Source organism: Microplitis demolitor, chromosome 1 (assembly GCF_026212275.2).
Source record: "Microplitis demolitor isolate Queensland-Clemson2020A chromosome 1, iyMicDemo2.1a, whole genome shotgun sequence".
In the NCBI taxonomy this organism is placed as follows: domain Eukaryota; kingdom Metazoa; phylum Arthropoda; class Insecta; order Hymenoptera; family Braconidae; genus Microplitis; species Microplitis demolitor.
In genome coordinates, this window is record NC_068545.1 from 77,501 (window position 1) to 198,900 (window position 121,400).

At 27.4% G+C, this 121,400-nt stretch overlaps 9 protein-coding genes across 12 annotated transcripts in view; 5 read left to right on the top strand and 4 right to left on the bottom strand.

The window, feature by feature from the left end:
• The window catches only part of LOC103577884 (dynein axonemal heavy chain 5), a 16,456-nt gene extending 728 nt beyond the window's left edge, over positions 1-15,728 (top strand). Inside the window, exons 2-20 of the mRNA XM_008558735.2 lie at positions 415-654; positions 715-869; positions 964-1,187; positions 1,263-1,540; positions 1,614-1,787; positions 1,855-2,084; positions 2,170-2,369; positions 2,441-2,840; positions 2,907-3,089; positions 3,175-4,233; positions 4,374-4,602; positions 4,676-4,904; positions 5,011-7,085; positions 7,150-7,322; positions 7,398-13,756; positions 13,838-14,064; positions 14,144-14,907; positions 14,985-15,279; positions 15,342-15,728. Coding sequence (XP_008556957.2) covers positions 415-654; positions 715-869; positions 964-1,187; positions 1,263-1,540; positions 1,614-1,787; positions 1,855-2,084; positions 2,170-2,369; positions 2,441-2,840; positions 2,907-3,089; positions 3,175-4,233; positions 4,374-4,602; positions 4,676-4,904; positions 5,011-7,085; positions 7,150-7,322; positions 7,398-13,756; positions 13,838-14,064; positions 14,144-14,907; positions 14,985-15,279; positions 15,342-15,728 — 13,881 coding nt within the window. The remainder of the gene's footprint in view (positions 1-414; positions 655-714; positions 870-963; positions 1,188-1,262; positions 1,541-1,613; positions 1,788-1,854; positions 2,085-2,169; positions 2,370-2,440; positions 2,841-2,906; positions 3,090-3,174; positions 4,234-4,373; positions 4,603-4,675; positions 4,905-5,010; positions 7,086-7,149; positions 7,323-7,397; positions 13,757-13,837; positions 14,065-14,143; positions 14,908-14,984; positions 15,280-15,341) is intronic.
• Positions 15,729-15,972: 244 nt separating this feature from the next.
• Positions 15,973-17,593, bottom strand: LOC103577876 (uncharacterized). Of its 2 annotated transcripts, none has more exons than XM_053739661.1 (3): positions 17,389-17,593; positions 16,960-17,283; positions 15,973-16,824 (listed from the first exon to the last, which is right to left on the bottom strand). In XM_053739661.1, the coding sequence occupies exons 2-3, from the start codon at positions 17,254-17,256 to the stop codon at positions 16,108-16,110; spliced, it is 1,014 nt and encodes a 337-aa protein (XP_053595636.1). In that variant the 5' UTR covers positions 17,257-17,283; positions 17,389-17,593; the 3' UTR covers positions 15,973-16,107. The 2 variants fall into 2 exon arrangements, with proteins under 2 accessions (XP_053595636.1, XP_008556947.1); XM_008558725.1 differs by having other exon boundaries at positions 16,960-17,297.
• Positions 17,594-17,754: 161 nt separating this feature from the next.
• LOC103577875 (39S ribosomal protein L17, mitochondrial) lies at positions 17,755-18,651 on the top strand. The gene is made up of 3 exons (XM_008558724.3): positions 17,755-18,042; positions 18,124-18,337; positions 18,423-18,651. Exons 1-3 carry the CDS (start codon positions 17,845-17,847, stop codon positions 18,554-18,556), a joined length of 546 nt encoding a protein of 181 aa, XP_008556946.1. The 5' UTR covers positions 17,755-17,844; the 3' UTR covers positions 18,557-18,651.
• Positions 18,581-20,521, bottom strand: LOC103577874 (2-oxoisovalerate dehydrogenase subunit alpha, mitochondrial). The gene is made up of 7 exons (XM_008558723.2): positions 20,362-20,521; positions 20,113-20,280; positions 19,682-20,039; positions 19,445-19,589; positions 19,161-19,364; positions 18,835-19,098; positions 18,581-18,768 (listed from the first exon to the last, which is right to left on the bottom strand). Exons 1-7 carry the CDS (start codon positions 20,416-20,418, stop codon positions 18,690-18,692), a joined length of 1,275 nt encoding a protein of 424 aa, XP_008556945.1. The 5' UTR covers positions 20,419-20,521; the 3' UTR covers positions 18,581-18,689.
• Positions 20,522-20,944: 423 nt separating this feature from the next.
• LOC103577873 (splicing factor Cactin) lies at positions 20,945-23,520 on the top strand. The gene is made up of 2 exons (XM_008558721.2): positions 20,945-21,377; positions 21,461-23,520. The coding sequence occupies exons 1-2, from the start codon at positions 21,127-21,129 to the stop codon at positions 23,445-23,447; spliced, it is 2,238 nt and encodes a 745-aa protein (XP_008556943.1). The 5' UTR covers positions 20,945-21,126; the 3' UTR covers positions 23,448-23,520.
• A 1,274-nt stretch (positions 23,521-24,794) lies between these two features.
• LOC103577883 (probable serine/threonine-protein kinase nek3) lies at positions 24,795-28,612 on the top strand. Its single transcript, XM_014439968.2, has 7 exons — positions 24,795-24,876; positions 24,995-26,016; positions 26,562-26,678; positions 27,408-27,494; positions 27,578-27,808; positions 27,899-28,067; positions 28,416-28,612. The coding sequence occupies exons 1-7, from the start codon at positions 24,795-24,797 to the stop codon at positions 28,574-28,576; spliced, it is 1,869 nt and encodes a 622-aa protein (XP_014295454.1). The 3' UTR covers positions 28,577-28,612.
• Positions 28,613-29,092: 480 nt separating this feature from the next.
• Positions 29,093-36,994, bottom strand: LOC103577872 (gonadotropin-releasing hormone receptor). Of its 2 annotated transcripts, none has more exons than XM_053737173.1 (6): positions 36,768-36,994; positions 34,695-35,627; positions 30,208-30,391; positions 29,937-30,142; positions 29,542-29,666; positions 29,093-29,463 (listed from the first exon to the last, which is right to left on the bottom strand). In XM_053737173.1, exons 2-6 carry the CDS (start codon positions 35,373-35,375, stop codon positions 29,154-29,156), a joined length of 1,506 nt encoding a protein of 501 aa, XP_053593148.1. In that variant the 5' UTR covers positions 35,376-35,627; positions 36,768-36,994; the 3' UTR covers positions 29,093-29,153. The 2 variants fall into 2 exon arrangements, with proteins under 2 accessions (XP_053593148.1, XP_053593154.1); XM_053737179.1 differs by lacking the exon at positions 36,768-36,994 and having other exon boundaries at positions 34,695-35,222; positions 35,306-35,389.
• A 415-nt stretch (positions 36,995-37,409) lies between these two features.
• LOC128667562 (uncharacterized) lies at positions 37,410-39,951 on the top strand. Its single transcript, XM_053738140.1, has one exon. It carries the CDS (start codon positions 37,451-37,453, stop codon positions 39,908-39,910), a length of 2,460 nt encoding a protein of 819 aa, XP_053594115.1. The 5' UTR covers positions 37,410-37,450; the 3' UTR covers positions 39,911-39,951.
• Positions 39,952-51,390: 11,439 nt separating this feature from the next.
• Positions 51,391-115,043, bottom strand: LOC103577870 (uncharacterized). Of its 2 annotated transcripts, none has more exons than XM_053738739.1 (7): positions 114,581-115,043; positions 69,251-69,382; positions 59,613-59,890; positions 58,676-58,895; positions 54,091-54,274; positions 52,028-52,170; positions 51,391-51,567 (listed from the first exon to the last, which is right to left on the bottom strand). In XM_053738739.1, exons 2-7 carry the CDS (start codon positions 69,315-69,317, stop codon positions 51,458-51,460), a joined length of 1,002 nt encoding a protein of 333 aa, XP_053594714.1. In that variant the 5' UTR covers positions 69,318-69,382; positions 114,581-115,043; the 3' UTR covers positions 51,391-51,457. The 2 variants fall into 2 exon arrangements, with proteins under 2 accessions (XP_053594714.1, XP_053594709.1); XM_053738734.1 differs by having other exon boundaries at positions 51,391-51,570.
• Positions 115,044-121,400: the final 6,357 nt, after the last annotated feature.

Below are 121,400 nucleotides of genomic sequence, written 5' to 3' on the forward strand. Positions count from 1 at the left end.
TAGGGAAAATGTATTGAGATAGGTTTCGAGAAAGGTTCTACCTGGTACCAGATACAACGTCTCTCACCAATTCTACCTCTTTACCTCTTGAACCTCTCGCCACCGAGGTGTTGGCTAGATCGCGCTTTAGCAAAAACACCTTGTAGTCTTACGCCAGTTTGATTGCGGCAACTCGAGTCGTAACTGAGGTGTATAAAAAAAAATATTATGTTTGTACACGGGCCACGGGTTAATATAGAAAAGTCAGATTTGTCTGTAGATGTTAGCGAAGATGATGAACTCAGTGATGAAACAATTCAGGCATTATTACTATTATTATTATTATTATTATTATTATTATTATTATTATTATTTTTTTTTTTTTTTTTTTTTTTTTAACAAATTGTTAATGATTATTTATTTGGATGAATGTAGAAACGCCGGGAAGAATGTGAAAGAAAAGCAAGAAGAGGGGAAATGGATCCCCGACTGGAGTTTGTCTTCCAGTTGCTGATGGATGGAACCGGTTTGCTGCGTCATGAAGCTATGGACCATGTATTTGAGGGAGATATGCTCGATGAGATTAACCAACTATTTCAACCGCATATGAGGTCAACCCTCGTTTGGTACTACCAAGTTGTCGAGGAGCCAGAACCACTGCGTGTCATTGAGACAGTATTTATATTTTATCTGTGGCAATTCAAATAAAGTTATGCTAATCAGAGATCGTTGTAGGGACAAGCGATGAAAGGAAGTTCTAGAGCACCGGTAACTGCGCCTTCTAACAAAGCTAAAGAACCAAAAGAACCTAAAGAACCACCGAAAAAAAAATTATTTTTGACTGATGGCTGGCAGACTCCCTGCACTGGGGTCTGTATCTACATGTTTCGGTTTGTTTCATTTTTTTTTTCTGTCCTTTGTTATTTATTATAAAAAAAAAAAAAAAAAAAAAAAAAACAATAATTGATACCAATTTGAACATAGAATTAATACAACGAAACAATTACCAGAAGAAGGTTTCCAAAAAGATTTATATACCGGTGTTATAGACACGACTAAAATAAGTATTTTGGCATCTATTCAGAGAGTTGTAGAGCAAGTTTTTATGGATGCTTTGGCACATCCTGGAGGTGAAGAGGAAGACGACTGTCCGATGATTAAAAGTCTTTTGTTACCTGGTTTACGATCATTTTGTAGTGCATTAAAAGGTTTATTACTATTTATACTATTACTATATATATTTTATTGTCGTATTGATCAATAATATAGTTATAAATTCAAAGTATGCGAACAAGTGGCTTTGGAGAGTAATATTTTTGACGATGGTGAAACGATGATGGATGAGATAGAAAATTTTGAGAGTGTCAAAGTTCTGGTGGCCAAAGAAGGTGTTCTTGAGAGAATTGAAGAGCGCGTAAAAATATGGATTAAAAAATTAAAAGATTTTATTTTGGAAAGCAAACAAGTGAGGAGAGAAAACGACTCTTCGGGACCGCAACAGGAATTAGAGTACTGGAAAAGACGTGGTGCACAATTTAGCCAACTTGCTACTAAGCTACAGGTTTATTTTTATTACTAAATATTTTTTTATTTTTTTATTTTTATTAATTATTTTTATATTTTTTTAAAATTAGAACCATGAAGTTAGAATGTCACTATTGTGTCTTCAAGTATCAAGATCTAAATTAATAAAGGAGTGGGTCGATGCTGAAGATGAAGTTACTTATTGTTACAGTGAGGCTAAAGACAATGCTAAATTTATACAAGCTTTAGAAAAATGTTGTCACTGTCTTTATCTCGACGATCCAGTAATTTATTTATTTATTTTAATAATATTTTTTAGATAAAAATAATATGACAATGATTTATTTTTAGGTAAGAATGAGAGAATCTTTGGTATCACTTCTTCAAACCGTAAGACTTATCTATAGTGTTTCAAGATACTATAATACTTCTGAAAGAACTTCATCACTAATGGTAAAGATAACTAATCAAATGATTGTAGCATGTAGGGATTACGTTACTCAGAGGGGACGTGAAACTGTATGGAATCTTGATAGAAATTCTGCACGGTCACGACTGAAACATTGTCTAAGATTAAATAAGTAATTTTACAGAAAATAATTATTTATTACTTTTATAATTGTATTTTTACTTATAAAAATTTTAACAATAATTTTTTAATAACAGAGCGTACAGAGAAACATATCGACTAGTAAGATGTTCACCGGCAGTTACTGAACAAGAATTTTCATTTTCTGAAACTCACGTCTTTGGGCGATTCGATTCATTTTGCGCACGAATAAAAAAAATATTATCAATGTTTGATTTAATTGACGATTACCAAAATTTATTTGCTAGGCGAATGGAGGGATTACTTTTAGGAGAAGGTAATATATATTATTATTATTATTATTATTATTATTATTATTATTATTATTATTTATTTTATTTATTAAAGCTCTGGATGAAGCAACAAAGTATTTTGAAGAAGCCAAAAAAATAGCAACCAATAAATCGTACGATTATTTGGATCCTCGGAACACTGAATTTGATAAAGACTACGACGTATTTATGTCAAAAACAAATATATTGAAAGAAAATATCGGCGGGATAATTGAAAAAAATTATGCAGATGTATGGGAAACACCCCAGGGAATAAGATTTCTCACACGATTTGAAAAAGTCAGTGAAAAAATTCCGTTGACTAAACTCGATGAAAAGTACAATTTAGTTGTAAAATATTGCGATAAGGAAGTCGAACGAACTTTAAAGTTATTTAAAAAACAAAGAGATGATCCGCCTTTGCCGAGACACATGCCACCAATTGCCGGTCGATTAACTTGGGCCCATGCTCTCAAGTAAATATATTGTCAATTATTATTTTATTAAATTTAATAAATTGTAAATAAAAGACTACTTTTTAGAGTTCATTTAGATGAATTGACAGCATCTGTATCTAATCATCCGGTATTAAGAACTTTGCCACTTACTGGAGATTTAGTAAGAAGATACAATCATGCGGTAACTGTTTTACTTCAATATCAAATGGACATTACTGAAGTATGGACCCATCAAAATTCATGGGTCATTGAAGACTGTTTGAATAAGTAATTTTAATAATTATCACTTGATTAAATTATTTGATTGGTCGATTTAATTATTGTTATTATTATTATTATTATTATTATTTAGGCCATTATTAGTGATTGATAAAGAAAGCAATAAAGTTAAAGTCAACTTAGAGAGTCGCATAACTCTTTTACTTCGTGAAGCTGATTGTCTAGCTAAATTAAAACTAGACATTCCAATAATTGCATTAACAATTTTAGTAAAACGTGATTATTTTACTTTGGTCCATGATTCTCTGCAGTTAGTAATAGAAGAATTTGTTTCAACTGCTCGACGTGTTAAATTAGAAGTAAGACCACTTTTATTACCTCATTTAGTCCGTGTTGCCTCGCTGTTGATGCCTGGATTGAAAACTCTCACATGGACAAAACCTGGATGGAAAGAATTTTGTCAGTTTACAAGGGATGAGATTAAATCGTTTGATGTATTGATAACGCGAGTACACGATGTATATTCAAACAGAATTCTTCAGGTATTGTCAAGTATGCAGAAAATAACTCTTCATGCGCTGCCGGAAGAGGAGCCGTGGAGCATTGAAGAATTTTTGGAAAAGACAAATGAAACATGTCGAGTAGCTGCTGTTGATCTTCATCGGCGAAGTCTTATGGTTGAGGAAGCTGTAGAAGAGGTTCTGCAGTTAGTTAAAAATGCAGCTGATAATTTCAAAAACAATGAACCTGATCAGTATAATTTGGAAGAAGATGGAGAATCTTCTGGTCATGATACTACCAGGGAAGTGAGTCAGCAACCTCAAGACTGGACAGTTGTATGGGCTTGCTTTGATGATCCTCATCAGCTTCTATCACCTACTGGAGTCGGTCTTTCAAAAAATATGCAAGATATGGTGCGAAACGCAGTTTCTGAAATGCGTAGATACTATTCGAGAAAAGTTGTCGATGTTTTAATAAAAATTACAAGAACTTCTTTAGATGCTATTAGAAAAAGATTTGTATGTGAAATAGATCCGGATAATGTACCACGTCCGGTATTTCTTATACAAGCAACTTTGATGATTCCATCGGTTGTTGTAAAGCCAAGTCTTGAGCAGGTACAAGATGCACTCACCGTTGCGGGTAAAGCTATTGCTGGTGTTGCTAAGGGTGTCGCACAATGGACAGCTGCTACCAGTAAAGTAATGTCAATTTTTTTTTTTTTTTTTATGCGCCCGTATAATGAACATCATAATGAACAAAAGTTTATTAATAAAATTTGTATTTATCTATATTTAAGAGTACGTGGAAAACTACAACATTGGCACCAAAAAAAAATTTAATGGATGTTGTTATGAGAGCCCAAATAGTTGCTGAGAGACGTCGGGATGACGAGCCAGAAGATCCAAAAATTCGCAGAAGAAGATTATATAAAACAGCGTCTGAAGAACAACCAGAGTTTCCAATTCAAAATCGAAATTTTCATGCATTGGTAATGGAAAATAAAGAAATTATAAAAGTTTTATCAATGTTGAGTTCCTGCACCCAAGAGCTTCGTCAGGTATTCTCTCCGATTAATTATTTTTTTAAATAGATAATCAAACAATTTTTTAAAATTAATAATTTTAATTTAGGATCTTACGTCATTCTTAGACCAATGGACTCCGTATAAATATTTGTGGAAAAATGAAAAAAGTATTCGTGAATTATTGGCATCAACGCTATCTAACTTTGAAAATACTTTGCGAAAACACAGCGAGCTTGAAGATAAACTTTCGACAGAGTTAGATATGTCATATTTGGGTACATCTATTGCTTTGTGTACCGAAAAATTAAAGTACGCCCTAACAACAGAAATAAAAAGTAAATAAATATCAATATAATTCAATATAGATGATTAAAAGTTATATAATATGTTTTTTTTTTTTTTTTTTTTTTTTTTTTCTTTTTCTTTTATTTTTCACTACAGATTCAACTCATAAAATTGGCCAAGCAATGAAGAAAAAGTACCGTAGAGAAATGGAATACGTGTACGCAGTAATAAATGAAATGGATCGTAAACTTGATCGTCAAATACGTGATTTAGATGACGTGAGATTGGTAATGGAAACTCTAAAAAAAATACGTGAACAAGAGGTAGATATGGAATTGAAAATAGATCCAATTGAAGAGGCATTTAATATTGTAACTCGTTACGAAGTTCCTGTTGATCAAGAGTGCCTCGAACAAGTGGATAACTTGAGATTTACATGGCTAAATCTTTTGACACGGGCGCAAGAGAGTCATGTTTTGTTGTTAAAACTTCAGCCGCAGTTTGAAGAAGAGCTAAGAAATAATTTAGAGAAATTTCGTCGTGATAATGAAGCCTACTGTGAGGAGTACAGATTATCTGGGCCAATGCAATCCGGTCTTACGCCCCGTGAAGCCTCTGATCGTCAAATACTTTTTCAAAATCGATTTGATGGAATGTGGCGTAAATTACAAACTTATCAAAGTGGTGAAGAACTATTTGGTTTACCAATAACAGATTATCCTGAATTATCACAAATCAGAAAGGAACTTAATTTACTTCAAAAACTTTATAAATTGTATAACGACGTTATTGATCGTGTCAGTAGTTACTATGACATACCATGGGGTGAAGTTAATATTGAAGATATAAATAACGAACTAATGGAATTTCAAAATCGATGCCGTAAATTACCAAAGGGTTTAAAAGAATGGCCGGCATTTTTTGCTTTAAAGAAAACTATTGATGATTTTAACGATATGTGTCCTCTATTGGAATTGATGGCCAATAAAGCAATGAAACCGCGTCATTGGCAGCGAATTGTTGAGGTCACTGGTTTTACATTTGATTTAGAAAGTGAGGGATTTTGTTTAAAAAATATATTAGAAGCTCCATTACTTAAATATAAAGAAGATATTGAAGATATTTGTATTTCTGCAATGAAAGAAAAAGATATTGAAGCTAAATTGCGACAAGTTGTTAATGAATGGTCATCCCATGAATTAACATTTATGACTTTTAATAATAGAGGAGAATTATTATTGAGAGGTGATACTACTGCAGAAACTATTGGTCAATTAGAAGACAGTCTTATGATTTTGGGATCTTTAATGTCTAATAGATATAATGCACCATTTCGAAAACAAATTCAACAGTGGCTTACTGATTTATCTAACACTAATGAAATACTTGAAAGATGGTTGCTTGTACAAAATATGTGGGTTTATTTGGAAGCTGTTTTTGTCGGTGGTGATATCGCTAAACAGCTACCAAAAGAGGCTAAAAGATTTAGTAAAATAGATAAAAGTTGGCAAAAAATAATGCAAAGGGCTCATGAAACACCTGGTGTAGTTCCTTGTTGTGTTGGTGATGATTTACTTAAACAACTGCTTCCACATTTACAGGAACAATTGGAATTATGTCAAAAATCACTTAGCGGTTATTTAGAAAAAAAACGAATGATGTTTCCGAGATTTTTTTTTGTATCTGATCCAGCACTTTTAGAAATTTTAGGCCAAGCTTCAGACTCTCATACTATTCAAAATCATTTATTGTCGATTTTTGACAATACTAGATTTGTTAAATTTCACGATATAGAGTATAATAAAATGACAGCAATTATTTCATCTGAAGGAGAAACTATTGTGCTTGAAAGAGCGGTTAGAGCTGAAGGATCTGTCGAGACTTGGTTGATGCAGCTTCTTCAAACATCACAACAATCTTTACATTCGATTATACGTCAAGCAAATACAATGATGAATGATCAAAATTTTAATTTACTATCATTTTTGGATAAAATGCCAGCGCAAGTTGGGATTCTTGGTATCCAGATGATTTGGACACGAGACGCAGAACTAGCACTTATGCAAGCGCGAGCTGATAAAAAAATAATGGGTGAAACTAATAATAGATTTCTTGAACTTCTTAATACTTTGATTGATCAAACAACCAGAGATTTAGCTAAAATTGATCGAACTAAATTTGAAACTTTAATTACTATTCATGTACACCAACGTGATATTTTTGATATGATGGTTAGTATTTATTATTATTATTATTATTTAGATAATAAATAAAAAAAAATAATAATATTTTTAGTGTCGTTTAAATGTCCGAATGGTAACAGATTTTGAATGGTTAAAACAATGTCGGTTTTATTTTAAAGAAGATCTTGATAAAACAACAATACACATTACTGATGTTCAATTCATATATCAAAATGAATATCTTGGTTGTACTGAACGTTTAGTAATTACCCCTCTCACTGACAGGTAATAATATAATAATAAATATATTATATCATTTTTATTAAAATTTTTTTTTTTTTTTTTATTATTTATTTATAGATGCTATATAACTCTTGCTCAAGCATTATCAATGTCAATGGGAGGATCTCCTTGTGGTCCAGCTGGTACTGGTAAAACAGAAACAGTAAAAGATATGGGCAAGACATTAGCTAAATATGTCGTGGTATTTAATTGTTCTGATCAAATGGATTATCGTGGATTAGGACGTATTTATAAGGGTCTTGCCCAAAGTGGTAGTTGGGGATGCTTTGATGAATTTAATCGTATAGAATTACCAGTACTGTCAGTAGCTGCACAACAAATAGCTGTAGTATTGGCCGCAAAAAAAGAAAAAAAAAAACAATTTATATTTACCGATGGTGATCAAATTGAAATGTGCCCGGAATTAGGTATATTTATTACAATGAATCCTGGTTACGCTGGACGAAAAGAATTACCAGAAAATTTAAAAATACAGTTTAGAACAGTTGCTATGATGGTACCAGATCGACAAATAATTATAAGAGTTAAACTTGCTAGTTGTGGTTTTCTTGAAAATATAACATTAGCACGTAAATTTTATACACTTTATAAATTATGTGAGGAACAATTGACAAAACAAGTGCATTATGATTTTGGATTGAGAAATATTTTATCAGTACTGAGAACTCTTGGTGCTGCTAAAAGAACAAATTCAAAAGATACAGAAAGTACAATTGTAATGCGTGTATTGAGAGATATGAATTTATCAAAACTTATTGATGAAGATGAACCGCTATTTATATCTTTGGTAGCTGATTTATTTCCTAATCAAATGTTAGAAAAAACAGCATATCCTGAATTAGAGACAGCTATTGACCAGCAGGTTAAAGATTATGGTCTTATATATCATCCACCTTGGGTATTAAAATTAATTCAATTATATGAAACTCAACGTGTACGTCATGGAATAATGACACTAGGTCCTGCTGGTGCTGGAAAAACTACTTGTATTCATATACTAATGAAATCATTAACGCAATTGGGTGAATATCATAGAGAAATGCGAATGAATCCAAAAAGTATTACAGCTGCGCAAATGTTTGGAAGATTAGATGTTGCAACAAATGATTGGACTGATGGTATATTTTCAGCTTTATGGCGTAAAACTTTAAAATTAAAAAAAGATGAACATGTTTGGTTGGTTCTTGATGGTCCTGTTGATAGTATATGGATTGAAAATTTAAATTCTGTATTAGATGATAATAAAACATTGACTCTGGCTAACGGTGATAGACTCAGTATGTCACCAACTTGTAAAATAATATTTGAACCACATAATATTGATAATGCAAGTCCTGCTACAGTATCAAGAAATGGAATGGTTTATATGAGTTCTTCAGGTTTAGATTGGAAACCTGTAGTGACAGCATGGTTAAAAACACGTAATCCATTGGAACAACAAATTTTAGAAAAAATTTTTGATGAATCATTTCCAGGAATTTATTCATGGAGTACACAAACTTTAATTCTTTCCATTAAAGTACTTCAATGTAATATTGTACAACAAATGATATTTCTTCTTCAGGGATTAATACCACCTGAAATAATTACTGAAGAAACTGAAGATGATGATGATTTTGAAAGAGATAAACCACAGCCTTTAACTGCTGATCATTTAAAAAAATTATATGTATTTTCACTAGTTTGGGGTATTGGTGCTCTTCTTGAAACTGCTGACAGACTTAAATTTGATAATTATTTACGTAATAATTTTAATACTTTAGATATTCCAATATCTGAAAAATATCCTAATGCAACGACATTTGATTTTATGGTAACTGATAAAGGAAAATGGGATACTTGGATCAATATGGTTACTAATTATGTTTATCCTGATTATTCAACACCAGATTACAATAGTATTTTAGTTCCTATTGTTGATAATGTACGAATACAGTATCTAATAGATTTAATAGGACGTCAAGATAAATCAGTTTTATTAGTTGGAGAACAAGGTTCAGCAAAAACAGTAATGATGAAATCTTATATGAAAGGAACAAATCCTGATACAACTCTTGGAAGATCATTTAATTTTAGTTCAGCAACAACGCCTTATCAATTTCAAAAAACAATTGAAAGTTATGTTGAAAAACGTATGGGTAATACATTTGGTCCTCCAGGTGGTAAAAAAATGTTAGTATTTATAGATGATATTAATTTACCTCAAATTAATGAATGGGGTGATCAAATTACAAATGAAATAGTAAGACAAACAATGGATATGAAAGGATTTTATTCACTTGAAAAACCTGGTGATTTTACAATGGTTGTTGACATGACATTTCTTGGTGCAATGGGACAACCTGGTGGTGGAAGAAATGATATACCATCTCGTTTAAAACGACAATTTTGTATTTTTAATTGTACTTTACCCAATGATGTTTCTATTGATAAAATTTTTAGTGTTCTTGGTGAAGGACATTATAATAATAAAAGAGGATTTTCATCAGAAATAAGAGCTCTTGTTAAAAAAATGGTTCCTCTTACAAGAATTTTGTGGCAAATAACTCGAGCTAAATTATTACCAACTCCAGCTAAATTTCATTATGTTTTTAGTCTTAGAGATCTTTCACGAATTTGGCAGGGTATGATTGGTACTTTATCAACAGTTATTGAAAAAGAAAATTATTTAATGCTTCTTTGGAAACATGAATGTACAAGAGTATTTAGTGATCGTTTAACTTTATTATCTGATAAAAAATGGTTTGAACAACAAATAATAAATGTTGTTAATGAATATTTAGGTGAATCATATGTAAATATGTTAAATAAAGATCCAGCATTTGTTGATTTTATGCGTGATGCACCAGAGCCTACTGGAGAAGAAGGTGAAGATGCAGATATGGAATTACCTAAAGTATATGAACCTGTTTTTGATAATGAAATTTTACGAGATCGTTTAGAAATGTTTTTATCACAATTTAATGAAATGCAACGAGGTGCTGGAATGGATTTAGTATTTTTTCCTGATGCAATGTTACATTTAGTTAAAATATCACGTGTAATTCGGCATCCACGTGGTAATGTAATGCTTGTTGGTGTTGGTGGATCAGGAAAACAAAGTTTAACAAAATTATCATCTTTTATTGCCGGTTATAAAACATTTCAAATAACATTAACAAGATCTTATAATGTTGCTAATTTTTTGGAAGATTTAAAATTTCTATATCGATCGTGTGGTAGTCAAGGTAAAGGCACAACATTTATTTTTACAGATTTAGATATTAAAGAGGAAGGTTTTTTAGAGTATTTAAATAATATTTTAAGTTCTGGTGTTATAAGTAATTTATTTACACGAGATGAACAAGCAGAAATAATTTCAGAATTAACGCCAATAATAAAACGTGAAAATCCAAAAAAAACAATAAATAATGAACTTGTAATGGATTTTTTTTTACAAAGAACATGCCAAAATTTACATGTTGTTTTTTGTTTTTCACCAGTAGGTGAAAAATTTCGTAATCGAGCTCAAAGATTTCCGGCTTTAATATCAGGATGTACTATTGATTGGTTTCAACCTTGGCCACGTGATGCTTTAGTTCTTGTAGCAGATCATTTTCTTCATGATTTTGAAATAGCATGTAGTTCAGATGTTAAAATTCATTTAGTAAATGCATTAGGATCTATTCAAGACGTTGTTGCTGAAACGTCTAATGAATATTTTCAAAGATTTCGTCGAGCTACACATGTTACTCCAAAATCTTATCTTAATTTTATTGGTGGTTATAAAAATATTTATCGTGCAAAACAATATGAACTTGGTGAGGGAGCACGTAGAATGGATACTGGTCTTGCTAAATTAGAAGAAGCATCAATATCCGTTGAATTATTAAAAAAAGATTTAGCAGTTATGGAACAAGAATTGGTTACGGCTTCAGAAAAAGCTGAAACTGTATTATTAGAAGTAACTGAACGAGCAATGCAAGCTGAAACATTTAAAAATCAAGTACAAAAAGTTAAAGAAAAAGCTGAAGCACTTGTTGCTTGTATTGCTGAGGAAAAAGCTTGGGCTGAACAAAAATTAGAAGCCGCAAAACCAGCATTAGAAGAAGCTGAAGCAGCATTAAATACTATTAAACCAGCGCATATTGCAACTGTAAGAAAATTAGGAAGACCACCACATTTAATTATGAGAATAATGGACTGTGTATTAATTTTATTTCAACGTAAAATTAGTCCAGTAATACCAGATCCAACAAATCAATGTCCAAAACCATCATGGGCAGAATCATTAAAAATGATGGCAAGTACAACATTTTTACTTCAATTACAAAATTATCCAAAAGATATAATAAATAATGAAATGGTTGAATTACTTGAACCATATTTTCGTATGGAAGATTATAATATGGAAACAGCAAGACGTGTTTGTGGTGATGTTGCTGGTTTATTATCTTGGACAAAAGCTATGGCTTTTTTTCATTCTGTTAATAAAGAAGTTTTACCTTTAAAAGCTAATCTTACATTACAAGAAGCACGGCTTAAAGTTGCTATGGAGGATTTAGCTAATGCTGAAAGAGAATTATCTGAAAGAGAAATGGCATTACAATCTGTTAAAGAACAATATGATTCAGCTGTTTATGAAAAACAAAGATTAACAGAAGCTGCTAATGTATGTTTAAGAAAAATGACTGCAGCAACTGCATTGATAAATGGATTAGGAGGTGAAAAAATAAGATGGACTGAACAAAGTGGAGAATTTAAAATTCAACTTGGAAAACTTGTTGGCGATGTTTTATTGGCAACTGGATTTTTATCTTACTGTGGGCCTTATAATCAACAGTATAGAGCAGGATTAGTTACATCATGGATGAATATATTAATGACACGTAATATTCCTTTTACTAAAAATTTAAATATTATAAATATGCTTGTTGATTCAGCAACTGTTTCTGAATGGACACTTCAAGGTTTACCTAATGATGAATTATCTGTACAAAATGCTTTAATAGTAACTAAATCATCATCTTATCCATTACTTGTTGATCCTCAAAATCAAGGTAAAATGTGGATTAAAAATAAAGAAATAAATAATGAATTACAAATAACATCATTAAATCATAAATACTTTAGAACACATTTAGAAGATAGTTTGTCATTGGGAAGACCTCTTTTAATTGAAGATGTAGCTGAAGAATTGGATCCTGTTATTGATAATGTATTAGAAAAAAATTTTATTAAATCTGGTTCAATTGAAAAAGTTATTGTTGGTGACAAAGAATGTGATGTTATGCCAGGATTTATGCTTTATATAACAACAAAATTACCTAATCCAGCTTATAGTCCTGAGATATCAGCAAAAACTTCAATTATTGATTTTACCGTAACAATGCAAGGTTTAGAAGATCAATTGTTGGGTCGAGTAATTTTAATGGAAAAATCAGAACTTGAAGCTGAACGAGTTGCTCTATTTGAATCAGTTATGACTAATCAACGTACTATGAAAGAATTAGAGAGTACACTTTTACATCGATTAACTTCTTCAGAAGGTTCATTAGTTGATGATGAGGCACTAATAAGTGTTTTACGTGAAACTAAATCTACAGCTGAATCAGTTAATGAAAAACTTAAAGTTTCAGCTTTAACTGAAAAGAAAATAACAGTTGCGCGTGAAGAATTTCGTGCTGTTGCTGCTAGAGGTTCTATTTTATATTTTTTGATTGTTGAAATGAGTAATGTAAATGTCATGTATCAAAATTCATTAAAACAATTTTTAACTATATTTGATAATGCTATTACTAAATCAACAAAAAGTTCCATTACATCAGAACGAATTGAAATTATTTTGAATCATTTGACTCATGAAGTCTGGGCATTTACTTTAAGAAGTTTATATGAGAGACACAAGTCGTTATTTACATTAATGTTGGCAATGAAAATTGATTGCTATCGCGGATCTATTTCTCATGTTGAATTTATGGCTTTTATAAAAGGAGGTGCATCTTTGGATCTTAATGCTGTTACTCCTAAACCATTTAAATGGATTCTTGATATAACGTGGCTTAATTTAGTTGAGATAAGTAAACTTGAAGTATTTTCTGATATTTTAACTAAAATAGAATTTAGCGAAAGGGAATGGAGAATTTGGTATGAAAAAGAAAGGCCAGAAGAAGAAGAATTGCCTTGTGGTTATCAAAAATGTCTTGATGTATTTCGAAAACTGCTGCTTATCAGATCGTGGAGTCCCGACCGAACATTGTCACAGGCCAATAAATATATAATTGAATCATTAGGTAAAGAGTACGGTGAAGCTAAAATTTTAGATCTTGACGCTACGTGGCTTGAGTCAGAACCAAGATCTCCATTAATTTGTATTCTCTCAATTGGATCTGATCCTTCTCCACAAATTACTGCTCTTGCTAAACTCAAAACTACTAGTAAATAATATCAATAAATAATTATCGTGTTGTTTATTATTTTTAAATAAAATTATTATTATTATTATATTTTTTTTTTAGCATTAAGAGCAGTGTCAATGGGCCAAGGACAAGAATTTCATGCTAGAAAATTAATAAGTGAAGCTATGAATGACGGTGGATGGGTATTATTACAAAATGTTCATCTGTCATTGCCATTTTGTAGCGAAGCTATGGATACACTTATCGAAACTGATAGTATCCATGAATCGTTTAGACTTTGGATGACAACAGAAGTTCATCCACAATTTCCTATTGGATTATTACAGGTAATATATTTATTAAAAATAAAATAAAATAGTCTAAATTAAGGGTTTTTTTTTTTTTTTTGTTTTTTTTTCTTCAAAGATGGCAATTAAATTTACAAATGAACCACCACAAGGAATAAGAGCAAGTCTTAAACGAACATATCAAGGTGTTACACAAGATACACTTGACTATTCTACACAGCCACAGTGGCCCCCGTTACTATATGCAGTTGCATTTTTACATACAGTAGTCCAAGAAAGACGTAAATTTGGTCCACTTGGTTGGAATATACCCTATGAATTTAATCAAGCAGATTTTGCCGCTTCGGTGCAATTTATTCAAAATCACCTTGATGACATGGATCCGAAAAAAGGTGTCTCCTGGTCAACTATCTGTTATATGCTCGGTGAAGTTCAATACGGCGGAAGAGTTACCGATGACTTTGATAAACGTCTACTGACGACATTCACTCACGTATGGTTTTGCGATGTACTTTTAAGACCAGGTTTTGAATTTTACAAAGGGTATAAAGTACCTCAAACACGAAATATCCAAGGCTACATGGATTACATAAACAATTTACCCGGTGCGGATACTCCAGAAGTATTTGGTCTCCATTCAAATGCCGATATTACTTATCAAATTAATACGGCAAAAGGTATTCTTGATGCTATACTGAATGTCCAGCCGAAAGAAGGTGGCTCACAAGGCGGAGAATCTAGAGAAAGTGTTGTTTATAGACTTGCTGATGATATGCTAGCTAAATTACCTAAACAATATAATTCATTTCAAGTTCGTGATGCTTTACAACGAATGGGTGCATTATTACCTATGAATATTTTTTTACGACAAGAAATTGATCGGTTATTATATTAATATAAAATTTATTTTTATATTTAGACAATTATTATAATATTAATCGTGTTATTTATATTTTTAGAATGGCTAAAGTAATTAGAGAAGTACAATCAACTCTAACAGACTTGAAATTGGCAATTGATGGTACAATAATAATGAGCCAAGGATTAAAAGTAGCACTTGATTCAATGTACGATGCAAGAATACCCGAAAAATGGCAAAAAATATCATGGGAATCGGCAACTCTAGGTTTCTGGTACACAGAACTTTTAGAACGTGACTCTCAATTCCGACACTGGTGCGCACACGGTAGACCAAATGTTTTTTGGATGACGGGATTTTTTAATCCACAAGGATTTTTAACAGCCATGCGTCAGGTATAGTTTATAATTTTTAAATAATATTTATTAATAAATTATCATTAAAAAAAATATTTAAGGAAGTGACACGAGCTCACAAAGGCTGGGCTCTAGATTCAGTGGTATTGCAAAATTTAATCACACGTTACAATAAAGAGGATATTAAGGAACAAGTACAAGAAGGAGTTTATGTACACGGTCTTTTTTTGGAAGGTGCTTCACTGGATCGTAAATCTTCAAAGCTAGTTGAAAGCAAACCAAAAGTTTTATATGAACAAATGCCTGTGATATATATTTACGCGATAAATACAACTGCTGGTAAAGATCCGAAGCTCTATGAGTGCCCTATTTATCGTAAACCTCAGCGAACTGATCAGAAATACGTCGGATCTATTGACTTTGAGACTGATCACAATCCTAGACACTGGACACTACGTGGAGTTGCGCTTCTTTGTGACATTAAATAAAAAAAAAAAAATAAAAAAAAAAAAAAAAAAAATACTCTTTATTTATCGTAGTTTTTTTATTTGATAGTTTGTTAATATTTAATAGCCACCAGTAATTAAGTTAACAGATAAAATAAAAAATATAGTTATTTAAATCCACTGGATTATTAAATCTAAAATAATAATTACATGATACATCACAATGTTTTTATTTTTTAACAGTCTCAATAATTGAGCTTTTTAATACGCAATAGAAAAAAAAATGTATACAAGTGCTTTATAGTACTTTATTTGTACTGACAATAAAATAACTAGTAGAAATAGGCTTTGTATTATTTTTTATGAAAAACTAATTCTTTAACTTTATACATTTTTGGTAAAAAAATAAAAATAGATTATGCTACGTTAAAAGTAGACTTAGTGTTTTTACAATACGAGTAAACAAACTCTTTAACAGATTTTTGTCTCTAGATTTTCCTATAGCACATTCAACAATCACGGGAACCGAGTCCAAAATAATTGATATACATTCTGAACTTGGATCAATTGTTGGAATCGAAGAAATTACAGCACTAATATTTAACGTTGAAATAATATTATTGAATTTAATTCTCAATTGATTGTAGTATGAATCGTATCCTAAATCATTATGATCATCAGTACCCAAATATTCTTCAGCAAATTTATTTAACTCGTTGACAATAGTTTCCCGTAACTCGTCATCATCGAAAGTAGTTTTTAACTTTGTATGAAACTCGGAAAGTTTAACCCCGAGACTAGTTTTATAATGTAGAGAGAGCTTTGAAAAATCAATAGGTTCAATAGCATCAATTATGTCAACAGTGCTAGCGAAATTGTCATCAGAAGAGGAATTATTTTTTTCAAGCTCATTTTTAACTAGATCGTATGTGCTTACCGCATTGTCGATCAAGTTTTTAATACGATCACCCATTTTTCTGGCAGCCAAATGTTTTGCATGTTTTTTAGTCGTTGATCTCCCTTCCTCAGTAATTGTATATATTTTACTGTGAATTGTAAATATTTTAGCGTGAGCTGGACCTTCGTCGCCAACTGTTTCATATATTGGATCTGGAAGTCCCGCTTCAGCACACAAATCCTATAAAATTATAAAATTATAAATTTGAAAAAAAAAAAAAAGATAATAATTTTTACCTCATTGTCAATGCAACTGTTTTTATTATTTTTAATGTCTTGATCTACTTATTAATTTAAATTAGGTAATTTAATTCACCTGTAATTCACCGATGGCATTGACAAATGGCTCATCAGCAGACAAAATATGAGGAGTAGGCATCGTTCTAACCGGTGACTCGCCAGGAATCGGCGGCAAAGCCAAATAATTATTTTCCGCGGCGATTGTTTCCAACATATTCATAGCCGCTAAATGTTTAGCATCTTTTTTGCATCGGCCAGTACCGTTTGCATATAAACCTTGACAGGAAACTTGATAAGTAAATGTATTTTCATGTGTACCACCTCCGTCATGTATCAGTTCATAATGAGGCACTGTTCCTTTTTTAACCATCATTTCTTGTAAAATAGATACCGGTGTCTTCTGCATATTAATAACTATTTTATACAATAAAAAAAAAAAAAAAAAACAATCAACATTTAACTATTTATCTGTTAATTTAAATTAAAATATAAATTAAACACTAACCTATATTTTATTTTAAATATAAATATTCATTCAATTTTAGTAGCAAAACAGAACACAAAACAGCTTATTTATACATATATAATATATAACTTGATAAATAATTTCATAAAACAATTTATATAATTCATAACAAAGGTAACGTGATATCCTGATTTGATAATAATAATAATAATAATATATATTATATATATATGTTACAGGCACTTGCAGACTTATATAGAATTTCAAGAATTGAAAAATCGGAAATGATATCAATTATGATTATATGTATATATACATAAACGAGTTATTAAGGAGCAAATCACAATGACAATTTACTACAGTGTAATATAGAGAGTATAGCGAAATAGCCGTTTCTATATAATTTTTAATGCTCTGATATATGTGACAATGTGTGTTGGTACCTTGTTGATGATAAATTTCTAACATTTATAACCTCATAGCTCATAATTAAAAATGAATCAAGCTAAAGTTACAAATTTAGTATCACAATTAAATTTTAAAGTTCAGGATAAAGCTAGAAGACTTAAAAGTTTTGATGGACCTGAAGGTAGAGTTAGAAAAATCCAAAAATCATTGACAGCTCTTTTCAAATATGAAAGAATTGAATTGTTTTATAACCGTGCCGATGAAGTTAGAGGTTACGCTGACAGGGTAAAAATAATAATAATAATAATAATTATTATTATTATTATTAATAATATTTATTTAATTAGTTAATAATTATTTTTATAGCTGATATCAGAAGCTATTCGTCATGGACCGAGTCACGAGGAAACAATGGGCCTGGCTGACTTTTGGATTTTAGAAAAGCAGTATGTTCACAAATTATTTAAAGTTTTGGTACCGAGATATCAAGACTACTCAAATACGTCCTTTACTAAAATGCATCGACTTGAAAAACGTTATCCCGATGCTTGTTACTGGAACTCTGTTCTTGAACTTAAAGGTTTATAAAGTTATCAACATTTATACTATTATTATTATTATTATTGTTATTATTATTATTTATTAATTTTTTTTTATTATTATAGGAAATCCTTTTCCAAGTATAGACCAAATTAATCCATATAAGAGTCAACTAATCCACAATGTGCTGCTGGATGAAGCTAGAAAAGAATTTAGATTACAGAAATACAAAGATCTTGCTGATAATCTTACCCAATAAATCCCGAGTAAATAAATATATTAATTAACTTATATTATAAATATATTTCATTAAAAATAGACATTTTATTAATAAATTCAACAATATAAAAATTATCAAGCCTTAATTTTTACAATTTTATTGAATATATAAATTAATTGGACTGAAATTCTTTCAGAGGATAATGTTGTCCATATACCTTTAAATGATCCTCCATTGTCAGCATTTGTTTCCTGTAATCATTAAAATTAATAATCTAAAGTTTTTATAATTTAAAAATAAATAAATAAATATATTACTTGATGTGTGCTGGCATGTCATGGTAGACATCTGTAAACAATTCTTTCCAATGGGGCTTTGATAGTTTTTCAGCAGCTGTAAACTCTGCCATAAATTCTTTTAGCGTTGATTTATGTAACTCTGACTCTTTTTTGTCATCCCACAGGCCAACTGTTTTTAAATATTCACGGAATTTAACTATAGGAGACTGGTGAATCCATTGATTTATTTCTTCAGTTGATCGATAAGCTGTACTGTCATCTGATGTACTGTGATGACTCAAACTGGATAAAAAAAAATTAAAATAAAGATTTAAGATACATAAATTAAAGTTTAAAATAATTACCGATAAGTCATAGCTTCTATTAAAACAGGTTTTCCGTTATCAATACAATAGTCACGTGCAATTTTGGTAGCATGATGCATTGCTAGTATGTCATTGCCATCTACTCGGACTGTTTGAATTCCGTATGCTGGTCCACGCGCTGCTATTCCATCACCTCGATATTGTTCATTTGCAGGAGTTGATATTGCGTATCCATTATTACGGCTTCAACAATAAATAAATAAATAAATATTATATCTATAAATGAAAAGAAATATATATATATAAAAAATTATAAATAATACCATATAAAAATAATTGGACAGTCAAGAGTGGCAGCAAAGTTTAGGGCCGGATGAGCATCACCTTCACTCGCTCCTCCTTCACCAAAATAACAGACGACACATGCATTACGTTTGGTTAATTTAAGTGCATACGCTGCTCCCGAAGCTAAAATTATTTTTTATAAATTCGTATCAGTACTATTAATAAGTTGTAAATAGATAGAAAAAAAAAATAATAATAATTATTGTTTAAAATACCTTGAGGCATTTGAGTACCAAGTGGCGATGAAATAGTTGTAAAATTTAATTCTTTACATCCATAATGAACTGGCATTTGTTTACCTTTACCTGAGTCATTACAATTACCGTAACATTGATTTAAAAATTGATTAAATTGATAGCCTCGCCACATTAAGACACCGGCTTCACGATATTGTCCATAAATAACATCATTTGGTGACAATGCAGATGCAGATCCTATTTGTAGAGCTTCTTCACCAGTATTTGTCATATAAAATGAAATACGGCCTTGTCGTTGAGATTCATAGAGAATTTTATCCATTACGGAAATGCGAATCATGTCACGATACATTTTTAATAATTTTTCTTTATCCAGCTGGATGTTTATCATGAAATCCAACACAAAAATAAGTTAGAAATTAGTTAAATTAATATAAATTAATAAATACCTCAACCAAAGAATTATGATGAATATTATTGGTGATTGGAGAAGATAAAATTCTGTATATTGGTATGGTTTCATAACTATCGCTGTTAATAAACTTGAGAACGTTTGTGAATTTTGATTTTATGCCGATAAACTGTGGTTCTGTTGCTGCAATGCTCAACGGTCGTTTCTAAAATAATAATCATCAATCGATTATCATCAATTTAATAATTGCTAAAAATAAATAGTTATATATATATATATAGCTTACAAATAAAAATTTAAGTTGAGGAAAATTAAATATTCTTAAATGATTAAAAGCCTTCATTGTAACTTAATATAAAACTTGCTATTCGCTAATAAATGTATATAACTAACTGGTTATAATAAACCTGATAAGATGTTTCTTATCACCGATACACATGAACCACATGAATACATAATTATAAGAGTTTGAAACGTCTGCTTGCGAAATGATGATATAATAATATAATAATAATTAGTTTAATATATAAATTAAAATTTTGAAAAATTTATTATTTTAGTAAATAGTTTAAAATATTTATGCCGAAAATAAAAGTTGCTGCTGAGTCGAGCCCTCAGAGAGTCACTTTCTCTTTCCCGTTATTTTTTTATTTATTTAACTTTTTAGATAAAAGTTTGATTAGTTGTCGAGGATTTAGTTCCGCGCAATAATTAAATTTTTCATTTCAAACGTTAAAAGATTAATAAAGTTTAAAGCTTAACTAATTTATTTAAATATGCGCGCTCTGTGGCTATTTCCGTACTATTGCGCCCTCTTTTTTTTTAACCAACAAGAAACACTTTACTACTTTATCGTCCGAGCTTCGAGGTGTTTTTCTTTTTCAGATGATTTAGATTTATATTTATATATTAGTGTTATGATAACGTAGCGGAAACGTTTAACTTTCGTGTTGTGTGTATTTTAATATTTTTACAATAGTTACATATAAATTATTTTATTTTTTTATTTTATCTTGTAATATAAGATATTAAATAATTAATTTAATAAGATATGGGTAAAGAACGGTATTCGCGAAGAGACAGTCGGGGTTACGACGGTTACGACAACGATGACAGAAGATCCAAAGTTAAAAGTTATTCTGATAGTAAACACAGTAAACATGATGAAAAAAAATATTCTTCGAGCGTTTCAAAATCTAAATCCTCAAAACATCGTGACGATACTAATAAGAAAAAATCTAAACAACGCGACTCTTCAAGATCATCTAGCAGAAAAAAACGACCCAAGCACAAAAGTAAAAGGTAAATATTTTATAATTATATAACCTCAAATTACTTTGTTTTTATTTATATTTAAAATTTTATTGTAAAATATATTTTGTTAGGTCATCGTCATCGTCGTCGTCGTCATCGTCGTCGTCATCAGACTCATCATCATCATCATCTTCAAATTCATCAGCAGACTCAACTAAATTGCTTAAAAAATTGGAGCAACAGCGTCTGAAACAGCTGGAGGAGCGTCGTCGTCAAAAAGAATTATTAAAAGCCACCGAAACTCCTGAAGAAAAACGTCTGCGACGTTTAAAGAAAAAAGAAGGAAAAGAACGTAAGCGCAAAGAACGTATGGGATGGGACAACGATTATCTTCATTACACAAACACAGATAATCCATTTGGCGATGGGAATTTACTTTCAACGTTTGTATGGTCAAAGAAACTTGAAAAAGACGGTCTTCTGGGTGTTGATCGTGAGGAACTCGAGCTACGTAATAGACACAAGCAGGAAGAAAACAAACGTGAGCTAGAGAAAGTTAAAAAACGTCGTCAGGAACGGGAATTAGAGCGTCAACAGCGCGAGGAAGAGATGAATATGATGCAACGTGGCAAAGAAGCTGCACAAATGGAACAGTGGAGACATCAAGAGGATCAATTTCATTTAGAGCAAGCACGTCTACGTTCACGAATACGTATCCAAGATGGTCGTGCAAAACCAATTGATCTCTTGGCTAAATATATTTCTGCAGAAGAGCAAGTTGATGCTGTTGAGATGCATGAACCCTACACTTATCTACGTGGTCTTGAAATAAAAGATCTTGAGGATCTTATTGAAGATATAAAAGTGTACAAAGAATTGGAACGAGGTAAAAACTTGGACTACTGGAATGACATTACAGTTATTGTTGAAGACGAATTGCATAAATTAAGAAAACTGGAAAAATCAGAGTATGAAGTTGCTCTGGGACGCCGTGAAGGAATAAATGAAGCTGTTGCTAAAGATATCACTGGAATATTTAAAGGAAAATCTGCCAAACAGTTGGAGACAATGCAACTGCAAATTGAATCAAAGATATCTGGAAAACCTGAAGGTGTAGATATTGGATACTGGGAGAGTCTCTTGTCACAGTTGAAAGCCCATATGGCACGTGCTAGACTAAGAGATCGTCATCAGGATAATCTTAAAAAGAAGCTCCAAGTCTTGATTGCTGAGCAAGGTGTCGCAAGAAATGAAGGGGATTGTGACCAAGAACAACAACAACAACAACAACAACAACAACAAGTTCCAGCTGGTTCTACTAGAGAGACAAGTAATCAAGACAATACTCAAGGTAAATCAAATAATGATAAAAATGATAAAGAGAAAGTTGATGATAATAGTGATGGCGATGATGATAATAATGATAATGATGATGATGATGATGATGAAGAAGAAGAAGAGGAAATGCTCAATGAATATTTCTGTGAGTATAATGCTGGTGGTTACTCGCCTAAATATATGTCCATGGGACAGTTGGAACCAGGAACGCTGATTACTCTCGAAGAGGAGGATAACCAGAGACTGGAATTCGCAAGACATCAGGTGCTTAATACAGGCAGAAAAGTTCAAAGTGTGCTATCTGCAGAAGAACAAGCGATGCATCGTGAAGCCAGGAAAAATATGGGTGATGATGAGGCGCAATTTAGTGTTGAATCGTCGCTAGAAGCGCAAATTTATTTGTGGTCTGATAAATACAGACCCAGGAAGCCCAGGTACTTTAATCGAGTTCACACTGGGTTTGAATGGAATAAATACAATCAAACTCACTACGATATGGACAACCCACCGCCGAAAATTGTCCAGGGATACAAGTTTAACATATTTTATCCTGATTTGATTGATAAAGGAACAACTCCTGCTTATTACTTGACTCCCTGTACTGACAACAAAGATTTTGCTATCCTTAAATTTCATGCCGGACCTCCATATGAAGACATTGCCTTTAAAATAGTCAACAGAGAGTGGGAGTACTCGTACAAAAGGGGCTTTAGGTGCCAATTTCACAATAATATTTTTCAATTATGGTTCCACTTCAAAAGATACCGGTATCGTCGTTAAATTTATTTCGTCGCAAATTTTACCTCTTTATTTTTTTATTACTTTCTTTATAAAAAAAAAAATAATAATAATAATAATAATAATAATAATAATATTTTATTTTGTACATAAATAATATACTAATTGCTTCAATTATTTAATTTCTGTACTTTTTCTGTATTTATAAATAAATTTTAAAAAGATTATAATAAATACTTGAATTTTTTCGTCTAGACTGTTATCAAACCATTTTATTTTATCCTTTTTTTTTTTTTTTTATAGTTGGATAATTTTTATTACAACATTTATTGGAGTATTTATGTCAGACCCGCATCAATTGATATTTATTAGTTTTAGTTAGTATAATTAATATTTATGACATTATGACCATGCAGGTATTATCTATTCAGACAGGTAAAGTCTATTTCACAATTATTTAATACTAAAAATTTAAATTACATTTATTAATTAATAAAATAATAATTTTTTTTTTTTAATATTCTAAATGATGGGTATAATAAAAAATGAATATCTATGAACAGACAGAGTTTGTGATAAAAGATAGCAGAGATGTTGAAATGATACGCATACATTATAAAGTTTACTGAGTCAGTATTAAATAATTTGTGAAATGTTGAATCGATTTTAACCACCACCGCGCTTTATTATCTTTCTCTCTTATACATATTATAGAATCGAGCACAGGTAACAGTGGGTAACAGGTACACACAGGTAAAATGTACATCGAACCAATGGCAAGGTAAAAGTAAACTTAACATTTCAGTTTACCGCGATTCGCGTTCTTTAAATGTTCTCTCTCATGTTTTCAATTTATTTAAAAACTTAGTAATTATTTTTTTGTTTTCTTTAAATTAAATTAATTATTTTTAAAAAAATAAATGAATGATGATTTAGTGAAATAAATGGCGATGTAAAAATAAAACAGTAGAAATTATAATAGTTAATGGAGTATTTGCACACATTATAAATATATAAAAAAATGTGATAGTTAAATTTTTTTGTTGTGTCAATTAATGGCTAAAAATGATCGGGGTGGTTATATATTAAAATTAACGTTTAATTAACACGATAAGTTGATTGTCCAAGTAAAAAATGATATTGCAAGACGGGTGAATAAAAAACGTAAAAATGGTTATTGATTGATTAATTAAAACATTAAAAGTTTAAAATTGGTATGAAGGTTGTTAGCTATAAAACTGCAGGTGCAGGTACAACTACCTCTTACTGCTCGACTATACTTAATCTATATATTTTTACGCCTACGACATACATTTTATACCGCAATATATAAATCTATATTTGGATATATACTAAATACATAAATATATTTCAAAATTTAAATTAAATATGAAGTGGAAAAAAGGACCAAGTGATTTTTTTCCTGAAAAAACATTTTTAATAATAAAAGATAACGTTGAATCATTTTCAGGTAAAATATTTATTTTTATTGTTATTATTTAATAATTATTTCGTCTTGTTTTTTTTTTTTTTTTTTTTTTTTTTGTACTTCCGAAAAGATTGCATAATAAATTTTTTTTTCTTTTAAGTAAAAAAATCATACCGACACATAAAATCAAAATCAGCTGCAGATACGGGCACATGGCCGCCAAAAGTTAAAAAAAATAGTTTATTTGCATCAGTCGAGCGTCCAAAAACAGCAAATCTAGAGAAACCGAGTGTGCTAGATCCCGCGTTGGTCAATAAATTAGACATGTCATTGCTGAGTAAAGAACGATTATGCGATTCAATGACGCGTATACAGCTTGATCGAAGAGCTACCGCCAGTGGGGGTGGACACAGTATGCCCGTCAACAATAGTAACAAGAATATACATGAATCTATTGTTGAATCATCAAAGCGCAGTACACCACCGTTCACCGAAGCTAAAACATTTTTTATTAGATCAAAGCGTCGTAGCTTAGATCATTTAAATAACAACAACAACAACAACTATTATTTAAATACTGAACAAACAATGCCACGTGTACTTGAACCTGTCATTGCTAAAAAATCACCTAGTCCAGTACTTAAAAATAATAATAATAATAATAATAATAATAATCGTAATCTGATGAACGTTAAACCGGTAGCGGCTTCGTCATTGTCAACAGTACGGACGGCAAAGTCATCTCGTTTAGCTCTACCGGAAGAACTTGAAGTGTTTACTTCCCCGATTGTTAATAAATTAAAAACACCAGAGCCCTGCAAAACTTGTGGTCGTCCTGATCAGCCTGAACGATTTCACAGTCATCCTAAGGGAGTTCCTTCCATCAAGGGATCTACTGAAGTAGATAAGAATAGCAGTAAAGACGTTGTCAGAAAATCCATTCAGAAACCAGTTGCACTGAATTATAAGAGCGAAAAAAATAAAAATAAATCAAAAGATAAAGATAATAGTAATGATGGAGGTATGGAAACAGTACAAAAATTATCACCGAGAATGGAAAATAATGCCTGTAAATCACGTCCAGATTCTGTTAAAAAAGGACCTAGAACAGTTACTTGTTATATATGTGCCCGTGAATTTGGCACTGCAAGTTTTCCGATACACGAGCCAAAATGCATGGAGGTAAGATATTATTATTATTATTATTATTATTATTTCTTTAAATTTATTCTGTTCTAATCTTACTATAAAAATATCGTCCGGTATCAAAGATATAACTTGAACAATAACTTTTTAGTTTAAGGAAATAAAAGCTTTAAATTTGAATAACATCAAAAGTTCTTAAATAAATACTTATATTCATATATAGATGCTTATAAATTTTTTTTGTTATTTTTTTTACGGATATTAATCACTGTTATAGCTTTTGTAATGTCAACTTATGCGTCATGAATCAATAATACACTATATGCTGAAAAATAATATATGTAAAGCGTAGGAGGGGAAGTAGAAAAAAAAAATATGTATATATATTTATATATGAATCGAATAGCTATTAAGGTGCATGTGTGACCTCGACTTTGACGATTATCTATTCTACATGACAAATGGCTAATTTTATACTTTTTAATTAACTTACACACGAATTGTTGATTTTTCTATGTCACACTTAATATATAATAAAATAAAAAATGTTTATTAAAATGTATCTATCGTTTAAATTAAAGAAATGGGAGCGTGAAAATGAAGCTTTATCTCCATCACAAAGACGTCCTCGTCCGCAACGACCAGTATTACCATTAAATCATCAGCAGTGGAACAATGTTGCTTGGGAATCATCTCAAGTATGTTTAAAATTTTTTTTTTTATTGTAGCTCATCATCATCATTTCAGAAATTTATGATTTTAAATCAACCAACTTGCTTCCTCATTGTTATTTTTATTTTTACCAGCTCCCTCATATATAATTATGGAAATAAGTTTCTTAAAATATTCAAACATATATCATGATATTAAATCGCAAGTTAAACTTTAACCCACTTTTAAGCTTTCATGTTTATAGCGTTTAATACATAATAATAATAATAATAATAATTATAATAATACCAGTAATAAAATAGAGAGATTTTTTTTTTGGCTACATGCTTAACAAATCAGAATTTTTTTTTTTTTTTTTTTTTTACTGTCGTGCTGACCAATCGATCTCTTAGCTAATTTATGGGATAACTAATTATCCCGGTTTAATTTGATAATACTTTTATTATTTTTAAATATAATTTTTGTTAAAAATGATAAATATAAAATTATTTACCGGTGTAGATTAAATAAATTTGTAAACAGATGGTTTGAGGTCTAGAGTCTAGACACGATACACTAGACAATGACATAGTTTTTCACTTGATTGATCGACCGAGTAATACAATATCGCATCATACTATTTTGCATTAATATATATTACATTACATATTTATGTGAATATAAATAATGAATGATCCAACTTGAGTAGAGGAAAATGCTGATAATTACGGTATTATATTTTAAATAGAAATAAATAAATTAAAAAAATATTTTAGAGCCAATTACTTCCTTGTTGGAGATGCGGCCGAACTTTTTTACCAGATCGTCTGCCAGTTCATCAAAAAAGTTGCAAAGTTTCCAAGGTTATTTTTTTTATTAACTTAATCAGCTTATTATATGTACATATATAAAAAGTTGTTTATCTAAAACTTTTTTAAAATATCAGGATCCAGCGGCTGAGAAATCAGACAGGTCTGAAAAATCGAGAAGCATAACCAGTCGATCGGGTTCGTCAACTGTTTTTTGTCAAACCTGTGGTCGTAATTTTGGCGCAAGAACTATTAAAATACACGAACCACAGTGTATAAAACGTTGGAAAATTACTAATAATAGTTATTCACCCAGTCATAAAAATAAATCATCATCGAGTTATTCTGTTTGTTCTGATAACCCATGTGTACGGCATTTATTATTATTATTATTATTATTATTATTTTTGTTTTTTTTTTTTAAATTATAATAATTTAAAAGAATTAATTTATTTCAGGAACAGTTTAAACCTACGACAACTTGCTATATTTGCGGACGCGACTTCGGGTCAGCCAGTATCGATATTCATGAACCCCAGTGTTTAAAAAAATGGCATATTGAAAATGATAAATTGGTATTAAGTAAACGCAGACCTGAACCGATAAAACCAGATATTGTTTTAGCTGGTGATTATTATTTTATTTATTTACTCAAATACCAAAAATAAATAACGTCAACGTCACGTTTCAATTTATCTCACATTTATCCAATTACAGATCATGACATTAAAAATAATAAATATTAAATAAATATTTGTTTATAATAAAATTAATATTTATTTATATTGTATTCTACATTGTTTTTTAATTTAAATATAATAATGACATATATAATTATATTTCAGTATGCTTAATTTAGAATTACATTATAATAAAGCATAAAATATTCAGTACTAAATTCGATCCTTTAAAAATAACTGTACAGTAGTAGTATTAATTAATTATGTATTTATTTTATCTAATTAAAAATTCTAGATACATCGGATTCAGCTAGTTCTGTAATAGATTGGGCAGCAACAACTGAAGCAAGATGGAAATCACATTTAGGTCAATTAGTGCCATGTAAAAACTGCAAAAGGACTTTCAATCCCGACCGTGTTACTGTGCACGAGCGCACGTGCAAAGGTATAAATTAGTTACTACTCAATTAAATCGCTTTTGAAAAAATAAAAAAATACTTATTTCGATACTAATTACTTTGATATATATATATATATATATATATACATATATATATCTTAATATTTTTAATTAATTAATATTATTTATTTAGTATGTTATGTATAGCTATATTGTGTATAAAAAATAATTTTTTTTAGCACTTTGTATTGTTGGATAATAAAATAAAATTTATCTTCTTTAATAACACTACATGAAATTGATATACTATGATAAAAGTTATTATTTTTTTTTTTATTTAAAATTAATAATTATTGTTTAAGTTAAGGACATCAATCTATACGTATTTAAAATTTATACTAGTAATATTTGTTATATATATTTGATATTTTATGAGGTAGATGTAAAATTTTAAAAATAATTTTTTAAGTATTTAAAATATAAAAATTTTTATTTTTTTACCAATTAAAAATAAAAAATTATTAATAAATATCCTTTATAAATTATTTAAATAAAATGATAAATCAGTCGGTATATTTTTGACTCAACAAGAATAATTTTAACTCCAAGTTCAATGATTAATGAGTTAGCATATTAGTTATCTTGGATAAAATTATTTCTAGTATCTTTAGCGTCCGAATGGTTATTATTGTATTGAATAATAAGCTTTGATGAAGGATATTGTGTTGATATTTCGTTATTGTTAGCAGGTTCATTGATTAACGTATCCAACATCGTCTCGTCGATTGGATGGGAGATTTCATTAAACTTATCGTTTCTTTTAGTTTTCGTTGAAGTTAAGTATCCTTGCGGATTGCGAATTAGACGAGTGCTACACCGACGTGTAGCTAATGTAAAACTTGTGTGGGTTGTTGTACTTCTGAGCTGAAGCATTGAACCTTCTCTAGAAAAAACATTTTACCATTTCATAAATATTATTCATTTCAGTATTCAAATTATGCCCGAAAAAAATTTAATTTACTTTTGACGGAATTTCAGATGAGACTTTTTCTGTGGCCATAAATGAAATGCTCCGTATATCAATGGATTTACAAGACTATTACTCATACCAAAAAAAAATATACCACTTTGTAAATCTTCACTTAGCTAAAAAATATTATTTTTTTATTTAATATTATAACTTTTATACTTTTTTTTTTTACTGATTGACTAAGTGATAAATAAGTATACGTCAATGTAAATTAAGAGATGAGGTATTGATTTTTTGTTATAAAAGAAAAAAATTTAATGTTCGGATTAAATTGAAAAAAAAAAAAAAAAAAAAAAAAAAAAAAAAAAAAAAATTTAAGGTATATAATTATAATTTGATTGATTGAGTTATTTAGTCATTAGCAAAGAGGATTATTTAAGGCTTACGTGTTCATCAGGATCGAGAAACATAAATATTATCATCATTATATAGTAAGGTGTCCACCATATAACGAATGCCGTTACAATGACAATACTTATACGCAAGGATTTGCTTTTAGCACGGTGCATTAGTCTACGGCGATTAATATCTCCGGTTATCTGATTTTTAATTTTATTATTTGTAACGTCAAACTTGAACGATTTTTCACTTCCTACAATTATTTTAAAATATTTAACACAATATTTTAAATAATAATAATAATAAATATATACGTACGTGAAATTGTTATGACAGTTGATACATAAGTTGCGACAAGAATAATGAGAGGTAATATAAACATAAAAATAAGACTGAGAGTAGTGTAAAGTTGTTCTTGCCAGACTTGTGTATAAAATCCATGTGTTACACATTGAGAGAAGTCTTCAATAAAAGGACCCTGAGCAACGTGGAATATTATCAGCTAAAATCATTTTTTAATTATTTTTAAGTGTAACGATAATACATTTTATGAATAAAATTACACCTACGGATGTATTTTTATTTTTTTTTCTCACATTACTTTTATATTTATTGTAATTTAATCTTGTTAAAAATGACAAGCTTTGACCTATATTGAACTATATTATTATTTATAACGATCATATTACTTATTTTACTCCAGACGATTGTATACATACATAAGTTTAATTTGTCAATTTATTAACCTACTGACTGATATTTTTAGTTTATTATTTGATTTGATTATTTCAATAGTTGATTATTTAAACAAATGATGTTATATATATAAATAAATGAACATCATGTTATTTGTCATAAATTATGTCCAATGTCAGGTCACTAAAAATTAATTGGTGAATTTGTATAAACATTATAGATATAAATGGATAAATTTAAAAAAAAAAATAAATATAATTTTTTTTACTGGATAAATCTATTTTAGAGTTACGTAAGCATTTCATAAATAATAAACTTTTTTGATACTTGGAAATTTTGAAGATTTTGTAAGATAATATTATAAATATTAATAATAAATCATGTCTAAAAAATTGTCAACGACGCTGACATTGGCAGTGACGGCGTTGAAAAATTTAGAAGAACGCAAAGGAGCTAGTCCGCATGATATCTGTAATTATATTTCTTCGGTTTATAATGTCCCGCGCGAAGTTGCCAAACGTCAAGTAAGTATTTTTAAAATTATTATTATCATTATTAATAGGTAGATTTGAATATATATTTTGTTAAAGGCTCTGGTGGCATTGAAACGTGGCACTTCTTATGGTCTATTGAAAGAAATTTCAGGTCGTTATAATCTTCTAACTGATACTGAAAAAGAATGTTATGAATTAACGAATCAGGAGCTCGGTCTTTTGGACTTTACGTGCAGAAAACGTCGGTTGGAACGAAAACGTCGAATGCGTCGTGGTAATAGACAAAAATTAAGTGGAAATAAAATTAAACAACGTAGTATTACACGTAAGATATTAAAATATATTTACAAATCATCTTAATTATTTATTTTATTGAAAAATTAATTAACTATTTAATTAATTAATTAGGTAAGAAAAGTAAAAATAGGGATAAAAAAAAAAGTAAAATAATAAGTAGAAGTAGAAGTAGAAGTGGAAGTAGAAGTGGAAGTAAAAAAGGTAGTAAACGTAGTGTAAGTAAAAGTGGTAATGGTTCAGCCAAAAGAAATCGTAGTTGTGTTTGTCCACCGGGAAGCCGTAGTAGAGGGAAAATAAAGAGACCAAGTATCTCTCGTAGTGGCAGAAAGAGAACTAAAAGCAAGTTGAGGCATACGGGAAACAGGAAACGTAGCAGGAGAAAGAGCAACAGTGCTAATAAATTCAAAAGTAAACGTAATAAGAGTAAAAGAACAAGTACAAGTAAAAGTAGAAGCAGAAACAGAAGCAGAAGTAGGAGTGGAAGTAATAGACGGGCAAAAAAAATGAAAATGTCGAAAAAAAATGGTAAAAAGAAACGTCTTAAATCCTGTGAATGCCCGACTAATCCTGCAGCACGTAAAATGCCTTCAAAATATAGTGGAAATGATTCAAAGTCTGATAAACCTACAAATATTAAAAAAGAAAAGAAAGAAAAGAGAGAACCAAAAAAAGATAACTGTCTTTTTAATTTTTTTGGAGTTTCTTCGGGTGATAAATATCCGATGGACTACTAGTTATTGTTTTAATAATAACGATTATTACTTGAATTATAATAGTCCAACGATTATTTATTACCCGATAGTACATCCATTTTTTGATTTTATATTTTATATATTTTTTATTCGATTATTTATGGTATTAAATTTATTTACCTGCAATCTATGAGTTTTTTTTTTTTTTTTTTTTTTTTTTTTTTTTTTTTAATACTGTCGAGTTTGTCAGTAAGTTTTATTTACATTTTATTATTATTATTATTGCTTATAACATTTATGCTATTGAACAAAAGGTTGACTTGATGCAAATACTGTTGATTTTTTGCAATGATGATTATTAAATTTTTTTTTTTTTTATTCCATTTGTATAAAAGCTATTACGGAGAAAATTTATTTCTTGTCACTCTGATAAAGAACCAAGAGTTAAAATAATAAAAGAAAATTCAAGACAAGGTATAAAGTATGCCATTGTCTTTTTAAATAAAAAGCAAATTTACATTATTATTACAATTGTAATTAATTCAGATTAAATAGTCTGAAAAAAAAAAAAAAAAAAAAAATTAATAACTGTGAAATGATACTTTTTTGTGGCTCGTGTTCAGTGTCAAATGTCACTTGATACGACAATAATTTATAGTAATTGCGTCAAGACTTGAATAAAATTTATTGACTATACATGTATGATAAATAATAATGCACAATTATTATTAATATTACTATTATAACTGATAAGTTTGTTAAGTATTTATTTATTAAACTATTATTCTATCTATATTTAAATATTTTTTATGACACATATCAGATAGCAGGTTTTAGGTCAATGTTCTAACTATAATAATAATAATAATAAAAAAATATTTGAGTACTGCATCCTTTCAATCTTTAAAATTACAAGTTTTAGTAGATTATATTTAATATGAACATAAGAATTATTTTTTATTTATATGAAATTTATCTTAATCAAGTAACTAGCTTATGATTAATAGTCTAGTCCATTTATCATCAATCAAGAAAAAAAAAAAAATAATAATAATAATATTGAAACATTTTTAAAAATAAAAATTTTATATTAAAAGCTGACAAAGCCGATTGAACTTTTTTTTTATAAAAATTTGTTCAGAAAAAACCGCCTTATTAATAAAATTACTGGACTCTGAGTCGATAAACCTAATTTAATAGTTAATGGGTGTACTTTGAACAGCTTTATCTATTTTGTGAATAAAAATGACAATAAAGTAAGTATTAGAGAGTTGTGAATAAAATTAAAGATAGACGGTTGAATTGTATTGAAAATAAATGATTTATTGGATTTGTTACGAGTTTGTATGCATGGCTTCGAATATATTGATTACACTTATCTGATTTAGTGATGTGGAATATGGAATTCACCACTACATCGAACAATATTGAAAGTGAAATATCTAAATTGTAGTGAGTGAAATGCGAGAAAGCAAATCTCAATAATGCTTGTACGAAAAATACATATCATTGTTTTGCTCTTTTTATATTTTCAGATGATACAAGTAAATTTATTAAATTTTACATGTGACCATCTGGACAATGTCTATCATTATTCATAAAATATTATTTTTATCATGTTTTTATTTATTTGCAAGGAAATTGATTTATTTAATATTTTTTTTTTTCTATGGATTAAAAACATAGATTTTAAATTTAAATAATTGAATTTCAAAAATTATCAATAATCATTGTCGATTGACGTCGGAACAAAAATTTTAATATCAACCTCAATAAATGCCAAGTCGTTTGTCCGGCAGGTCAATAAAATCAGTAAACACAAAAAAATATTATTTTTATTAAAAAAAAAAAAAAAAAAAAAAAAGAGATATTGTATATTATGTTAATTGATAAATATCAAATTATTCATTGACAAAATGGCTTTAAAAAAAAAATCTGATGATAATCTATATTATGTATTAAAGTAATTTTGCAGGTAACATTGACAAAAATATTTGGGTACTCAAGTACCGGATGTTTATTTACTTTGGGTAATTTATTTTTAGCTAAAAATTAAAATAAAATATGAATAAAAACATAATCGCAAAGTTGTTATTATTATTACTATTAACTTTATCATTGTATTTTATTATTATCTTAGATCACTTAGCTATTTATAAAAATAAAAGTTTAAACAATTCGAAGAATAAAAGTGACCGAATCTCACCAAACTTGTTTTTATCGCAAAAAATAGTGATAAAATCCTTGCTAAATATACATGTACTTTTTTTTTTTTTTTAAGTACAAGTTATTATTAATTTATTACTACATGGCACAATTCACCAATTTTATTATTTTAAAAATTGAACCATACGAAAAATTTATTAATTTTTAAAATTAAAATGACATCTAATTAAATTTATAACTTTGTAATGATAAAAATAAATAATTATTTTAACACGTTATTTAATAAAAATTTATAGTCGATTCGATAATTAAAATTCCGATATTATAACATTATACATAATCCTCGATGAAAATATAAGCTCTACTGTAATTTCCATTAATAACAATACATCTAATATATTATATTAACAATTGACAGGCAACAGTTTTTCGATAAAAAAATAAATAATGAATAAATTACCTGAGGAACACTTAGAATGAAAGAAATAATCCAGGTAATAAGTACAAGTCGGTTGCATCGATTTGTTTTATTGAGGCTCTTCATAGGATATTTTACGGCAAGAAATCTATCAAGGCCAATCAGTACCAATACAAATGTACTTAAATATAAACTAAACATTTGCAGAAACTTGAATAATTTACATGTGACATTGCCCCATATCCAGGCGACAGTATAGCTCCATAATGCTTCACCAGCAATGCAAAATATTGTTACCAGTAAATCCGCAACTGACAAATGTAATATCAATGTATAAATTGCGGAATAGTTTTGATGTCGTTTTCGACGATTTTTAGATATTGACCAGATGGTTATGACATTTGCGATAAGACTAAATGCTGCCATAACACCAAGTACAATCGCTTTTATAAATGCACTACTTGTCAAACTCGGAGCATGATCTAGACTTGTTAAATTTACCATTGAATCATCATCGTCTCGGCTCATATTTAACATCCAAATCTTGTTAGTCTCGTTTATGTTAATACTCTGACGATCATTATTATTATTATTATTATTATTATTATTATTATTATTATTATTATTATTATTATTATTATTATTATTATTACATAAAGGTAAAATGATGAGATAATTTTGTGAATTTATCACCGCTGTTGGTGATGCTATAACAAGACCCATTTCGATGATTCAAGTAATTGTAGTGACCTTGGCATTACGCCAGTTGATTTAGTGTCACTAGAGTTCATTGAGTTTTCTTTAGCCAATAATATAACTATTACCTCTAATGATCTTTCACTTTATCAAACTTACGCGCATCATTAATTTATTCGTTTAATCTCATGATAATCATAAGTAATCTTTAGTAAGTTGTTTTAATTTACTTCTGAGCTCTTTTTAATTGCCAACTCTAACTTATTTCATTTTATTGATCTGTTCGAAAAAAAATAGACTTTGTCAATTTAATTATAATAATAGCATATACTTTTAACATATAAAAAGTATAAAAAATTGTCTAATGAATATTGGATTTTTTTTTTTATTGTTGTCCAAATTTATTGATCATCATCAATTAAAAAAAATATTAATTATGTGTATAAAAGCCATAAAATGAAATATCTGTTTAATAAATAAATTTATGGCTGGTTATAAGATGCAGATTAGCAAATAAAAAAAAAAAAAAAAAAAAAGAAAAAAAAAAAAACGTGTGTTGATTATTTAAATTTTTAGGTAGTACAAAATTAAACATTGACCTATAATATATTGAGCGTATTGAATTATCATTATTTATAATTTTTAAATTCAGTTATGTGTGCAGTTGTGAAAGAATGCATGTACAAATTTATTCAGAGCCTCGATTTATAGGTGAATGATACTAATCAGTTCCCAACGGTAGTAATTTATTTATCATTATTTTTATTTTTATTTTTTCATATACGAGTGGTAAAAATGATAACGTTGTTTTATTTTTATCCTATTTTAAATTCATTTATTCAAATAAATGCATCTCGAACATACGGTAACAAGTTTCAATTTGTAACTGTTGTCTTAAGATTTTTTATCGATTTGTATAAATATATATTTCAATATGTTTTTGAATAGTTGACAAAAGTTTAATTATTCTTATTTAACGTCTAAATTTATCTCCATTAATAGAAAATTCCAATTAAAAGTCGTATTAAACACTGAAACTTGTCTGACATTCGAGTTATTCTACAGTCAGTAGTTTACTGATGAGTTTTTAATCTAATTAAAGCTCTTATAATTTTTTTTAAAAAAATTAATTGTGTTTGTAGATAATATTAAATTTAAAAATCTATCTCATTGAATAATTTCATGAATTTTAATTATTATTTTTATTTTTTAAGCCGCTAATTAACTCATAATTATAAATAAAGTTATTTAATTAATTTAATAAGGCCTTCAACCCGTATGCTTTCGATATTTGACCCTGATAATCATTGTTTACTTGATAAAAATTGTAATAAATAATTATTAACAATTATTAATAGTAATTTCAAATATTATTTTTATTAGTAAAAAAATAAAAAATATAAAGTTAATAATTTTTACCTTAATAATAAATTAAAGTACTGGCTTTAAAAATTTTTTTTTTTTAAATCAAAACGCTTTATATTAATTTAAAAATCACTTATTGAATAATTAATCAATTAAAGTATTTAATAACTTGATAATGTTAAAAAACAATATATAAAATCGCCATGCACAGGCGTGACAAGGTGTTATCGCGAGAACTTTAACAACTCAACTGAAACTGAACTTAACTGATGGTACTGGTGTTGGCGGTAACAGCGACGCCGCGCAGACTGATCAACATCAACACACTACAAGATTTTCAATTATGACTCTAAATACCCTAGTATATATCGATATAATATTTATATATCTGTAATGTGCACACTCTCAGTACAGAATTAAATGAATCATATCATTTACAGTACAGATTTAAATGAATCATATCATTTATTATTGCCTATATTATATATTATTACGCCTAATAAATATAGTAATATGAAAGTGAGCTATTAATGAAATAATAATTGTTATATAATAATATTACATTTAAAAATAAATAGCAAAAATAAATTTATCCATTAACTTTACATGTCAAAGAGTCAATTTTACGATATACTTATCATAAAATTTTGACAAATGATTTATATACTTAATAGTAACAATTGAATATATAATTTATTTAAAAAAAAAAATAATAAAACACAGGATAATTAATAATAATGAGAACTGCTTACGAAATAATAAGTGCAATTATATTTGTACTGATTAACGTCGTGTTGGTATCAGTTGTATTTTATTTTAATCAACATCCAAGTAAAAAATATCGAAATAAAAAATTAAACCCTGAAGAGTTAGCTGATGCTATATTTCAAGATATCAAAACGCAACCAGAATATTATACTTATGAAAAAAAAGCTAATGGAAAATATCGTGTTTATAAGATAAATCGTTATGAAAAATCGATAAATACTTCAAAACCAACCTTCACCTATAAAGAAGAACCAGAATATGAATATCCAGTTGATTTTGATGGTAATAAGTCAATACCCATGAACAAAAATACATTTACAATAAGACATAGGAGCGATGGTTTTGAAATACCTGGAGTAGAAAAACAATTTAAGTGTCCAAATAATTACTATTGGAATAAAGAAACAAGTAAATGCATTGAAAAACCTCTGTGTGATAAATATGATGATTCATTCTTAGAAATTGTAGATCGTTATTATAGTGAAATAGACAATCCATCGATTACACCAGCAACCGAATTAACTAATAAAAGGAGACATCAGCGTTTGTACATTAAGTGTTCATCAAAATACAATAAACCAATTATTCAAAGTTGTATGGAGGTAAATGAAAAAATAGATTTTACCATACTCAACTCAAATAGTAAAAAAATACCTTGCAAAGTATATGATGTATGTCAAGATTTTCCCGAAGGAACATGTCATCATTATACAATAAACTATAATTATGATGATGCATTAAAAGTAAATCATTACTATCAGTGTAATAACAAAGTGAGTGTAAAACACAAATGTCCACACAATTATGAATTTAATGAAAAATATTTTGATAATAATAATGTTTGTATACCAAAAAATCATTGCAGAAATGATACCGATTATTATTTTACAACATCACCTAATTCTTACTCAATTTGTTTATCTAACAAGAAAATTGATAAATCATGTGATGGTCTAGGTATAATTAAATTAACTAATAGCACATATCAATGTAAAATAAATAAATATCTTTCTTATACAGAATACTCAAATTATGAATTTAATGGATTTACTTATAACGCTAAATCTTATATTGGGTATAAAAAATATCCACTACGCAATATGGTATTTGATAATTGGTTTCATGAAAGATTTCCAAACATTTGGAAGATTATAGAAAATAAACATATAAAATTACCAAGTACTCCGATTAATAACGATAAATTATTTAAATATAATAATATGAAAAAAAATTATTATGAAAATTCTAATGACATGCTTATACCCACGAAATTTTACTTTTCAACTCAAATTAATAAATGGACATTATTTGATGAATCTAAACTAATTAATGATATCAATGTGTATAAAATGTTAAATAAATTTAAACCAGTAAGAATATCAGTATCTAATCTATTTGATCAAGTATATTGTAAACTTGATAGTGAGAAATATTTAAATCATATGAAATCAAAATCATCAAAAACTGGCTCAACTGACTATTTTAGAGTTGAACTTGAGCGAAGCAAATTTAATTTAACAAAAGTGGAGGAATTTTGGATTATTATTAACGCTAACATTTATCATTATAAATTTATTTCAGATACTGATAATAATATAAATACTACCAAATTAGGCCCTAGTAAAGATTATTATTCATTTATTGAAACATCTATTTTACAACCAGTTAAAATAAACCCGGTCGAAATTATTGCTAGTGCATTAAGAGAAGTTGAAGGTATGCATTACGCTTACTGCATTAAACATGATAATTATTTTACTGTTAATAAATCTAGTAAAATAAAAAATAAAATAATTTGTCATACAGATTTGATGACTTTACTAGAAAAAGATAAAGATGTTATTACAATTGATATATTAAAATTAAATTTAAATAATCTTAAATCAATTAATAATATATTACCAAGTGATTTTCCGGAAAATGAATTTAGTTGGGATAAATTGTATGTGGGTAAATATTATTATGATGAAAATAAAAAGCAATTAATAATTTGGCACAACCATTTATTTGTTTTACAATTAAAAGATAATATTTCAAAAGTATTAAAAAACGAAATAGATACAAAGAAATTGAAAATTGAAAATGGAAAGTTTGAGTATAACAATTTTCCAACTAACGTTATTGATATAGTCTATACAAATGTTAAAAATAATAATTTATATTATCATACAAATAAACATTTAACGGCATTAACAACAACGTTTAGTTATTACAAAATTAATTATGAAAAACCAGTTGTACATTGGTTATCCTATATTCCACTTCATCCAGAACTCTTTAAATCAGGAGAACCAAGTGATAAAATTGAAAAAGGAGATATTATTGATCATATTGATATAATTTATCCAAAACTAGATGAATCAACAAAAAGAGAAAATCTCAAAAATATTATAAATTTGGAACCGTTTACATTGAACTTGATCGAATAATTATAAGTTAAAATTTATTGATTCATAATTTAAAATAACGATTATAAATATTACATTTTTAAATAATTTTTTCTGTATTTAAAAAAAAAAAAAAATCAGACTAATTTTAAGGAAAAGTATCGAGGCTCAAATTAATGGATTTCCATTTTATTCGCAACACTCCATTTGCTCAGCCATCACTTAAATAAATATCTGTGTTATTTTTTGTTGCTAGACAAGAAAAAAATGCTACTATATTTACTGAAAACTACTACTATTGGTAAATGAAAACATTAAATGCAGTATTACCAGCAGCAAATATCGTAGAATGGAGATAAAACAGATATTATTATTAAAAAACACTATATTTTAACTAATTATTGTTTCGTTTATTTAAATGGACTGAATTTTATAAATATATTTAAAAATTTAAATAAAACAGAAAATATATTTTTATTTGGTATTGCGGAAAAAATTCCACACGATTGGACGTTTGCTGTATGGTAAATTTGGTTCCGATTGGTTGAGCCCGTTGAGCCTATTTAATATTTCTAGGTCATTTGATTTGCATTAATGTTTTTATTTTTTTTTTATAACTTTTATCAAAGTTATAATTTGGTAATTAAAGTTATTTATTGTTAAATAATCGAGTTTATTATTTAATTTAGTGAATGAGCAATAATAATGTTAAAGTAGCATTTTATTGAAATGATTATTTAACCCGAGTTATTTAACAAATGAAATAGAGTGATCGACATAGTATATTTTAACGTACAAAATAGTGTATAGAATACTCGGTTGACCACTTTAGGAAGTCGTATAATTTTGTGGTCCATTAAGGGTAGAGAGGATGAATTTATGTAACCACTAAGCGCAAAGCTCTTTATTTTACAGACTAAATTCAAATTTTCTCTACCTACCTACATATTATATTGCACCTATTGCACCTATTGCACATACATAAGAGAACAATAAAGATGATATATCATATAGACCATGGAGAAATTAAATTTTAATAGATTTAACAAAATTAAATTATCTCATAAATAATTAATAACATAATAACAATTTAAAATCTGTCACATCGTTAAAATAAATTAATTATTTTAATAATTTTATATAAGATATAAATTTTTTGGTGATGGTATCTGGTCATTCATCATTTGACGGTAGGCAGTAGGCTCCCTTATTCGCACATATCTTGTTGCACGAAAAGCTATTAATTGAACGGCCGTATTGCGTGACGGAGTTTCTGGGTTCATTTTACGATTTTACCTCGATGGACGTTAAATATCCTACGGAACTTGTCGAACCATATAACTTTTATTTATTATTATTATTATCAAATATATATAAATACACAGTGACCAGGTCTTTTATTGACCTTAAGATTGACCTTAGCTCATTTTTCTAGCTTTAACTTTAGTGTCTCTCACAACATTTTCCTCAAGATACTTTTCGTCTTGTCATTTTTTTTTTATTTTTTTATATTTTTCTTACTCTTCCACTCAATCTCACCAATCTTTCTCACATAGTCTTTACCGTCTTCACAGACTCACTCTCTAGGAATGTATATAGTCCTTTATGGTAGACTCAAGAAGCCAGTCCAAAATGAGATTACAGTATTTTCTCACTTTACCCTCCACCAGTTGACAGTTCATCGCTTCATAAACCTCTTTTTGATTTGTTTTATAACACTGCTTATTTAATTATTGACCTATTGCTCTTAGAAGATAAATTACAAAAAAAAGAAATAAATAAAAAAACAGAAAAAGTATTTTATAAAATGAATGTGATCTCTAGAAAAAAATAAATAAAAAGATGCTGATTTCTACAGCATCGTACTTTTAGATTCATGAATTTTCGACTTGAGCATTGCATGTACAGGATATATATATATATATATATATATAAGTCGGTTGGCAAGCCCCTTGATACCTTTACATCACATCGTAAATTTATTTGGTGCGGCATCGCTGACATTTTCCAACTACCTTTGGGATCTAACAGATAACACAAAAAAAAAAAAAATTAACTGTAATGCTCACACTACTGATAATATAAGTTGCTAAGGGATTCTTAAAGATTTGAAAATTATATATTTTTAAATCTCACTCATATTCATACATTATAAATTTTTAGTTTGAAATAAACAATTAATATTAAAAAAATCTCTTTTGGTAAAAGTTTTATAGCTAAAAAAGAAATGAATTTTTATTTCAATTTGTGTAGCATGGACAAATACAAGTGGAAAGTTAAATAAAGTAATGTAGGAAAGAGTAAAGAGTAAGGAAGAAATTTATAACAAGCACTTTGTGGCCATGTGAACATTATAACTTATGGTTAGAAAGAGATAAAACAAAAATGGAGAGAGAAAAATATTAGGCAACCCTTAAAATTGTGTTATATTGTTTTTTTTTTCTTTCTTTTTTTTTTATCACCTTCATGAGAATACTCATTTGTATTATTATTTTATTTTTTTTTTCCTACTCACTTATTTATTTAATGATATATGACATTAAAAAATTATTCAATTTATTTTATTTAATAGGGTATTATTTTTGGTAAAATAAATGTACAGAAATTTATTAACTCGAGGATCATTGAGATTCGTCCTTGACAATGTTGATATATAATTCAAGGCAATTAGATGCAATCATAGTTCACTAGAGGAATTGACCCTGTCGATATTGGTTTCTGTGTAAATGGGAACTACTTTGCATAATTACACATAATTATAACTTTATATTACTTCCGAAACTGCCTGGACTCAAATCTGTTTGATAAATTATTATCATTATTATTATTGTTCTTATTTTTATTATTTTTTTTTATAGTGGCTTGTAATATATTTTTTATAATTATAACATAAAATATATTTAAATTTTAAATAAATTACAATTGTTTAGTAAGTTATATAATGATAATGGGAGATAACTGTATAAACTTAATTGAAAAGGTTCGACTTCTGGTCATTAGGGAAATCTAAATCTTTAAACTTTACCAACTAAATGATCAAAGTTGTTCCTATTTCTCATCCACTAAATAAGTTTACATATTGTTAAAGTTTATTTTCTTAGAAAACATTTCATTTTACTTGTCAATTTAAGAATAATATTTTTTTCTTCGGCTATTTAATTAAACTTTTGGTGTTTTTATATCTGGGTGGTTATAGAATCTGAGAAAATTCCGGGAGGTTAAATCTTGGCGACCAGTACTTTGATTTATATGACAGAAATTGCCGATTACCGACTGATTTATGTCTTGTCATAAATCACATAGACTTTTTTTTTTAACCATTCTCACTTTGTAAAAAGAAAAAGAAAATAATAATAATAATTGGTCATTACTGAAATTTAAAATAAGACAATATAATTTTTTAGTGGGATATAAAAACAAAAATATTTATCGATTGTTTCTGGTTTTTATACCTGGTATGATTGAATTTTTTTATATATGGTTGTAAAATAAATGTATAACAATAACAATAGATAATATATAGGGGCAAGGTATATAAGACAAAGCAAGAAAAAGGAAGTCAAAGTGTTTGATGGTGGATCAACTGTAAGGTGAAGCAAAGTATCTACGAGTCTACCGGTAGTCGTAAAGCTCTATCGGAGTAAAACGATATGATGCCTGTGTGTTAAATTTTTTTTTTTTCATAAAAATATTGTTGCTCCCTTGACATTGTAATATCTACCATCATATCTACCGTAATCCTGGTCTTCTATTTATCTAAATTGTCCCTAAGAAATGTTAGAAAAATTCAACTTTGACTAACTTACTCTGTAACAAAAAATTTACTATGTAAATATAAATATATTGTGGATATATCAAATTAAATTAAATTTTTTAATTATCTTAATTTATTTTTAATTATTATTTTCAATTCATTGTAACTCTAAATTTAATTCGATAATAATAAACCAGGTTAAATTAAATTTGAAAAAAAAATAACAAATTGCTTGCGGTAATGAAACAAACAGCAGGTTGAAATTATTGGATGTCTGTTATGAATTAAACAGAGTTTTATTATTAAATTTATACAAAATAATATATATTTAATGGCTCCACAGAACGCAATAACGATTTTAATTGATATTTAAACTGTGAGTAATAAGTAATTATTTAATTATAAATATATCTATATATTTATTTTGTGTAACTTGAAGCCGAGTTGTATTGGCAAATAAAAGCAATATGCTTATAAATCATTGAAACAACAACTTTGACGGCATAAACTTTAGTATTATTGTGACTCTAATGGGTTAATACTGTCCCCCGTCGCGTGGGGAATTTACTTCAATTGGGTTCCGGTAATTTCTCAGGGGATTACCATCAGTGTGTCAACTTTTTTTTTTTTTTTTTTTTTTTTTTAATTTTTAATTTTCGACTTTGCTGGCAATTGATCGTTATTGATTATGAAATAATAATAATCAATCTACCGATATAAAATTTTTAAATATTTATATTTTTATAAAAAAACAAATAAAAGAAAAGAAATATGATATAAATTGATGGAGCCTTTTTTTAAGTAAAATATAGGAGGATAAAGTATATATTATATTATAATATATAGCAAACGTATAAATAAAAAAAAGAAAAAAATACCGACATAGATATAGAAAAATTGAGTTTGAGTGGGAATATGAGGATGTTGGCTCTGAAAATACAGATTCAGTTGTCGTTGCAGGGTTTTCGGAGTAGGATCGAAAGCTTGGTTTGTACGTGATTTGGGGTTTAAATGAGTGTGTAGCACGTACCAGTAGTATAACATAGCACAACACGTGCTAGCAACGTCGAATGACTACATAAGAACGCGTGAATTCGCCCGGAAATGCTTTCAGAGTTCTTCAACTTGTATTTTCCTTCAGGTGTACTCGATGAAATCTCTCTTCATATATGAACACACACAAATTCAATGCAAATATTATCCCAATGGCTCTTAAGTATTCCACTCACCAGAATAATAATAATAATAGTAATCATTTCATAATGCATTATCCAATATTTTATTTTAAATCAGTCTATTTAATTTACATCCAAAAATTACCATATTTTTTAAACTAAAAATTAAAGTTTTTAACAACACTAGAACATATGGATGAACATTATTATTATTCAAAAGTAAATTTGAGTCTTAAAAGTATCTGCTATTGGTTGTGTACTAAAGAGCGTAAAAGCTGTCGGTATAAAATAAAATAAAATAAAATAGACAAGAAGACAAAAATAGTAATGGGGTTTCGTTAATGTACCATCGAAAGATTGTAAACGAGAATAAAACTAGTGGTGGTGTTTGCAAACGTTACATCACCAACGAGATAGCTATGTCGTGGAAATGTTTTAAAAGGAGCTTTTCATAAGACACGCTTTAACACTCCTTACAAGCGTAAAAAATAAAAGAAATAAAAAAAAATTCAACAGGAATCGTTTGCTGATTTTAACGTACCGTAAAAAAAAAAAAATTATCATATTTTTTATGAAATTGTCACTGCTATATTTTTTATACTCACTTAAATAAATTTTTATTTCTTTACTTTTACGATTATTTTATATTTATTTAAAAGTTTAGAGTTAATAATTTATATATTATTAAATTATTTTTTTTATTTGAATTATTTTACCCGCTGTTTTAATATAATTACCAAATGGTTTGCTAATAGCTGAAGCTAGTAAATAATTCGATGTGCATGGATGCTCGATAGGCGGACACGCGATTGTTAAACTCGTTGCACAACTTATCAAACTAGAAATCACGAGAACTTTGTAAATATATACATATAGGTATAAATACGATTTTGATAGATTGTATTGGTAAAGACATAAACACAATATTGTGTCTAAAAGTGTAAAAGTAAAACTTTTAATGTTTAATCCTATTTTATTTTAATTATTATTTTATCAATAAAGTTTAATATTTAAATAATAACAAAAGATAATATTTTGAAACCTAATAATCAAACTTTTCCAATGAATAAAAACACTTTAATATAAACTATCGCGATAATAATATTCCCTTTGTATGTTTTTTTAGTTTATCACGATCTCTAATATTTGTTAAAGAAACAAAACAAGAAAGACAGCAAAGAAGCAAATTTACTTTTCCACTCTGTCAATAAACTTTTTTTTTCTTTACTCATATTTAAAAAAAAAAAAAAAAAAAAAAAAAAAAAAAAAAAAACAAATGCTCATTGTGCTTGGACTCATTTTTTAAAAACTTTTCCTTACTCACAATAATTCTTGTATACTTTAGACCAACTTTTAAACTTTAACACAAAAGTTTTGTTGATACATTTGTGAGAAATAAGAGTGAGAGTTTTTTTGCTAAGAATCAACTTTGATTAACAGTCGTCACCTGTTGAAATTTTTTTATAAAATGAATTTTTAATTAAAAAAAAAAAATGTAAAATTGGGATATTCCATTTACCTGTTGGTCAGGTTGAATAAAGCCAAGGTGGCATTTGGTGCATTGATAAACGGTGGCAACTAGGTTAATGACGGTCTAATAGCTTGGATATGATGGGGTCAACTCTGTCATCACGTTCATTTTTATTGCCGTCTTGCCTTCACGTTCCAGTCATTCTTTACCTCCTTAATATTTCTTCTATATCCACAAAATAAAATTTAAAAAATAAAGAAAAAAAAACTCATGATCGTACTTATTTAAACCTTTATAAATTATTGATTTTTATAATAATTTAAACAACTTTTTTAGATTAAGGATATTTTCTTGCCCTTTTACTACAAATAATAATTCTGTCAGCTTTTTTACATTGTATATTATATAAATAAATAAGTTTTAGAGATGTATTAAAGTACAGACAGATTTAACAAAACTTTTGAATGTTCTGGACATTTTACGACTTTCGGCAACTCTATTTCCCTTGATCTATCTTATATGTATTTATATATAATTTATCACTTTTATTTATATTTTATGCTCTTGGTAATTTGAATTTAAATAACTTGGGTGTCTATTATATTTTTTATAGTAAAATTTTAATGTTAATGAAAAAAGTTATGAATATTTATTACACATAATAATATAATTTATTATATTATAGTCAATAGTATGGATATATTACAATTTGAGACACGTGCTAGTTGGGTTCGTTCATCGTAAGTTAACTTTGGCATGATTGTAGACTACCGTTAGAACTTGGGCACGTACAATTAGTGCATGCAATGGATAATTGCTAGAGTGTTTCTACTCTCTGTTTAGATCTAATACCTTCTCTATAGTATATATTATATATACCTATACATATAAATAACTATATTATCTAAGTTGACATTGTCAGAAATTTATAGAATAACTAAACTATAACTCTTGTTCAAATTTTATCAGTTCTTATTTTATTTTAAATTAACATCAAAGTTTTAAATTAAGAATAAATATCATGATAATAATAAAATTTTTTATTTTTCTTTATTTATAGTAGCAAAGACTGAAAAGTATTATAAAAAGTTTTTCCATGATAATATTTCACAGTTTATAACGTTAAAACACTTGTGCCCGCATTAATTATATTCTTGATGTCTATATAGATATATTTAAGTAGTACAACATACGGGATAGGCTGATGCTGCATTTAAAGTGTGGAAGATAGAACAAGGGTATGAAGCGTGTTGGTAGTTTAAAAGAGAGTGGCCACTTTTAGCGGGCTTTGAATCAGTATACAAGTGCCGACTTGGCGGTATCTAACTTGGAGAACTGCAAAAGCATATTAATTATCATATCTTTGAAGGTACAAATTAAATTTTATGATTCCGCTACTGCTGCCTACTGCTGATAATCCCACCATTACCAGTGCTTTCTCTTAGAGGATCATGTGATATATAATCAAAAAGATTTTAATCTCAGGAAATTAATTTTATACGAATCAGCATTTTTTTTTGACTTAAAGACAACTAATCATTATAATTAGTTTATTATAACGTTCAATTTTATTAATCCAACCTCTTAATAGAGATATACTTCTTCACAATACTATCAATCAACAACACATTTATAACTATTGATATGTTATTTGTGATTTGTTTTTACCAACATGTTATGTTGGTCATATATTTACTGTCTTATAAAATATGATTAATTATCCTTTAACATTCCCATACTTAGACATCAGTGTTAATATTAATATTAAAATTTATTTTTTGTTTTTGTTATCGGATTATCACTTATAGTACTAATTATAGCATTTAAATTAATTATAAAACGATAACCCGGTAGATACAAGTGGATCATGATTTTTATTATATTTTGTAATAAAATTATATGATAACTTAACTCTAGAGCTTTTGCTGTGTTGTTATTACAAAAGCTACAGTGTAGGTAATTCAAAGTGATAAATCATACAAGGATTTGTAACTTATATCAATGTATTGGTATGGTATTTGTGGTTGTTATGATATTGATCTTACTATTTTATTGTTTTTTGTATATCTGGGATCCATTGATGGGGCGCGTTGACGTATTTATGTTTATTGAGGAATCATGACTTTTAAATTTATTATCGTTTAGTGTGTGAAATGCAATTAAAACATTTTTATTTATCAATTTTTTTCTCTAGGTTTAATATTTATATAACGTTTATTCGTTAAAAACATAACATCAATTCTTTTATTCATTCATTGAATAGTTTGTCTATACGGTGATGAAATATGGACAAATGGTTATTGTCATTTATTACGAATTTGTCGTTTGGTATGACTATTATTAATTTTAAACAATGATATACACAACACAACTGGTTTAAATTCTATTGTCCATTTATGTTTCACCACCTACCAACGTTGACATTTTAAAAAGTTTACAATTGAAGAATTAGTCACTGTAAAAACTCCCAATAAAAATTAATTAAACTTTAGATTTTTATATCGACACTTTTCCACTTATTTCTAATGTGTTGCTTTAACATTTATTTTTTATTTTTTTGTTTTTTGCTTTTATTGCTAGTAATTTATTTGATATGAATTCGAGAGTTATGAAATGAATTATACCTACACGAGTTATGTTTTTTAATTTCAATGACAAGTTTGATTGATTGAATACGGTTTTATTTTTTTTTCTTTTTTTTGTATTTGTTAGCATGGGAATGTGTTTTAAAATAATTAAAACAGCGGATGTACGTTAAAATTTTGATTCTATTGAATTATTGATATTTAAAATGGAAATTTATTGATGGAAAATTTTTGATGCTAGATATTGATGTTTGATGGAAACAAAAAAATTTTTATAGATAGGAAAAAAAAAGTACTTATGATTTTAAAAAATGTATAAACATGTCATAGGTAGTAACGGAAATGTCTTGTCGTCCAAGCTCTCTGCGTGTTCACTTGAGTGGGAAAGAAGAAAATCTTTGGGAAATGCTGTAAAAGCTTTCTCCTCGGTCAGCTTTTTCTTCTCAGCTCGATTTTCTTCAGAGCTTCTAGATGTACGATCAAAAATACAGCTAAATTCTCGTTTATTCGGTTGAGAAAACCTTTGCCATGACCACTGCTCCTTTCACGTCATTACGATTTTTCTCTTTCTATAAAATATTTTTTTCTTCTGATAAATAAAAAATAAAATTTTTATATACCTACACTATTGTCTGATACAGATGAAAGAGGTTTAAAAATAATACAACTCATGTCTATTTCTAGTTTAAACTCTTTGCGAGATAACCGCCGCAATAGGACAATTTATTTTATATCTATGTCAGATTATTTTTTATCTTCAATTTATAAAACAAATGTCTAATCATTTTTTTTTCTTTTTCATCATATATATATATATTTTTTTTTAAATAACATGAGATTAAAAATTTTTTCATTTAAATTGGTTGCGACTGCAGTTATGAGAGAAAAAATTTATGCACATTATTTTATTCTACGCCGAGTTACTTTTTTCCGTAATAACCATTTCTAGGCAATAGTGTCTTTGCAACTTGTCTTGGAAAAAAAAAAAATATCCATGTATATATTTTATACATCTACATACGTTTTATAATACAGTTAAATTTTTATAAAATATTATTTTTTATTTATTTTTTTTTTATTAAATAAATAAATAAATCAGATTACTTATAAACATTTAGAGTACTTTAAATTTAATACATTACATATACAACATTAAATTGTTTGCAAGCATGCTTTTAATTATATGTTTTTATATAATTCTGTCGGTATTTAAAACTAATAAAAAGTATAACAAATAATTGGCCTCATCTTTTATTAATCATAAAAAAAAGTAATATTATTTTTTTACACTTAATATTGACCATAACTAGAGTAAATTTAATCACTTTTGTTAAATTTTTATGATCTAAATACATATATTCATTACGATATAACTAATTGAATTATACTAATTATTAATATAAATTAAACATTTTAATAAAATGTGTTCTTGTAATTAAAATATACTAATTTATAATATGGAATGTTTAGTAATTTTTAAACTTATAAATGTTTTTTTTTTTTTTTTTTTTTTTTTTTTTGAAATTGCCGTGAACAAGTATTAATAGTATATAGATCGAGTTATTAGACGGAAAAATATAGCAACATTAATGTCAAAAAGTTTTTAATCTTGTGAAACAAAGTTGGGATCAATTTCCGGATTGGAAGCTGCCGTTTTTCCAACTGTCTTACCATATTCCCACGTCTTGATAATATTTTTATCTTAAAACATAAAAATTCTTTAGTCTATACTATAATTTTTTTTTTCTCTATTTTTTTTATCGCCAACACTCATATCTGTATTCATCCGCCGATTTCTCGTAAAATATATAAAATATAATATTTATCATTCACCGACTTGCTTATATTTTCGTTTATCATAAATTTAATACATAAATATATAACTTGTTTATAACTTACCCTCATAAATAAATTACACCACTAAGATATTATTTCCAAATTCATGTTTATTAATTTACTTTTTATTTAATGATAATAATAATAATAAAATTGATTATTATTATTATTTATTACAAATAAGAACAATTTCATCGTCTATTATCACCATTTTTTTTCTTATTCTTATCATTCATTAAATATTAATTAACTATAAATTATTTACAATATGTATACAACTCAGGGCAGTGGAATGAAATAATTATTAATTATTATTTTAAAAATAATATTAATAATTACTCAATAACTAAAAATAATAATAATAATAATAATAATAATAATAATAATAGTAATTGAATTTCATAAATTTATAAAATTACCTTTTATTTTTACAATAAACTGACGAATCCTGTTAACTGTCGCTTTAGTACAAATTAATTAATTAATTAGTATATATTTTAGTTGTTATTATTATTATTATTATTATTATTATTATTATTATTATTATTATTATTATTATTATAAATGTCCAGGACGTTTATTTTGAAATATTTGTCTTTTTATTAAACACTCGGTGCTTGGATAATAAAAAAAAATATTCACTGTTATCATAATCATTATCACGCTGACACAAATTTATTCAGCGTCAGGATTTTTTCACATTAAACATCTTTAAATAATAATAATAATTAATGTTGTTTTTGTTATAGGAGTATCTTATGAGTATCTTCATCTCAGTACAAGCAGTTGATTTAGGATGAACCCAAGTAAAATAATAAAATAGATGGTGTTATTTATTATCATGTTTGCTGTGCCATGATGCAACTCAGCTAGACTTTCTCCTGAAACAAAGAGGCTCACTCAAACATTTAATTAATTATTTAAATCTACTGGGTAATTGTTTAATCAAGGGTCTGTTTTATTCTCAAGAGCAAATAGTACAGGGGTTAATTGTCTTTATTTAAAATTAAAATCAGTCGACAAATAAAAATTAAATCTGGTAGAAAAAATCAAATGGAATAGATAAATTTAATATTTATTTTGAAATAAAAGAGATGACTGAGAGAGCTGTTAAGTCAAGGGTCCTTGTAATGGACAAAGTGATTGTTAGCAAGGGGTTGAAACCCTCTTGAAAACATACCTTGTATTCTCATTCAAACGGACAAGTGCTAACCTTTGACTTGGATGGAAGTATTATTGTTATTGCTATTTCTTTTTTTTTTTTTTTTCGGTGTTTTTTATTATCATTGTGTAAATAATGTCATAGAATACAGAAATAAAAATAAAAATAATTCTCACCGTTAAGCACGTGAACGTGAACAGTCGCAGGTTGATCTGGCATAGTAGTTAGTACACAGGTGTAATTACCACTGTCAGTTGGTCCCACTTTAGCTATACTCAGGGTCGAGTTGGCTCCAACATCCATCAAATCTGTTTTTACACTATATAAATAAATATATAAAAATATAGTTAGTTGATATAATTAAAAGATTAAATAGTGGGAATAAAAATATGGTATAAAGTATAATAAAAATGTAACCAGAGTCCTAATGATCAAATCTTGATAGTTTTTCTTAAAACTTAAAAATTATTATTTTTTATTGTTAAAACTTTAATTGGAAAACTTTTTCTCACAATTTATCCATTAATTATCTACAAGTGGGTTGATTACGGTTTCCTTACGGCTGTTGTTAAATAATCCACTATTTTCATTCGCTCATTCGCCTCTACTTACTAAATACTTTGTTTGTTCTATAATAAACTTTTGTATAGTACTTTGTATTGTTAAAACTTGTTACTTAAATTTATTTATCTAAAAATACAAAATAATTTTTTGATAATATGTTAATCTATTGTATTTTGTATTTTGTGTATGTTTATTGAACTTGTAGATAATTCGATCAGCATATAGTTTACAAACCGAGTATGAACCTACAGTAACGAACCACTTGTGTGTTCTGTACATGTCTCAATGAGTGCTTTCTGAATTACAATTTATAATTTTAACCTCTATACTTGATTTTTAAAAAAAATAATTAAAAAATACGTGTTTTTATTGGGGTAAATAAAAATAATAAATGTAGTTAAATGTTTTTTAAGGTATAAAGTTAAACCAAAGAAAGTCTCTTAAAGTTTAAGACAATCGGATGCGGAGCTTTTAACTTTGGCTCATTAAGTAAATTAGTCGAGGGCAATTTTTCTTCTTGATAACATTTGTAGTTTATTATTTTTTATTTTTTTCCCTTTCTATTTACCGCTCTCTCAAGCTCAAGACGCTTTAATTACTTACATTTAATTTAAACTACATTTCATTTTTTACATTATTTTTATTAAAATATCTATATAGCTTGTTAAATACATACATATATTTTCTAAATTCAAGAGATTTTTTAAAAATAATAAATATTAAAGTTGTTTTTATAGAAAAACAAAATTAAAAGTGATCATGAAATAAGGTCAATGACGATAGTAGGATATAAGGTTGTAAGGTTGTAGATTTTAGATCATAAAAGAGAAATGTTGAGAATTATTCAAGTGAAACCTTGTTCGACTAACAATAACCAAGAGTTTCGTTTGCTGAAAGGCAACTCGTTAACCCTTATATATATATATATATATATATATATATATATAACTTTATTTTCACTTGTCCAAAAACTCGAATTGTTATCCTGCAACGGTACCAACAAAAATCTACTTTATATTACCACAAGATCGAGATATTTTAACTATCTTTACTCCTAATACATTTATATTACTGTACTACGGCAGAGTGTTTATATAGTCATAACTACATGTCCACGACCGATTCGAATTTTGAATTTTTAATACCAAACCTACAACTCCTAATATTAGATTTGTTTTTTATCCGACTACTAAATGGTTTAATTAAAAATATTTAACTTTAGCTGATAAGTGATAAGAAATATATTATATTTAGTAATAAATAACTTTAATAAAATAAAAAAGTTGACCTGAGAACATTTCTTTATAATAAACACTATTAAGAATGGAAAAGTTTTGCAATGTAAAATAGTAAGAACATGGAATTCGAAACACAACAGTACTTTCGTGTGTATATTTGAGACGAACAATGTAGTAACTTTATTTGAATGCAATTGCCATTTTACGGCGTTGAAGAAAATTTAGTATTGAAAGTCCTGAAAGACGAAGGAAAGGGGAATGCCAATTTAGACACCAAAGTCCTTCTGACAGACCATTTTCAGTTTAATTAACTATTTATATATTTATTTTCTGATACGAATGCTACGATATTGAACCTTTTAAAATTTTCGTTAACAATGTAAATAAATGTGTAAGCAAAGTAAACTTGTAACTTGTATAAAAATAATTTAGTTTACCTAATACCCCCTCTGGTTGTGTCGTAGTTTAAGATCCGGTTGCCATGCAGCCACTGAACTACGCTGTACTGAACTTGCATTGCCATGTGTCGGACAACACACAACAATTCAATAGTACTGTCAGCTTCATAGTATTTGTCTCTCAATGGGTCACCCGCAGCGTCTACTATTTGCACTGAAGGCGCTGAAATCAATTAATACGTTATTTGTAATACGTTACACAAAGCACTACTGATTTTAATAATCCGACAACTCAATAGTATTGGAAAACTGGAATATATATATATATATATATAAATCTAACTTGGGGACTTTAACATATAAATTTATATATATTATTGTTATTTACTTTTTTCGACTGTAATACCTTGTGAGTTGTATTGCTGAGAGTGATGTTCCTAGGAGCAATACGTTATACATATTTAGATCAGGGAAAAATTGAATAGAATAAATTTGGAAACATTCAAAAGAGATCAAACATAAAACATTGCTGAGGTGAAATTCTCTGAAAATCTCTCGTGGGAGAAGGAAAAAAAGCTGTGACCGGGATTCACCCTCTGACTTAACATGAGATGCTTTTTCCTTCGTCAAAAGTATCTTCTTTTTGGCTGCTGCTTTTTTTTTATATCCATTCCTTGGTTTTTTGTTTTTCTTCCGTTTTTTTTTCTCACACTCCCAGAGGAACCGGTGATCCGGCGTCTATCCCAGTCACAGGTGCATAAAGTTTCACCGGCTCTAGCCAAGTCGCGAAAAAGTTTTGTCTCCGAGCTTTCTTCTGAAGCCATGGAGAGAACAAACTATCCCTGTAGCAAGCATCCACCACCCTGCACCGCCCTACTAGTAGCCATCTGACCTCAATCAAGTACTTTTATCTCGGTATAGACCTATAGAGGACCAAAGTCGTCGACAAGGCTTTTCCAATATTGATCCTACTTTGTTAAGTACAAGTATAAGCGACTGAATAACCACTCATTTTTTTATTACCACCCATTACCCTTGCAGAAAGTGATTGATGTTTATTATATACTTATCATCCATAACTATTTTATTTTATTTGATAATATAGAAAGATCACAGCAAATAAAGTCTTGCTAAATATTTCAATACTTATTTTATATTATTTTTCATTTCTTACGTCCCAAGAATACGATGCGAAAGGTATGACTCATAAATATGTAGAAAGTGTCCTCGGGAACTTGCGTTCTTCACCAGCAAAGAATATTTCCATCCTATTTTATCTTTCGTCGAGTTAGCTTTCATCACTATTTTCTTTATTTTCACTCAACCGTACATATATATCTATATGTTTATATTTATAGATAGATAGATAGTAGTTGTAGTTCTCGATTCACGATTTTCATGAAATGCATTTAGATCCTTTAAATTCCACAACTACATCCCTGTCATCCTCAATATTCCATCTTATTCTCTCTTTGCTCTTATTGTTCATATTAACAGCAGTCTACTGACTGAATATTTTATTAGATTGCTTTCTTTTTGTTTATATTTAATCTTAGTAAAATTTATTGTCTCTTTAAAGAATTTGAAATAATTTTTTATTTTTTTTTTTTGGTTTTGTTTTTTCTGTTTGTTTGGGTTGCTTTATTTATTTTATTATCAACGGATAACTTGAAGAATAAATAAATGATAAAATAAATGAATAAAATTACCACATACATATTTCATAAGATAACTTTATCTCAAAAGATTTTTTGTATCACGTGGACTAGTGGAGCTAAAAAGGATTATGTTAACATTTAATCCTAGATAAACTTGATAATCTTTAAGGAATTACATTGGTATTTAAGATACAGTAGTCTCTACAGAAAGATTATAGTTGGGGAAAAGATTTTTTTTTAAGTTTTTCTGTTGATTCTAATAAAAAATAAAAAAAAATTTTTTGTTTTTTCTAACTGCATAAGCTATGTGTATTTGAAATAATAATTTTTTTTTTGCATACTTGCGTTAGCGTTTTTACGGATGTTCAAATGCCGACTCAGCAGTATAATAAATTAGAAAGATTATAAAGAAAGAATTCGGTCCTGTTTTACCCAAAGTCTGCGTTGCAGCTTTCATAGTTTGATACATGGAACTTGCTATCATTTAAAAGATAAATAAAAAATGTTGATCTATATTATATATGTATTGTATTAATTAATTAGCTATGAGTTATAATTATTGTTATTGTTAAAGGTGTAATGTAAATAAATAAAAGATGAAATGAATTTATTTCAGTTGATCTCGCATTTCATTAAGCATGAATAAGAAAGTTTTCTTGATAACAACTTACGTAAGTTTCAATTACCTACTAAATTTCATGTAAATTTAATTATTCATGTTACTCTCTTGAGATATTACTTGAAACACTAAACAACTTCAAACAACATTAATGTACATTGCATTAAAACATTTATTCTATAAATATTGCATAAGATACTAAAGAGTACTGAATTTAATGTCTGTCATTAAAATATTATTACTTAAATTTTTAAAATTTATTAAATTGCAGTAAATAAATTTTTAACCTCAAAATTACATTATTTATTAATTGTGGATTATTTTCATCATAATCATTTTTATATTAACTACTAAAAATATATTTTTATTATGATGAGCACGTAAAAATTGCAAATGACGGCTAATAATCATGGTGTGCGACCATTTTTCAAAAACTCAAGTTCCACCTCATCAATTTATGACTCGATTAATAATTCATACGACAAACTAAGAATACTCTGAAAATAAATTATGTTTTGTAAAAAAAAAAAAAATTGACCTAATTAATTGAAACTTTTTTATTTTTTTCACAGTATATATTTAAATTCCTTTTCTGTAAAATATCAAAGATTTTTAATTGCTTCATTTAAAAGGTTAACTTAATTATTCGTTGGTTCTTTATTTCATATCTCTCTTGTATGTCAAAGTAAAGTATAAGGTTTTTTTTTGTTATATATAAATATATGTGTGTATGTATATACATATATTTTATATTTAAGTCTTAATAATTCAAAATTTTTTAATATATGCCTCTTTATTATTCAACTCTCGTTGCGACGCATAATTTCTCGTTGGAAGCTTCGCGTAATTTCTCAGAGACTCGTCTTTACTCACCGCAGTCTGCAATTATGGAAGCTTCTCGCATTCTTCCCGTTTGTTCTATTCCGCCAATTTTTCTTTATTGCATTTTCTCTATTTCATCCTCGTTTCTCTTAATTAATACAACCACACAATGTAAACATCTTTTTATTGTTGTTATTATTATTATTATTATTGTTGTAAAGAGAAAAAAATATATATAAATATATTGATAGAAAAAGTAATACAGATAGTTATTTATTTATTATTTTTTTTTCTTTTCAATTATATACATTTTAAATTAGTATAAATAAAAATAACTTATTTTTATTATTTTTAAAGGTACAGGGGCATAAAAATGTTTTTGGTTATTTATTCTATCTCGTGGGTGAAATTAACCGACTAGTACATTTTCTCATCCGTACAAACTTTTTAGAATAAAAAAAAAATCAATGAATAAATAAATAAATAATAAAAATGTTTTTTTGATATAATAGACAATTGTATTTTTTTATATAAATCTTTAATAAATGATTCTTTAAGTATTCATAGTCACATTTTTTTTTTATCTCGGAAAGTCGATTTATTGATGAATGAAATTTATTTTTAAGTAAAAGAGAAAAAATATAAATTGAGCATTAGAGTAGATCTGATGATATTTGAATTTTTTTATTATCATGATAAATCGTCGAGTGTCGGGTAAGATCGATATGGGTGGATATTTGCCAGTAGCTTGAGAATCATTGAGTCTAATGCAATCCCATCGGACCACTCAACGAAATCAAGTTTCAAACGCTTCCATTTCTCACGTGTGCTGCGTGCTTGATCGTTCTCCTAACGCTACTGCAACGTCAATTATTCTGCCAAGTAATTCCGTAACTTTGACAATCAAGGGGAGAAATAGCCAAAAATAAAAAAATACCTATTGACTATAAATCGGCTGTTTAATTGTTTAACTCGAATTCATTTTCCACTATAAATAATATTCAATTTTTTTAATTATTTTTTCATTGATGTTAATTTAATCTTTATGCCAAAGATAAAACGTTAAGCTATTACTTACGATGAAGTTTTTTTTTTTTTCTTCATTTTACTCGCCATGATTTAAAAAATATTCTTGTGAGATTTTAAGGGAAGATTAAAGGTGAATAAAGTCTAATCAAGATACCAACAAATTTATGAACTTGCCAATTAATTTAGTGCTTGCTAAGATATAAAAAAATGTATTTGAAATAAGTAATTATCGTTTAATAGTTTTAAAGTTGTATATTACTTTCTATGACAGCTACTCAAATAAGTAAAATAATATCCTGACTGTAGTAAAAGCTATTGATCCATTATTTGTTCACATATGTATATGTTTGTACATGATGGATAAATATTGCAGTGAAATTCGTAAAAGGGATTGAAAATAAATTAAAAAAAAAAACAGGAAAAACTAAATTCAATAATAAATAAAAAGAATTCAATAGAGTGTATTAAAGTTAAAAAAAAAATAAAGGAAACTTACCATTAATATGAAGATTTACATAAATATTTTTTGGTGGATGAGTGCTTATTTGACACTCGTACTGACCCTCGTCACTACTATTAACATTTCGAATTTTTAATCGCCAATTATCTGGATACTGAAATTCAACAGAGTAACGCGAATCACCAGTGTACGTTTGCTGACCATACGTGAGTAATGTCATCTTTTCACCATCTTCATGTCTTCGTATCCATGAAACCTGAAATAATCAAAATAATAATAATAATAATAATAATGAATTTTTTTTTTTTTTTTTTTTTTTTCAGGGGATTAAACAGATTGCTCTGATGAATATCAATGAAAGTACATTTAACGGATTTAAAATGACAAAGTAGAAATAAAATGTTAAAATGAATGGTAATGCATCTAGAATTATAGGGATAATCGTGTTTGATTGGAACAATTGACTACCAGACTACCAGAGTAGATTGTACAGAGTATAGAGTGTATATATATATATATAGATAGAGAGTAGTGTGTAGTTTAACTAAACTCGTCAATGGCGAGGCCATTTATTGAGGTAACTCTAGTATTGGACGATATGTGCAATGTTGTTCTCGTAGAGCTTCATTGGACAACCGAAATACCAACACCTCTTCTACGTGAGAGGATTCCATTGAACCAACGAACGACTGATGCACGACATTATCCAATAAACAAAGAACAATCGTATTGAGAGTTGAGTTTAGTATATATATATATATTTATAAATGCGTTCATGTCCGTTTTCTGTTTTCCGTTTACCGTTTACCGTTTACCGTTTTCCGGTTTCATGCTTGTATTGCTTATTTGTACCATTAAATGCACTTACGTCTATTTCATTTGTTTTAAACATGTTGAGCCATTTATGGTTTATTGTTAATGATAAAAAATAAAAAATAGTTTTAGATAAAATAAATTAGTATATAATACTAACAGTTTTGCCTTGTAGCAGAGATATTTTGCAGTCTAAAATTACAGTTGCACCAGCTTGAGCAGTGACATTCTGGCTTTCACCCTCAAATTGAGGTCCCCACCGATTATCTCTGTGATGTTGATGTTTATTTAGCGTGCTGTGAATATCAAATATGTAGTTCAACATCGGTGAGTCAGTTGGCATCGAGCGTTTCGCTGTTGTTCCTTTCGTTGCTTTTGTTGCTTTCGTTGATGGTGTGCTTGATGTTGTAATGAGCTCCCTTGTTGATAAATCTGTAACTGCAGTTAACGTGTTATTAATATCATTAACATATCAGCATCAAAATTACTTGCACTTTTTATTTTATTCACCAATAATTTAAACTTTCGTTATTTTATTAAATATTATTATTATTATAAAAGTTAATTGAAATAGATTGAAATTCACAATACTGAAATACTAAAATTATAACATTTAGATGTAGATCGTTTACGTTTACGTTTTTTTAAATATTTAAAACATTTTAAATTATCATTATATAAATAATTATCGCAAGTTTTATAAAATAATATTTTCATTTAATTTCTTGCACTATGTTTAGTATATATCTATATATATATATATATATAGATTTAGATAAATGTACCCTCTTTATTTTCTCATTAAGATTAAAACTTGAACTTGATTGTGTTCGTTCATCATTGTCTATTTTGACGAGATTAACGAGCGATTTTCTTTAGTAGAAACTTTTTAAGAAGAAATAAATTAAATGCGAATAAAGAACTTTTTTACTCTTTTATAAAAACTATCTCTTTTACTCATACAAATTTTTCTTTTATTACTATTTTATATTTCTATAATTATTCATGTCAAAATGAATGTTTTTTCATCTATAAATATATATATATTAAAAGTAAAATGGTCAATTTAATTTAATGTGGGGATAAAAACAACTTGGAAAATATTTTAAATTCGATGAAATCCTTCGTCTATTGTACTTGTAATAATATCGTAACCCAATAATACAATAGCTTCTGTTGTTCTTACCTCAGAAACCTTTTCCAGTTTAGTAATACCGTCGGCAACTTTGTCAAACTTTTATATTCACACATGACTGTTTTGTAACGACTTTAAATAATAATAATATAAAAGAGAAAAATAAAATTATTATGACAATACAATAATCAAAATAAATAAATAAAATTACTGAGCTCCGAAGTTATGAGAATTGTGTTTATTTTTTTTTCGTTTGAATTTATTGGAAAATTATTTTTAGTCCAAATTCTTCTTCCTTTATACTTTTTTTCATTTTATTTAAGATAGAACAATTTATGAGGACATTAAAATCTCGTTGGAAGAATAAAAAACATTATGAGTTTGAATGTTAAAAATAAATAAATTAAACAGTCAAAATGCATCATCATGACACAAGACTCGATGGCTCAAGGTACTCATATTTAAATTTAATAATTTATAAAATGAAAATAGTTTACAGAAGGCAATGTAACAAAAAATTAGCTAAAAAATTTAAAAAGAATCGGTACATGATTATTTTTTATTTTAAATTTTATATCTTCTTCAAGTATCAACTTTTACTGCCAGTGGTTATAACCGTGTACATTAGGGAGCAATCGCAATCATTGTGCATTCAAGTTTTTTTCTTTAAATACGTTAAATCTTTATTTATATTCTTAGTTTCTTTTTTTTTCTTTTACGTGTGTAAATAACAGGAAATATTTTTGTCAGGAATAGAAATAATTTGAGGTAAGAAACAATGAGAAAATATGAAAACAACAAAGTTATGAGAAGTAAGAATAAACGGGAACTTTAAGGTATAAATGGAAGTAAAATGAAACATTTAAGTTCACTACTCGGTTTAAAATCTTCCAAAACGACGAAACGTTTATTCACGAGTGAACACAAACTCACACCCACGCACATACAATTATACTGTGCAGTATAGAGACAAAAGGAACTTATGAAATTATTCAGTTTGCAGCGCTACTCCAAAAGTCTATATATGGAACAAGAAAATCATTCAATTGTGATATCTGATGGTGTTTTAGTACAATTAAGAAAATCTTTTCACTACATTATCACATCACATGCTTTTATACTTGCATTTACTCGAAAAAATGTTTAACAATAATATCTCATAGAAGAAGTATAGTTATTAATTATCTTAAATACCTCTGATCGATAAACTGTTTTGTTTAAATTATGAATATTAATGTAACTGTAGGGAATTAATTTTTGCATTGTTTACTGGCTATGTTTTCGATGGAATACTAAAAAAAAAAAATATTTACTAGCAATAATAATAATAATAATAATAATAATAATAATAATAAGAAAAAAAGTTTTGTGATGAATATGTAAATTGTACTTTACTCATGTTTTAAATATTCACGTCCTTTTATAATGATTATGATATATATTTTTTAATATTATTTAAAATAAAATGAATATTTATCCAGCGTGAATAACTTAACGTTGAGTAATTCAAATAAAATTTATAAGTCACACAACCACATTTTGTCGCCCGGAATTTTCATTCCCACTAGTCTAAAAACTCTTTTCACTTCGGGGTCTTTATTCTGCTCTGCCCTTGTACACTTTGTTTCCAAGAACATTTTTTTTTACTTTACTTGAGTTTATTTTTTATTTTTTTTTCTGAATTTTCTTGCTTGTGGAAAAATTTCTATCTCTGTTCAAGAGAAAAGTAACTTATAAAAATTCTACAAGTACCATCCAAACCGTGTTCCGGTTGCCGATGCGTGTAACTTTTTTTCCCTTCGAGTCCATTCTTCATCCCCGGTTTTAGGGTGTACCTTTCTGGGAACACGCAAATCATTATCATATTGACATTAGGTTACCTCATGTGTTTTTTTTTCCTTTCCTTTCCTTTTCTACTTTTTCTTTTCCTGTCTTATCCAGGATTTAATATTTTAAACTATTTAGTCTCAAACTTTTCTACCTATCCAATAAATTTTTTTTTTATTTATTTTTATATTCATGTAAAAAAATTTTTCTCTTCCAAGTAGAAAATGTATTTACGTTATATGTATTAATTTTTTTTTTTTTTTTACATTAATAAAAAAAAGTTATACTTTTATTTAGTCTTTTTATATTATTCAATATTTTTTTTTTTTTATATTTTTTTACTAGCAACAGAAGTAAGCATTAGAATTAAAAACAAGGGGTTAAAATGCCTGAGGCTCTACAAAGTTTGAATCCATCGTATCAAAGTTTATTTGCTAGCGGCATCTCTTGTTTTTATATTATTTATTTATACGTTTTTTTTTTTTTTTTTTTTTTTTTTACATTGTTAAAGTTACGTGAGTTTTAATTGACCTGGATTTTATCTCAGAGCATATTTTTTTTTTTTTTAGTCCTAAAATGAGATATAAGCCGGTTAGATTGAAAATGTATCATCTATATTTAGAAAAATATTTTATAAATATTATATGGATATTTATGTATCACAAGAGAGAGTTTTATATGTTAAATAAAAGTGAAATTTATTGTATCATTGAAGAAAAATATAAAATTTAATATTAGATTACTTTTCGATTTTGCCGTAAAAAAATATTTCAAAAGAGACAAACTAATTTGGCAGTATTTTCTGGCCCGTAAAGGTGCCTTCTTTTCTTACCTCTACTTGAGCTCGTCAACCGTGAGATTGTCCCGAGTATTTGTTGAAGCTGTCGTGTTTATTGGATTACTTTTTTTTTATAATTTTTTTTCCGGAACAGGTGTTTCGTCAATAAATATATCATATTTAATCATGTTTACACAATAAAAAATGATAATAAAAAAAAAAAATATTTATACTTTTTACAAATTATTTACTTTTTTTCTTTACCTTTAAATACATAAATAATTTATTAGCAGTTGAAATCAATACTAATTAGTTAATTAATTCACAATAATTCACTCAATATTTTATGAATAAATGAAAATTTTAATGATAAAAAAATAAGAGACATTAGAGCTATTTCTACTAGCTACTTTTTTTTTTTTTTCTTTTTTATCTCAATCCTCCTGAGTAAATTTAATATTGTATGATATTAAAAAAAATAAAAGTACGAGTCTGCTCTTACACAATAATAAATAATTAATGGTTTTCTTTTTATAGTATGTCCATATAATGGAACACTTATTATATCGCATGAATGTTCGTTTATAAATGAAATAACTTTTTCAAAGCTACAGAGAAATCTAAATTTTTCACCAATTTTTTTTTTGGTTAGTTAAAACAGTATATGAATTTAAATTAGACATAAGGAAGATTATAATGAGCAACAAAATATGAAGTAAAGTTAATTTACTTTGATCCAAAGTTGATTTTATAATTTTTTATTTTCCCATACCTTGATTCCGAGTTTTATATATATATATATGTATTATACAATCATGTGTACTTCATGAAAACATAATTTATATGTCTATTTAAAAAAGTATCTCTATAAATCCTTTCTAATTACACACACCATCGCTCACACGCCAGAAAATAAAATTACGAATAAAAAATTTTTTACTTTTTTCTTCTCTCACTTTATCCTCACGAGTCTATTTGTAATATACTATTTTTTTTTTTAAATAAAGTGTGTGTGTGTGTGTGTGTGTGTGTGTGTGTGTGTCGATTCGTTACGGCTTTATTTTACGGTATATAAAATGAAATGTGCATACCCGCCAACCCATATTTGTGTATTTGTGTCAAACAAGTTGAAAAGCTGTCTCCAGGCGATTCACAAATGAATAAACTCGAAATTGAGGTGATACTTTTTTTTTTTCTTATATATTTGCTATCTCATTTTATCTATTATTTATTTTTTTTCTTTAATTAAATTTTTTGCAACTCGTAAAATAATGAACGCACGAAAAGAAAAAAATCAATATTATATATTTGTATTTAAAATTAATAATTATTCATTTAAACATTGTTATATATTTATGAATTATATTTTGATTCAGGAGTTGTATTTTATCGTATTGCGAATAACTTGAATTAATGAATGCAGCTTATTTGATGTTTTATTCATGTTTATGCATCGTCACTTTATCAACCGAAATCAGTGTTTTGATTACAAAAATTTTTCATATTTACTTTATTTATAATAATAGGTATTATAAATTAAGTGATGATATCGACATGAAAAAATAGCGAGCTGTTGATGGAAAAAATTCAGGACAAGAGGGTAAAAAAAAAAAAAAAAAGAATCAAGAGTAGGACAAACTTGGAAAAATAGTCTCTAAGGATATAGAAAGTAAAGAATGAGATAAATTTAGGTATTCCCTGGACTGGCGCCGGTGTAATTTCATTCTTTCCATCTTTTCCAAAGCCTTTTTGCTTAAAGAAATAAAATATAGAAACGAAAACGCGGGGAAGGCTTTCAAAAGAGATGGAAATAGAACTAAAAGTAAAAAAATGAGTGGGTGAAAACGAGTGAGTCAAGATGCAATTTCCGTGCCAAGGATTTTAGAGATATCTTTCTTCGACAACACACTGTGTCTCCAGGCACTTTTTTGGCCGTGAAACTACTTTTGGTTCATACTAGGTGCAGCAAGTAATAGACGAGACTTTATGCAATATTAATCATTATCTTTATTTTCTTCTTTACTTTCTTTTTATTTTATATCTTAGAAAATTTATTTTACAGATAAAATCATAGTCAATAACATAATTAAGAATTTATTTATAAATATATATCTACTTGAAAGATGTATCAATTCAAGTGTCTTTTATTAATATCGTTCAATCCCCTTATAGTCTAGTAAAGAGTGTCACAAAGTGGTTCAAAGTACAGGATTGAGCTGTTGTTGGAAAAACTTCAAGTATTATATTTATATATTTTATAAATAAATAAATAGAAAATCCTCTGTCTACTCAAAAGTATAATTGTTAATTATTTCGTTTCACTTTTAATAGATGAAATTATAAAATAATAATATGTCAGCAATGATGATGATGATGATAATAATAATAATAATAAAAGCAATGATAAGGTTATTCTAGCGAGTACATTGAAAATTATAGTCAGCAAATTGGAAAATTTATGTATCATTTCAAGTAAATAATGATGATTAAATTAACCTGAATACACATAATATAAATAGTATATGTTAGCTGGAGAAATCCAGAAACATGCCGTTTAACTAATTAACTCTCGTTAGACCATTGATATTTCTATTGACATCAATGAATATCAGTATTATCACATGTGCAAGCACACAAACTTTCATTTTATGTATATTTACATGAGATTTGTGAATTACACAGCTTAGAGAAACTTGATATTAAAATAAAAAAGATGTTGTTTTAACGTTGATACGCTGGACTCTAGAATGAGAATTCTACCATGATCTATCATATGATAAGAGGATACCGCAAGCATTAGATAATAATTTATCTCATGTCAAAATAAAAAGACTTTCTATACATAAGGGGCTGGTTTTTTTTACAAATTTGGCATATCCATGTTATACCCTTTTCATTCGCCTTGAAATATTATAATGCATCAAATTACTGAAAATCAATACAATTTTACGAACATTGAGAATAAATAATTATAATATATTCTTTAAAGTTTTTCTTTAGTCAGAGTTGGATCGATAATTGTTTTAGATTTTAATCGATCCAACAATTCAAGTTATAACTTTCTAGCAGACCCAAGATATACTGAGCAGGTATAAAATTTCAAAGTAACAAACCTCAATAAAGATAAGAGCTTTGAGTTAAATATAACCCGGAATCCGGCATATATTTATTACAATAGGGTTATACATTATTTTGTTATTATAAAAATTCTTAAATTTAAATAATTTAATATTATTTAAGGTCCTTAAATTTGAATAAGAAGGTAATAATCTAATAATGTATAGTATATATTTTTGACATTATATTACAATATTTTGTTTTCATTTATTAATTTTTTTTTTTTTTTTTTTTTTTTTTTGTGATTTCATAATTCGCGTATAGCAAATAATATCCAGTAAATATATGTACAGTGATTATATTTACGTATCTTTGTGTATAGTCATCTTGACGTCGTTTACATGAACTACTCCGGCGGGATAAGCGCAAACCTAGTTCCACCTCGAAACTCATCCATATTTATCTCGTCTCTTGGTTTAGTTTGGTTCACTCCTATATACACTCAACTTTACCCTATCCTGTCCTATCCTATCCTATCCTATCCTATCTTACTCTATCTCATACTTTCATTCCTTTTCAGAGTCACAACTAAACTCGGTTGGTTTCTACACTTCTATACCTGCATCAATTCGGTCCCACATGAATTCAACAAGTTTCAACCTATCCGCCAATACCCTGCCAAAGTTCTTTTCATGTCATCACATATGTCGTGTCATTGATACTCATACACAACATATATACATATATATAAATGCTTTATACGTTGCTTTTTTAGGACCACGACACTTTCATTATATCTACTGACATATTCTCGATGATACGTTATTAAAATATTTTTTTTTTCCTTTATAATTTCATTTGTATATATTGCTTCATCTACTCATTTAATATCATCATTTTTTTTTTTTTTTTTTTTTTTCAATACTCGAAAGAAAATAGATACCGATGGTTGGGATTTACATATCAAAAGTTCAATGTTAGTATAGAGATTTTTTTTTCTGTTGAAGCTTTTTCGTTTTTAATATAGCAGAAAAGTTTAGTGGATATGGGTGTTGCTGAAATTTCAAGTACATTCGATCGTTTAGTGTCCTAAATGTCTGGGACGCCCGTAAAATTCTATTTCCAACGAGTGGGCGTGTAGTCGATTACTTTTTAAAAATTTATACTTTTTCGTTAGCGTTAATACTGGAAAATTATTATCTATTAATTTAAAAATTAATAGATAAATAAATTCAATAAAATTGTATATTATATTAAACATATAATTACACACAATGTAAAAAAAAAATACAATAACAATAATGCAGTTGTAAAATAAATTTTATTATAAACAATAAAAACTAACAAACATTTTTTATTATACAACTTTAATTTATTTAATTATCTTTAAAATAACTTTCTTTACAATAAAGAAATACATCAAGTTAAATATTACATCATTTATGTTTATTGCATTTTTATGCCGCTCAGTCTTAAATTCTCAGACAGTATATACGTAGTGGTCAACGTTAACATTTTTTATTACCTACTAAATATCTGCAGTATTCACTACAATAACAATTTACAAAATTATAAATCGTTTTAGAAAAAATTAAACGAAAAAATATATATATTGTTTTTTTTTTTTAAGACTGTTACTTGCAGCAAAATAATTTGGCAAACTAAATAAAATCCTCGAGTTCTCTTTATAAAATTCTTTTGAGGTCTTTATTGAAGGATACTAATGCGCGGGAATAAAAAGAGCACCAGTATATATATATATATATAAGTAAATATAAGTAAGGTCACTGTACTTTCACTGTACAGTTGAAATAGAAGCGATTCATATACACGCAGTTCTCAGAAACAAAAGCTAGAGCAGAGCAGCCCCCATGATATGTTCTGAGTGCACACACACTATACTTATTTTTGGTAGAAACTAGAAACCTCTGGTAGCCATAAGTCTGTAGAGTTGGAAAAAAGGAAAAAAAAAGGGAAAAAAGTAACGGAACTGGCATAGATCCAGTTCCAGTTCAATTTTTACTTCTAGTATTATAGTAACGCAGTAGATAAATTTATCACCCTGATGACCTGATAGATGAACACACCCTTTTTTATAACCACTCTAACATTCTGATTCTTTTATTTTTTTCCCTCACAAAAATATGTTACGTTTACTTAAATAAAATTTAATTTTAGTTGAACTAAAATTAAAAAATTGATTATTATCATTTTATCTGCAAAAGTGTTAAATTATATTAAATCAAAGTGTATAAAAGAATTTATAATAATGTGGTCAGAGTTGATATACTATGACCTTATATTCCGATGACCGAGTTCTGTGCTACAAAGATATCACCATCGCGACTGAAGCATTTTGTGGAAAGCTTCTTGTGACAGTAAATGAACGTTTTCTTATTCCCGGTATAAGCGCTTTTCCCAGTGTTGTTATGTCTCATTCTCACTCTACATTTAGATGTATATACATATAACCCATGTGTGCGTGTAAAAACATTTATTTGCATAACATCCGATGTCAGCAATACCATAACTATGTCGTACAATGTCTGTAGTATGAAGATAAGACCGAAATGTCATTATATAAGTAATAAAGCCTCAGAATTATTAATTTTAGCTTCTCCATTTGCTTTTATACAAGATATATATTATAATAATTGGGGTTTATATTGATTTATTTAGAGCGTGTAGTCGTGCGTTTGTGGTAATTGAAGATTAAAGGAGTTTTAAGTGTCATGGTTAACATCCACCAAGACATGACACTTATACTGTACACTCTTGATCGAGTAGTCGGGATGTGAATACAGCATGTGTGTAAACTTAATTTGCATTAAATCCTAAGTGAATTCAGGACAGCATACACGGACTAACTCGGTAGACTGCTGTACTCATTGTCAGTACAGTTCTAGACTCTTGATAAAGATAGAGATAGAGATAGATATATTATATAGTCTTGTAAAGACGTACAAAGCGAGGATACATGTTGAAGGGTGAAAAGACGTACCTGTGTGGGATTGTGATGACGACAGCATAGCAAGGCACCAACACATCAGGAGCTCCTTACGCCACATGGCTATTCAAAGATTATTAATCTTATCTAGCCCCACCCACGAGTTTGTGGTGTTTGTTTACCCATCTGCAACACAAGATCAAAAAAAAATTAAATAAAATCGTATTAATAATCGTTAAATATTCATTGGTGAATCTATTTACAACGATGTGAGTTATCTACTTAAGTAGTTTAACCTTTTTTATGTCAGACATTAATTTAAACTTTTTATTTTTTAATGTAATTTTAATATTAAATCAGCATCGGATTGTTTTAATGTTATTAAGTTTTTTTGTTATTTTGTTTTTCCAACTACCGTGCGGTGTTTAATTTTTAAGTCTGAAGCTGCCAGGATTAACTTCCTAAACTTCACACCTCTGGTTTACGACTACCAGTCCACATTTTAATGAACCACCGCAAAGAGAAGGTAAACTGAGAAAAAAAAAATAATAAATTATAAACTGAAAATTAAATATTTAATAAAAAAATATTGAACATTATTTAAGAGATAAATCACCGACAGATGAAATTATTTTTATGTAAATTTTTAGTGTCAATAATAGTAGCTGTAAAAATAATACTATTAAAGTCACCTGTAGATAGAACGTAATTTTGTTTTATGTGACGCGTTACGTTTTATAGATGTATGATTTTTTGAGTCATATAGCAACGACAACTGTTATTTCTCATCAGCATCTGCTTTTATTTTTCTGCATTGTTATTTAAATTTTTTAATCCGTTATATATATTTATTATTATCTATGTCGATTTTTAGTAGTAATTATGCATACGTGATTGTAATTCGCGACGTTTAATATTGTGGTGATAACGTGGTACATTTAATTGTCATTACATATATCATATATGTCTATAGATAGACGTTTTACGTACGGTAATGTCAAAGGCCATCAATATTATAATGACTGAACGAAAACTAGGACACGTTCAAAATTACCAGCTTGTATTGTATTGTATATAAAGTTAAATCTCCAGCCGTATTGTGGAGTGGTTGGTTGGTTTGTTTCTAAAATCAAAATGAGGCACATCTAACAGTCCTGAAGAATAAGTTGTACAACAGTGAAACTGTGACTTGTAGTTTAAACTTAACAGCAAGGCTATTTCTAGTCGCTACATAAGTTCTCTGTAATTACGTCCGGTCTTAACGAGCTAAATTGAATGTCCAAGTCGCATGAGCTCTTTCAAACAGTTTCATACCTTAGATAAACTTATTTTTAAAAATAAATATATTATAAATGTCTAGGTAAATATTATAATAGAGAACGCAAATAAATAAATAAACAAATATACAAATATCAAGGCAAATAAATTTTAGCATTTTTGGCATAAATTCAACATCATCATAGCAAACAGACATTTTTCTCACTAATATTTAACCAGTTTTTTTTTTACAAATAAATTATTGTTTATATTGAATTTTAATTTTAAAAAGAAAGAAATTGAGTTGGAAAGTTTTGTTGTTGAGTTAATTAATAAGCCAAAGCGATAAAAATAAAAGAGTCTAGACAATTTTTGTTGTAAAAATAAAAAAATGAGTGAAAAAGACATTGAATAAATGAACAACAAACTACTAAACCCAAGAGCTTGTCGGAATCTATCTCGTTTATCTTAGCGCCATTACCTCTTTAGAGTTTATTTTATTTAAAAAAATAATTTTTCTTTTTTACTTTTTTTTGTTGTTGTTTTTACAATTTATTTAAGGTTTTTTTGTGTTAAGTCTGTGAAGAAGAGGAAGAATAAAGTTTGCTAATGTATAAGAGGGTACTTTGTTATTTTTGGTAAGCGTTCTTGACATGTGCGATTAGCTGCTATGTGGATCTTAAAATGGCCTCATTATTTTTTAATACTTTTCTTGCCTCATGGGTGCTGTGAGTAAACCTGTCGAGTAGAGAGTTGTGCTGGTTCCCTTGAATTCAATGAAAAGGTAAGTAGTTGAGTGTAAAGACCTTGTGGTTAACACACATCTATATATAAAACTTTTTTTAAAAAATATAACAGCACATTCTTTATTTTTATTTTTATAGAGCTTTCGTTACATCGAGAGGAAAGAAAAAAAAAAAACAAAAAAAAAAAAAATAAGCATTTTCTTTCAACTGATTTTTCAAAAACTTTTATGTTATAAATTGTCGTCAAAAATTTTTATTTGATATTTTTATTGAAACGCATAAACAATATACAAGAACGGAATTAAATTTTAAAATAAAGTTTTGTCATTTTATTTGAAAATGAATTCTTGAGATACGGTTAAATTTATTCAGCAGTAGCAATAGAAGGATAAAATGATTGAGGGGAAAGTGGAGAGGCTGAGTTTGAGTTTAAAATGAGACGGATTATTATTATAAAATTAAAATCGTCTGTAGTGAGTGAATAGGCAGGAGGCAAGTGCTTTTATAGTTGCATTGTTTTCCAAATCACGTTTCATTTCACCTCGTTCTCAATTTCATATCGTGAATAATCAAGCACCTGATTATACCTACACTTTAATCTTTACTTCATTATTTTTATATATTTTAAAATTTTATTGCATCAACTTTTTTATTTAGAAAAAAAAAAAATGTGACAAATAAGTGAAAATAAAATTATAATAAAAGTTAAATAGTTTTAAGAAGTTAATAACTGAAGATGGAACTAAAGAAAAAAAAAATGTAGTTTAATTCAAGTAGTCGGTATGTAGGTATGTAGGTATGTAGGGATGTAGGTATGTAAGTATGTAAGTTGTAAGGTAGAAATACCCAGTTTCATTGGACATGGTCTCAAGTTTTGAAATGTGACCATCTAGTTCGGTCAGTAGGGACTTGGTTAAAGTAGTTGCTGCAGGGCGTGGTTCTTGGACAACTCTCCTGCACCAACTATCGGGTTATTATTCATCACGGTGTTCTTGTTGAAAGAACATGATAAAGATATAGAATAACTTGATAGCAGTAGTAGTAGAAGTTGAAATATAGAATGGATACAAGGGATAGAATTGCACAGAATTAGTTTCAGGGTGTGAATGGTTCAAGCGTTGAGTTGACTATACTTTTACTATACTTTTACTATATTTTGGCCAGCTAGCCAGCTAGCCAGCTAGCCAGCTAGCTTACTACCTAGTTTTAATGAACTTTGCATAATGCTATTCACTGAATGTATTTTCGTTTACAAGAACTTTTAAGTATACTTTGGCTTAATGTTGGCACATTAATTTAACATAACTTTTACTTTTATTCTACGTCTAAATAATAAATTGTTTATTAATTGTTACATTTATTCTTGAATAAAAAAAAGTTTATCGATTAAAGCTTTAAAACTTTAGGTTTTGTGACAGTAGAAAATTTAGTTAAATATTTAAATTTATATATAGCTGTATTATTAGTGACAATAGTGTTGATCAAAAAGCAGTCTTCCGGAATAGGGACTGTGATTAATCCATTACATAACTATCAAAGTAGTTTGCACATCAAAAGGACATGAGCAATTTCTAGGGTAATCCAAAGCTCGCTATCTTAAAGGGAATTTAGTAGTTACAAGGGTGAACACAACATACTCTGTCATATGGCTCTCAATATCATTTCATATATAATTTAACATAAATACTATTTTTATTATTTAATTATAACATATATATTTTATTTTTTTTGTAATTATATTTATGAAGGATAATTTTAAGTGACAGATAAATAATTGATTGCACATTTAATATAACTTTTAAAGTTTATGTGACTTATATAAATTATATTTATAACTTGTACCAGGAGAACTTTGACAAGACAATCTTATCATGATGGTTGTGAGTTTTATTTAACGACATAACGCTAAAACTTGTATACTTTTTTTATTAGTTTATTAGATTAATATCAAAGTGTCGGAAGAAAATGTCCATTGTCTTATTTTATGCAATACCCTAGTTATAAATTTAATAATTAACTAAAACTATACTGACAATGCTTTTTAAATTTTTTTTTACCAAAAATATATAATTTATAATATAATGAACATATTGGAAATTTATAAAAATATAGTGTTCAGTGACATACTAGACAGTTTTAGGCGCCGTACCGACTCACCAAGTTGAAGATATCTTGGCACGGACTCGAGTTCTCAGCAGTTCTCAGTATGTCCGTGGGCGTCGACCAATCGATTCTTTTTATATAAATATATTTTTTTTTTTTTTTTTTTTTTTTAAATTTGTGAAATTTTTGAATTTCTCTAATACCAAAGTGCGTATATACTTTTTTTACATTTATTCTGCAGAACTGCATGTAGTAACAATATAGATAACAGTTAAAATAGATAAATTTTATTGAATAAATAAATTTTTGGGTAATTTAAAAATTTAATTTTACATTAAAATGCGGTTGTAACATGTCCAACTTTTTGTTATTCTTTTAATTAAATAAAATTACTTTTAAAAGAGAGTTAAATTTTTTTAAATTTTATTATAAAAAATAAAGCGCATCAAGTCTTTAAAATTATTCTGGCCAAGTAAACGCTTACAGCAGACCAGAGGTTGTAGTTTGAAATTTTTTGTTGTTGTTATTGTTACTGTAGCTGTACTGTAGCTGTATTGTATATGACGTGGTTTCTAATTATAGTGAAATGAATGCTGAGTTTACGTCACTACTTGGATATACTACTTGTATAATTAAAATTATTATGATTAAATCGTCTGTTAATTTAATTTTTATTATTTATTTTACAGTTGTTTTAATCTTCATTTTTTCTCATCAGGAAGCATTGAATTATTACATTAAGTTGTGACGTAATAAAAAACTTATTAAATTATAAATTATTATTTCTGTTTATCAAATTGATTTTTAATTAATTATTTGAAATTAAACGATAGTTTAAAGATTATTATTATTATTTAATTTATTCAAAAGTACAAGATAGAATATCTTTATGAAATAATAATGTTAAGAAAAGTTTAAATAAAAAAAAAAAAAAAAGAAAATTTGCAGAGAGCTTTAAAATAGAATATATAAATTTTCAAAGTGACATTAACGATACTGGTATGTATTTTAATAATGCCTCCTAGCGGATTTCAAGAATTGTCTCAATTCTTACAATTATGAGTTTAAATTTATTCATTGTAATTGCTATTTAAATTTTGTTTAAATTTAATTATTTACTTTTTATCAATTTAAAATCCTAAAAAAATAATTTTGTATAATTATTAATTTATGATGTTGAAACAGCTATTAAGCGTGAGTTATGCTTATGTTTGTAAAAAAAAAAAAAAAAAAAAATAATAATAAAAGGTAACAAGTACATAGAGAAAGAGCGATAAAGTTACTTGTAGATTAGTCAAGGTCTCGTTCGGTGATAAAAAAAAAGTGAGAAGAAAATGTCCGAGAAAAGATTGCTGCGGGGTGATTAAAATTACATGTTATTTTGTAGTACAGTGCACACAGTAGGTAAAATTAAATTGTACACCAGTTAGTTCGTAAAACTTGAACCTAAAAAAATTAACTTTGTGTTTTAAAATAAAAATAAAATAATGTTTCAGGTTACATTTTAATGTTAATTTAAAGACATTAGATACTATATTCTATGGCCCTCTCTTAGCATTTAAATTAATACAATTATTGTTTTGATAATTAAACAAATAATTCATTTATTAAAGAGAAAATACGAATTTATTGTCAACAATTATCTCTCCTATATTAGCTTACTGAAATTCATTTATGTACTAATAGTCATATATAATTCAAATTCAATATCTCTAGTATTTAAATAGAAATAAATATATATATATATAATTTCAGTATGTATATGCTGTAATTTTAGATGCAACTTATATATTGATTAAAAATTAAAACTTTTAGGAATAATATAAATTTAATAATTAAAACATAAATTTATTTAAAGGATATTACATGTGTGTATAAGTTTTATATGTTATTGGTATTTGATAGCGTTTCATTTCTATTTTATATTCACTAAACCGTAGGATTGGGCACTTTTAGAGTGAAGTACTTAATCCTCTTTCGAATTTAGAGCAGAGCTTAATTACTGAATTGCACCCGAAACTTTCCCATTTTCCAGCTCGTTTTCGATATATACATATATATGGATATGACTCGATTTTTCATCTTCTTCTTATTACTTTTTTTTTTTTTTTTTAATAATAAGATATTTGAGGTAAGAGACTATGCCGAGATTTTACTCTTAACTTGCTTTATGATCACAATCGTTATTTAATATGTACATAATTAATTTTATTTATCTCAAATATGTACATAAATAATTTAAATAAGATAAAAATTATAAAATGTTAAAATAATTATACTCGTTGTAGATTAATTATAAATTTATTGATGATTTTTGTATTGATAATAAAAAAAATTTGCATGCATATTTATAATTAACTTAGCATGTTATTCACTTAGTCTTATTCTTGTTAAATTTATACTTTTTCTTCTAACTGATTGACTATTCAAATACACATTTACAGACAAAATTGCTGAAAAGAGCTTAAACTTTCTGAGAGTAGTATAACGTTTTGCTAGTCATTAAACATGTAAATTGACGACCTCGAGAAAATAATATTCTTTTCGCAATCTACTTGGTTTTCTTTATTTCACCTTTTCATCATCATATTTTTTGTTTTGCCCTTTTTCTTGAGCTAATTTTTTTATTACATTCTACCTCTGGTGTTACGAGATAAAAAAATATAAAAATAAAGTCACCAGGTCTAAAGGTAACATTGGAATAACGTTGACAGCTGTGACGTTGTCGAGAGTTTTTATTAATCTGACACTTTTAAAAGTTATATATCTATACACCTATACACCTCTGATTTTTATTTTTTACGAATATTCTACAGATTGTTTTTTTTTTTTTTTTTTTTTTTTTTTTTTTTTTTTATTTAATTTAATCACGTTCTCGCGTTCTATTGAAATCTTTTTTTTTCTGTCACCGAAATAATTTATTTTACAGGAATTTATATTAAACCTGGTTTGGAAATAAAAAATATTTAATTTAAAAAGTAACACTGATACTTGATTGAAAATTTAAGTTTAAAAAATATTTCTCTCGGTAGAATAAAGAATACCGTTGAGTTAACTGCTAATAGCACAGGGCATCATCTTATGTACTTAAGAAAATTACAACAACGGTTACTTTAACAGTAGCAGTATCAGCAAGAGTAAATCGCGCCAATATATAAAGACGGCATCATCATCGTTAACAAGAACTATCGGATTTCTCGAGGCTTTTTCAATTGGTCTCGTTACTCTTCGATGCAACGAGAAAACAATTAAATGAAATTTTCTTTGGTGTTTTTTTACACGTCTCACTTATTCTAGCAGTACACACACACACACACACTATACTTTTACCTACTGTTATTTATTTCTTTATATTTAGTAAAAAAGAAGCTCATTCATTTTGTTCACTCGTGAACAAATGACACTTATATTAGTTTCAACTCTACAAAATCTTTCCCCAGTTTTTTTTTTCTTATTTAAAATGACTATTCATTTTATTTTATTTCTTGTCTTTCTCAACATGATTTTTCAGAAATTTTTTGAGATACTTAAAATTTAATGGCAATCACGACGAGTTCTAACTTAAATAGTAATCTCGACCTGGCAAATATATATTACCATAAATTAACTTAAGTAAATTTAAAATAATAAGATTAACAAATTACAATTAGGGCATGCTTTGATCTGAACAGTTTAAGCTCTAGTCAATTTGACTTGGGTTTAGATAATATAGATGATATAGAGTTTGGTTTACTACTCATAACGTCGTGATTCTGGATAGTAACTGGCTAATATATATATATATATAGCTAATATAGTATAGAGGGCAATATGGTACAGAATAAGATAGAGAGGAATAGAGAGTAAGGTAACGCCCGATTTAAACCTGTCTAGGTTCGGTTGGTCGCAGTCGGTTGCAGTCGGTTGGGTGAACAAGCAGCGACATTGAGAAGAGAAACTGCGAAAGCCTAGAATTCAAGTCACGTGTTAGCTAACCAACGCTTCTGCCGTTCTCTCAATCCCCAAGTCGTGAAAGCTATTTCACCCTCAATTCACATGTACCTTGAGTCGTATGCTATCGAACCTATATCAAGACCATTCAGACTATTCAGAAACCTGGACACTTACAATCAACTAAGCCCAACTATCTCACCAATTCACATTGTTCTGTTGCTGTCTACTTATCCTTCTCTCAATTAATTCTCATTATTCTTGCTTTTTTTTTTTCTTCTATTCTTTTTATATATAATTTTGTACATTATAAAAATAAGATAATGACAGATGAAAAAATCTGTGTGTATAATTGCCAATGAAAAACATAATATATAGATCCGGAGGATATTCCGCTCGCTGTTAACGAAACTTTTTTCAGTATTACTGGGTTAAAAAGAAACAAAAAAAAAGAAGAAGAAGAAGAAGAAGAAGACGCAGAGAGTATAGTTTTGTGAGAATATAATAACTTTCTCTTTGTTTTATATTGGCTTCCTGATAATAAAAGCAATACTCGATGGTTTAATCTACGAGAAATCGTGACTGGGGTATATCGTCTGATCTCCTGAGACAATTGTCACCATTATGATTTCTATCTTTTTAATTTTTAACTTTTTCTTTTTTTTTTTTTCAGTACCTTAATCTTCTGTAATAAGAAAAGTTATTTTAAATCTTTGATGTGAGATAATTTTGTAATTTTAATAATTAAATTTACTCTGTTTCTTTTTTATCATCAACAAAATCACGTTCATAATACATTACTGTACTACGGCAGTTTCGATTCGAAACAAAAATTTTGAATTTGATACATATATTATATTTTTTATTGTAAAAAAAAAGAAACAAGAAAAGAAATGATGTTTATATAAATATTTAATATACCCGTGTTTTTGTATTTATTTATTTATTTAGATAAAAAAAATGATAAAATAAAAAAAATGTATTCATAATAGAAGATTGTTGTCAGCCAATGGGATTTTATATTTTCATATATACGATAGTGTGTGTTCAATATCAACGAAACGATTCTCTCGTGTGATCCCATTATGTAAACCTTCAAACTATAATAATAGTCAAGTATTCTCAGCCTCTAGAATACACCAGAAGGACTAGCAGGACTAGCAGGACTAGCAGCACTAGCAGCACTAGCAGCATCACATTTCCTATTCCCAAGCGATCATTCCCATTCAACATTTTCGAATACTATTTTTATACGATCGACCTTTACAGTCCAATAACACTTTTACTAAAATTTACCCTATACTACTTTAATAAATTTCAAACTTGTTAATATTATTTTTCCTCTTTATAATATTTAAAGTAAACAGATTAATAATAGCTTAATTAATGGAAAATGATTTATGAAATTTTATTAAAAAATAATAAACGGAAGCTGGAAACGTGGAATAGTTATATACAATAGAACAAAAGAAATTTTTTCGGACAAAAGCAAGATTGGTGATGGTGGTTGCAGTGGGCAAAGAGCCTAGGCTTTTATCTGCTAACTCACTGTCTTCTTTTCCTGTGGTTTTATGTTGGATTGTCTTACTGTACTCAGAAGCTTGTACTCTCTGTATAGCAACAGTAATACGATCAACAAAACATGTTCGATATAAAAATAAAATAAAAAAATATTTTGTACAGAAGGTAAAACGAATTGGAGCGAAAGGGTGATAACGAAGTTGAGAACAAAGAAATCGACGTTACTGCTATATTGAGAATTGAGAAATAAATTAATCGATTGTTGTAGGAAATATCCAAGTATGTGTTTTTAGTGAAACTAAATTTCATTCAAGGAAATCCAATGACTCTCTTTCTCTTTCATTATAAAACAATTACATTCATTAATTTTTTTTTTATTAAAACAATAAGAAAAAAAAAATTAAAAATTAAATAAATAAGTGACTGAAAAATTTATTAATAGAGTTAAAATAATTGGACAATTAATTTAAAAAGTTTAAATGTCATTCGATGGATAAAATTGAATTATTCGAGTTATTTTTAACATTATTTATTGCCGTACAGCAGTCAATTATAGACAATTTGATGTTCACCACTTTTGAATGTGCTATTTGATATTATCGTCATGTTCAATTTCGTGAACCAGATTTAGAGCCCGCTCACTAATGAAAACAATAAATTTTATGGCAGCCGCTATTGTTCAGCTTTAAATTATTAAATAATAATTTATAAAAATTTCAGAAAAAAAAAAAAAAAAAAAAAAAAAAAAATCGGAAAAAGCTTGTAAAGACTTATATTTCATTTATGTGGTAGTTGTTTCGTGTGCACATATTCGGTGAGTTTAAATGTCATTCCTTTTATTCGATAAGTAAATATATATACATTTATTTATTTTTTTTTTTTTCTGTTTCATAGAATGAAAGTCGACGAACGAGAAGAAACAAACGAGTACAACTTGAATTATAAATTTGTAGATTATTGTTATTCTTTTCATTCGAGGTTTATCGAATACTTGAATTTAATTTTCAATGCATTTTTGAGTGCTTGTGTTTTATTATTCAAATATTCTGTTTGCTTGAAATAAAATTCACTATAAACATTTAAAAGACAAAAAAAGTTATGATTTGATTTTACAAGTTTATAACTACTACTACTATTATTATTTTTTTTTTTTTTTGATCTTATACTCAATCTTTAACAGTTTTATAATTTTATAATTTATATTTTTCTCCTAAAACTTGTATTGCTTCAACGATAAATTTATTTACTTCAATATTTTCTCTTATATCGAGTAATTCAAGAACGTAACTTGTTTAATGTTTCTCAACCAGCATTTGATGGATAAAATGAAAAAAGAAAATTTAAGTTTCTATATAAAAATACAACTTCAGCCGTGTTAAATTAGTACGTCTTAATTTTTTTTTGTTTTTTATTTATTTAATTTAAAAAAAAAAAAAAAAATAATAATAATTTATAAATAATGAATCGTTTAATTATTTTTAAAGTAGACAAATAAATTTAACACTCAATTAAATACTCTCATTAAATTCATAAACTAGAAAAAAAAAAAAAAAAAAAGTGCCAAAAGACAAAAAATAAATTAAAAACTGAAAACAGCAAGTCAGCGGGCAATAATTTTAATTTTTTTCTCTCTACCTTGGCTGAACAACCGAAGCAGAAGTAAAAGTGGAAATCCGGAATAGGTAGTAGAAGCAAAAAATAATAGAAAAAAAAAAAGAAAAGAAGGGGTGAATAACGTTTGTTCGATAAGTAGAGAAATCTATTCGTCATCCAGCTTTAACACTGCATCATCCTGTACATCCATTTCACCTATGCGTCAAATTAAAAGACAAAAAAAAATTTAAAAAAAAAGAAACCATCAACGACAATATATATTTTATATTTTAACCGAGCAAATGCTCGTGAATATTTTATCAAAAACCTTTTTTACCCACGACAAAGGAATATAATATTAAATAAATAATGGAATATGTATTTTATAACGGTGAGTTGAATTTTATATATATTATTAATACTTAACACAAGTTGCTATTTATGCACAACGTATTTTTTATAATAAAAATTATTCACTTGATGAGATAAGAATATTTATATAGACTAAACCATTTACTCATAACACATTAAATAAACAATAATTGTTAAATGTGATATTTATTAAACATAAAAGATGATAATGATTTAATGATATACAAAATTATTAAGTTTGCGTGTGAAATTATAATAACTTGATTACGTTAAAGGTGTGGATATCTCCAGAGATGTGCTAAGATAATTTCCAAATGTGTTTCACTCATAATCACAAGACTGATATTAATTTCGTTGACAACGAGAGTGACATGTACTTATACATATATAATATTTATATAGAGTAATGAACGTAGTGCACAATTCCCTTGGTGTTTTAACTCTTAGCAATTATCCAAGATAAAAAAGTCACGCACCAGGGAATTATATTAATTCATTCATAATTAAAATAATTAACTGTTGAAAAATTCAGACAGATGAGCCCGTATTTTATATTGTTTGTTTTTCTTTACTGTGTAATGTACTAGTGTGTAACGTGTTAGTTTTCATAAAGAATTATTATTAAGTTCCATCATATTTTTTTATATTTATTTTTTCACTGTTGTTTGGTTTTATTTTTGAAAAAATATTTAAAAATGAGTGACAACACTTAGTAACACTTGAGCCATAAGTTTTCATCACTTTGGAATGAATATAAAGCAAAAAGTCAAGGAAAAACGTGCTCTTCTCACGATTTTACGTTGCGACGCGTCTATTTAGCTATATACTACACTTTACACAGTCTTGTAATCTTACTTGTTCTTTTTCTTAATCTTCTTTGGGGTTTTTTTTCTAACCCCTGTAGCCACCTAACTCTCGAGGTTAAAAAAAATAAAAAAATAAATACGAGGAAGAGAAAGAAAAAAAGGAAAGAACCAGATAGCTCTATAGCTAGTAGAAGATGTCATGAAGCTGGTGAAAAGTGTCGAGTAACTTGGGCTAATTAAAATTTATTTTATAATAATAATTATAATTATAATAATAGTAGTAGTAGTAGTTTAGTTTTGTTTATATTTTTCATTTTTTCTGTGCATATTAAATAATATCCTTTTAAAATACTGAATTGTATGATAGTCGTAATTTAAATTTTCGAGTGGGTATTTTATTAAAATTGTTTAGCTAGTTAATTAAAATAATGAAGGTATGATTAAGTGTGGCAATTAAAAAACTTTTGTTTGATATTTAATTTTTATGTAGTAGTCGTAATTTAAAAAGATCATGCTCTTATTTTCACCGCAGTTTTCACAACTTTAAATAATTAATTATTAATTTAAAATAAATATTTATTTATTATTTTAGTTGAAATAATTATAATACCCTGCTAAAAAATCTATGTATTGATAATTAATACTTTTTTTATTTTTATTAAAAAAACTTTTAAAACTTTGTCTTCAGCTTTAACTTCTTTAGCTGCGAAATAATTACACTAATTAAAAATTTAAATTAAATTAATTCGTTTTTTTTTTTTTTGAAAAACTGATAATATAATTTATTATAAAAACTAAAATATAAATATTTTCATGTAAAAATGTTTTATTATTATTTAAAAAACATATGTACTAATAGTATATATATATATATATATCTAAAAACAGCAGTAGCATATGTAGAGTGGCATTGACGCAATGGTATTATAGAAAAGGTCGACGAAAAGTCAGTGTCGGTACATACACACCATACACACTAATGCATTCCGACAAAAGCTACCTAGAGATGCATAAATGTATTATAAATATGGAGTGTAGTGCTGGATATTTTTTATAGAGAACTTTTCTACAAACGGAAACCAAAAAGGATAATAAACGTAAGGTATTATCGTATTCGTTGCCGGCAGACTATATAGTACTGATAAAGAATGTATATAATGTAAAATATAAATATAAATATAGATGTTTGTGTGTGTGTGTGTAGATGTATAATAGAGAAAGGTGTTAGAGTACCACCGCGTACATAACATCCCGGAAAATTAGATAATGTCAGATCTCTGACAGGTTGGCTTGTTCACACTACACTTCTGTCCTTCATCCTCTATCTTCCATGTGTACTGTTACAATTACTAATACTGTTACTGTTACTCTAATAGTATATACTGATACACACTCTCTAGTTACATTACATAGGTATCTTTATGTAGCTGTAGATTTTGAGGTCGCATTGTTGACTCGAAACAACAGCCAACTTCTGTTTGTAATTTTAGTTACTATATATATGTTATACACGCTACAGAAATACTACAGAAACGCACGTGCGTTAACTCACTTTTCCTTTGTTTATTATACATGGACCACTAGGATATCATGATTATTGTAATCAAATGTGACACCAGAGTCTCATCGTAATGGTGAGCCAAATATTTTACGTATAGTCAAATATATTTAGGCAGATAGAATGACAAGTTAGATTTACAAATACAATGTATACTCTAATATTTTTTTTTCTGTTAGTATGTTTGGATATATCCAAAGAGTAGAGGTATTAGTGGTATTAGTGATTTTACATCAGACGCTATAGAAAAGGACCAATGAATAATAATATCGGTTTCGTTCTCTTGTAGTGTCATTGTATTTTGTGTAAGAGTATATATATATATATATATATAAAGGCATATAAACAGCTTGTCGTCAGGTCCACTCTTCTGCACCGACGCTCTTGACAACCCGCTTCAACGCTACCGAATTAATCGTATGTAACTTGAATAGATGACGTTGAGGAGAATTTAATGCGTTCATGTCAGTTAAAACTACTAGGTTGTCATTATTATCATGATAATTACTTTGGTAATGTCTAATGTCTAATGTCTAATGTATAAGAATAAGTTTATTTTATTGATTATTGAAAAAAAAATAAATGCCTCAGTCTTGTAAAGTTATATTAGCGTAATATAAAATATGTGTTAGTTGTGTTTGTGTCAATGGTCTTATTATCCCAGATCATCTCAGCGTGTAGATAAGAATGTGTGTGTATATTCTTGATTGTATACATGTAATACATGTATAAAAGTTGTGGAAAAATAAATGAATTGAGAGTTGAGGGTATTATTGTCTGAATCTTCTTTACTGGTATTCAAGTACTGTACTACAAGAGGAACCTTTACAAGCAACAAACTTACCATCTACACATGTATCACGTGTGTATACTTTATCTATCTGTCACTCATACAAGTATCTCTTGAGATATATATCCACATCTCACATTCGTTTCGCTCCTACTACTATATATAGTATACGTGATATACAACAATATATTATAATATTTATCTTGGAAAAAATAATAATATATTGTTTGAGTAAATTTTTAAGTTTTTATAAATAAAAATAAATATTTAGGAATTGAATGATATGAATGACTAAATTTACATGAATTCATGCATATTGAATGATATAACAATCGGCATAGTTGGAAAGGTTTCCTCTCGAATGATTTTAGTCTCTCGCACGCTTCATGTCATTTTGGAATTTGTAATTTACTACAATTTCATCGATTCCGAGTTATATCATCATACCGTAGTAATGATGAATATATATGTACAGACGATGAATTGAAATGTAGATTACTAATTACTTCTCCTCAGTAGTCTCACAAAATATGCTGTATTAAATATCGATATACAGTATTTATATAGACATTAGATATATATTATTATTGTTTGATAATAAGTGGTAATGAATTAATTGATCGTTGAAATATGACAATGTAGCAAATTTGTGGAGTAATTGAGATGTATCTCGGGAGAATAAGCCAAGTCAGTGGGTGTGTGTATTACCTCAGTGGCATTGTGTATCTGTATCCATTGACAATCGGGCATAATCGTAAGCAGCATTTCCCTTGAGGCAGTAAACTGAGTACCCCCAGTGAGTAACCTCGAACTGTTATGGACGCATTTGCGTTCAATTCTGGCACCCAACCTATTATATAACATATATATATATATATATATCTCATATCCTGACAGATTTAGCTATATAGTCTTCTCATCCTCAACAAGCTCTAACCCTAGACATGCTTACAATACACTCTGTATAATATTTACATAAATATCTATAGCTATGCATACTATATAGTACAGGGTGAATTTTGTTGTGTTTATGGCATAATGCACGTCATCTTAAAGTCACTTGTACTATGTATTATATATATTACAATGGATTCTGTCAAATATTTATTTTATTAATATTTTATGTATTTATATATTTATATAATATAATCAGGATATTGGATAAATTTTTTGGTGAAATTTACTGTCTACGTGTGTTTATTTATTGTCGTCAGATCAATTATTTTAGTTGTTATATATATATATAGAAATATATAGATTGAGAGAAGTAAAGCTATAACTGTATTAGCAACTCTCGGCCAGTTGCTATCCCTATAAATCCCGGAAGCTGCTCCAATAGAGACCATCCAATTTCGCCAAATTTCGTACAAGTCCCGTGTGGATTTGCGATGACCTAACAAGGTCGTATTCACACACGTCTATCAATCTCTCTTTCCTCTTTTACTATTTATCGTTCTTCTTTCCTGTCTCATTTTTATTTTATTTCATTTATTCAATTTTTCTTTTTTATATATATATGTGTGTACTTTTTTTATTCTGTATTTCCAAATAGACCAATAAATAAATTAATAAATAAAAACGATTATTATTGATCTAGATTTTTAAATTACTCATTGATTTGATAAATAATTATAATAAATAATTGATTTGAAACAAATTGAAAGCAATAAAAAAAATACCGTAGTATCAGTGTTTGAAGATAAATAAAAATGCTTTTAGCTCACAAGTTGGTATTGAAAAAAAAAAAAAAGTTTATTTAACTATTCAAATCGATTACACTCGTCGAGATACAAGTACTTTTATTATCCGTTTATCTTTTGTTTGTTTTTATTTTTTTTTACATACTTGGATTTATTTAAATCCTCCGAGTACATGTAGCTATCATTCAATTTAATCTTTGATTTTTTGTTTGTTTTTTGTTTTTAATAAAATAAAAATTAAGCGTTTATTTAAATGTTATTAATTTTTCAAATTCCACCTAAATTGACTTGAAAAATATCATCGATCTTAAATAAATTTTTTATTTAAAATATATATAAATATACTAATAAAGTGTGTTCGATATAAACTGAAAAATATTCTAGCCAGTGTAGCATTGGAAATATTTTAAAGAATTCTTGGAATTGTAGAAATACCTTGAATTTTATAAATGCCACGGAGATACTGAAGAATAGAGAGTCTATTGATAGTGACGTATATATCTTAGACCTGTATATATTTTAGAATTTATAAACATTATTTTTACTACTGTCAGTTCCAGTATATTGATACTAAATTTAACATCACTATTAACTAAAAAAAAAAAAAACAAGGAAATATTTGAGTTTATTCTAAAAATAATAGAAATAAATGTAACAAATAATTTAAATAAACACAAAATTATAATTCGATGTATAGTTCGGTCATTGAAGAATTTAATGAGTTTAGGTAATCTTTGTAGCTATTTCTTATTAGCTGGATGACCTAACGATATTTGATTCACTAATTCCCATGTCCGTTTAGAACTAAAACTATTTCGTTCATGTATACTTACAATAAGTTTAACTAGATTCTAAAACTTCAATATATATATCTATATATAGTATAAGATCGTATTTAAAACTTGTGACAAGTCCAAATTAACTTAATTTACTATTTGAATAATTAAGCATTTTTTTTTTTAAATAGCTTTAAATTAAAATTTAATGATTCAGTTGAAATTTTTTTTAATTGCATGATTAAATTTTTAATGACTGATGATTTTCATGATTATTAATGTAATAAATGAGATAGTTTATGAATTATATTGAAAAAAAAAAAAATATAAAAAACTATAAAGATTGAGAGCTAAACGATTGAGTTGATCTGTGGTCACTTTCTTTTCACTGGTTTCATCACATATTTCCATTGGTGGTTTGAGTATATCTATCTATATATATATATATATATATATATATATATATATATATATATGAAAGAAGGGCAGTAGTAAGAGTAGTCAAGAGCGATAGTCATTTCTCTGATCTTCAGATCATTGGTCTGGAATTACTAGTATATCGCGTTCGCCATTGGCCCGCTCGCACGAGTGACGTTTTTGCGCTTCATTTATGCCCTTTCAAGTCACTCAGCCTTGGCCCACACCTCCACAATCTTTCTTTTCTATGCCCTTTTCTGGCTTTCGCTTTGATTCTCACCGAATTCACTACATTTGGGTTTTAACAAAAAATTCCAATACAACCAGTGTCAAAAAAAAAAAAATTACTTTCATATAAAACTACAAATATAATATATTTATGTATGTGTAAATAAATAAAAAAAATCCCTTTGCTAGTCTGATAAATAAAAAAATAAAATTACATAGAATGTAAATTGTCCTTTGTAATATTTTTTTTATTTAATCTTGTTTTAAATTTTACACACAAAAAATTTAATACGTTAAGCCAATAAAATTTAAAAATTAAACAAATCCTTTTCAATTTATCATGTAGTGTAATTATATTTTTGATTTAATACTTGATAAAGTAATTGAAAATAAAAATATATAATAATATAATTAATAATTGTGATTAAATTAATTTAAAGTGGAATTATACTTAATTTTGAGTGAAAGCCAAATCCACCAGATGAACAACACGATCAAGTAAATGTACAACACATTCATTGTTAAAGACCACAATCAGATTATACATATATGTATGTATACATACATAAATTTAGGAGTACATGTATGATGGATGTATGTGTACATAAAATGTATGAATGTATGAATGTGCAGAACTTACAACTAACGAGCGGATCGCATTCAAAGTCGACATCACCAACGACAGAAATTACGCAGACTTGTCACGCAACGACGAGTTTCCGGGATAATCGACGCCCTTGCTTCAATTATACGTCATTCGGTCTACTTGTTATATTTCCTTTTTTTTTTTTGTGCTGTCAAAAAAAAAAAATTTCGTTTGTTTTATTTATAATTTTAAAATTTTTTTCAATAAAGAAAGAAAAATTGAATTTCCTGGTTGAGTGTTTTGTTTTATACTGTGTATTTATCCGATCTAAAGTTTTATGTATAGATGTAGTTGTGTGTGATGTCAAAATGTTGGTGTGTCGGTTCGCAAACCAAGCGAAATTAAATTATTCTCTACTGCAAAGTACGGTCCTGCAATGCGAATTAAAATTCCATTACGCTATTTCACGAGTTTGAATTTGCATGGTATATAATGTCATCATTTATCGTACGTTACAAATTTTTTTTTTTTTTTCTTTTTGTTTCATGTTTTGTAATCGACAAATATGAATGTCACTACATACATATACATTCAATTAATTGTAAATATTATTTTTTTATAAACGCAATAGCTGTTGAAATTCTGCCGCAAATAATTAAAATAACAAATTTTATTTCAATAATTTAATTGTCGTATAAATTAATTTTTTAATTCTTTATTAAAAATTACAAAACTTTTTTTAAAATTTATTTAAAAAATTTTCTTTTGACCTCGTTAACTATTTCATAAAATATTAGAAACATATTGTAATATTAATTATCTTAATTATTTAAAATAAAAAGAAAAAAAAAGAAAAGAATAATTTTCTGTTATGATAATAAAAGTTTTAAAAAAATTTAAAAAAGTTTTGAAGCTTTTACAAAGTTATTCTCTTTCAAAAAGATAGGTAATTTAGTATGAAAATTCAAACACAAGAAATTTTACAGTATTTTATTTAAAAATATTTAACATAGTCGACGACTGTCGTAGATTGGCAAAGACATGATGAAGAAACCTGAGCGATACTCCGGAACGGCGATTTTTCATAGTGAAAAAAGTTTTCGTTGTAAATTACCAACGGTTAAGATAACACCCGTTATAGTGCTCTTGGTAGAGGTTCCAGTATACTAAAATTCTCCTATACAGCATATAGTCGTAATATCAGTAGTAGTAGTAGTAGTAGTAGTAGTAGTAGTAGTAAAACTACTACCACCTTTTCCTATATAGCTTTTCCAACCCCTTAAGTCGGTAGCATCATGTACTCAATACATCATACTTGCATCTTTCTCTATCTCTTTTTCGTATATTTTATATATCCATATACATACTTCTCTTGTATCGTCAACCCTCTTTTCTGGGCTCGTGCTAACATAATAGTGCTCTTATTTTACACGATGAGAGACACTCCCACAGTGTTCAAGAACTTCCACTAACACTATTTTATTCGTGAATTTGTGATGAACAACTCCTACAAAGTCATTCTATCTTTATCGTTTTCTCACTCTTTTGTGTTTTCTCAACTGTTAAATTTTAAAACTTTTTTTTTTTTTACTTTTATTTTATCACCACAGATCGAATCACCAAGGAAGTACTAATATTCAATGAGAGGTGCTGACATTACTCATTATTATTATTATACTTTAATAGTTTTTAAACAAAAAGTTACAATAACTTGCCTTCTTCATGGTTAAAAAAAATTGTGACTTTTGCAATGCGGTATTTTTTAAACCAATTGTAGTAAAACTATCTGCGGTTGAATTTCAAAACCACTCTGGAATTATGGGATTTAATTCTCTCTGTACCCTAGAGAGACTGCGGTATCTTGGAGTAAACGCCGCAACTATGTACAGAAAGTGTAGGTATATAGGTATAAATATAGTTAGGTATAGCTAGTTGGTGCACTGCGTTAGCATCTCCTACACCTCCTATACCCTCAGACATACACTTACACTTAACTATACATGAGCATTAGCAGTGTCCACTAAATAACATACACGAGCTACACGAGTCTGATTAATTTCTTATCTTATTTTTTTTATTTTCTCATATTTATAAGTTTATTTTAAATCATTAATAAAATCATTGAGAAAAAAAAAAAAAAGAAAAAAGTTAATAAATAATAATTATACGAAAATAGGGCATGTGTGTTAAAAATAAATGATAAGATGGTTGTTATAAATGATTTTGGGATATATATTTACGAGAGATCATATATCAGCGTCATTTACCTGACAAGTTAAATGAATGGATAGAGCTGCTTAGCCGTGATTGTTGCAATTTGTGGATGTGACATACACATTCTTTATTACTGATTACATGATTACACTTAAATAAATATATAAAAATTTTTTATTTTTTTATTTTTAGTATACAAATTGTATTTTAACTTTCGGAAATTTTAGCTTGAAACTTATTTAAAACATTAGAGAAACTCGTCATCATTTAATCAAATAAACTGTCACGTTATCCAGGAAGAACTAATTGTAGCAATGTGTAATTTGTGCACGGCACTCTAAAGTCATCTAATTGAGTCTTACTTTGTTAGAAACTGTGAAAGTACATTAAAAATATTTCTGTTAAAACATTTAAAAGTTTATAAAAATTATTACTTAATAAATAAAAATTTATTGTTTGAATAATTCTTAAAGATAGTCATGTCAAGTATAATGATAAAAAATAGTTTAAAAATCCTGTAACTGTTGTAGATAGGTATTAAAGTAGTGAGTAGTAGTGAGTATATCTGTATACAGGGTGAACTGGATGCGTGGTAGAACAACCCCTGGGATTTTACTCCCATTCGTAGGAAGGGTTGTAAAATAATATACTATCTGAATATAGGGAACTATACAAATCCAGTGGATAAAAAATAAGCCATGTGTGTAGTAACCAGGGTGTTCTAGTGGTATCACTACTGAAAGCAGCGGAATCAGAACTAAAACCAGAACTAGAACCAGAACCAGAACCAGAAACAGAATCAGAATCAGAATCAGTAACAGTAGGGTATATTTTGTATCTCTGTAACACAATATATCACTTGCAGTGGGCAAGCATTGTTACACATGAGCGCGGCATTTTATACGTGCCTCAGATCCCTTTTTCTCTCTCTACCCTATACTATACGCTATCTTCAAAGTTAGTTATTTTCTATGCATACTTTTTTTCTATCCTCATCTATATGTACGCTTATATATTTCTTTCAACATTTTTAAAACATCCCGGTACATACATATATTTCAGTATATATCTCTGTAGATATCTATAAATCTATTTAGTATACGTGTTATCGCACATTTATGTAAATTTAACAAAAAACTTATGTGCACTCAATGAGAACAACGTTAATGCACTTCTGTTAACGTCTATTAAATTTAATCTTTTCTTTTTTTGTGCATACCTTAGAATATTTAGTATATAAGCTATTAAAAATATATTTAAGCATAATTTTATAAATAGGATATTGGTGAAATTTATATGATATTTAATATTGAAAGCATAAAATTACGTATATAAGGGGATATTATTGTATTTTTTAGTTGAATATATTACTACAGGATACTGTGCACACCTAATATCTATATAGCTGTGTGACGGTGTTTGATATGTGGTCATTGTTATCGTATTTCACTGTTTTCTATTTTTCTATACTCTATTTTTTATTTTATCTTTTTTTAAATATTCTCATGGTATGGTGTATGGTATATAAACGAGATAATAGCTATTTATTTATAATGTTATTTTTATCGATAAGATATTAAACATGTGCCAAATAAATAAAAAGTTATAAGGGCTAATAATGTACTCTTATTTTTATTATAAATCTTTTTGTTCATTGACGGTTGCGTATATCGTAATAAATAATTTTTTTAGTTGAATGAATTTATTTAAAAAAATGTTTGGACGAAACTGGAAAACTATTGATAAATAAATAAAGTAGTTTGAGTCAATAATTTACACGGCGCCTCAACCAAAATATAAATTTTACAGATTCAAAAGCTGCTTCAGTTCAATACTAACTTTATTTACCTAACCAATCTGATTATCTATTCAATTGAGTTTAAACTTTAACTGATATGTTTGTATTACACAATTTATAAACTTTAACCAATATTATCGGTATAATTTTACAACTTAATTCATTATATCCTTACATTTATTTTTTTAATTAGATAAATTTAAGTGTTATAATTTAAATAAAATGGTTAAAATAATAAATGGAAGAGCTGGTAATAAAATGTCATTTATTTTAAATGACATCCGGAAGGTTAAATCGACTGTCGAAAATTTTATCAATTATATTGACATGACGCCGGAGTAATAACGGTAGCTGTGTTGTAGCGATGCTCATCAATTAGTCGTTATTGCATCATTGACCCTTCATGTAGCGACACCAATCAAGTGTGCTCACTGATTATTAGTTATTAGCCATTAGTTCAACATCTGTATTACCAATTATCAAACTAGTTTTTTCTACATCAATAATAACTCATTCGACTTTACTTTTTTTTTTTTTTTTTTTTTTTTAGAAAACACTGGGTAAAAAAAATATTATATTAAAGACAACCTCAGCTGTTATTTTCTTTTTTTTACTAATGTTTATATTGTAGATTGGAGGTAAACTTTTTTAGAATGCAAGCAATAAAAACATGGATGAAAAGAATGGTATTGAAGAAAGAAAACAAGAAAATGAAAAATTTCAAATATTTAATATTAATTTATCCAAATATCACAGGGCAGCTTACTGCATGTTCAGTTTGGCAACTTCCGTGTCCAACAATTCATCTCGAGGACATTGCTGGACTTTTTTTATTATCCAAGCCCAAAAATATTACTACAGTTTAAGTATACAAGCAACAAACATTTTACGGTTAATTTGAAATAAAAAAAAAATTATTAACGTTTCAATAATATGTCACAGATTTGAGTATTCAAGGAATATCCGGATAAAAATAAATACCACAACGAAAAGTGTATTGTAGATTGATGATAAGTATTTCCGGTGATGAATACAAAATAACTTTGAGGGAAAAAAGCAGAATACCTTGTATGTATTTTATATACGAATGTCTCGCAGCGATAAATTACAAATATTTATATATATATATATCTTACTAGTGTTTTTTTTATTTTTTGTTTAAGAAATTTGTCGTTTATTTATAACATTAATATTATTTTTATATTAAAAATAAAATATATATTATTTGAATAAATAAAATCAATAAGCAATTAGCTTATACTTGGGTAATGATAATTCACATCGAATTAATAAACTTTCAATAAATTAAAATTAATAATTATTAAACGAGATAGAAAATTAAATGTAAATATTTAATAATTAAAAATAATTGATATTAATTTGATTTTATATGATAATGATGATAATAATTAGCTATCAAATTGGTAATAATAATAACTAATAAGGATGTATATAATGAGTAATTTAAATAAAAATGAAACAAAGTAAAATCAATAGATTTCATTAATAGTTTTATATAGATGAAAATTAAATTGGTCCAAGTAGTAAACTAAAGTTAGTGATGAGGAGCAGAACTTGAACAGAATCCACATGAAACTAGATTGTCGATTTGCATACTTTATAGTTGGCTATATCCTACGGGAATACGGAAAATCCACACGTCGGATGACTTGTGTGACATGGTCCTTTCCCTAATTGTATTATCCAATCCCGCGCGTTTACTCATTCACTGCAGTTATCTTCCTCTGAGTATCTCTCACTCCTTCTTACATTTACATTTACATTTGATCGTATGTGAAAGTCTGTGTTTTGTATCTTTACATTTCCATATAATGTTTTGCCCTCTGTACTAAATTAGACGTTTGTTTCCACTAGACATGTATAATTACCCAATATCAATATATTTACTATTCACTATTTACTATAAAATTAACAAAACTGTTAACCGAAAACAAAAGTTTTTCATAGTAATTTAATAAATTAATAATATATCTGTAAAATTATACTCGTTATGATAACATGTTTGAAATAATGTACTAACTAAGGTGTAAAATTAACTTGAAGAAAGTTTTATTGGTTAAAATATAGCAAGGAAAGTGCCACACTACAGCTGAGTCACTTTAAAAGTCTTGAAAGAGTTCGTGCAATGGCACAACCTTCGTAATAAAGATTATCAAGTTTTATTAACAGATTTAGTATGTGTCTCTTGACGTTCAATTTAGTACAATAAGTATCTGTATTTATACATATATAAGTTTTATTACTCTGATTGGATTTTTCTAAATTGTGTTAATTATTTTCAAACTAATATACATATATTTTTTTTCATTAAAAATATAAAAATTGTAACGATAAAATCAAGAAAATTCTTTTTGATAAATTCCATTCATTGAATTACCTCATTAAATTATAATAGTTGACCGTAGATGTTAGCCAGTGAAAGCATAACCGTATCATCGTGAATGTGGATAAAATAGTTGAACCAAGTAATATGGTAGAAACGAGCAAAAGCGACCAAAACCAGCCAAAAGCGACTAAAAGAGATAGAAAAATAGAGAGAAAAAAAAAAAAAAAAAAAAAAACGAGACGAGATGAAAACGTCAAAAAAAAAAATATGAGGGAGGGTAAAAAGTAGTAGAGTAAAGAGAAGAAATTGTTAGATCGAAAACCATTTAACCGTAGCAGCTAGTATCGCTGTTAGTATATGTCCATATATATATATTGAAATAGAAAGAGAGTGAAAAGAAAAATGGTTATAAACATCGGCTAGGTCTATAAGTGAAGAACCAAGCATATATACACACACCCGAGCATAGTGTGTGCTGCAATTCGGTACTAAGTGAGTTCTATCTACTGTAGGTGAGACTGTAACTCTCAAAAAGCTTTCAAAGCCACCCACCATTGAGACTCGTAATAACCCCACAAGTATAACCTACTACTTATATATATATATATATATATATATATATATATATCTATATAGTGGATGTCACATTGCCATAAAGAGTCCCTCCACCTCCACCTCCACCACCACCTCCACTCCATAGTATCCCTTTATTATTTGTGCAGTCTTTTAACTATACTTGAAACTCATTTCTATTATACACCTTCCATACTGTTACATACATCTATAAATTAAGCAGAGTCTTTGTTATTTTACATGATATTACTCATAGTTAAAAGTTTATTTTTTAAATTCTCTATTATAGTCACTGTGCATTATATTCTGGACTGCTACTATATGTCCAGCAATACGTGCGAGCTTAACGTTGTCATTTACTGGACCTTTAAAATTTATATATTCTGGTATATTAAATGTCTATACCGGTATTACTGTGTAAGATTTATAGAAAAATTTTTGAAATTAAAATACTTTAAGGTAAAATAAAGAATAAAATTCAATTATCATTAATTTAAAATTTATTTTATTGATATCGCAATTGGTGATGAGTGAAAAATAAATAAATAAAACTATATTGATAAGGATCTAGATATATGTGAATCGAGTATATACACGGCGGTGTATTATTGGAATACCATCACGAATTGAGTTTTTTCAAAAGAAGCTCAACGTCATGGAATTCCAATTTCAATACCACTCAACAAAATTATGTCGTTTCGCACTTGGATAATTCTAAATATATATACTCTAATTATACTTTGGTATTTTAATGAGCATGTACTTTTGATGGAACATTTAAATAAAAAAATTCCAATTACAAATACAAATTTATAAAATCATATTTTTCTTCATTAAAATATATATAATTTATAAAAGACTATATATAATTATAATTCATTTAATTAATAGTATGTTTTAAAAAAAAATTTTCAATATCCTCGAATTTTAATATTTTAATAAAAAGAATTTCTTTTAAAGTTTTCGTTCGTAAGAAAAAAAAAATTCAGCTTACTCTTAAATATATATATCTATATCTCACGAATGTATACATTATATATATATATATATATATAGATTTAGGAAGGTATATTGAAGTACCTTTAGATTCTTAGAAAGAATAAACAAAGAGAGTAAGGTAACTGAAGAAGATTTCATTTTACAGCATTAGAAGTTTCATCCTCGAAAAACTTAAAAGAGGATCTCAACTTTTATTTTATTTATCTTGCACAATACAGAATATATTAAACTTTATTTAGATATTAATGAATGTTTTTTTTCTTTTATAAAATAATTATAATATTTTAGTTAATTAGTTAAAAGTGAGATTATGAGGCATGACGTATGACGTATAACATATATATATAACATATACTACGATTAACGTATCGAAATACAATCAGAGTGTGACGCGACCTCAGTGGAATCGGCTGTGTACAGTCGGCAACAACTACAGTCTACTCACTCTACTCTATATTCCTCAACTGGCAGTGGTATGTCGATATTTGGCATATACTAGGCGGCTTTGACGATACTCTTGGGTAAAAGCTTGGATTATATAACTTCTCTTACACATCCTGTTTATTCCCGCATGAATATCAAGACGTATCATCCGTTTATACATCTTGCACATCTTGTCAAACGGCTCAAAATGACATCTACTTGGATTTCATTGTTTTTCTCTTTCTCTGTTATTGACACCAATGACATTATTTATCTTGTTTTTTTTTTTTTTTTAACTAAAAATGTCGAGTAATAGTAGAAATAAACTATAAACTTTTATTTAAACTCGGAAGCTATAAGGATTTTTATAATAGAGCCGTCATAAAGTTAATTTGATTGTCTATAAAAAAAAATGACTACATTTATCTAAAAATATAGTAAAATTAAAAAATATTGATAAAATTTTTTCTTCTTTTTGTTAATCGGAAAATAATAGAGAAAAAAAATAACATGAGAAATATCAATAAATGTAACAAAAGAATAAAAAAAATAACACATAAATTGCATTGTACAAAAAACGTTTTGAAGTTATTGTAATAAGCACACGTGAGTAGAAATAGCGAAAGTATGCATTTTTTAATCATCTAATTAACAATTGTATTTTTTTTTTAATTTTTACATATTATGTAGACACTAGTGTACAAGCTAGATTAATTACAGTTGAGACAGGTTAGTGTTTAACTTGGCAAAAACTACTACAACTTAGTAAAGCTTTAGCTTAACATTATATTGTCGTGTATAGTGTATCGGGGTAGTAACAGTGGGAGTAATAATAACAATATGATGATAGTGGTCAGCCGTAGTATATAATATATATTATAGGTGAGTGTACAGTAGTAGAGCCAGTAGAGCCGGTAGAACAGGTAAAGCCGGACGTCTTTGCTTACACGTTGCCGTTGCCATCTTAACTGCCATGGCAAGATTTATTGTAGCACCTTCTGTCACAAGCCAACACCAACACTAACAACAGTAATACTAACACCAACAACACCAACAACACCAACGCCGACACCATCAGTAACCAAATCTCGTTGTATTGCTTTTATGCAGATATACTAAGCGACTTTGTTTGGCTGAGTGTATATTGTGTACTGGTAATTAGCTAGATCCCAATATTCCAAGAAACTCATTCAGTAATAATAATAATAATAATAATAATAATAATAATAATAGTAAAGTAACCACAGTAAACGGTTTACCCACTTTAATATCCTTCCACACATTCATATTCACATACATATAACTTTCTCTGCCAACAACGAAACGAGGCATAATATATACTTACAATTAAGACTATTGTGCATAATTAAGTGTTATGTATATAATGTATGTACTTTAGATACTATGAGATAATTAATCGTTCGAGATTTGTCATTAATGATGCCTAAATCTCCAAGGAACCGTTAGTGTGATTAGCCAGAATTTCTATTTCAGATAATTAATTATACGATCTATTAAATCAACGTATCTAATGATTTCTATGTATGACAAAAAATTTTTTTTTCACAAGATCATTCTATAGAATTTAATAATAATGTAATGGGGAATGTTGTAAATTTAAATTAAAAAGGATAAAATAAGAATTATAATGATAATGGAAAAAAATTGAATAGGCTCATAAAATAAAAATGATATGTATTTAACACCATAACCATAGTATTTTATTATTTTTTATTTGTTTAATCGGTCGTCAAAAAAAGATTAAAAGTTCTTCCAGTATTACGTCGGGACGTCAGCACATGCAAATATAGATAGGTTGCTGGGAAAAGTTTTATAGGTTGTTTCAGCCGACCCAATTACTTAAGCCATTTCACTTGTCTTCAGCTGGCTTTTGGCTTTTAAAATTACCTAGTTCTTCTCTTGAGTATTCTTGACGTGTGCCCATATGTTGCCGTGTCACCAAACCTCATACTATTTCTACTACCACTGTCATCAGTGTCATCACCATCGCAATACTATCATCATCACCATAGCAACTCTACTCTACTCTAGAGTAGTAGAGTACTCTAATATTCATTTCTGGTGTATACATATACAGCTCAGAAAATTTAAATCCGTTTGTTACACTAGCTGTTGTCTGCTGTCTGCTGTCTGCTGTCTACTGTTGCCTTGTGTACTATATACTATATATACACATCATACTAGATATTACAGTCACTGTTTCCAATTTTCCAGAATGCTCGGTTCGTTTACCAAATTCTCTTTTTATTGTTACATTTCGTGCCAGGAATTTTTATTTAACGTTTTGGTTTTCTATATTTTTCCAAATCACACCCAATAATCTAATCACATTTACCGAGTTTTTCTTAATAACCACTCAACTTTACAATTATTTTTTTTTTTTTTTTTTTATTTTTTTTAATTACTTTTTCTTTTATACTCATAATATATAATATAGTAAAAATAAAGGGCAAGAGCATTAAAAATATATTATTATAATATTTTTTGTACGAGGGAAATAATAAAAGAAATAAAATCTCATAGCCAAGAGAGTACATTAGGAGGTCAGTGGGTCGTTAAAAAGGAGAAAAAAAAAACGATAAAGTTTATATAAATGAAGAGATGAAAAAGTGCATCGTCAAAGTAAAAGTAAAAGAATTAAATGTTTGAATTCAGCAGTCGTGAATGTAAAAGAGAAGATATTGATATTTTATAAAATTCTAACATATGCCACATAGATGGATAGATAAATATATATTTAGTTAGGTGTAGGTGGTTTGTACTTGTACAGTGGAGCGTGACTTATTGTCCAGTAGTTTCTGTCACAAGAAATGGGGTGTGTGTCCTGCTGGTACTCTCAGTACGCTCAGTACCTACTGTCGCGACAAAGTCAGCTGTTTGTCGGTCCGGCTGTGTCACATTTTATTCTTCAAAGCCAAATCGTAAAGCTTGGCTTTGGAATAGAGCCAAAGGTCGCCTTTAAATTGGTATTCGTCCATCGATCAATGAAACCTGCATACTCTCATTCTATACAATAATAACAACAGCCTTCCTTCCATTTCATCAAAAAATTTTATTTCGTTTTTTTAAATATTTTATCTTATCTTTTTATTTATCCTTATTTCTTTCTTTGATTCACAATATATTTATGATACTATTTACATAAAAAAAATTATTATACTTAAAAGGATTTTAAACTTGTTATAAACGTCAAATATATTTATTCATCTTTTTCAATATAAAATTTTATATATATATACATATATTACACATTATCTCAATCGATAGTCGCAAAAGAATTTTAAATTAAAAAGTTAAATCAATTACAACGAATGAAAAAAAAAAAAAGTTAGTCAAAGTTATGACTTATTAATTTGATGAGAAAATCGGAGATTCAGTGAAGTACATTTAGATCCATTACTGCATTAAAATTTACAACCACATATAGAGTAGTAATGGGTAAGTCGATAACGTATTTGACTGTTGATTTACCCGTCGAAGAAACAGTTAGACTGACGAAACCCATCAGTAATAACAAAGTTATACTAAACTAAAGTTTTCTTTTGGTTAAAGTTTATTTCACTCAATACCATTAATTATTAATCATTAACCATCAACCATCCACCACCAAATTATATCGTCATTAATATACCTCAATACGATTCATCGTCTATTTTACTTTTATTTTTTTCATTAAATATTCACGCAAATAAAACATCAAACGTTGTTTTTACAGTCTGAAAAATAGTTTCGAAATTACTTTTTACTTTTTATTAAAACCATTTTTAAAGGGCAAAAGAGCTCAATAGACTTGTTGCGGTGCAATGTTGAATACTTAAGAGTATAGACAGATATAAAAGAAAATAGATCGATTTAGTGATGGTGAACAAGTTGGAAAATGACTGTGGTATTAAATATCGATTGTACATGCTCATTTGATGAAAAGTATAGAAACTAGACGTACGCTGCGCAGTAGTAATATACTCAATACGCAACAGAATAAATTCAGGCTGATGTGGTATTCTAATAGTATCAGGGAACAAAAAATATCCCTAAATATAAAAGATATTATTTTAGGCAAATATATCAATATTGATGAATTACAAATTTTTATTATTATTTTATTTATTTATTTTCATTCACTTTGTTTATACAATAATCTTGTTTTTTATTCAAATTATTAAATAAACTTGGATTTAACACGGATGAAAAAATAAAATTAAACCGAGTGTTGATCAGCTGACTCGAGTGATAAATATTTAAAACAGATAAATATTTACTGACAATTAAATAATATCCATCTATTTCAATGCTAATTTTTTATTTATTTTTTGTTTTGTTTTGTAATTGGATTGATAGTTATGGTCATAGGTGCTTTAAAAATTTTTTTAAAAATACGATATATTTATATATCTGTACAGAGTATATACGTATAAACGATCAGTAAAAAAGAAAAATTGTTAGATACAAAACGTCAATGCCTCGAGGCTCTGGCACGTAGTCAGCATTGACGTATGAAGCTCTTTTCTATCGTTTGTGATGCCATAAATGTCAGACATTTCCTTCGATGTAGCTCATAAAGAAATATAAAAAAAAAAAAACCATAATAGTAAAGAAAAAGTACAATAAAAAAAAATAAAAACAACAACACTTGTACAGCGAACCACTACTTGACCATTTTGCGTTGTGGCGCGACCTCGTTCAATAAAACATTTGCTAAAATGAAAATAAGAATATATACAACGATTGGAAATTTCTTGAATCACTGGACACTTAAACTCTGTCAATTTTTTATCTTACCTATATTTAACGTAATAATTAATTTAAAAAATTTATTTTTCAAGCAATATGATAAATTTTAACAAAATTTTGTTTAATAGTTGCTTAATTACAACACGAGGTATTTTAATTATAAAATAATCTATATTAATACTATAATCCATATTATATTATATTACATACAGCACTACTACCCTCTTTGCCTTTCACTAAGCTACAGGAATTTAATTACACTTTTGTTATAATAATTAAATATGTAATATTTATATAATACATAATATGTATTAATAAATAGAATATCAGGAATATTTATATTGTATACAAGGTTTATAGATAAAAATAATTTAGTTTGCATCACAAAACAGATATATAAGATTGACAAATAACCACTATACAGATATAATAATAATAATAATAATAATAATAATAATAATAATAATAAACATAATGTATACGACAAGATAGAATATAATATAATAATATATATAACCGGGATTTAAACTACATCAGACATGACACAATCCTTAAGGTCACTCTATTGTAGTTTATTTGAAATCCACATTGACCCAAAGTTAGTTTATATTATATTTACTGTTAAATAGATTGGACAAGTAAAGGAACATTAAGAGCAAGCAGCAATCTACGATGTCCATGGAGTAAATGAGGAAATGACTGACGAGTGGAGCGTGCTTCCTACTTTGTAGGAAGAACACTCTTCTCTTCAGTGACATAAGTAGTGTAGTCAGTAACTTTAGTAGTAGTTGTAGTAGTGGTATACTATGATAGGGGTTTATCACGATAAATCTGATTCACTAGTTGCCGTTAGCACTGGCAGTCAACTTTAAAGGACGTGAAAACTTGTTAAATACCCGTAACAGCCTTTTAAACGTAAAAGTTTTGATAGCTAGAGTTTCAATGTTATCCTGTTTGGAAATTTCACAGTTACTGCGGTCTACTCTTCTACTGTTCTATTCTACTACAACTGATTTTCCCATTTTCACATTTTCCCATTTTGCCGTTGGAGGTAGGGATAGTATTATGGTTATCTGGACAGAATCCGGGTTTCCGGTGATACGAAAGGTGTTGGTTGAGCTGACCGAGTACCAGAGTTGACGATAAATATAATTCAACCGAACAAGATGAAGGACGAAATACGAAAGAATAAAACAAGACAAGAAAAAAAAAAAAAAAAAAAACAACAACAACAAGAGATGAATGGATTCAGAAAAAAAAGTGATAGCTGTCACCACGATACTTGCACTGCATGGGATTTATTTCCTTTAATAGTAGGCGGCCTATCCTTAAATGAGATACGCCTATAAAAAAGATTCACTGAATATTTTTTTTTTTTTTAAGGCTTAACTTTATTTTAAAAAAATATTGCAACCTTATTTTCTTATATAAAAATTAAATGAGATTATTTAAAAAAATATATTGAAATAATTTGAAATAATGGATTGAGACTTATAGGATTTTGATGTAATATGATTTTTCATTTTTATAGACGTGGCAATTATTCATTTAGATACTGGGTTCATACTGGCGCCTGGTTTAAAACCGCGAGTAACGAATAGCGAGTATAGTCGGTCATAAGCATTGAAAGAGACGTACTGGTACTGCCAACCGAGAAAGAGAGTAAGGTCAAATTGAGAATGAACAATGATCTTGAAGCTCCAAGAAGAATAAAAGTAAAGAAGATTTTGCGAGGGATCTGAAAACCAGAGCAAGCTTTTCCCACTTGAGTAAACGAGGTCATTTGTACATCCAGTACGCTCCTCCTCGGTTACGGGGCTAGTCGGCCAATTTAAACTACCACGACTATACCAAGACTACCAAGACCACCAAGACTACCTAGACTACCAAGACTACCTAGATTACCAAGAGGGCGACCCTCAAGCTAACGTTTGTGCGATAGAGAAACAAGAACTTGCTGTGATTGCCGTCATTCCCATGGAATTGCTTCAAGATTCTCTTATTCTTATTATTATATATACCTATATCTGTACCTATATATTGTCTAAAATACATTGTAACCTACGACACAGGTTTTAGATTCCACATGGAGAGAACCAGGCTAAAGCTACATAGTCTACTTATATATATTTATACTTGAAACTTTGTTCTCATTTCCGGACATATGATGAGCCCAGTACATACATACTATTAAAATAAACTCTATACTTTCAATATCTTTTTTGTAATTTATAACTTTTTTTTTTGTTTTTATCAATTATCATAATTATAATTAGTTGATAATAAATTTAATCGTTTAAGAAATTTTGAATTATACTACACAAGTTAACGCATATTTGAAATCTCTCGATTGAAATTCTATTAACAGAACACTTTGAAACTATGCGCGGTTGTTTAATCACCCAAATTATTCACGCTTCACTTGAGATACATTATAAGCATTGCTTTATATACATATATATATATCTAATATAATACATAGCATGATTGACGTATATAGATTAAGTGTTGAAGAACAATTAAGTTAAATTAAATTTATCAAAAGAAATTTATGTAGGTGATAGACAAAACAATTTATTGATTATCGATATATTCCCCATGGTAATTTTATTATTTTCTTTGACCTACATATTGTTTCTGTATACCATCAACTCCTTCAAAAGGTTTATAAATTTTTTATAAAATATATCAATCAATTGATTTGATAAAAACGAATAAAATTAAAAAATGACAATAAAGCCTGTAAAAAAAAAAAAAAATATAGATAAAGTGAAATGTCTAAAATGCTTAGTGACCTCAGTATGTTCTTATTGTAACTCTTTTGGCTCATAGCCCAAGGAATAAAAGATTTTCGATTAATCTTTACATAACATGGTTAAGTATATGATGCCGTCGTAGAACAAGTCAGAAAATTTATAAATTTGTCTGTCCACGAGAAAAGGAAACAGTTCTGGCCTGAGGCCAACCTCTGTATAGGTGTAGGTGATGTAATGTCGTTATCCACCCTGGTAGATACGCTTACAAAAATTACTCTGAAACTTGTTGGTTACGACGGCCATTACGCTCCCTTCACCTCCTCGACCTCTTCACAGCATTTAACCGGCAACTATCTTCATGATTTGTACACTCGGAAGCCGCTTAATTAAACTTTGTTCGAAAGCTAAAACTGGACCTATGAATTGTTTAGAGTTAAATAATAACCAAGTTTGTTGAACTTGTATAAAAAATGTACCATGAGCACTGAAAAATGGGTAAATACTGAAAAATCACGATCCGAATAAAAAAAAAAAAATTTTAAATTTATGTTCCTGTATAATGCATAGTTTAGTTGTACCAGCCGAATGGCCCGCCGATGAATGTGCGCTATTTAAACTCACCGAAAATCCTTTATATGGAAGCTGAAAGGAAATCTACTAAAGATAAAAGTCTAATGTTGATGTTGATGTGGATGGGGATGGGGATGTGAATGGAGGGATAGAGTATGAGAAAAACGAGTAACTTCGTGAATGAGGTTGTTACACCCTTTTGAAATTGAAACCACTGACTTGTATATTATCCACACAGTCTATATATATATATATATATATAGTCTAGCCGTAAGATATTTATCTAAACGGCAATTGTAATTATTTTAATGTTTTTTAATTATCGTCGTATCATTAATTTTTTCCTCTCAATTAAAATAAATTTATTTTTAAGTGATACTTAATTAATTTCAAAATTTATATAAAATTTTTCTTTTTTTTTTACCATTGGTTTAATAATGACAAAATGTTATTTATATTTTAATTAGTGTATCAATCAACAAAATTGATTTATTAATTAATTTCATATACATAATTTAAAAGTAAAATGATTAAAACGAAATTTTAATTGAATTTTTAAATTTAATGTATACAATCTATCATATCAGAACACTGATTCGTGACAGTAATTTAAAAAATTTTTTTTAAATTCAATAAAGTATCATATTTAATTTACAAAATTTAAATATATATGTTTTAAGAGATCCATTAGGACAATATGAAATACATTTACATATCATATTAATGTAACATTTAATTTGATAAAATATTAAATGTTAAATCGGATAATACTTTTAGAAAGTCTATGTTATTATTACTAAAAAGCTCATAACCATTATGGAATGTCTTTCTTAATTTTCCTGTCTTTACACCATTACCTGATAATGACATAGTTGAGAAACTTGTCGACAATATTGACGTCTACTTTTGACAACGAGGTCGAACGACTGGAAAATTTTGTTTTGAAAACTTAATAAAATAAAATAATAGCGCAAGATACTTTGTTACAGAAAAAAAATAACAAAAAAAAATTATTAAAATAATGAGAAAAGCTTTTATCATTTTATATATTTTTTACCATCACCCAACTAATTAAACTAAATTTAAAGAAAAATCTTATTATGTAAAATGTATTACAAATGCAGTAAAATAAAAATAATAAAAATAAAATGTATGGATTAGTGACATACATAAGCGTTAAATTCTCGGAAAAGAGAAAAAAAAAAGTTATTGAAAAATTTAAAGACGCAGGTCACGGTAGAATTCGCTCGATGAAAGCATGATTGTGGTAAAGGTGCGGTCGGACAAGTCACCAGAGAATAAATGAATGTTTTATGCTTTGCACGTGTGTGTTGGAGCTTGATGTTCTGCGACAAGGGTATTCCTAAAGCTACAAAAATCACACACACACACACACACTCACATAAATATATATATATATATATAAAACTAAAAGTGATATGAATGTATAGGTGTTAAAGAACAGCAGATATTTTTACATGCATGGATTGTATTAAAAATGACTAATTATTTATTACATAATTTACATGTGTTAATGTTAATTAATCATAAAAATAAAAAAATGATTTGTAAATCATACAAATCAATCACACTAGAATTATTGACTTTGGCATATAATTTAATAGATATATTTATTTGTAATACAAATAGTCGATCAATATATTATATATTATATTAACTCTAAATACTGTTAAATTATTTGAATTAACTATACGACTATATATTTTCTATATTTACATGAATTCACAAATGATGATGATTAAATATGCGTTAATAAAGTAAATATCAAACAGTTGATATTATTTGCAACAATATTAAATGAATAAGTTAGATTATAACAAGTAACATTATTTGAGTATTAAATACTCGTTTTTAATTAACTAATTAAATGGATGAGTGTATGAAGTAAGCAATTTTCATATAGGCATTAAGTTCTGCAGTTCTACGGTAATAATTTCACACATTTGATTACACTTGTGGTATATATATATATCTACATACATACTGGGAATAATTAAGCACTAAGTAGTTGAATTAGTAAGTGAAAAGGTAAGCACAACTAGACGGTGAGATTGCAAAAGTTATAAACAGTTAATAAGCTTTTAATATTTTTCATTCAATTAAATGAAAATCTATCGTTGATAAAAAATTTTTTTTTTATTTTATTAAAAAAAAAATATAGAAATATTTATCGAATACTATGATAAAAAAATTATAAAATAAAACAATATTGAAGGTTAAAAAATTAAAAGTATAATAAAAGTGTATAGAATGTATGTTGAAAAAAAAAAAAATATTGGCAATGCTCCAATAAAGATGGGAACCAATATTTTTTATTATTGTATTTAAAAATTTATCCTATGTAAAGATAAATTTAAAAAAATTTCATATGTTTTATTTATTTATAATTGTAAATGAAAATTTAAGTAATTTTTTGGTATAAAATTTAGGTCAAAGTTGGTTTGTGTATGCTCTGCCAAGAATTTTTAGCTTTTAGATAGAGGGCTTAGGGTCATCATGAAGAGTTTTGTTTGTTGCCTACTCGGCTATTCATCTCTTTGAACTTGTGTTTTGTTTACTTTGAAGACACTTTTACTCGTGTTCAATTAGTTTGCAGATGAGTCACTCATTTTACAGTAGATAGTAGTAGTATAGTATAGTCTTAATATAACACTAGATGGTGTTTCCGTATATAGTCTCGCGTTGTAACTCCCGTCTGAAGGTAAGATGAACCTTGAAAATTTATATATTTTTTTTTATTCATTACTCACATGCATTTAATTACTGTTGTAATACCATCAGCTTAAATTTTATTACCAGGAAACTCTCAGGTAGTTGATATGCTTTTTTTTTCCTTCTTATGTTAGTACTAAAAAATAAATAAGCTTTGTATATCGGTTAAAAATAAATTTTTTTGACTTTTCTATTTTTATTGATAATATGTATGCCTTCACTTTAGAGTACTTTTCAATAGACGATCTACTACATTATACAACAACGCACTCATTTTCATAACAATGAGATTGAGTGGAGTCTTGGCTGGTGCATAAAGTATAGTTGAACCAATTGAACCAATTGCTTCATGCGTCTATCCTATTCAATAGAATAATAATAATTCAAACGACAAAATGACAATACTCTGTCATCTACAGAAAAACGATTTATCTCTTATCAAATTTTATTTTATCACTGACATCACTAACAAATAAAAAAAATATACTCAGTTGTATAAAATTTTATTATTTTATAATTAACTTGATTTAAAGATGATTTAACTAACTTGAGATAAATTTATTTAAGCTGTCAGTAAATTTTAAATCAAGATAACCGATATATTTACATCATTTTTCTCGGTATTTTTTTTTTTCCTTTTCAAAGTGTCTTTGATCTCTCGAGTATCTAATTCACTTTAACAGAACTACACCATCAGACGGTTTTAAGCTTTTATAATGTAATAATATAATTTTATTAACCATCAGTTTATCACTTTTTATCACTCATAAAAATTTATTTATTTTTTATTGTATAAATTATTCGATTATTATATAAATTTACTTTTGAATGATAAATTTATATCGAAGCTATAAAAAAATTTATGTTATTGTATAGTTTTACTTTTTATTGTGAAATATTATTTCAATAATAATTTAGGGTTTCCTAGTTAATGAGGCTTCAGGTGATATGATAACTTACAATACCTATTTATAACAATATTTTTTTTTTTTTTTTTTTTTTTTTTTTTTTTAATATAGTAACATAAATTTTAGTGAAAAAATATTTATAGATATAATACAAGTGTTGTAATTTACTGGAGTAAATATATGAAAAATATCTTATCGTCAATTTTAACTACAAATTTGTCCACATTAATTTACATATTTATCGATAATTGTAATAACGAATTTATGTAGTACATTACTGAATCAAGTGCTATTCTAAAAGCTCATGTTAATGATCTACATTTCTGCTTTGCTTCTATTCATTCCATCAGCTTTACTTTACTTTTTTATTTCATTTATTATTATTTTTAATATTTTTTTTTTTGTAAAAACATACTTAATTTTTATTTATTTACTAATCATCTTTAATTAACCATAAATACATTGCTAGGTAATTAAAATCAAAATAATTTTTCCGATAACGAAAATTTATTTTGCATAATAAGTATTAGATTATCGAAATTAATTAAATTAATTATTTAACAATATAACTAAAAAATGTTTCATTAGGTAGTAGAATAATAGTTGAGGGTTATCTCTGTCTTTACGAGACATAGAGGATTTTATATTTATCTAGTACGTAAATAAGCATTTAGTTGGATCAACGTATAATAGGTAACATTTGTATGAAAAATCCAGCTCATTTTTCGACTACTGATAAAGTCTAGTCTACACTCGTAGCAAATGTCGATCTATTAATACTACAACAACGACCACTACTACTACTACTAGTATGAAAAAAAACACGTTTCTTGCCTACTAAATTAATGATCTAAAAATTTTGTTAATCAATAAGTTAACGCAATGTTAATATAATTGGATATGATTGCGATAATTAATTTATAATAATAATAATAATAATAATAATAACGAATAATGATATATATGAGACAATAAATCATAATGAATGTATTATGGAAGATTGTATAATCAATAGCGAATTCAATCGCGCGAACATATTCATCAATTAAATTGATAGTTTCTCAATTCCGGATTCCGATTTTATCTATATGTTATCTATAACGTAAATTATTATTGCGTGTTGGCGATTATTTGACGGGTAAAACTATACGCTAGTATATAGTATATAGTATCAACTACTATCGTTTGCTCTCCGCTGTCCACTATCCGTTGATGGCTGATATGATACTACTTTGATTTCGTGTCATATATCTATGAACGCTATTAGATTTTAAATTCAATTCTCATCGTCATCATTATTATCGAAAATCATTTATAATTATTTAATGTTAACTCATCGCTGACTATTTAAATTTCATAATGCTAAATTTATTTGTCTCATCAATTGTATTGCCATTTATATAATAAATTTAATTAATTTTTTTAAAGGCTTACTTAAATTACTATAAATAAATTACTTTATTAAATTATATTTTTTAATTGGCAATAAAAATTGCAAATACTGATAAAAAGTTTAGATACTTAAAATGGCGTATGGCCAAAAGAAGCTGAAGAGAGTATCTAGTCCTCTGTATGCGTCGCTTCCGGCGAGACAAACTTTTCTGGAGCCCATACCAACGCCGAGATATAAGTTCTGGTAATTTTTATGACGTCAGCAAAATTTATTGTCAAGTAAGAAAAAAATATGAAATATAAAAAATTAAAAAAAAAAAAATAATAATAATAATAATAATAATGCGTGTGATAAGATAAAAATGTTTAAAAGTTTCAAGAAATTTTTTTCTCTACACAAAAAAATGAAACAAACTTTTAATGTTCCCTATATACAAAAAATGTTATCTATTTATGTTAAGGTTATAAGTCGAGACACTTAACAATTGTAACATAAACTACAAAACTTTTATTTGTAAAATATAAAATTAATGATATTGTTAATCTACTGTAAATGTAAATGAATACTTGGTACAGATTAAATTATTTTAAAATTCATGTTGATGCTTTCCGCATTATTATTGTAATTATTTAACATATATATGTATAAAAAAATTATCATTAAATATATTCGCAACAACTTGTGAAAATTTACCTCAAAAGTAAGTTTACTTTAACGTTTATAAATAACGAAATGGTAAAAGAGAGAGAAAGAGAGAGTTTCACGCCTGTTTCTTCGTGCTAGCATGAAATCACGATTACAGTAACCTGAATATCAAGTTTGTTAATGTGAGTTCACCGAATACAATTCAGTGTATACGATTATATTATTTCTCTTCTTATTTGCCGCTACCGTCGTTACGTTGTCGTTGGTGTCTAAACTTATTATCCATTTCTCAACAAGATAAGCTTGGATATTTTTTTTTTTTTTTTTTTTTTTTTTTTTTTTCAAGATAAAAAATTACGTTTAAACTATTGATATTTGTGTCCGTATAATATGTAGAGACACATGCTCTTTTTGATATGCCAAAGAAAATTACATCAAAGACTCTGGTTATATATGATATGAAAGCTATATTATATGTAGATATATAGATATATATTTATAGGCGTTTATAACGGAGCTGTTACCAAGCAAACTGTGGCGAATCAGGTTAACCGACTAATTTCATCTCTCAACCCTCTATACTACCCTCTACTTGCTGCAGTTTCTCTAATCCTTCGTATTATCCCAAAGCCTTTTGGTAAACAGAAAAGTAAATAGTAACAGGTTAAAAATAAATTGGAAAATGTGAAATACTCAAAAGGATTACTCTGTGGAAAATATCATTAGCAAAGCATATTTATATTTCCTACTTTTTTTCAATCATTGTTGTACTTTTTTTAAAACTATGGTTTTTTATTTATTGAAAATCTCATAATTATTTGTGCTCAAAACGCAGCTATTAATTTATTAAAATATTCATTATTTGAGAATTATCCGACAAAATTTTAAATATTGACCACGAAAATAAAAAAAATTAATTTATTATATACGGGTTTTAATTTATTACTTGAAGCTGTTCGATTCACGGTTTATAGAAATTTATTTATTATTATGGCTTTGTGATTAATTATTAAAAAAAATTTATCCACAGCAATTTTTATTTTTAATAATAATTTATATTCTACCGAACAGCAATAAAAAATCAAGTTTTTTAAATTTATTATTTTTTTCAGACTAAATAAACAAATTTATGTTAAATTTTTATTCTAATACAAATATCAAATAATTGTAAAAGAAATATGTAAATAGAATAATGTTTAAATTTTTGTGTTCAATCTTGTGGAATTTCGAGTATGTAAATGTCGATGTAGTCGATGATCATGATTGTAATATATACGATCCGCGTTTCAAAGTATTCAGGTCATTTTTTATCACAACTTTCTCCTATATAATCAGATTTTTTTTTTTTTTTTTTTTTTTAACAAAACGAGCATTTGTGCGCATGAATTGATGTATTTTTGTTAGAGTTGAATAAAAATATTTTATGTACCGAAAATTCATCAACTCCAAACTAAAAATTTCAATATCGTGTAATTTATCGGCATATTGTTTAAAAAATAAAAAAAAAAAAAAAAAAAGAAAAAACAATTCGAGTTAAGGGACTTGAAAATGAGTTAGAGAGTCAATAACGTATGAGAATAAAAATTAAAATAAAAGGATATAAAATAAATCAGTGGCTACTAAGGTATTTCTAATGCTAGGATCGTATTTAAAATTTAAAGTAGATTTTGATTAAAACTATCAACAGTCAATAAAGTATTATGGGATGGTACTCGTAGTGAAATGAGTGTGGGATGATCAGGATTCTATATGTACTTATACTTTATCACTCTCTTTCTTTTTCCTCGTCCGCAATATAAAAACGTTTCATTTTTTATATTTTTATCGTTACTTTTTTCTTTTATTAGATCGTCGTTATTCAAGGATGACTTTCTGTAAAGACAGTTGAAATTTTCACATCACGAAAGTTAACTCTCGTTTAAAATAGAACAATAAAATTTCTATTTCCTTCAATTTTAAAACTATTTTATAACTATCAGGAATAAGAATGAATGAGAATAAAAAAATGATTAAATGTTATCCGGAACTCTTGATTTTTAAACAATGACATAGTTTCATGAATTAAGTAATTCTATTTTATTTTTTATAAAAAATAAATTCTGACTCTAATAAAAATTGTGATAAATTACGATTTATATTAATTATCACTTTGTTTTATTTATTTATATATTTTAATCTTGATCGTTACTAATATTATTCAATTATATTAATAACTATTTAAATCATAATCAGTGTGATGCATATAAAAAAAAGATAAATTTCTTGTAAACTTTATACAAAAAATATACTGAAATCAAAGTATATAAGATATGAAAAAATTCATGAATAGATTATCAGGAAGATGTAATCGTCATCATCCACTTACTTTTAAAGATAGATCAAATGGTAATTCGTATTCCGTGAGTACTTGGGTGAGGCTCGTAAGGGCAAAACGTAGGTCGAGTCGTTAGTGATAATAAAGAAAGAAAGAGAGAGAGAGAGAGAGAGAGAGAGAGAGAGAGAGAGACAAAAAAAACCAGAAAAGAAAAGTAATAAAAAGAAAATGAGGTGAACAAGGATCTATGGAGGTGACTGAAGGAGAACGCGCGTATACACCCACAAAATAGAGAATGCGAATGAGAGAATTATACAGTGGTGAAAATTTAAGTATCATCAACGGTCTTCCACTACTACATGTTACTCTTAAAATTAAGTTATCGTTTCTGTATGTAAATCATTTGTAAGAAAAGAAAAAAAAAAAAAAAACATTTTTTTAAGCCATTATGTACTCATTTTAATTTATCATATATCTTTATCATCATTTTCACCTCTATGCATCATTATAAATCTATTCATTTGTGTCTTTTTATATTTAATTTACCAATTGAATTTTATTTTTATTTATATACTTACCATTGAAATAAATATAACCCAATCCGAGAAAATGTGCTTTGTAAAGCGATTCACGAAAAAAAGTCTCAAACTCTTTATGGAAATTGAAATCTCATGTTAACTTGAAAACACTCTTTTATTATTATTATTATTATTTTTTATATCTCGACCTTTTTTATTTTAAAACCATTAAATACTAATGATTATAAATAAATAACCATGGCAAAGAAAAAAAAATAGTAATTTCTATTGAACGTGGTATTAAATTACTTGAGTTCAGAAAGAAGAATTGTAGATTGGCAAGTGGATAATATTTTTAAGTATTAGAGCAGAATGTTAAGAAGAGTGCCAAGGGTATGTTAGATTCAAACAAACTCGGATATCAAAGTTACCAAACGATTTCGTAGATCCAAACTAAGTCGACGAGATCTAGAATTGAAACATAAGTTTACTTGACAAAGTACCCAGGCTACATATATATCTGTTCTCCAATTTCTACTCTCTTTCTCTTTTACTGAGATCTGGTATGCTTACACCTTTGTGTGCACACGATACCATATTACTATATTACTATACATAGTGTTCTATTGGTATTGCTGTACTGGTATACTGCTACTGCCACTGGTTAGTATTGAACGTGATAGTGACGCCACCACCAAGTGTTAAGCTCAGTTTAACCCCATGCCTCGTTCACCCGAATCTCTACGCTATAAATTACTACTGAAGCCGTTGAATCTCTGTGGCCTCGCGAACCTATCAGAGTCACTGAGATTAATAAACAAATAAATAAATAAAAACAAAGATACATATGTTAAATAAATCCCCAGATATATAATATTGATATGTTTTTTTTTATTTTTTGTCTAATCGAATAACTAAGATGCTGGAAAATAAAATTGCCATTCTTATTTATTATTTTTATCCAATAATATTCAGTTGTGTATGTAAATTGAAATATTTTCTTGGCAACTATTTTTAAGGATACAAACGGGCTGAGCACTACATATGTATTGTATATAAAATATAAAATATAAAATAATAAAATCGGGTTACGTTGCTACAGCCAGCCAGCGTCAATGATAACGATGTGTTATGAGGTCGATTTATAATTCACAATTTATATATTTCGTAACCTCCTTTTCGTATGGTATCAATCTTTTCACCAATATTTAAATGGGTTAATTACGTATAAATATGATATTGTATATATTTGTATCTATATATAGACTTTGAGATAAAGTTCAAAGACTTTCAATAGTCAATGGTATTTTTAGTCTAGACAAATAGTGATAAAGAGTAAGACTATTACTATACAACTTTCAAAAACAAAAAAGTTAAACTTTTTAAAAAGTTAGCCATATCCTTGTACGCTGCATGCTTCAGTTATTCCTTGGATCTTTTACTCAGGAGAAAATGGATCGTGTTATTAGAGAAGATATAAAAGTACTCATGTCATTTCCAGAACATATTGTTAAAAGCACGTCAAAATTTTAACTTTTTTTTACTTATTAATATTTTTCATATCATATTAGAAAATTTATGATGATTAAGATAGAAAATCGATATTGATACTAAAAAAATCCTATTGGATATGATAATTTACAATTTTTTTTTTTTTTTTTTTTTTTTATCTACTTTAATTATGAAATAGCATCCAATTACAATAACTAATTAGACGAGATTCGATTGAACGAGGGATCTACTTTACATACGTAAAAATTGGCGCCAGCGTAAAAAAAATTAGGTCACTACAACGGCATAGTTGTTATTACGTAACTTTTAATGGTCCATGTAAATTAACGTCTCTGGTGTAGTGCAAAAAGCGCGTTGCATATAAAAATACTCTTCTCTACTCTATATGTATATGCATAATATCATGTATGCATATATACGAGGAAGAGGAAACGTATGTTTGGTCTTTAAACAAATAATTCATCACTGGTCCATTAAAAATACTCGGTTGTTACGAACAAACAAAAAATTAAATTTAAAAATAAAATAAAAATATAAAAATATTACCTTGTATTTGCTGGCCAATTTTTGAGAAATATTTGTTTCACCGTCTTTTTTTATTTTTTTTTTCCTACTCACTAGCCCGGGTTGCCTTGGTTTACTGTCCAGTGAATCATGATTTAATTCAATACTAAACTTTGTCGATCACTTGATTATTGGAACTCAAAAACACCCAATGTTAGTCTGCACACGATAAATCAACGATAAATCTCAAAGCAGCTTGATATTTAAAAACATAAATAAATATTCAATCGTACGTGAGAGAACATGTAATCAGTCATGTTTGATATCATCATTGCTTAATTTATAAAACATTATCATAATTTTATGATGAAGAAATATAACAAATATAATTCCACTAGAGTGCACATATTTATCGTATATGCTCATCAATCTTATCGTCAACTCTATGGCATTTCACGTAACTAATCCATTACCTATCATTCACCTTTGTAACTTTTAGTCACTGTACAAACTTATTTAAGAGTTTTTACAACAACGCCTTAAATAATAATTACAACGAAATAATAATAATAATAATAATAATAATAATAATAATAATAATAATAATAATATATACTTTTTATTTTTAATAAAAAAAAATTGGTTTCTTTATATCTTTACTTTATGTGATAACTTGGAGTATAAAAAATAATTTTAGAATATATAAAGAAGGGTAGTATAAAGTTTACATTTAACTTTAACACACAGCACTCAAGTCTTTGTACTCAGTTCACACTTACCACTGTTACACTTTATGAAACTTTACTCATATGACATTAACTGGATTTTAGATAAACTTGCCAGTACAAGTCCCATTAAGCTCATTCTTCCTTTATATATAAATAAATATCTCTATGTATAATGATAATTAATATTATTATATTTTTAAAAATTTAAATAACTTTAGTGGTACGATTGGCATTATCATGATATAAGTTTATTTTAATTAATGAACCTATCTAATTAAACAAAATAAATATTTGTTTAATTAAAGTAATACAGTTCAATGATGAAAGAAACGAAACAAAGTGTATATGATATAAGCTGTAAGGTCTATTAGGTAGTAAAGTGAATATGTATATATATTTAGTAGAATATCAAATTTAAATAGTGATTATATTTAACCACATAGAGTCAATCTTAGTTGGGGTAGCGCGCTTGACAAGGGGCGCGGCGTTACTGAACACCGAGCAACACCAAGTTCAACCAGATACCCAGTAGTATAAACCTACTATATAGACGGACCGACGACCGAGTCCTCCTCAATCATGCGCGCCCTCTTTCCACTGCATGCGTCGCTCTTACTGCAAAACACTATACTCTGCGCGTAGTAACTCTCTTTAACATCTAAGTACTTGTACAGGCTTCTAAACATTCATATATATATTTTGGGGTTCTCGCTATCAAAATTTTAAATTAAAAAAAAAGTAGAAATTATTCGTATCCGTCCGATTTTCGAAAATCCTGTTCGGAATAACTCCACACAATATTAACATTTTTCTTCATTACAATGCCCTTTAGTAGAAAAAAGGCAAAACCTCCAGAAAAAAATGTATTTTTTGATTAATCGACGTCGGGTAGATATGTCCCATGAAGTCAACTTTTTTTACTATCTTCAATACATATTTGTTTCAACAATGTAAATTTAATAGTCAGATAAAAAGTTAAAAAAATAAAACAAACATTATGTTTAACAATATTCTGAGATATATAGATTTAACATTTATAGTGATACCACATGGTATTGTGTATGTTGGTAATGTACAATCGGATTTTCTTGAATCATGACCACCGAGCGTATTGTTATTGCCCTCAAGAGAGTAATTGATTTGAGGGAAAACAATATTGTCGCGTAGAATACGTTGCACGTGTGATTTATCACTTGGTTTTCAACGTTAATTTAACTATTCCACTTTTCATATCTTCTTTTCTATCGAAAACTTATTAGAAATAATAAAAATTATTTTATGAAACAATCTTATAGATAAAATAAAAAAGTATATATATATATATTTAACAACGTAATAGTGATGGCGAACATAAAGTTGGTTTTGGTTCTCGTTTATAGGTGATATTTGGATGGTAAACAATGTAAACTTTGAGTAACAGAGTAGGTTTCCTATTGGTAGATAGCTTTAGACAATAAATGATACGACGTGAGCTCGGAATTTACCTCCGTTGACGTTGGACTTGACTATACATAAACATTTATAATACATAGTTTTAAATTTAAATATCACACTATTTTTATTATATATTATTGAATAAAGATATACAGACATACACTAATTTAGTCATAAAGTTATTAAAACAAGTGGTTCCATTAATAAACTATTTATTATCAGTTTATATATCTTACAAATGTCGGTTGCTTTTATCACCTGGAGAATAAAACCCAAGTGTGAACAAAGTACAGAGGTAAACAACTTATATTCCCTCAACGGGAGTTTAACATCCGCAATTCATTTGTGGTTTAAGATAAATTATTTTTGTACTTGACACTTTTTAGTATAATTTTTTATGAAACTTTTATTTTATTTTTCCCATATTTTCATGTCTGAATCATATAAAAAATATTCAAACAAGAAAAATCGAAAAATCCATCAAAAAATTTTAGCAAATCTAAGGAATTTTTTTTTTTTTTTTAAAGAAAGTGATAATTAGATAATCTACATATTTATTTGAATATAAAAAGTATGAGTTTTTGAATTTCTGATTGTACATGTAATGGGAGTAGCAGTTATAGTAATAACATCATCATCAGTAGCAGCAGTAGCAGCAGTAGCAGCAGTAGGAGCTGAAGCAGCAGCATATATGAGTCAGTGAACAGTGTGACATGATTCGATGGTAGAATGCGTTTCTGTTTTTTATTCGACCTCAATGTACGCTCGACGCATACCACGTTTCCGGTAGATTGACGCAAACAGCTGTCTATTGTAAATAAATCATCTGTCGAAAAGTAAACCGCAATATTACGCGATCGATAGATTATCATTATTATTTTTTCGTTATTTTTTAATTTCGTTTCTGTCTAGATAACATAGTCAGTATTTAATATAATTTCGTAATGTCAATATTAATTTGTAGTAATTAAATTTCATGATAAATCACGAATTTACAACGAATCGAGAATATATTTATATAGATTTCATTTTCTTGACGTTGCCGTTAATGTCATTATATACAAAAAATATCATAAACATATTTTTATATAGAGTAGAAATTATAAAATATAAAAATAATGTGAATTTTTTCATGAAATAAAAAGTAATAAAAATTACTTTATTTATTATTATTATTATTATTATATCGAGTATTCGTTGAGTCGGTTCTTACGATTTGTTGACTCTCATAAATTTATTGGAAATGGAATTATATCATCTTAAAATAATCGTCTTTGTTTGTTGTATTATATATATGTTTTGTTTTATACAGTTTAACGACCATTTTACAACTATTTGGCCGAGTGTACTTGAAAAATAAAAGAAAAAGAAAAAGAAGAAGAAAAAAATTAAATTTTTAAAGCGGACATAAAAAACCTAGGGATTTTATTTTTAATTAAAATCCATTGAAAAGCTTGATGAAATATATCAGTTCATTATTTTTTTTAACTATATTTCTCATGTTATATGTGTATATAAGTACACTACATTTTATTTTATTTTATTTTGTTTTATTTTACTGATGTACGTGGTATTTAAAATTTTCTGATCAAGCTCTTTTTCATTGAATAAAAAAATTAAACAGAGAAAACTCAGATGATTGGAAAGTCGAGCAGCATATAAAAGTAAAACAAAAAGCAAACTAAATAATTTTTAAAAAATATAGATGGATGAAAAATTTTCCAAGGAAAAAATAAAAGCGAAAGCTTGTGAACGAGGGCCATGATATAAACTTGGGGAAGAAGTCGATTTTGAACTACAACTACGGCGTTATCGGATGCAAACTCAATTTTAACCAACAACCAAGTTTACTGCTAACGTCCTATTGAATCACTCAGATATTAATAAATATAAAAAAACAAAAGATTATGCATAAACAAACTGAAAATATATATATATAATAAAAAATGTCTTATCAAAAATTGATATATCAACATCTATATATTTATTTTAAAAATAAAAATAATTATTATAAAATTTTGTGAGTTTGTTTTAGACAAATGGGCATACTAATTTTTGTTACATATGATAAGAAGAAAAGGATAATGACAATAGTCACAAGTAATATTATTGATGATGAGAAAAAACGTAGATTTATTATTCAAACGATTATTGTTGATGGACGTTTTTGATGAGTTAGCAAACTCACTTAAAAGGTTTCTACGAACCCAAGAGAATACTCTATTATGCTCCTGATTATATATTCTCAACTTTTAGTAATATTATTTTAAAATTGTTCAAAGAACTCGTTTGTAAATTATTTATAATTTAATAAACTTTATATTGCTACTTTTCGTCTTTTCAAACTTTACTTACTAACTCCTCTGTTATTCATATATACATATAATTATTAATATTATCTCTACACAAGTGGATATATATATGATAATAAAAACAATAATAATAACAATACATCTCATAGCTTTGTCAAGCTCGATTTCTCCCGCTGGTGGTTTTCGAGTTAATAGCCTGTACTACTAAACCTGTAAATTCGAACAATCTAGATAAAATTGCTTTATGAAATACTCATAGTCACTTGCAGAGTGCAGAATACCTAATACAGAATACAACATCATCCACACAGTCGCATCGCTATTTAATCTTTATGTCCAGCTCTGTTCCTTTCCTTGTTTTTTTTTTTTCTTTTTTTTTGGTGATATCAAAAATACCTAATATATATTGCTCTAGATCTAAGTGTATCTTTCATTTTTATTTTAACGTTGTTATATACAAGCACCAGTTGTTGAGATGCATTTATTAACTGCACCAAAAAAAAAACATTATTTACTTGTTAATTTTTCTGTCATATACAGAACGACATAACTTTTATTTATTGTATGTGTTATATTAATCATAGCAACTATGACCTATTTTTTAGAATTTTTACAAGTCATCATAAAAATGATTATTTAATTTTAATTTCAACTGTTAACATCTAAGTATAAATATATTAAATCATGCTTTGTCATTTGGTATAAAATATTTCAAAAAACGTGTAAATAAAATAGTTTAACAACTTTTTTTTTGCTGATGCTGGAAATACTAATAATAATAATAATAATATGTTTTTAAAATTATTATTTAAATCTGAAATTAGTATTTAATATGGTATATATTGTGTAATAAATACTGGAAAAAGCAATATTCACGTTCCTCTTATTTCACTGAGTGTCCATTCTACGATTCCAATCGCGAATTCTAGAGGGTATTCCACTCTCGCGTGAACGCAATACTAATTGCGGTTTTCCCCTAGTCATTGTGCACGTATCCGTATTTCGACAAACGTACAGTGAGACTAACTTATACCAACTTTTTTTTTATTTTATTTTTTTATTTTTTTTTCATTTTTAATAGGATATTCTTTGACGAGCAATCTGTGTTAAGTTGTAAAGCTTTATCTGTAAAAAAAAGCTCTCACTCGATATCAATTCTACAAAGCATACTATTTATTTTATTTTCTACAGAAACTTAACATTAAATTAAATTGTATATTTTAATCTAAATAAAAAAAATAATGATATAATTTTAAAAAATCATCTTATTATTTTTTAATATATATATTATAAATAATTAAGTATTTGTTAGTAGTATACCATAATGTAATTACTAATTAATAAGCAGGAGCGATAAATGCTCATAAATATCTATATATATATATATTTGAATAAGATAAAAAATATACTTTATGTGTTCCGGAATGTGCATGAAAAAAATAAATTTAAAAGTCAATGTGCATTCAGAATGCGAATCATCTGTATTACAAAGTTTCTCTTATCTTAGTATTTTCCATGGTAACATTACGTGATGTCGCGAATAGAGAAAAATTCAAGATTATTTTTTACTACCCAGGTATCATCATTTTGGAATACACTGAAAATTCTATAGTCACGTTTGATACGGTTCTCTGTTCTTACTCCTACAAGAAATTTTATATATTTTGTATTGAATGTTATAGCATATTTCAGTACAAATTTAAACATTATATATTCTCGTTGAAATTTAACATGATCTATCTCAAATTTCATATTTGTACTATAATCATCATCATCATCATCAAAACTAAAGAAACCTTATTAACTTATGACTTGTATGATGGTTTCAAAGTTTGTGTACGAGGTTAATCGTAATTACGATCAAGATAAAGACTAATATGTACTTGATAATCCGATAAGTAAAGAGTAACTGGAAATTAACCTATTTAAGTTACTATCATCATTATTACTCAACTACTATCCATGTGAATGATATTTTTTTGAATAATTAACTCCATGATAAACAATTAAACTGAAAATAAATAATGATTTGATATAAAAGTAAGAAAAATAAAATAATAATTTAGGAAGAGATAAAAAATATTTGTTGATTAAAATAAAGTGAAATGGCAAATAGTAAGAAAATATGAAAATGTAAATGTATGGTGATAATTTTTCAACGGTATTTTTTTTCTGGCTCGTTACATTCACTCAGCCTAATGAATTGCTTAATTTATTTTCAGAGATACTGTATATAAATCAGTCCAGACCAGATTTTTTACGTCTGGCAATGTCGAATTACGACTACTGATTCATTTTAAAATAATTATTAATGTCACTTGAATCAGTAGTAATTTTAAATTCAATTAACATTCAAATTCAATTTATCATTTTTTTTTATTTTAAATT

Coding starts and splice junctions, on each gene's coding strand:
- LOC103577876 (XM_008558725.1), bottom strand. CDS start 17,289: ATGCAGAAGACACCGGTATCTATTTTACAAGAAATGATGGTTAAAAAA. Junction 16,825..16,959: donor ATGCCATCGGTGAATTACAG/GTGAATTAAATT, acceptor ATAATTTTATAG/GATTTGTGTGCTGAAGCGGG.
- LOC103577875 (XM_008558724.3), top strand. CDS start 17,845: ATGAATCAAGCTAAAGTTACAAATTTAGTATCACAATTAAATTTTAAA. Junction 18,043..18,123: donor TTAGAGGTTACGCTGACAGG/GTAAAAATAATA, acceptor TTATTTTTATAG/CTGATATCAGAAGCTATTCG. Junction 18,338..18,422: donor CTCTGTTCTTGAACTTAAAG/GTTTATAAAGTT, acceptor TTATTATTATAG/GAAATCCTTTTCCAAGTATA.
- LOC103577874 (XM_008558723.2), bottom strand. CDS start 20,418: ATGAAGGCTTTTAATCATTTAAGAATATTTAATTTTCCTCAACTTAAA. Junction 19,590..19,681: donor TGGTACTCAAATGCCTCAAG/GTATTTTAAACA, acceptor AAATAATTTTAG/CTTCGGGAGCAGCGTATGCA. Junction 18,769..18,834: donor GACATGCCAGCACACATCAA/GTAATATATTTA, acceptor TAATGATTACAG/GAAACAAATGCTGACAATGG.
- LOC103577873 (XM_008558721.2), top strand. CDS start 21,127: ATGGGTAAAGAACGGTATTCGCGAAGAGACAGTCGGGGTTACGACGGT. Junction 21,378..21,460: donor CCCAAGCACAAAAGTAAAAG/GTAAATATTTTA, acceptor ATATTTTGTTAG/GTCATCGTCATCGTCGTCGT.
- LOC103577883 (XM_014439968.2), top strand. CDS start 24,795: ATGAAGTGGAAAAAAGGACCAAGTGATTTTTTTCCTGAAAAAACATTT. Junction 24,877..24,994: donor TAACGTTGAATCATTTTCAG/GTAAAATATTTA, acceptor TTTTCTTTTAAG/TAAAAAAATCATACCGACAC. Junction 27,809..27,898: donor TTTGTTCTGATAACCCATGT/GTACGGCATTTA, acceptor AATTTATTTCAG/GAACAGTTTAAACCTACGAC.
- LOC103577872 (XM_053737173.1), bottom strand. CDS start 35,375: ATGGGTCTTGTTATAGCATCACCAACAGCGGTGATAAATTCACAAAAT. Junction 30,392..34,694: donor TCATTCTAAGTGTTCCTCAG/GTAATTTATTCA, acceptor AAATGATTTTAG/CTGATAATATTCCACGTTGC. Junction 29,667..29,936: donor TTCTCGATCCTGATGAACAC/GTAAGCCTTAAA, acceptor AATATTTTTTAG/CTAAGTGAAGATTTACAAAG.
- LOC128667562 (XM_053738140.1), top strand. CDS start 37,451: ATGAGAACTGCTTACGAAATAATAAGTGCAATTATATTTGTACTGATT.
- LOC103577870 (XM_053738734.1), bottom strand. CDS start 69,317: ATGTGGCGTAAGGAGCTCCTGATGTGTTGGTGCCTTGCTATGCTGTCG. Junction 59,891..69,250: donor GTCATCACAATCCCACACAG/GTACGTCTTTTC, acceptor CGTTAACTGCAG/TTACAGATTTATCAACAAGG. Junction 51,571..52,027: donor TCACGTTCACGTGCTTAACG/GTGAGAATTATT, acceptor TCTTTGTTTCAG/GAGAAAGTCTAGCTGAGTTG.